This window comes from Accipiter gentilis, chromosome 2 (assembly GCF_929443795.1).
Source record: "Accipiter gentilis chromosome 2, bAccGen1.1, whole genome shotgun sequence".
In the NCBI taxonomy this organism is placed as follows: Eukaryota; Metazoa; Chordata; class Aves; order Accipitriformes; family Accipitridae; genus Astur; species Astur gentilis.
The window spans coordinates 2936866-3081044 of record NC_064881.1 but is presented as its reverse complement, the minus strand read 5'-3'; the positions used below and the strand labels follow the sequence as shown (position 1 = coordinate 3081044).

At 40.8% G+C, this 144179-nt stretch overlaps 1 protein-coding gene across 5 annotated transcripts; it reads right to left on the bottom strand.

The window, feature by feature from the left end:
• Positions 1–63074: 63074 nt before the first annotated feature.
• MIB1 (MIB E3 ubiquitin protein ligase 1) lies at positions 63075–143152 on the bottom strand. 5 transcript variants are annotated; one of them, XR_007509652.1, is made up of 22 exons: positions 142435–143152; positions 132396–132567; positions 129492–129621; positions 127570–127674; positions 119908–119974; positions 115919–116123; positions 114143–114326; positions 113679–113823; positions 112381–112514; positions 111222–111329; positions 107154–107351; positions 104505–104656; positions 86043–86175; positions 85573–85659; positions 82665–82826; positions 78695–78876; positions 77205–77397; positions 74994–75072; positions 73327–73440; positions 72056–72156; positions 66685–66891; positions 63075–64368 (listed from the first exon to the last, which is right to left on the bottom strand). XR_007509652.1 is itself a non-coding variant. In XM_049829141.1 (21 exons), the coding sequence occupies exons 1-21, from the start codon at positions 142661–142663 to the stop codon at positions 66751–66753; spliced, it is 3021 nt and encodes a 1006-aa protein (XP_049685098.1). In that variant the 5' UTR covers positions 142664–143152; the 3' UTR covers positions 63075–66750. The 5 variants fall into 5 exon arrangements, 3 of the variants coding, with proteins under 3 accessions (XP_049685098.1, XP_049685110.1, XP_049685120.1); XR_007509655.1 differs by lacking the exon at positions 63075–64368 and adding an exon at positions 69688–69864 and having other exon boundaries at positions 66842–66891; XM_049829141.1 differs by having other exon boundaries at positions 63075–66891.
• Positions 143153–144179: the final 1027 nt, after the last annotated feature.

Below are 144179 nucleotides of genomic sequence, written 5' to 3'. Positions count from 1 at the left end.
CAGATATTCCCTGAAATAAGAAAGGTGCAAAATCCTGGTGCCATTTTTTTAAAAAGAAAACAAAATAGTTCTCACCTGAAGAAAAGCATTCTGCCACCGCATGAAAGGCAGAGTGCCTTATTAACAGTAACATATTAGAAGATACAAAGCTGCCAGAAGAAGGATTTGTATACTTGTAAGAGCATAAGGAAACAGCTCCGCATGAAAAATGAGCGACTGGAAAGGGACAGACAAACACAGAGGAGGCCGCTACAGTGATGAAGTGTTTACCTAGCTAGGCTCTCTCTGAATCTCTGAGTGCCATCATCATGGTTTTCCTCATTCTTGGAATTTTTAATGTGGGTTGGTGGTTTTTTTTTTAAATTGACAGATGATTGTACCCATGAAAATCTGAACCCTGGTCTGCTTTGCTGCATACCTTCCCTTCTTCACTTGTAGGATGGCATGTATTCTGCAAGACAGAGAAAGAGATGGAGAGTTGGCAGGTGTCATACTCTCATTAAAGACAAGAAATGTAGCCACAAAGGTCTCTGTACTGTTATAACATCTTGCCTAACCACTGCAGTTAAGCAAGGCACTGTAACTGTTGCTCCTAAAAGGGAGCTCCCCTTCTTTCCTCACATTCACACTTATTCAAAACATACATGCCTCTTGCAATGGCAGTGGAATTAATCTCACTGTGTCAGCACCTTTTTCCGGGGACAGAAGTTGAGCGAAATGCAGAAAAGCCACACATCTGCAATGCAAATGATATCCTAAACGCGTCACCAGAAAACAAATGCCCAGCACATGGGAGACCTGGCAGATGTACTGTCCTGAAACCAGGTAGCAGCATAAATAATGCTAACCTCACTGTCATCACCCAAAGTCCTGGGGCAGCACTATTTTGGGGGTACATTTAATTGGTGCGGATGCTTCCCAGGCTGACACGTAAGTGGGCATCATTGACTTCAGTTTATGGTTTATTCTCCATTTCTTTAAAGACAGTGGGAGGCCGCTGAGGACAAGATGTGGAGAGGTGCCCCCGTGCCTGGAGCTGGTGGAGTGGTTCGTAGGGGGGGTGGCTGGAGGATGCTGCACCTCCTGGTCTACTTGGCTGAAATGGCAGCTCAAACCTTCACGCTTCCCTCAGTTGTGGTTTACGGTTTCTTGGGAGAAGGGGCTCTCGAGGGGAAACGGGGGAGCTGATACTCTAAAACAGGACGTAAGTCCAATGTCAGCTTTTCTGGCCAACGTGAGTATTCGCAGAAGCAGCTTCCAGATTGCCCGGGCTGTCAGGCAGTGGGGCGGCTCTTACTGAGCTGGGCAACATTGGGATTGGGCAAGCAGCACGCTGAAGGCAGGAGATTAGGCACATGATGGACAATACTGGGGTTGGGATCGGGGGGCAGAATAAGGTGGGTGTTTGGGGGCTGGAGAAGCATGTGCATTTTAGCCAGCTGTGGCCAGCTGCCAGTCTCCAGTTGTAACTACTGGGTTGCAGGCGAGGGAACCTGGTGCAGTGCTCAATAGCTTCGGGGGAAAAAAAGGTGATCGATAGGATCCTGATACCTGGTGGAGTCCTTCCCAGAGCCCCTGAAAGTGTCTAGTATATTAAATAATATTAAGCTCAGGTACTGGATGCAGCATGCCTGGAAATTGTATGATAGAAATGAAGTGGCAGCCTGCCATCCAAGCCAGCCACTCCAGCGACCACATCTTCCTCACATCTAGTGCCAGAATCAATCAGGTGATCCAGATCCTGATCTGATATAGCTGTTACTGGCATGGAAATGGGAAGGGAACCATCCCAAACAATAACAGCAAAATGAATAACCCTTTAGAAACTGCCTAAGCAAACAGACACAATAACCTAATCCCACCAAAAATAAAAAATGATGCCTCTGAACAGCAGCAAGTGGAAGATAAGAACTAGACTTTTATTGAGTCCAGAGGCCTCCTGGACAGAAGGAAAAACAAGTGGAAGATCAAATGGATTGTGGGTCAAGTAAAGCACTAGGCAAAGAGGTTTGAAGCCAAACCACAGGATACATTTGTCAAGCTCTTAAAAAAATAGAAATGCAGGATCAAAGCAGAAGTACTTTGCAAATATTAACATTTGTCACCTACTTTTACTTTTGATGTACTTCATTTTGAAGACATTTCTCCCTTTTCTCTTTTTTTTTTTTAAACAGGATAATCTAATCTTTCAGTACACACACTTGCCTCCTTCAAAAGAAACACAATGACAATATTACTGAAACATGGAAGACTTTAATAAGAACAGATTAAAAGAACTAACATATGGAAAAAAAATAATAAAAATATATTAAGCAGCAGTCCAGGGAAATGTTGTTGACACTGTTGTCAAATGTTCTAATGTAAAGGTTTTGATAGTTTTCCCAACAAAATACAAATGAAACAACAACTTGTTGCATTGCCTCACATTCAAGTGGAGGAAGAGCATTCCTGTAGTGCTTCAGTCAGCAACAACGTAAAGAAAAATCACATTAGCACCAAATGGATCACGTTCATTACTGATGTGTATGTCTTGTTTTGGAGATGCTACCCCATTGATTAACATGATCAAAATATGGATTAAAAAAGACAAATAAAGAAAGCTTGAAAACTTTTTCTGGAGCATTTTCAGCTGTGTGTTTGTCTCTGCTACACCAGCTCTTGTAGCTCATGTCCTTCAGACAAAGACGGTGAGATGAGTCCTAACTCAACAGTGGGCTGATGTTCCTGCAAGACTGAGTGACAGTTTTGTTTCCTTCCTCCCTTCAGTCAGAAGGTTCTTGTGTCTTTGCTAACACCCCGAGCTGTGGGACTGCAGAGGGAAGCAGCATTCGAGGACATTCAGCATTCATCAAGAATGACCTTCTGCAGGCCGAGAGATTTACAGCTCTGTGGCCGAGGTACCGCTTTGCACAGTGCAAAATACATAACAACAATACCTCAGGCTGAATTTAGGAAATTTGGTAATTGTCAAGTGTGGTAAATCGTCTTTAAAGCAAACACTCTTAAAAGCAGAGAGATAAAGTTCACTGCCCTGCGACGAAGTGGTAGCGAGGAATACAGCGAGGCTGTGGGCAGGGTTTCAAAGCAGCCCAGTCACGTTGGGCGAGATAGTGCCGCCTGCTCCCGACAGCCTTTCTGAGACTGCTGGCACCAGGGTGACAGGCCAGTAATCGTTAACAGGGGAAGTCTGTCTGGTGCCTGCTCTTTGTTCCAGTCCCACTTTCATATTTGAGAACCCTTATGGTATACTTTCTATTCACAGCAATGTTTTAGCCTGTCACAAGTGTGGCCCCAGTGATTATAGCTAGGCAAATACAGCAAGAACCCACATATGCTTGAGCCCTTCAAAGTATCTTTTTTTTTTTCCTCAGTTTCCACTTGTTAATATTTGACTGAGTCTGTAGTTTGAACAAGTACTTCCCAAATATATTTCAGCTTTAAAAAAAAAAAAAAAAAAAAAAGAAAAGCAAAGCCATGGAACCTTTACAGTGCTCAGAGCATTTATGGCTGAAACTTGTTCTGCAGGTTCAGCCATCTGTCCTGTCCATCCTTGCACAATCATCCTCCTGTAAAATGCAGTCGATCATCTTATTGGGGAACTCGCAACACCCCTGCCACCACATTCGGTTCCTGGATATCTCACTAGGATGACTTCTTGGAACCCAGTAAAAGCAAGGAAGATGCTAGGAAGAAGTGGCTCAAAATGCTGTAAGGGGGAAGTAGGCACTGAAATGCAGATAACAATCTCTCAAGGGATCCATCTGAAAGAAGGGCATACCCAAAATGAGGGATTGTGATCACCTTCATCGAAAAAGGATGTTGGGACACCCGCTTCTGACTACATTAAAGTGACCTCAGTAGGTACCAGTAGGAACACCAGAGCTGGGCCAATGTGGTTCTTACTCAGATTACCAAGTGGGATGATTACCATTACTAACTACTAGCCACATAAAAGAGCTTGTCAAGGGCACCCATTCTTGCTATTCATCATTGGAGAAATGTACCTGAAATTTCACAGAAGTTGGAGCAAACAGGGTTCCCTCAACTCCAGCAGCTGCCCTTCCAAGCACTTTGTGAAGGTCTACACAGTCTTAGCACAGGTGACTCGATGTGAATTTACACAAAGGCTTCTTCATTCTGCTTCTGGCAACATAAACTGTTTTAAAGAGGATATCAATGATACCATTCTGATAGAAGTTATAACAATTGTTCTTATGTGAACCTGTTCATCTGTTTTAAATCTCCTTAATTCTATGCCAGGACAAATGTGAAATCGGAGAATTTTACATACCCGGCTTCTTTTTTCAGCCATGCACATATACCAGTCCTGGATTTCATATGTCTGTACACAAGACTGTTCCCTGTATGGTGATATTGTTTGTACACCAAGATGGGGAAACAAGGACGCTGCAATAATAATAACAAGGAAACGTGTTTTCCCTTTGAAGAAATGCTCTTTGTGTTTTTAAAACTTTATGATAGATGTAAGCAATTGTGTGTTCTTAGAAATTATAGGTATTTTTTTAACATGTCAATATAGCATTATTATAATAACCTTCAGCAAGCCTGAAAGGCTTTCACATGGGCAAAGAAGGAGGCTGTGGGGTTCATCTCAAAGCTTGTCTAATTACACAGACTTGCAGGAATTACAAAAATAGGGTGGAAACTGCACTGCATGACAGCAATTCCACTTCCATATTGCCTTGCTTGTAACTGGAACAAAGTTACTTTAGGTGAAGCTCTGGCCCACTATGGCAATTAAAAAAATTCTGATCTCACCCTGTCACAGGGGAGAAAAAAAGTGTTGAGAAGGTTGAAAAAGGGAGAGAAAGTTTTTCTAACAGGTTGACTTCTAATCAATAGATAATTAAGATTAATAACATTTATTAATGGTGCAGGATAAGTGTTTGAATCAAGTACATTTTTTTACCAGATCTGTCTCACTTTACCATAGGAAACCTCAGAACCAAAGAAACCCCTGAACCCAAGAACAAAAACTAAAAACCATTGCTGTCCTCCCTGATGCTGTTTCAGTGCTGGTGAAACCACACCATCTCACACTGCCCCTTGCAGAGGTCCTCGGTGAAAGCCCAGTTTTGTTGAGCTGGATTTTATGTGGACACCTAAATAACTATCAAATTTTCCATCGGTTTCTTCCCATTCTTCTCTCAGACCATGGATGATGCCTCTCCACCTCTGCCAGTTCCCAGACAGTAGATGTTAATGCCACATCTCCACATTGCCTCTCCTCTGTTACCCCTTTTTCCAGGTGTCGCTTTACATTCATAGATGCTTATTCCACTGTATCTTCTGATCTTCTAATTTCCTGCTGGGAAATCAGAGTTGGCGCTGTCTTGTTATTTTCTCCCTGGAAGACACCACTTTTGCTGTAGCACATGGAAAGATCATGGCTTTTCTTTCAGTAATAACGTCTCACCAGCTCAAGCAGGTAAGCAGAAGCAATCTGCAAGCTCTTGTCTATGGGGTCTATGGTTGCTGTTGAACCCCTCTTTGTAGCACTTCTTCCTCCTGGAAATGCATCCATGGAGCAGTTAACATTTTCAAAGTGTATATCAGGCTCATATCTTGGATGCAACTGGTACAGTTAGAACACGGTCTGTTTAAATCAGATTGGAAAGTGAAAACCAAATAATGAATGAGCACAGAAAATTAGCTTGGCAAAACTCCACCACGATGATTTGTTTTCCAAAGTGCAGCTGATTTACAGGTTTGAGGCCTCCATCAGTGCTCTCTAGGTTTAAAGCAAGATTTTTCAACAAAAATTATAGCTGAAGAGCAGTTCTGCTGATCCAGGAAATGTTGTGAGCATGACAGTAAACTCTTGAGGCATGTGCAAGAGAGGTATAACCCAGCCAGTACTGTTACTTCTCTGCACAAAGCGACAAAGCAAGCGGAGTTCCTGAATTTATTGACTTTCCAGACCCCTGCCCCGCCCGCGGCCCCGTGCCTGCCCCACTACCCCAATGGGCCAGGAGTGGGTTTAGCCAGATTCCTGCGAATTCCCACTGAAAAGGCACCCTCTGGCTGGAATGGGCACGCAGAGGCTTGGCTGCCTCTGCGTAGCTCCCAGCTCCCCACCGCCAAAACCATCCCTTCCCGTGGGGACAAGGTGATTCCCCAAACAGTTCGGGTGCTAGGGCTGCACTCGCTGCCCAGCCTGGCCCATAGACAGTGAGGATCAGAGCATGCGGTTTAAAAGTGGCCTTTTTTAACCCAGCAGCTTTGCTTGACATCGTTACTGCTTGCCAGTGGGATGGCTGCAGTGACCTGGGGCACTGGCAGAGCGTGGTGCAGACCCTCAACTCTGCCACACCGCGGAGGGCAGAGGAAAGCCTTCAAGAGCTAAATCACATGTAACAGCCCTTGGAGGAAACAAATGCTAAACAAGCTGCTTCCTTGGGCCTGCTGCAGTTTTTCTTACACTGATAATAAAGGGAGAACAAGATCTCCATGTACTCGCTCCTATCTGCTTTCCACCCCAAATGTTTAATGTTCATTAAATTCTTGAACGAGGAACCAGCAGTTCTCAGAGAGATTGACCTACGTGTTTCATCAGTCATAATAATAAACTGGAAAGTGACTCTTTTTTTTTTTTTTTGATAACAGAGGTGCTGGTAGCTGACATCAAGTGGAATACCTGGCTGCACACCTACCAGCCATGGGAAGGTGCCCACAGGCATTTAGGAGCTCTCCAGGATGGATCTTTTTCTTTTTTTTTTTTTTTTTTCTTTTTTACTGCAGCATGCAGTTAGACAATGAAAATTTAAACTATTTTAAGACACAACAAAGTGCCCATCAGAGATTACATTAGCAGTACAACCCTGTTAATTTTGGTGTCCTGAACATAAGGATTTATACCCACTATGTCAATTTAAAAAGCAAACCCAAATCACGATGCAAAGTCAACAGGATGTATTGTGCCCTCACTTCAACTCCTGTATCATAATTAAGTCACCTGGCTTATGGATGTGATCAAGGGGGATGATCTGTCTTTAGATATGATGTGACACATTGGCTAGGAAAGCAATGTGGATGTTTACTAACAGCTTCCTCACAAATAAAAATGGGAAAAAGGGTTCATTAAACTTTTAAGCTGTTAAAGTTAACAAGAGAGATGCAAACCATTGTTCCACATATGACGTGAAGAAAGAAAAGTGAGAGCCCTTCCACCGTGGGGGGAAGACAGCTTTGTTTCTAGCACACCTGAACTCCAGAAGTTATGAAGCAACAGAATGACAGGGGACACTTCAGACTATTAAGTTACCTGGGTTTACGGAAAGAGAAGCTAAAAAGTCCTGCCACAATATTCGCATGACCAGGAATACTGACAGTTATCAAACCATCCGCAGGAAGCTGGGGGAGGCTTCAAGAAGAAGAGCTTTGACAGGACAGAAATTGGAATGAGGCACACTCAAATTACCCAGAAATTACTCGGCTGCAAGAGGGGCTAGTCAGAAATGTCAATTCAGAGTTAAAGGCATAAGATTTTCCAAGTGGCATCACGATGCCTTGCGCAACACCTCCTGGACCTCTGTGGCACGTAGATGTTAATGGTGTAAAAACCAGCAGTGTATGGGGCATTCTCTCCAATGAAGCAATACAGAGAGGCGGGTGTTGCAGAAAGCCCCGTCTTGACGCCGGGACATCCCTCCTGAATGGACAGGGGACAGTAACGCTCAGGGGCAGCCCGGAAACGTGGCCCATGCTGGTCCAGCTGGGTAAACAGGGCTGGACCTGCACCCTCCCCACCACCCAGCACCTGCCCAGCAAGGCCTTCAGGGGTTAGGAGCGTTTTTTTCAGCTTTTTCTTAGAAAAAAAGAAAACATTTCAAATTCTCAGCATTTTTTTCTCGTTTCACTTTCCAGCCCTGTCTTCTTTCATGCTACAAGTTCTTCCTCTTTATGCCATCTCCATGATTTTCTTTTTCTCACAAACAGAAGCGGAAAAAATAAAAGGAAAAAAAAAAAAAATAGAAGGGAGCAGGGAAAGGTGATAAACCAAAAGGGCAAAAAAACCCAGCAAAATCCCTCTATTTTTCAAAAGTCAGATTTATTAACACATAAAAATGTTGGGGGAATAACAGAAATTTCTCCAAGAAATTTCTTTTTCTGAAGATAAATTCTGAAATTTCTTCTCTTTATTTCCATTTTAAAATCTTCAACCTGGCCGTTTCCTACATCTGCGAAGTAGCCTTGGAAAGACATAATAGCTTCTAAGGGCATGTGAAAGGACAGCACTTCGCGGTGCAAAGCATGAGACTATTACTTCTTGTATTTGCACATCATCATTATCTAATTGAAACTGCAGTTGAAGGAGAGAGAGGGAAAACCACAGAGCTGACTTCATGTGGCTACCAGAGAAAATTTTTATTGCATTTATGTGGAGGATATTATTTTTTCATCGATGCTTCCAGGATACAGCAGGGGGACAGCTCGGCACTGTACGTGCCATTCACACAGAGTGGCATGTTGGTGGCATGAGCAGAAGTCTGGGTGGGTGGGTTTTTTTGCAAGTGCTTCACTTTTTTTCCAATAGACGTGGGCAAAGTTTTGTGTAATTTTCCAGTGACCTTGATTATGCAATTGTGTGTGACTACTGCCCTAGACAACATCAAAGATGCCACTTGTTATCAGGTGGTGGGCAGCCCCAGCCGGGCCAGAGACACCCAGAGGGCACCTGGCAGAGCCAGGGGCAGATGGCCCTCCAGCCCGCCTTGATTAATGAGCTGCTCCTGGGGAAGCTCTTATTGCTCCCGCTCCATTTTTTGGAGGGGGAAGGTTGCAGAGCTGGCAGTAATAAAACACACAGAGGCATCAGCAGGTAGATGACGATATACTGCAAATAAACTGAAACTACTTATTTCCCCTTCCAAATAGAGACAGGATGGTCCCAACCCTGCAACAGCACATGCTTAGCTCCAACCAGGGGCTCAAACCCCTCTGAAGCCAAAGGGTTAAACTCAGCCCCCTTTGAAGTCAGCGAGGGCAACCCTTCATCTCAACAGGGCCAGTTCCTCCTCCCAGCGCTAAGTGCTTTGATGAATTCCAACTGTAACACCCAAACGAGGTGCAAAGCAACATCATCTCTTCCAGGGTCCCTCCCTGACACAGGTGCAACCCTGTTGAGTGAGGCTGGAGCTGGGGCCAGGGCATGGCCCTTCCACCCTTTGTCCTATAGACCATCAGGAATATCAGTGAGAAACACCACCCACGTTAAGTCCCTGCTCCTTTCTGCAGCCTGGCCGTGGGCAGACAGTGAAGGGCGGTTACCCTGCAGAGGCAATGGGGAGAAGGAAGCAGAAATAGCATTCCCTGAACCTCTCTTTGCAGTAGGAGGCCCTGATCTTGCTCGATAAACCGCCTCACTAACCTCAGGGGTACAGAGGAAACCCAAACTGCAAAGATGTAGCTAGCATTACCCCGAACCCCTCCCATCACAGCCAGATTCTCTTTCAATGTTAACGTAAGTTAACCCTCCCCCTGGAAACAGACGAAAGCCACCTACACTCGGTGTTTCAGGTGGTTGAATGTCAGTTACTGTTACGGTGGGACCTGGAAAACTAACCTATGAGAGGTTTCTACCTGCTCCGCTTCAAATACTCCTCTCTTTTTGGTTCCTTTTCCACAATTTCTTTTCCCTGCAAGCCTGGGAGGGAGGTTCTAGCAACCAGGTGATCTGTCTCCCAAGAGCTCTTGACACAGTGAGGCAAAGAGGAATGAAAATTGCCCATTAATCCCTGGTTTTCAGAATTGTTTTGCATCATGTTTCCTGCTACACTGGGTAAGAATTTTCTGATCAAAGCAAGTCCTTTCCAAAGCATCTTAAAAAAAAAAAAAAAAAAAAAAAAAAAAAAGACAGAAAATGGAGTGAAAAATAAGAAGGAAGAAAAAGAAAAGATAAGCTCTGGTCAATCAAGCCCCAGGTCTCTTGTCTCCAGATTGTGATATGTTTTATGATCTCAGACACAACAGATTGTGAGCCTGCAATGTTTGGAAATAGTAGATGATTAAACCTTCTGGCCAGGTGTAAATGCAACCTTTGTCTTCTGATGACTGTGTGAGAATTACCTTCCTTCTCAAAGTCCCTGGCTGGCCCTGGTCTCTTCAGTGTTACAAACATCCTCTGCTTGGAGCTGCAACTGCAATGTGCTACCACTTTATTTCTCATCTATCCAGGCACCAACGCAACCCATATCACTCCAACTGTCCTGAGTATAGAAAAAAAAAAAAAAAAAAAAAAAAGTGCTGAGCAAACTACTAAAAATTTGAAAGAATGTGGCTTGTGAGTTTTTCTACTTCTTCTCCCAGGGGGATTTTGTACCAGGTAAATAATAAAAAATGTGTAATGATTGACTAGCCTTTTAAACCTGAGCTGAAGGTAAGTTTGCCTTGCTGTTCCAGTTAAATATTCTCACTAGCCCCCTTCTCTTTCTCCAGTTGATCATGCCACAAAGTCCCCTTCAGCCTGATTCATTCTTTAGAAATCTGGGCAACAGTCAAATCTGACCTTTAGCGTCATAAACACATTAAATGGTTTCACAACAAATAATATGAAACAATATTGAATAGCTAGGCTTCTGCCGAGTTTCCTCTCAAAGAGAGAGAAGCCCCGAAACAGCACAGACATGGGAGATGGAGGAAGAGAGGCGGAGGACAAGGTGTGCTGCTACTCCGCATGGCAATGGGATGGCAAAGCACTGGGGTCTGGCTCTGGACTGACAGGTATCAGCACTTTGGAAGACGCTGTGAGAGGCGTTTATTAATTATTTACTCTTCTGGGAGTAGAGCACTCCCCAAGAGGCATACCCTGCTGCAAGCCCGTTGCTGCGGGTGTGACACCGGTCCCAGCAGCACCCCTCACTTTGGCTACGGTTCAAGGTGAAACCCAAAGGTGGCCAAAGAGACCTTGGTGCTGCCGGGTCGGAAACCATTTCTCCTCTCCCCTCTGTTTGCCTGACCTTTGGCTGCGTGCAGTCCAGCCTCCCTGCACGCAGGGCACCCGCTGCCATGCGCGGTCCCGCTGACACGGGCGAGGGGCAGGGCTGTGTCACCTGCTGCCGCCTCTGCAGGGACATCCTTGGGAGCGGGGCTGTTCCCTTCCCCTTGGCTTGGGGACTGTGCCTGGAGGCTGCCAGCCCCTGAGGTGGCAAGCGGGGAGCCCTCTTTGAGGAGATGCTGCAGGGTTCAGCACATTTGCGGAGCGTTGCTGGAATGTGAAGCATCTGGGGCAGATGCAGAGACCTGATAAGGCTCCTTGCTGTCCTTAAAAATGCTATGAAGTGGCCAGGTAGGGATTCCCCTGGCAAAGGGAGATTTCCCGCCTGGCACCGAGCTGATCCCAGTTGCCAGCAAGACTCTGGGACCATCACAGGCAGCCCAGCCTTGGGCCCCGGGGGAGATCCCCCGCAGACCCCCTCTGCTGCGGGTGGCAGGGTGGTACCTCAGCACCTGCTCACCCCACCCCCTTGCCGAGGGGACACCCCAGCTGGGGACAAGCCACCCCTCTTCCTCCTTTGCCTGCGCAGTCAGTTATGCAGTTTTTGCATAAAAGCACCAGAAGGAGAAAGAAACAGAACGACAAACGGTGCCCTGGGCCGATGCCAGCCACGTGGCACAGCGGTAACATTGGGAAGGTGGGGCCCAACGGCCCCTCGCTCCCACCAAATGGCCGGCGCAGGCGTCCGGGCACCCCTGGCTGCCCGTCAGCACAACGCTGGTCCGTCCGCAGGGCACCACTCTGCGTCTGCACCAGGACCGGGACTCCAACCTCCCCCCCCCCACGCGGGGACGGTGCGTTTCTGTGCCGTGCCAGCACTGAGCCTGGGGAAATTCACTGTCCTCATGCTGATGGTACCGGGCAGCTCAGGGCTGGCTGGGGAAGCGGTCACGGGCCGGGCATCAGGGGCACACACCGCCTCAGTATGACCTGCGCTTGAACAGCAACACTCTTGAGAACGGTGTGCTCGCTTAGACTTAATATAAAGAGATCCCAAACCGTGCTTAATCCTTCCCATATGTGATGTCTGCACACGTGACACAAGCAACGATCTGTTTATAGGAGATGCACGAACAACACCCACAGCTGCCGCTTTTCTCCTGGGCTGGACACTCAGCCTCAGATGTGCTGTGGACAGCCATCCACGGCCTAAATTGCCATTACTGTCATTGATATAAAAAGTCTTTAATTATTTACAGGTTTGTACCATTCACAAAGTGGAGGCCGACAGACATGAGGCACTTTTGGATGCCTTAATTAACCTGAAGAATTATGAAGCTGTGCCTGTAACTGAAATACAGGTTTTGTCTTTTGTAAACCATTTGACATAAGAAAGATGAGGCTAAGAATTAAATGTAGGAATACATCTAAATATTTATACTATGTTCATTACACCAGTATCTGAGCATGGGTTTATGTTGTAACCTCCACTTCTACATCCGTTAATTTTGCTTTTCTGTATAACCCTGTGTTACCTATTGCATGGTGCCACGGGTGCCCTCCTGCAGGGACTGCCTGGGTCTGGGATGATTCAGGTAAAAACCCTTACTCTGGGCAATATATTTTCCGTGATCTCAGTGCAAGACTTGCTGAGGCTTCAAAACCAAGACACTGGATTGAACAGACTCCTGACCCAAACCAGCCTGGCAACCCCTACCTTGTACAGCCCCAACAAACTAAATTGCCCTCACGTCGTATTTCAAAGTCCTCTGACACGGAGCTCCAGCCACCACGTTTCATTACAGCAAGGAAGTGCTGTGGCAGGGATCCAGTAGCTGCTGTCATCAGAATGCTGACAGAAACTGAGGTTAAGGGTACTAAATGTTTCACTGCTAACAAAGCCAATGTAATGATGTTTCACTATTAACAAAGCCAATGTAATGTGGTTCTTTGAAGACTGGGAAGAGGAGGACTCTGCCAGCAATGATCCTGAGATATGTCCAAAGCTGTGAAAATTACTTTGAATAAGATTTTAGCAGCCTTCTAAGTAAATAAAATATATGTGTGTTTTGATCAAATGTTTTGCTCTATCTTTAATGATTTTTTTCATTTAAAATGTTAGCCAATGAAGTGAAGAAAACTAATGTTGGGAAAAAAAGTCAGCACGCTTGCTTTTGAAAAGTTAAAAACAGAACTTGTTGTGCCTTGGCATTTTGCTCCTAAAATACATTTTCTAGTAAATAAGTTGTTTCTCCAGAATAATCACCTAATTCTATATTTATTATAGTGAAAAGCAATGTTAGTGATTACACATGCACAGACACTCACACAGGAATTTACCTTTTTTTTTTTTGCGCATGGAACAGAGCTGCAAGTGCTGCAGGCAGAAGTTTTGACCAAAGGGCGTTTTGGAGCTTTTGTGTTAGAAAGCTAAACAATTTGACAGGGTATTTCTAATTTTTCCCACTATACCCCACGACACTTGCCCCTTGTCCCATTCCAGAAGATCTCTTTTGCAGGCAGCATCTTCAAGGAGGTGGTCTCAGCAGAGGCTTTCCCTTGGCATCCTCCATTCTGACTTCCCAGCCCATCTCTTCTGCCACCCCAAGCACCAGACGCAGGCATCAGAGGTGTTATCATGGTCTCAATATGTGACAGTTCTTGAACCGGACTGACACTACTCATTTAACACCATCACTTTGTTTTTACTAACCTAATTCAAAAGAGGTTTTGTCGTTTCCATGAATACATTTCTCTACCCACCCTGCTAATTTCACCAGTCAGTGCCCTCAGCGTGGCACTGGGCAGTAGCCATTCCTTTGCCATCCTCCTTGAAGAATGAGCTTTTCTTTGCAAGGGACAATTAATTTTTGCCAGCAGGGTGGAGAGAAGGCACGCCATCCTGCTCTCAGCAGCCGCATCCCCTGGGGGGCAAGGTAGGAGATGCTGGACACCGCCTCAAGCAGAGCCTAGGAGAGCCAGCTTAGGTGGGGCGGGGGTTTGCCCCCTCGACATGGGTTGGCAGGTGTCTGCTGGAGCTCAGCACGGGGAGCCCGAGCTCCCCACTCGGGGCAGTCTTGCATTTGCACTGCAGAGACATCTCTCACCTCCATCTGCCCCCCTATCTAATAACAATTCTGGTTACTGGGACTCAGCCCCAGACTGTTTCATGCTATTCCTGTTTCATCCACCTGCTATTATCTCCTGCTGTTCTTCAGAAACTACTGCCAAATTATGCTGCTCTTTTTTTTTTTTCCCCTCTCCATCATTAATTTCTTTTCTAGGGCAGAGAGCTTCCCAGATCACCCTCCACCCACTTACACACATGCATGCACACACACTTTATAGAAAGTGTTTACTTATGCGGGGGCAATAGTTTAAAAGGTAAATGAAATAGAGGACGCAGCCTGGATTGGCTTAGCAACACAAACAGTGCCAGCAGGTAAAGGGCCCAGGCCTGTTCTTTCCCACCTCAGAATTGTTTTAAAATGACACCCCTTCATAATTAATTGTACAGCACCTGATTAGTCACTATTGACAGACCTAGAGCCAATTGACTCTTTTTTTTCTCCTCTTCTTCTATTTTTTTTTTTTTTTTTTAAAACCTGGCTGGGGAGAAAATATGAAGTGCCTGTAGCCACACATACAATATACCTCCTGGTGATTACATCAGGCAGCTGAGCAATTAGAGCCAGTAGTATCAGCTCAGGAGCTGGAGGCTACAGTAGCGGGATCACAGCCCAACCTTAGCCTTTAATATGAAAATGAAGAAGGGAAGCAACAAATCCAATAAACCCTAGAAGTAAAACAAAGCCAACTGGGAGTTCGTTTGTTGATAAGCCGAAGGAAGAAATGCAGCTGATAAAGCCGGGCGCTTCTGCTGCTGCTCTGGTCTCTCTCGTGGGCGAGGAGGATTAAACTACTCAGGAGGCAGCTTGCATCCACCCAAGTGGGAAGGCAACCCCAGTGGCAGAAAATATATGTGTGTGCTTCATTAGCAATGGAGCTGGGTCAGAAGGGGTAGGTTTGTACCCTTTTCCACTTCCAGGCATCTGTGAGCACTTTGCAAAGCAAATGAGTTTGCTCCAGGACAGGGCAAGGACACATGATAGGAGAGGAAGGTACCAGCAGCTTTTGCTCACCTGTTTCCCAAATGGCATTATCTTGCTGGAAGCTTTGAAAGAACAAGGTCAGTCTCCATTACCAAGAACACAGCTGAGGTCCTCCATCTCCAGATCTCCTGCAGCCCGCTTCCAGACACACTGCTTTGACACACCTCAGCGCTTTATCAGTTTAACTCAGCCATTGTACAACCCGGTAAAGCTGAGTCCTGCCACTGTGCAAACACTTTACTCTTTAAGAAGAGGATCTGTACAAGACCTTAGCCAACTTCAGAGTACTTCTGAGTAAGGTATTAAGCCAATATCAGTGCCTACATAGGCACTTGCTCTAGTGTGAGTTAATCAGTTTAAACCCATACCTTTAGATAAATACTTGTGTGCAGGCAGACAATGACTTGGGATTTGACCAAAGCTCAGTGAATACAATGTGAAGGAATGTGTGCTCTGAATAAATAAATAATTAAAGAGACCCTTAATTAAGGCTCCTTTACAGCCATTCTTCTTGCAGAAGAGGCACTGTACACAGAAAACCTTGGGGTCAGCTCTAAAGCAGATTACATGAATTTGGCAAAGGCTCTGCTGTTCTGGAAGCTGAGGAGCTCATCAGGAATATGTCACCCTGGGAAAAGCTCTCCTACATGGAAAGGCCTCTTTCCTCTATTTAAACTTCTTTGACACAGGTGATTTTACATCCCACGTCTAATGACTTCCAAACTTAGCCCCAGAAGCACAGAAGATTGTGGAGCAGAGATCCCACAGCTGACTGGCATGAAACATTTTGGCTCCAGGAGGAGTCCCAGCCACCTTGGCACCAAGGTGACAACCCCTTCTAAACATGCCTTGCCCTGGACTGGGTTCGTATGCACGGTCCATATGTGCCTGGAATTACTTTCTCAGTTTAAACCAATATAAAATGCACCACATGGTTAGTAGAAATTGCACCAGTTAAAGTAGAACCAAATCACAGCTATTTATAGTTACAGTTTAGGGTCCAGTTCTCCTTGGAAGAATGTAAATACTGCACCAGTCGATGGCCACACAACCCATAGATGAACCCTGGGATCAGGATCATATGTGCCGCCGTTCTGCACTTGTTCACAGCTATTCCACAGAGAATCAATGTTTATGGCTCAGTAGAATGCTGCAAGGACTTTGGAAAAAAGAAACTGAGCCACACCTTCGCTTTTAGCTAGAATCAGAATTGTTTTATTTCTGTAAAACCATTATTAGCCTTAACCATCATTTGTTTACAGGAACCAGGACATAGGGTCTGTCTGAAAATGCAGTTTTCTCAAAAAACACTCTGGAAATGTGACTGAACTCACCCCTAAATACTGCAGAACAAAGGCCTACGCAGAGGCAATGAGTCATAAGAAGAAGAAAGGATTAGAGAATAGCAAGCCTACAGGGTGAAGCAGCATGTTGGGACCACAGTGGCAAGACAACACAGCTTCAGAGAAGAGTACGTGAATCTCACTTTGGTTGCAGATTTTTTCTTATGGTTCACTTTTAGGCCATAAATGATCTTTCAGTCTTGCTTTACCTCTTATTTTTCAGGGAGGGATCTTACACCAGTTCTTCATTCCTGTTTTCTCATTCCTTTCCAGAGTTTCTGCAAGGAGCAGGTTTTCTGCATTTTCCATTCCAGAAAAGTCTTACAGAATTTGGCCCTATAGTTGATGTTGTAACCAGTAGTCACATCTCATATTTTATCCTATGCCTCCTGAAACAAACCACGGAGCTCCTGCCCCAGTAAAGAGTATATATACTTGGATGACAGCTCAAAAGATGGGCGCATGAAGCTACATATGGAAAGAATACCTGAACTAATTTCAGGAGGAGGAGAGGTACAGAATTCAAAACACTCTTTTGGTAACACATACAGGTACTTGCACTGAAATTCAGACTCTCAAATTCAATTCGTAACCCATTTAACACATCACTATTTAAACGCTGAGTCAGAAGTTTGCAAGCAGTTTCCTCTGACCCACCACTAAGCTATGGAGCCTATACCTCCAAAAGAAACATTTATACTCTCTTACCCAATCAAGGCTAGCTCTCTAAGTCCTTGCTTAACTTCTGCAGATGCTTTTCAAAAGTGGGTTATATCTGCAACGGCAAACCACACTCACTGAACCCAGTAGCTAGCTGGATTGCCTGGCCTGAGTGAGAGATGACTTTTGACAACAGAACAGGGTCTGTTCCAGTGGAAGAAGAAGGCTAGGGTAGTCTTTGAGGGGTTTCAGCCCCCAGGTTTTGTTAAGAAAGCAATACTCTTGCCTATACATCTCTATACATCACCTCAAGATTTCTCTCTTGCATGTCTTCAGAGACATGTAACTTTACACACAGGCTTTGTCCCTCCTGGTTTGAAATTGTTTCCCTGACCTGATACTCACCCACAGCCAATCTTCTTTCCCTCCTCATCTGCATGCAGAGATTTTCCTCTCTGCGTCCCAGAGATGCTTCTCTCTTGCAAGACCTGTCTCCACGCAGCTGTGCTAACAGGTCTCCCCAGGATCCTGCCTGGTCCCCAGGGTCCCTCACCAGCTCTGCAGCTGCCTGGTGTCAGGAGGTTAATCCTAGCGCACACAGGCAGGCAGGTCCCACACGACCTGTTTGGGCACCCCTCATCACGTCTCCCGCTATCCCACTCCATTTTGCTCAGCTCTTGTACCACTCAGTGCAAGGGTGACTTAGCAGGATTCAGTTTCCCGCCTCGTGTCCTCCTCACCTTCCCACAGGAGTCACCCACTGACAAGCCTGCTCCATCAGGACCCCTGGTGTTCTCTGTTTCCAATCAGGATGTCTCTCTTCTCACCTCTTCCATCTTCCCTGTGAAAATGAAAACCATACCTCATAGCTGCAGTTCCAGTCTCCAGCACTCTGGTTGCAGGAGTGGGCAACATAAGCAAGGAAAAGCCGTGTTCCTGCAGCCTGAGACACCAGCTCAGGGTTTGAAAGCCTGCATCTGCTCTGCCTAGTTCTTCTTATTGCCTTAACCTTGAGCTCTCATTTCTCCACCCCTAAGTTAGGGTCTTCATCTAAAAGTGTCTTTGGGATACTCAGTTCAGCTGAAAAGCGAGCCCTGCATGAATGGATTGGCTATTACCCCAGAAAGAGTGCTCTGGGCCTCCCTATCTGAAAGGCACTGCCATAGGCGGGGAGGAAGGACAGGCACAAGGAACCATGGGTGCTCTTAGGTACAAACATAGGACACAGGGTAATCAGACAACGAAAATCCCCACTAACCATGATGGTGTCTCTGCCCTCAGTAGCGCTTGAAGAAAATAAAGAAGTCATTCATTTCTGGAAGACATACTTGATCTTTTTTGCAGAGCTTGCAGTGATCTTACTGACATCTCTTATAACCCATCAAAGCCACTCCACAACCCGCTCCTGAGCTCTCTTAGGATGAAATAACCCTTCTCCACAGTGCCCAGTTTAGTTATCAATGGTGTGCAGGGAAGCATTACAAATGGACCATTGCATGAGCTTAGCCTGGCTCAGGCTGCAGGTTCCTATAGTCCCCAGGTGACAACCAGCTCCACATCACCACAGCTTCTGAACAGGGGAAAGAGCCTCCCCAGAAGCAAGCTACAGACAGCAAATCCTTGTTAAGAGTTCACAGGTGAGGTAGTCAGGAGTGAGTTATATGATGAATGTTACCTTTAGCAGGACAACCTTCTTGCTGCTTTGCTTTGCAGGAAGTACCTGGAGAAGGGCTGAAGTTGGAAGTGCACCCAGTGTGGGGGGAGAGGGGAGGTGGGGCGACACTGGGGCAGAGGGTGAACATGAAATCTGCAGGCACAGCAGTGTTTGATGCTGCCTGAGAGGAGACTCCAGTTACAAATGTCCCAGGGGATGCTAAGAGGTGAAGTTCTGAATGCCACTGTCAGAGGAGGAAGCAATCGAAAGACAAGTTCTTCCAGGAGTGATGCCTGTTGTTCGAGACCACATGGGTGCAGGTTGAAGATGGGTGTTGGGAAGGCACTAAGGATGGGAAAGCTGGGCCCAATGACTCAGGCACTGGCGTGGGAATGTGGAAACTCCGGTCCTGTTGCTCACCTCTACATCTGACCTGCCATGAGGACTTCACATGAGCTCACTTGCCTCTACCCTATGGTATCTACTTAGATAACATCCTAGAAGTTGTGATGTTGCCTTCATGTGTGTATATGACAGCAAGATCAACAGATCCTCAGATCTCGAAGTGTTGCAGCAACACGAATGATCCTAACAAGAGAAGCAGCAAGAGGCTGTGGAGTCCTGCTTCCCCAGGTCCTGGGCAGCTGTAATCCATTACAGATGACATTGTAATAAATACTGATCATTGTTAGTTGGGGAGAAGCGTTTGGGGGTGGGAGGGCAATACATTCAGGCTGAGTACCTCAAGCCAGACTCTGAAGAAATGCTGGCAAACCTGGATGGTCTGAGCATGGGGGACACCTTTCAAATCTTTGTGGGAGTCCCAGCTTGCTCATCAGGAAAGACCTACCAGGGAGTTTGTACTTGTAGGGTTATTTATCCCTGACACTCTCATGCTTGCTCTGGCTGTATTTTTCTGGCTTTTGAGTTTGGAGGAATCTGAGGAGGAGAGAAGAGAGGATGACTAAGAGTCCTGCACATCAGGGTGGCTTTGCCTCCACAGGTTTGAAGCTATACATATGGAAAAGAGATGTGTCTATACCCATATCAGCAGATACGCATTAGCCATAGGTTTATTTAAGGGATATTCTGTGTGTAACAGCTCTGACAGACTTGAATTATTGTTCTTTCTCATTAGTAGTGGTTAGAAATGATCATTTCTATTCTGCAGATTATTTTACTATTACAAAATTTTGCACCATTTTGACACTGAAGTATAAACCTGAATTGCTATCTTATTTTAAATTGCAGAATGGATATTCTGGAGGGATTTGTTGGGATAATTCCAGGAAACTTCACTTTGCCAAAGATGATTCAGTAATTGAATAGAACCTACAGCTACTTAGGTTCATCCTCCACACGAAATGCAGAACAATTAATTATTTCTTTCAATACATTCAGTGCCATCAGAACTGGATTTCTTTTTTGCATGAAAAGTTTAGAAAATTCAAAAGGAGCAATTGTTCCACCCAGGATTTATTATATCCTGCAGTTATACCAAACCTCACTGTTGCTAGTTTGCATTTTTTATTCTTCTCTTTTTCCTTTGTCTGTGGGCATTAGTCTACAGGTACTAATATTCAAGAAGCAGGGCCCAGAGGAATATCATTTAAAAGACTTAGTTATCCATTAATAAATTATCTCTGTCTAGGAGAAGACACAAATTTTGGCACAGTGGTCCAGCTCCCACTGGCCGGATGCTCCACAGTACTCCCACCAGTACATCATTATTGCAGAGGACCATTAGGTCCTGCCAACTTTTGCTCGTTTTTTAGTACATATTGGACTGGGGGTTTGCTCAAACTATGGAATGATATGCAGACAATACCTGTGCATTGCCAACGTTTGCTGTTTACTGTTTGCAGTGTCATCTATCGTCTTCAAGCAATTGAGTAAAGATATAGGAACTGCACCATGGGACCGGGGCGATGTGGCACAAGTTGTCTCCGATAAATGTTTTATCAGATAAGCAGCATGTTGATCTAAGAACCTGTCACAAAGAGAAAATTTGCTAGATAGCTTATTTCCAAGGAACACCCAATGAGCTTGAAACTTTGGCAATCTCCTTCCAGCAGCAGCCAAGACTCGGTGTTTAAAGAAAAAAAGGTTGAAAAAATAAAACCATAATGCACCTGGAGAATTGTGCATTCTTGTTAAAGGAAAAAGCTCTACCTCTGTCCCTACTGCTTCTGGTAGGTTGCTAAGGGTGTAAAGCAGTCCCACCAAGTACGGTCAGGGAAGCGGAGAGAGCACTCGTGGGTTACTGGCTCTTGGTCTGGTGTCCACACTTCCAAAAACGCCAAAAGAAGTGGACAATGTGCAGGAAAACACAGATCAAAGGCACCATCTCTCAGTGTTCAGCTTTTTAAAAGAAGGCTGAGTTGACTTGCTGATGGTACAAATTCATTCATAAGGAAATGGTGTCATGCAGCAAAACCCACTTCTTTTTGGTAGAGAAAGACACAACATAAATAGCTGGAAGTTGAAGCCAGATTCAAAAAAAAAAAAAAAAAAAAAAAAAAAAAGCTATGTGAGAACTAAGAACTATATTTTTACCAGCGAGGATGAACAGCATGCCAGCAAAGGGTGGCAAGCTGGTAGATGTGCTTCAGCCAGAGGCAGGCTGCCAGGCTCACCACAGGGATGAAATGCAGGGAGGAGCTGTGAGGCTGGCATTAAGTGGGAGTCCCACAGAGCCGCACTGCTGGAGCCTTCCAACCTTTCACAAATAACATAGGAAGGACTAAAACTACTAACACTTGTGTTTAGCTGCTGCTGTCAGTAGCCACCTGTTACACAATTTTTCCTGATTTTCATCTTTCACAATCATTTCTATTCCTGTAGGAAAAGCTTTGGAACCTCACGAGCATCTTTATCCACTTACTTCAGTGTGCGTATAATTTTTCACAGTGCAGTCCACCCCCATCCACTTGCTAACCCCTTAGTTTTCCCAGATTGTTGCATTTCCAGATGCTAAACACTAATCACCAAGCAGGGAGGCATGTACAACCACCAGAAATAGATCTTTTACATCCTACATTATGTCATGACAAATGATTTGCCATTAATGAATTTCACCAGGACTAGCAGGGTGGTGGTCGCAGGTGAGGTTTTCAGAAATCCCAGTGGCATCTCTTTGAGGTACAACAGCCACAGACACACCAGCAAGGATATGTGCAATGGTCAGACCTGAGAAATGACTGTCCAAAAGACAAAGACATGAAGAGATACAAGAGACAGGGGGGTCTGAGGTCAGCTTAGGCTGGCATTGCTTGAACAAATCCAAGCTGTATGAGAGACGTGTTGATTCGGGGTACTTCTTCCTCATTTTTCCGTTTTCTTTTTTAATGCATCCTCACCCATAACATGCCTTATCCTTTGTTTCTCCACAGTTCTCCCAGTCCATAGTTCCCCTTCCCATCCCTGGCTTATTATTTCTCCACTGCTAACGAAGTAAACCTCAAGCAGAGGCAGCACTGGTGTGGTCATTACAAACCAGCGCTCCACAAAGATCGGTGCTGGCCCTGCATTTCCTGAGGGTGGGATGGGGTCACAACCTGGTGCTTTCAGTAGCACCATCCATGGCACCACACTTCCCCAGCTGGATGTCCTGCAGCTTGTCAGCCCAAGGGATGGGGCAGAGGCAAGGCTTCCTGCTGTGTTTGCACAAAGCTGCTTATTTCTTCAGCCCCTTCACCCAGCCTCACCAAGAAACATCTTCCCTGGCCAGACACCCCATATTATGACTAAAGCAGAAGGCCACAGGTTTAGTCGGTTTGTGTACAGTTTGCAATTATTCAGCTGTTTTAATGAGAAGAAAGACCTTGAGGCCCATGACGTCAGAGATAAGAAAGTGTGGAAAGCAGCAGATGTGTGACCTTGCCGCTCTCCTATTGCTTTCTCCTTTGTTCTGTGTGCTGCAGCTCTTCAAGGTTTTAATACCGGGAAGGGGTGAGGGGAAGGTGAGATGCAGGTTTCACAGTAACTCAAGCTCCTAGCTTGTGGAGCAACCCCCTGGCTTTTAACACAAGGCACTAATGGTAACCAAAATCCAGCAGCCGCTCAAGAGCTGGGACCTCGGAGACTGCAGCCCTGTCCAGTATCTGGATATTTGTTCTCATCAGTAAGTTGGCATGAAAGTTCTCAGTATTTTCCTGGACAGAGAATTTTTCCAAAAGAAAAATTTCAGTTCATGGACACTGAAAGCCTTTTCCATACAGAACAGCATCTCCAAACACATGAACATGACTGACTGAAACATTTCAGTTTGATGTGCATTTGTGCCCTTTGGCCTAACAGGGAGAGCTGCACTGCGAGAGCTGGAGCCAGAAAACAGGCACGGGTACCTAAACCAACCCTTAATGGTCCCAGAGTCACCGAATTACAAAGATTGGGTGCTCCGCTTCTCTGCCCAGTCGCCACTACGCCCTGCAGACACCTGGGATATACCTGGCTCCTTAAGACATGGACCAACTGAGTTGCAAAACACCTGAACCCTACAGGTGTCTGTGCCAAGGTGTCCTCCCAGCTGTCTTGCCAGCAGCATCTTCTCTGCTCAGCACAGTCTGGAGTTTGGGTGGTGCTGTCTCACATATGCCTTCAAAGCTGCCTCATGTATCTTCAAGCAAAACAGAAAAATATAGTTTCAATGAAAAACTGGTTGGGTAACCCATTCAAAGGAGCAACTGTTTGTGGTTCATTGTCAAAAAGGGGAGAGACACAGGGCTGGTGCCCAGTTCTACCTGGCATCATTTGTCACAGCACGAGGGAATATAGACTGCAACCACAAATCTGGCAGATACAGGTATTTGGGAGAGAGGATCAGAATTTAAAATTTTTGAAAAGGGAAAAAAAGAGACATTGTTTTGACAATTTAGAGAAATGGTGTAACAAAACTCAGTGAGGAAGAGTGCAAGGATCTACAGTTAGGCAGGAATAATCAGCTCAACAAATACTAAGTGGAAATGGCTGGTTAAGCAGCGGTTCTGTAGAAAAGACTCTAAATCACACTTACCAAAACCAAGACCAAAACTAATAAAGCAAATAAACATGATGTTGGAAGGAATAAGGACCAGCATTGCCCATATAAAGAAATTACCCTTTTGTTCAGTGCAGTCCTGGTATGCTGCTGCTGTTATAGTGTGGCCAGTTTGGGGCAATGCATTTCAGGAAAGATGTGGACCCTTTAGGGAGACTCCAGGGACAGCAGAGGTCTGGGAAACACAACCTGCACAGGAGGCCTGCCTGAGAGAACTGGATGGCTTAGGTCAAAAACCAGATGACTGATGGGGATGAAGTAACAATCCTTAGCTACATAAAACAGCTCATAGATGAAGAGGGGAACAAATCTGGTCCCCTGTTCATAATGGATAGGGTGAAAAATCTTTCTAACGGCAAGGAGCATCCTTAAGACTAATGTAAGAACGTCTTTCACAACACGTGTGTATAGTTGGTCACTTCTTGGGCAGAGAGATGCTTTTGGAGACCTCTTCCAATCCCTCTGTCTGTTTCTGTGCTCCAGGTATAGGATCCCCCATTGTATGCATGCAGGCAGGCAGCCACCCTAATGTACCCAGAGCCAGATAAACATCCTCACCCCCAGCTTTCAGGCGCAGCTCCTTTTGAAATTATTCCACTTTGCACAGAAGGACGACAGAGCCATTTGTCCAGAGACGGAGGTCACGCTTGCCTGGCCCAGTCCTTGCAGGTCTGGTCGGAGCGGTGTGGATTGGAAAAGGTCATTACAGCTGCCAGTCCCTGACATGGCCGGCCAGCTACTCCCCCTGGGGTGTCGATAGGAGAGATAGGCCTATTTGAAGAGTATTTAGAGCATCTGTGTTACCTCCGAAAATACTTCCTGAGGGAGTTTCTCTCCCTTCCTTGACTATAGAGGTAGCAAGGGTGATCAGGAGGCTAGATAAACAAACGAAGTGCATTGGCTTATATGATCTCCCCCTTCCACAAAATATCCTGCTTGGAAAAAAGCGGCATTTTTGCATGCATTTCCCAGGACGTTTAATTACGTTGTTGCCATTTCTCTAAGTAAGATGTAGACCCTTGAACCGTGAGGGGGAAATTAGATATCAAAAAACATTAGCTGGACGTGACATTTATTTTTCAAATTAAAATCCCACAACAGCACCTTATTGATTGCAGCTGGAAATCACCACGGCAGGCCATCCCCACTTGCAAATATTTTGCCTGACATGTCAGCGGACAACAGCTTCAAGCAAGCTGTGCCAGCCACAACACTGGGACAAACAGTGCCGGGTCCCAGAGCTCGCTCCATGCCTGCGAGGGGGCCACCACCTCGCCCCCAGCCCTGCCGCTGCTGAAGGGACAAAGCAGAGGGAAAGGGGCCACCCTCAGGCTATGATATTGGGAGCTGTGCTTGTCCCTGCCTTTACTTGGCTGCTACGCTCATCAAGGGAAACTTTTGGGGACCATTCACGTCGCCTGCAGCAACATTGCACCTAGAAAATACCCCTCTTCCAGCCATGCAACAGCTTTCTTCCACTTAACTCCCATGGCTTCCCCAGGACCCCCTCCTGCTATACCTTTAAAGATATACCAGAGGCCAGGGACAGGTGCATTAAGCCATCCTGCACGGCAGGGCACGGGATGGGGGGTGAGCACGGGTTGGGGGCAGCCCCCTGGCCACCCTCCCTCACCCCACAGAGCAGGTGGGCAGCTGGCAGGGCGCTCCCCACTCACGGCCCCCCGAGCACGCCATTGTAATTCTTATCGGGCCGATGCACATTTTTTTGCTCAAGGTGGCAAAACGCCCAGGGACTGCCAGGCTGCCAAGCTTTCCGCTAAAAATACCATTCAGACACATTTCAGCCTGGGTCCATTAAAGAAAAGGAAAAGCGAGGGTATTCTGGTTGCAACGGAAATAACGTGGACTAAGGCAGGGGAAGAGAGAAAGGGAGAGGCAGACAGAGGGAATGAGATGGGATGAAGGCTGGAGAGCTGCCCACAGCAAGTCAAAGCCAGGCTGGGCCTGAGGGAGATGTTGGCCTTTCCCAGGGGTCATGAGCGATGCCACTGGTGCAGCATCCCAGTACCCCTTCTCATGCTGTAGAAATGCTTGTTCTTGCCGCATGTGGTGCCACCGCCATGGCAGTGGAAGAGGGAGCACCCAATGGACTGTCCCCAGCAGTGCCATGGACAGGCAGGGACTTGGTGTGAGGGAGAGGGGGACCAGGGTGAGGGCAGGAGAGAGCCTGAGAGACCAAAGGGAGCCTGGGCAGAGGCAGGATGAAGGTGGTCTGGCACAGAAACAGAGGATGCTCAAAGAAAAATGTTGGGAGAGCACACACAGCAGTGGGGACAGAGCATGGGAGAGGACTTTCAGTCCTCTTTTCCTCTTTTTTTTTTTTTTTTCAGCAAAGGGAGGGTGATGCTGAGCAGGAAGGAGAAAGGGAGAAGGAGAAGATAAAAAAGAAAAGAGGAAAAAAAAGAACAAAGGATGGTAAAACACTCTGAGCATGAAAATCCTCTGGCCTCATTCTCTGTCAAGCAGGATGCCATTAGCTTGAAGATCCCCAGGGAGATGCCCATTTAGATTGGAGGTATCTTTTGGGAGCCCTGCATGGTGGCAGGTTTTTCATTGAGTTTCGTAGCCGTCATAAAAGCTAACCTCCATTAAACATAGCTGATTATGTTTTATCAATATTGCAAATGGAAGGAGCAATTTTGGAGGGGGGTGGTGGTTAGGAAGGGGTTTAGGTTTGTGAGAGTCAGGACTGACTAATACGTTTTGCTTTTCTTTTTATTTTTAATGTATGCCTCTGTGTTTAAACTGCATGAGCACTGAAGAACCTTCACTAACACAGGCTGTACTTCTCTCTGACCTTGCAGATAACCATGAACCAAAACATGCAGCTCCCTAATTGCTGTTCCTGATGGCGCTTTACAAGCTTGTGCTAAATTTAACGAGGAGGAGGAGGATCAGGGTGAAAACTTTTCCAAACGTTTCTTTCCTGTGGCAGAGGGAAGGATTGGAGGTGCAGGAGGAGTCGCTTTGTGCCTCCTGTGGAGGGCAACAAAAGCGCAAGCGATACAGAAATATCCAGAATTTTACTGTATGGAGCTAATCCAACCTGAGACTGAAGTCTACACGCACACGTACCGGCATTTATATGCCCATAACAAATATAATTCCGGTTTTCCATGTTGCTGGTCACAGTCCCCATGCTTCAGGTCCTGCCAGAAGCGCCCATGAGGTTAGTACGACGTGGGAGGACCCGAGGTGTGAGGAGCCACTCCTTAGCCAGGGGTCCTCTCCTGCCCCACCAGCATGGGGGGGTCCCCACACAGTGCCAAGGACACGAGGCAGCAACTGGGTCTGCAGGGACGATGTGTGGCTCCCGGGAGGCTGTGTCGGCCAGCATGGCGTTCCTGGCAGGCAGGCATGCACGAGCCTGTGCTGGGCCAGCCTCGGTGCCAGGATGTACCACTGACACTCTGTAGCTGCTGAAGGGTATTTTTTTTTTTTTTTTTTTTTTTTTTTAAATTTTAGAAGATTTTTTTCCCCCGATTCTGTCCCTTCTGGCTTGGTATGTTCCATGCTTGCGATATTTCAGAGGAAGCAGATGTTGCTCTGACCACAGCAATTGTCACAGTGTTTAATTTTATTAGGCTCTTAGGCAAAAGACTCTCGGCACCTTCCACAAGCTGCATATGCCAGCCTGAGAGTTTCAGACAACACCGGAGCAAAGCCATCCCTCAGGTGGATCACAGTGTGTCCAAAGAAAGACCTTACAACCAGGAGAAATCACATCAGCTTGAAATTACCTGCTTATTGAGTTAGTGCTGCAGCAAAAAAAACCCAACCTTGCCAGAAGCACACAATAAAATAAAAGCTGGAATGTCAAAATATTGTTTTAAATATTCACTGATCAAGTAAAAGGGGCTATAAAAATCTATTTAGAGTTAGCATCTGGTTCAGTGGGCAACTTAGACCCCTGCGGAGCCCTTCATGAGCGGGAACCTGGATTTAATTACCCCTCCCTCTGGCCCCCATCTCCCCATGCCTCCTCTCCCTCCCTCCCTCTGTCTTGTCTAACAGGACTGCAATTTCCTCAGGCCAGAGACTGTTTCTCACTTGAATTTTGCCTATTCTCAGGGCAGTGAAGCTGTCTTGGTTGTTTCCCCAATCTGAGCAGTGGCAGCAGCAAACCAAACCTTTGGGCACACTCGATGTTGACAAGTACCGCGGCTGACTGTGTTGACGGAGCAGAGACTTTGTGCTGCATCAGAGCCCAGGCTGTTGTGTCTTTCCCAATTGTAGTGTATTGTTTGGCTTCAGAAAAGAGAAGAAACACATGACTTACAAGGACATGGAAGATTCTCCCATGTTTCTACTGCATACTTCAAGTCAAGCAAAATTAACCTTTTCACAGGAGGCAAAGATTTAGCATAGGCAGAATTACGGTGAGCGTGGTGGATGCAGCAAGGAGGACCAGAGCAGAAACAAATCAATTCACAAACAGAGGAAACATAAAAAGCTGCTGCAGAAAATCCAGTACAAAAAAAAAAATAAAATGTTCCAGCTGCAGGGAGCTACCTGAACTGGAAAAAAGACTCAACAGCCTGTGCAGTACATGACAGATGAAAATCCAAAGTGGTCTGAAGGATTAGAGAGTCACATCCTTGTAGGTGCATATAGCCAGATGTGACCATGGTAGTGACAGAAGTCACTTCAACCTCTCAGGACATATTTAAAGGAGGCCGATGTTTTCCAGAGTGTGACGGACAAGGGCATGGAGGATATACCAAGGCAAAGGTCTATGGACAAGCTGCACATGGGAGAGGAGCATTTAATAATGCTTGTGTTGTAAAGATCTTGTTAATCCATTTATTTTTCCTGGAAGAGCATTCAGCCTTAAAATAGCATAGGAAGCACCGATTAAGGCAAACGCCCACACTCCTGCAATGCAAGGAAACAGGCTGTCAGTCATTAGAGTACCTGCGCTACGTTTTCTCCCAAAGGCTGTTGTGTTAAACCATCCAGCTAAAAACCCAAACTCCTGCCCAAGTGCGCCGGACATTTTCCCACCTTCCCTTCGTGCCTGAGCATGCCTGGGTGTGTGGCTGCCATCCAGGTGCTGCTGGACGGGGAGAGGATATCAGCAGGCAGCCCAGGATGGTGATCCCAGGGTGCTGCCGTAACGCACCAAGAATTCAGCAGAACAGCTGAACTCATTGTCAGTACTTCAGGGAATAAGCAACACAAGGATTCAGTTCTAAAAGGTCCCATAGGTGTTTCCTGTCTCTAGCCATACGTGGATGTGCTGGGATGTAGTACCTGACAAAGCCTATGTGAATTTCTGGTTTCATTTCTGCTGGAATCCAGGCTGGAGCAACCACCCCAGCCACCTGGGGCAGCAGATGGGGAAACAGCAACATTGGCAGAGTTTGACCAAAATTATGGCCTTAGAACTAAAAATACAGCTCTTTACATCTGCTCATATTCCCTCCCTTTCCTGCTAGCCCCGGCTCTGAAGTTGACTGCTGTGGAAAGCTGAAGAAACTCTACCTCTAGTGCAAGTGGCGGTGGGAATTCATGCCCAGAATTAACCGGTTAATAATAATCTTTACATTTTTCCTAATTGCCATGTTCCAGGGCACTTGAATTAACAATTCACCAAGCACATTCATTTTGAATGACTGCATTGAAATCAGCACAAACTCAAACAGAAGCCCTATAAAAAGCCAAAGCTTTATCGTGTGCTCGGTGGTGGCAGCAAGAAGGCCTGTGGGAAGGAAACAATACCCGTCTGAGCGGAGCAAGAGTTTATCTGCTTGCCATCAGAACAGGCCAGTCGTGTTGTTTTTCCGTCCGTTCACCATGTGAGCGGGCTCCGGTGTACAGTACCAGGCTGTGCAAAAGTCCGTGGCTGGGCCCTTCTGTTTGTAGGGCTTGCTGACATAAGGTGGAGTTGAGGTTATTGTGGTGTGGGACATTTCCTGCCCTGGACGCTGATAACCGCAAATCCCAGCAGCCCTACAGGCTCCCTTTGTCTGCCGGTCCAGGACCAGAGCTATGTATAGCCTATAACCCGCCCAGCCTGGGGCGGGCATGCTCTCATCTCTGCACCCAAGGATGCTTCACTGCACACTGACTGTTTCCCCAGAGAGTTGAGGATGCTGAAAACCCTTCTGCATGCAGAGTCCTGCTGAACTTTTTACCTACAGGAGCAAAGGAGGAGGCCGAGGACAGGTCTTTGTGGGGCAGCTCCAACTGGTGAGCACACATTCCTTCCCACCAGAAGTAAAAGGATTAAATTGACTGCTAAAACCTGGCGTCATTTATACCAGCTGAGGTGTAAATGAAGGCCTTGCCACGAAAACAGCATTAAGTTCCCTTTGTGTTGTCTGTCTCAGCATCAGCATGGACAGCAGCAGGGTGACATCTCCGTGTTAGCGTGCGTCCCCTGCCCGTGGCCCTGCCCGAGCGGTCAGTGCGGTCGTGCCAGCTGATGTGCGTGACGACATGATTCTGTGTGTGGCTCTTGTGAGCAGAAAAGCAGTGCAGGGGATGTGTTTTCATAAAGAGGTGATGGAAGAGTAGGTGTGGACAGTCGGTCAGGAGAAGGATGAAGTGCGAGGACGAGGGAGAGGGGAGCGCAGGCAAAGGAAGGTTTGAGCACCAGCTCCCAGGACATGGGCAGCACAGAGGCACTGCAGCAGGCAGTGCAGAAGGAGAAGGGCTGCTCTGGGAAGACGATGGAGCAGCAAAGGGGTAATACCCAACACACCGAAGGGTGTGGAGCCCTGAAAGAGTTTCCCTGAAGCTGGGGCTCTCTTCCAAGCCGTGCTGCTTACCTGCTGCAAGATCACCCAGGGACTGAGCTCAGCCTAGCGCTGAGTGCGTGCTGCAGCAGGGAAGTAAAGGGTAGTTACATCTCTGTAAGTAAATAAAATGCTCCAGGGCTGTCCCCTGGCCCTGAAGCCTACTAGCCCAGTGCCGTTCACAGCCATGCAGCCAGTTCTTGTGCCTCTCAAAACAGACTGGCCACAACTGACGTGCTTGGTGGGCACAGCTGCCACAGACACCTGAAACGTTCTCATCTTGGGGGGGTGGTAACTGGTGTGTGCCAAGACCATGCAGGTACAGTGCTAACAGTTCAGTGATACAGAACAGCTACATCCTGGCCTCATTTAATTTATTTGTGTAGATATTGCTGATGACATGGAAGCTTCACCTGCTAGCACAGAAGAATTTCCTCTTTCCTTTTTTATCCTTGGTGTGGGGGTGACAGCCCAGACCGAATGCTCCCTGAGCTGCCCCGTACCGATGCTTTCCATGTCCAGACCCACCAGCCAAAGCACAGAGACTAGCACCCCACTCAGGCCGGCTCTGCTGTCCTGACCCCTCTCGCTGGGTGCACTGTACCGGCCACGAGAGCCAAGACTGGTGCTGGAGAGATCAGCTCAGTCTGGTTAACTGCGTTGGCACGAGGCAGGGGGTCAGTCTCCCCCACCAGCTGGGCATTGGGGCTGTGCTGTGGGGACCACCAGGCTCAGAGCAAGGCAGCACACCCCCTTGAAGACTGGCAACTCCCTGCTTTCAGGATTGGTGCTGATACTTGGCACGGAGGTGTTAACAAGCAGCAGTATTTTATCTGGACTCACATAAGCCCCGGCTGTGCCTGTGACTACGCTGTGCTGCTGAAACAAATGGCAGTCTCGCCGAACGCCCCAGGGGGCTTACGAGGTGTCCCTGGTGCCATCCCTTCTCCCAGTGTGGAGACCTTCTCCTCCCCACCCTACCCGTGAACAGACCTGCTCTGCGTGGAGGATGAGGCTGCCCAACAGCACCTGCACAGAGGAAGACAGAGATGCTGCTGGCTCCCTGTCCCTTGCCCCAGCACTCCGGGGCCACTTGCTGAAAATCTGGCCTTGTGATAGCTTTGGTGTGGGCCTGTGCATGGCAGAGCACAGAATGAGGTGGGGGCAATTAATTCAGATCAGAGCTGAAGAGTCTTGGTGGCTAGACCTTACTATGCATGAGGTATGAATCACCTCTTGCCTCCATAAGGAGCGTGGCAGCTCCTATTACTGCTGGTGCAGAGCTACAAGCTGTGGGATGCTACATTCCTCCTGCAGCAAGCCGAACTGGTGTACCCCCCCAGGTAGGAAGCACAGAAGACTTATGCTTTTATACAGTATTTGTTTACTGCATTCACACCAGCTTGGGAAAAGAGCACTAATGCCATCAACTACCAACGCCTGTCTCCCATAATCAAATATCCTGCTCGCCGTGAAACTCTGATGCTGGGCACCAACACTGCTACTCCCATGGGGCTGCATGGCAGGAAGATCCCCCATCTTCTGAGCAAATTCAAGTGAGAAAATAATCTGAATAACACATCCTGCTCACCTCTATCTGCAGCCACAATGCCTCACGCTCACAAATTACCCACCCATGGGAATCAGACCAGATCCAATTTACCTCAGATGTTAATTTATCAGGTGCTTCATCTCTCTTAAATGTTCATTTCACCGCCATTTGATCTAGCAACATCCATATCTTCCATTTGGGTAATTGTTTTCCCACCCCCTCGAATGCTCAGGGCTCTCGTTCTTGTTCCACTTTGTCAGCCAAAGAGTTCACCCAATCTGGGCACTGCTGCCCTCTCCGAGCCATCTCCTTACTCACTGTGGGGACAGACCCCTCTGCACAAGGGTGCTGTTTCGCACGTGGCGGCGAGTTTGGTGGCAGAGGCCAGAAAAGGGCTTGGGAAAAGGATGCGGCAAACACAGCTAAAGCGAAGCCGCTCTTGTATGAAGTCTGTAACACTAACAGCGTTGTGAGTCAGACCTTGGAGACTCCTCTTACCTGTGCAAATGTTTCCCGTACCGTGGCAGTGGCCAAGCCGTGGCACGGGCAGTGGTTTCTCTTCCCCTGTTCCCATGGCCCTTCCATCAGCCGGGGGGGGGTTCAGTGAGCGTTTTGCATGGAGCAGAGATCCTTCGATCCCCACCTTGAAGGCAGTTTTTTGGGTGTTATCACACCAGTGAGGGGATGCCCTCCAGCCCCATTTGAGCTGGAGCTTCTGCTTCAGCTTTCCTAGAGCCCAGGAAGCTCCTCTGACCAGCTGGCCGTGCTGGCCTGCACACCAACTGCAGAAGGTATAAACCAACCCATAGAAAGGAGGGGGAAATAAATAGGCAGAACGTGCAGGGCTGGGAATGGACGGGCTGAGACTGGAGCGGATCCATTGGCCATGTGTGGTTTGGCTGGGCTGTGCCGGTAAGAGGGAGCACAGGTTGAACACTGCAGAGTGATGAATACTTGGGGGGGGGGGGGGGGGGGGGAGAAGCCTCGGATTAAATCACATTGGAAGGAAGGGAGCGTGGGTACAATAAGCATACCCAGGGTGACACCTCAATCAAGGCCAAATGCTCCACCCATCTCGCTGTGCTAGCCACTGCTGGCAAATTTTGCTCTCTGTGAATATTCCTCCCGGCTCCCCCAGCTCGCCCTGGATAATGGCATTTCTATTCAAGTTGTTTAAACTAACAGCAGCACAATTCGCAGCCAGCAGCTTCGGCCACTTTGTGTTCATTTGCTCAATCAACATTCACCCCCTGGTAAGTGACTTTCAGAGAAAACTGTCACTGGCAGACAATGGGCTGGCAGTTAACAGCAGCAGTTTTGTGTCTAAATGTTTGCAGACACGGGGCTGGAGAGGCAGCAGGGAGATGAGGGTAGCTTTCCTTCATCCCTGTCTTTCTGCCGGGAAGGTTGCAGGAAGGCATATATGGGCAGTGCAGCCTGGTGCCACTGCTGGTGCGTGGCCTCCTGCCTTCCCCACATCACACCGATGGGGACCTCTCTCTCCAAAGGACACAGATCTGCTTTGAAGTACTGCTGCGAACACCCGTGCTGCCAGGGCTCGACAGCCCCCCTGCCACCGGCAGCTCCCTGGCATCTCCCCCAAACCTCAGAACTTCATGAGAATAATTTGCCTCCCTCTCTGCGGCTCACTTAAAACATTTATTTTGACAATGAAAGCGATCATTAATTCCACCCACTGATTTATTTTTCCTAAAAGCCCATTGTTACCCCTTAAATGTGCATGATAACTTGCCATTTGAGATACCAGTAAGTGGTTTATAGACTCGTCTACCAGAAAAAGCCGTGTCAGTTTATAAAGGGGCTGGGTAATGTGGCTCCCTTGTGGCAGTGTCCTTATTTTGCTTTGACAGTAAAGCTTGATATTGTTTAAACTTTAGACAAATCATTACTTACTTAAATTGATATGATTTTTTCGTGTAGCTGAGACCCAACACCTCCTTGTTTTGTTCATGCCATACAAGTACTACATACCAGCAGATCGTCCAGAAGCTATAATTGGATGACAGGCTCCTCATCCTTCTAATGAGGATAATGCCTCAAAATATTGTCAGGCATCCTGTGGCCATGATGGAGAACAGATCAAAAATGATGTAGCAATAAATGCTTTCAGTGTAACTTTTTCAGACATTTGTGTGTGTGTGTGTGTGTGTGTGTGTGTGTCTGTAGAAATTCCCCAACCCTTTTCCTCTGGGCTGTGACTCTACCCAAGCTGCAAGAGTCATTCCTATCCCCAACATGGCTTTTAGTGTCCCTTGGTTCCCTCCCTCCTCTCATCTGGGCACCCATATTAAAGCTTTGAGGACTACTTGTTCTCTCTAGATGGATGTGTAGGTCCCTTCTTTTTTATCTCACCTTGCCAGCCTTCCTCTGAATCGGTCCAGGGAGCCCCGTGGGGTAAGGGAGAACCATCCCCAACAAGTGGGTGAGCCAAGAGAACAAGGTGGACACCTAGGCATTCACGGGACATTCAGCATATAGGTCACGGGACATCCACCACATACATATCTTTGCTGTACTGTCCACTAAAATCATGATAATAACTGGAGAAAGTACTGGCTTGTTTGTAGCCAGCATGCCCCAACCAGAGTCCCAAGAAGAACTGTCCCTGGAGTACTGGGGTGAGGGTCGGTGCAGCTGAGCTTCTGCAGCGTTGCCAGTTGTCAACTCTTAGTAGACACTGGTATGTCTTCCCTAAAGCTTTTACCGATGTCTTTTCATCAAATATCTCTACTTTCATGCCTTAGGAAAAAGAAAAGGGCATTTCTAGCCTTCCTGGCTATACAGCAAAGCTTGACAGACAAATCTTCCAAAGATTCGAAAGTCAGAAAGGAAAACTGAGGAGCGTCTTGGACTTTTGTTACTTCAGATTTTCAAGAGTCTCCAGCTCTTTAAGCCAGACCTGACTGCTGCATGTGTGAGGCTCTGGCAGTGCAATCTGGCAGCCTGGGCTCCTGTCAGGTGATGAAGCTCCTGGTTTTACATAGCTTGAGAAAACCGCATCTGTTTTGTACCACCAGTGTTTCCCACACAGCATACATTAAAATGATAGCTAAGAGGCTATGCCAACATAAATCACGCTGTGCACCTTCTGCCTGCTTACAGATGCACAGAGGCTTTGCCTACCCCAAGAGCTATCGCCCTTCAGAGGCCCTCTCCCTCCCTCTCGCCAGTCGTGCCACCAAGACCCTGCTCTCCCGGCGGTCGTTCCCAGGAGATGTCCCACAGATGTCCCCCCCCAGGGACCGGCCGGCAGATTGATCCCAGCTCCACGACCCGGAGCAGCGAGCCTTCCAACGCACCATGCATTTTGGGAAGGTAAATACACAACCAAAATATCCAAGCTGCGGGGCGGCTTGACCTTCGAGCGACCCTTAGCCTGACCTAACGCTGGTCACTCTCACCAGCAGATTTGTTTATCTTGGGACCTTGAGCCTCCCAACCCGAAAGCTCCGGCTTGTCTCCCAGCTCCGAGGCCTGCTGGTGCTGGCTGCCAGCCCCCGTTAGGGATGCCTGACGAGATGCAGGTTTGATTTTTAGTCCCATCCCCAAGACCTCACGCTAGGCAAGTGGCCACGACCCTTCCAGAAAAGACCCGTAAGTTAAATCAGAGTGTGAACCCCTTCCCCAGCCTGTGAAGCAGCTGTGGGCATGAATTCAGGAAATGGCTCCAAGAGGGGCTTTTCCTTTCTTCAAAGCTTGGAGGAAATTTTGCCCAGGGGTTTTCCCTCTTTTGGCCAGAGAACTGCAGCACGGAAGGGGAAACAGTTAGGGCAGCAGATGCAGAAACGGGGAGACTTCTTCTTACCGTAAGAGAGCAGGACGCAGGGGGTGGGGGGCGGCAGTGGGATGCATCATTTCGGGAATGTCTGCTATCCCAGAAGTGAGTGGAAACAACCCATCTGAAATATGCAGAGCCATTATCAGGCCAGGGCTTAAATAAACTTTACTGTCCATTCAGTGATCAACCTCCCTGGGAGCCGCCGGCTCCATTCATCACTGTCACCTTTTCAAAGTGACTGTGATGACAGTTCATGATCATTAACTAGTAATGGTGTGCTTTGCATTAACAGGAGGGCACATCAAACGGGCAGGCTTGCAGCTCGAAAGTTAACTAAATTATATAATAAACATTCTCCAGCTAACCATGTACAGATGGTGACAAAAGGTGGGACAAAGTGGCAGGCAGGAGAAAGCGGGGATGGGGGGCATGTCAGGAGAAGCAGCACTTTGGTACTGTACTAATTGTGCCACTCGCCCGCACCTCCACTTGCTATTAATTAGGAATAACGAAACACGGCTCTCCAGCCAGAGGGACCAGAGCCACTTGCTGAAGTTGCAGAAGTTTTACTGTCAGCAAAGTTGCCTTAAGATTTCACAGATCTGCCATGGCCACAGGCTTTTTTCTGCGTTTTGTCTTTTTTTTTCCTCAAATGGCATTCATTGCAGGCAGCGCTGAGACGCTCTGGGCACAGTTTGGACGGGTAAGATTGAAAATTGAAAAGAAGAGGATGCGAGGAGGGAGATTTCAAACATGTCCTTCATCTCGGAGGGTCAGGACAGCTTGTCACCACTTCCTATTGGCATAGAGCACCAGCTACGGGCCCCCGCACATCCTCGGTGCGTGCTCAGAGCCAGAAGGGCCCATGCTCAAGTGGCCCGCCAGCTCAGCCAGCTCAGGGAAAACAGCCTTGTTTGGAGAATAGCTTGGGAGGCAAAAGCTCCTAGCACAATTCCCAGTGCGATCCCTACTGACTGAGAAACATTAAAAAAAAAAAACACAAAACCCACCCTGACTTTTTCCATCTATTCACTAGCAAAAAAGGCAGAAAAGCTGTAAATCTTTTTACTACAATTTATTATATTATACTTGTAACAAGATCTTTCGCACAGACAAAAACGGTGCCTAGAGTCGGGTTCTTAAGTCCATAATTCAGCACTTTAGGGAAATTGAAAAATATTTTAACTGGGACTTCAGCGGGAGCTGCCGGATGCTCAGGTTTTTTGCAAAAGTCCAGCAAACAGACTTCACACACAGACCTCAGTAGCCTCTCTACTTAAATGCTTAACTATAGATTTAGGGGGGATTAGATTTAGGCACCCAATTTTTAACTGCTAATCTTAACGTTTTAAGTTAGTGCACAGTCGCCATCAGGCAGACTTTTGTGTTCCCCATGACTTAGAAATTAAGAAAATATCATCAGTCACTGATAGTTTGTCTTCCTTCACTTCTCCACACCTCAGTCCCTGCAGCAATCTCTCAGATTACGTACTTTTCCATCATTTACCCAGCTTTTGTATCAATGTCTTCACAGAAAAAAGTCCCAGAAAAGGTAACCTGGACTCAGCTTTTATCCTAACCTAAATGGTCACTGGGGAGGAGAGGGAAAGAAGCTGGTCTGATTTTTACAGTTCCTCTCCCAACGGTGCTTCAATCTGCTGACACCTCTGAATGATGCAGGAAACATTTTTGGACATGTATTTTCAAAGACCATCGATTTTTCAATGCTAGAATTACTCGGGGGGGGGCATTGACTTTTCCTCTGCGCATGTAACCGCCTGCCTCCGAGCACCATGGAGCAGGTTGACTTTCTCACTGGTTCACTGTAGCAGTGGGGAGAATTGTTAGAATTCAGATTTTCAACAGTCTTTTAAATTTGGGTCATTCGCTGTTTGGGTGCATAATTTTGAAAGCCTGTGGCTTGACTTTCTGAGGTGCCCAGAGCTCCCACTTGTGTTAGGCAAGGACAAAATATACCGGGTCAGTGGGAACACTGGGGACTAGGTCATTCATGCTCACAGGGAGCCAACAGAGCCGCAGGCAGAAGGTCCTGTAAGTGTTTGAGCAGACAGATGGCAATTCAAAGCACGATCATCTGCCACTGCCACCTCCCCTGTCCTGGAGGTTGCTGGGTCCCTGCACCAAGGCAGCAGCAGGGGAACATGAGCTCTCCCACCTCAGCGACATCCCTGTCGGCTCCAGCTGCTGATAAAAGGGGGGCTGCTGCAACACCACAAGCGGTGAACTGCTTCGACTGACATACACCTCTACCTCTGCCACTGCCCCCGCACGAGGAGGCACCTCAAGGAAATGGGCAGAGCAGACGCCGTCAACTGCTTTGGCCACCTGAGCTCTGGAGCCCTTTGCGCTCCCCTGCTGTTTTGGTCACTTTGTCCCCAGCCTTCCTGGGTCTGTCCTGTGCTATAAGCCTGGATGAAGGACTGTGCCTAGTCTGGGTCTTTTATAGTGCTGTCTATCTGAGCACCCACATGCTCTATTCAAGGGAGGCAAAAAAGCAAATTGAACAGTTGTCAGGCACTAAGGCTAAACATCACGTAAAGTCAACAATTTAAATAAGGAGGCACAGGTATGGCAACATCACCCTTCAAGGCTGAGGAAAGGAGAGAGAGACTTCCCATACAGCTGCCCTTGTCTCCTTTAAAAGAGGGAAGCAGGAAAAGAAGTGACAGCATCCAAACGCTAGCAAGCCAGCTAGGATACTTACTCTTTCACCCCCCCTCTTGTGCCCTGCCAGGATCCCAGCTGGGCTCCGCTGCCTGTCCAGCACAGCATTTCTCCTCAGGAACATGTGGGGACAGCAAGCGTATACCATCCTGTGAGGGATGAAAGCCTTTCAGGAATCAGATAGGATGAAGAAGCCACATTATTTTCTCAGAAGATTTATATTGCTTGTGGGATGTTGCTTAACAGATCTTTCTGTCCCTCTTCCTTGGTCCTAAAACAATGCTTCTGACAGAACAGAAAGGCGGAAAACTTCAATTGGATTATGACTTTTCTTTTATGCAGATGTTTCACAAACATTTAAAATAACAATCTGCCCTGGGAACGTAGTGGGTGAGAGGCAACATGGCCGAGAACTTCTGGGTCCTGTCCCTGGCCCCATCAGTCACCAGCCGTGTCATCTCATCTGAGTCATCACAGGATTACTCTGTGCCTCTGCCTCCTGCCCCTTTTTCTGCTGCATTTCTTTAGATGGTGAGCACGTCGTGGGGCAGGAACTGTTTCTTTTAAAAATGTTTGCGTAGCGCCTGAAATAATGAGAACCCTATGTGTGACTGTCTTGCAAATGAGATGCTTTGTATTTTAGTATCGACATAGTCTTTCAGGCAGCCCTAAAGCTGATATTGAATGGGAGCTGATGGACTTAGATGTACTTAAAGCAAAAACAAACAAACAATCAAACAAATAAGAGCCAAGTCATAGTGTAATATTAACCATATGCCCCATATGGGATTGACAGAGATTTTGCACTTATTCCTGAAGGTCTGTGCTGGGCCAAAGGTTACCATATGCTGTAGGAATGCTCTGCAAACACCACCGAGTGGCCTTGCAAGATGAAAACTTGAAGTTATTAGACAGTCAAAGGTGGTTAATTGCAGCTTCTACAACCCATTTGCCCAGGTATATAGAGCATTCAACTGCTCGGCTACAAGACATGTTAGCTTTTCTCCTCACACGTGACTGATTTTCTACATAACATTTAGAAGAAAACACAAATAGAAGTAGTTTTCAAACAGAACAGGATTTCTTCTCCAGCGTGGCCTCTACAAACCTTTAATGAGTTCTACAGTGACTGGTCAGGAAGAGAAGATCAAGAGCCATAGCCGAGTGGCTTAGAAAGGAAAGGGAATGGGGTTTTAAGCAGGAAAAGCAAATTCTGATATTGCCAGGAACTGTTTTCTGCTTATGCTGCGAGGTCTCCATTTATTTCACAAGCACATAACTCCTTCCACACACCTCATGCATCGGGCAACCTCCCTTGGCCTCTGGTGTGGACAAAGGCATGTGATAAAGACTGTATTTTTCAAAAGTACTCAACTCTTAAGTGCTATGGACATTTCATCCTAAATAAAGAGCAAGAATACAGATGGACTTCAAGGAACATGGATACATGGAGGCTACACTTATACTGACAAATGGTGACTGTCATTCTTCAAGGACTGTGAAAGCAGGGACAAGAAAACTGGAGCAGGCAAGTACATCAAAAGCATGAACAAGATTGAATTTAAATCACCATATTGTGGGACCCAACTATAATCAAGAGAAAGGGAAAGAAAATAGCTGTATTGGTCTGCTAATATCACCCAATGGAGCTATCTATGTTCAAACTGAACGATAGGCATCCTTCTCCCAGGCGTGGCTCAAGCTGTGAGGGAAGATGTTCCTCTGCAGGAAAGTGTCTCCTCATTCACAGAAACCAAATGAAGGAACATGCTAAGATGAGGAATGCCAAGCTAAAACACAATAGGAAAGTGTCCCTAAGGCACACATGAGACTTCCTCTGCCACTGCAAAGTGTAAACTCAAGAATACAAATTATAGAATATTTAGAGCTGCAAAAACCATTGGAAATCAGTCTGACATGGAGGTGGAAGGCAGAGTGGGAATGAGGACTTCTGACAGTATAATCCAGCCATACTCCTACGGTCTTGGTTCAAACATTCAAAAGCGGGTGGTGATTTAGGTTCTTAATTGTACCAGAGTCCACTGAGGTACCTCCGCCCCCGCCATCTAAGCAGCTGAATAATCTGTCGCAAAATACCTGCCCTGGTACCCTCAGCAAAGATTACTCCAAACCACTGGCTTCTCTGGAAACATTTGTCCCCACTCACATTTTATTCCTTCTTCACAAAAAATAAAGCCAAAAACCCAGGAACACAAAAAAATGGCAGAGCCATTCACACCTGGTAGAAGATGTAAGAGATAGTGCTAGTAAAGTGACTTGAGGAGAAAAGCTTGTCAAAAGTTATTTCACTAATCAAGACAGATAGGAGAAGACAGCATCCTGGAGTCTGATGCTAAGATTTGCCCAAAAGGTATGGGAAGTATAGGCTGCAACCATGCAGAAGGGAAAACAGAAGAAACCCTAAATACTGAAGGCTGGAAGGAATGTGTTGCCCGTCAAGCTCAGTTGCAGACTGGACCCCTGCAGCTGGATTCCCAGTTCTGACTTTCAGGAAAAACACTCCAAAAAGACAAAATGGCAAGCTGAGTGCTGACTAGGAAGCAGGTCTGGTTAACATTATGAAAGGAACTAAATTTCCCTTCCCCCAGCCTCTTCAAGGGCCAGAGCTTTGTGTGCAAAATAGGTTGAGTTTTTCCCTATGGTCAAAGACCAGTGTTTTATTTATTTGCAGTCAGTAATGTTGGACTTCTGTCATATTTTGCTGTGGTACTTTATTATTTAATAAAGGCCTGTGGACATTGGCCAATGCCTTTGCTTGACAGGGACTACTTTCTGACATTGCACCTGGCCAAGAGGATCATTTTTTTTATTGAGAGAGGAGGGGAATTAAAGGTACAACAAGAAATTGGTTTATAGCCCAAAGGAAGGGGACTTGTCAACCCTCGCAGCACTTTTTTTCCTTAACGCGTTAGATGAATACAGCTGCTTATGCCACAGAGCACTTGTGTGTATATATCAAGCTACTTTTAAATCCTTCTAAACAGCACACACCTCAGCGATTTCCCCTTGCGACCAAAGCAATAACATGCCCGGTCACTGCTTATGAAAGCATTGGGTTTTATCCTTTCTAAAAGTCAGAGGGAGACCCCTCAAACAGCTCCTTATTCCCCTTTCTGAGGTAAGCAACCCAGCTCTTGCAGTCCCCTGTGCTGATAGCCATCTGCCATAGTTAGATTTTATAGCCTTGCCTCAAGGAGAAGACCTTACTGCTGCTCACTGCCAGCCCGGAGCATTTGTTCCCATCCTGCAGACCTGAAACTTGAACATTATTAGACTTTTAGGGTGGTGGTGTAATGCAGCGACACAGTAATACCAGTCCTGCTATTGCACAGACGAAGACAGCCTGAAAACAGGGACCTCTCTGCCTTCTTAGTGAGAACATTTCAAGACAGCAGCTACTGGGCCTGGGAAAATAAACCCAGAGAATTAGACAAGAGAAAATTATAAACTGTTGAAGTTTTGGAGTACTTCCAGGTATTCAAACAGGTAATAGATTTGTTTAAATAAGTGGAAATAGTTTCAAAATGTCAACTTTGCCACATTGTCTAGCATCTCCTTTCTGGTCCAGCTCCAGTCTGGGAGGTTTCTTCATGCACAAGCTCAGAGAAAAGCACCTACTGCAGAAATATAGCAAAACCCCACAGCATTTCAGCAGGATTTTCAGCTGGCACATGTCTAATGCCTTCATGATTTCCTGTTGGCCAGATAGCTTTGGGGAAACGCTTGTATGACCTACTGCCTAGATAGCATCAAGGAACTATCCACAGAACTAAATACGCAAGCTAGATAAATGCAACACTTGTTACTCTCCTCATTGCCAGAGTCCATAAGGCTGTTGGGTTCTTAATAATCCTAGCACAAATTTTGGCCAAAACTTTACAGCTACTTTCAATTAAGTAGGTGGCACAGAAAAGCAGTCGCCTTACTGACTCCCAAAGCCCATCAAGAGAAATCAACAGGTACGTCAGGAAAAAAAAAAAAAATACAATGGCATTTCATGTAGGATGCAGTACATAAGTGTATTTGCTTCTTAGAGGAATGATGGCATTTTGAATCTATGTGGATAACCCATTAAACTCCACACACAGTTTAAGATCTTTTTACCTTCTCAATATCCCAACATTAATTTGGGATAAAGACTGCTATTTGAATCTTTCAAAAACTATTCTTTTTCTCTGCAGCCCTGGCTAGAACAATAATATACTCATGAAGTACAACTGTCTACCTGTAAATATTTTATAAATATGAATGGACTATAACTTCAGCACCTCTGAAGTTCCGTAGATATTGTCCTTGATCCAGAAGTATAGGAAAACAAGGCTGATAGTGATTATTGGTTATTCATGAGAACTGTTGCTGGTTAGGAGATGACAAAGATCTCCCAATTCTCATCAGTGTTCACAGACTTCAAGACAGTCCTCCTTTTTTATGGTAATGATCACAAATCAACTACAAGATTTACACCATTTTGTATTTAGCTCAGCATCCTATGGAACTGAACCCTGGCCAAACCAAATTTGACAAACTGAACTCAAAGATAACGAGTTCAACAAAGCTTGAGAAAAATACACAGCTGCATAAAAGGGAAGAACAAGGTGGGTGGTGGTGGTGGTGTGTGGTGTGGAGAGAGACCAGCATGGTTCAGTCATGGAACAGCCCAAGCTCAGAGAATCCACTCTGGTGAAAGCTGATGAAAATCTAGCTCAGTTCACTCCATTGCTCAGAGTGACTTATTCTTCCATATGGCTCCATAACAAAAGCACTCCTGATGTCAGTAACATGTGGAGAGAGCAAATATTTCTCAATTGCAAATGATTCATTGACTCAATAAGCATCTGGCCTAAACATCTGATATATATTTAAAATTCCATCTATTTCCTAAAAAATATTCCTTATTTTTCGAGTGATCAAAACCAAACAACAACAGTAAAAGAGGTAACAGGATAGTCTTTTTTGATGCCATTTGTGATCAGAGGCAAAAGCTGTTTACCATTGGTGTGGGCCAGATTGAGAGGAATTCTTTGCTAAAGCCCTTCATCTGCTCCTTTCTCAAGCGGAAGAAACCAAACACGTGCAAGTAACTCCGGGCAGTTAGCAACCAGTGATGCTACTGTGGTCTGCGGGGAACAATTTAGCTGGGGAGGTGTTGATAACATTCCTGTGCAGGGGGCTATTCCCAAAGGCAATTAGTGACTCACACTGCCATGCCTGCACCCATCGCAGGAGGATATGGCTCTGGCTCCAAGTCACACCCTTCACCACTGGTCTCTAGCAGATGACTTTTGCCACACACGGAAACCGGCATAAGTTACAGATCAATTTATCACTTCAGAGCTGGATCAAACACCAGCCCTCCAGGTCATTATGGCTCCAGCCATACATGAATCAACATTTAAGACGGCATTAAAATTCTCATGTGATTGCTTTTAACCTTTGCGCCGCATGTGCTTAGGATGGCAGGGTGGGGGTACTCCTGAGCAGCCAAACGACTGCATTTTGTAGGCCAGCTTCAGCTGTGGGTCCGGAATTACATTCCTCCTCTCCTGGATGATCCAGACCAAGACACTTCAGTTCCGTGCATGCATTTCCCCTCTCTTCTCTATCTAGAAGCAAAGCAGCCTGGTCACGGGGATCGCTGCACACAGCATACCTCTGTGGCATGCAGTACAGTTGGGATGTGAAGGAGCATGACACGAGGGCAAGTTGTTATCATTCACTCCTCCAACATTTTTACTTTTCTTCCCCATTTTTGCTGGATTAAGCTTTTCTAAAATAACAGGGCTGACTCTGGGTGTCTGGGCTAGATTTAAAGTTCAATGAGGTTCTTTATTTTCCAGGAAACACTCTTCCTTCCTCTCCTTCTGTGATTGTTCCCACAGGTTTTAGTTTCTTGTTGTTGGGTTTTTTTCTCCCTTTCTGGGTTTGACCTTTGTTCAGTTGCTCTTTTAGCAAGTCTTGTGGGTCTCACAGAAGGTTTCAACACAGTTGTGCTGCCAGTCCAAAAGGGGACTTAGCTGGGCAGATTGCAAGTCTCAGAGCTTCAAGCATGGGCTCAACCAGTGCTTAGTTCTCACTCCACATGGAGATTTATGCCTCCCAACAGACTGCACAAGGGCTGTTGCTCTCATCAGCTCAGGAGTTCATTCCTGCCCCTGCCTGCTGCAAGCAAGGGTGGCTATGAGAAAGGCAAGGTGTTTTGCCTTTGCCTTGCAAACTTTAAAGCAGCATTACTGGAAACTAAGTCCCCTGTTGAAGCAGAATAACCTTCCTTGCCTAGACATACTGAGGCTTTTCATGAAACCTATATGTGTGTGTATGTATACATGTATAAAATAATACAGAGATAAAATCTGCCATCTTCCTCCATCACTTCCCACAAGCGTCTCTTCACCACCACCAGTTAAATACTCACCATCTAGCAAACCTGACTACATTTATTCTGAGCTGCCTAATACCACTCTCCCGGCAGAGGAGACAAGACCTCAGACAAGTGTTACCTGACCTAAAGCCGCCACATCTTTTCTGTCCTTCCAGCACAGTTCACTTGGCTCATGACCGCTCCTGCACTTCTCTTTCCTAAGGATCCCTCAAACATAGGCCAGTGTTACAGTTAATATTGCCCTGCCTGCTGCCAGCTTGATTGCCCGCTGTCTTTGCCAATCTGATAACGCATCTACTAAACACTTTAAAAGTTCATCAGGTTGTCTAAGCTGCTCATCTTGGAAGGCTCATCCAGAACCTCACTGCTCAAATGGTGGGAATTTCCTTTTAAATCTACAGCCTATACTCTTAAATCTACGGTTCAAGGATTTTTTCTTATACTCAGTGTCCTTCAGTTCCAGTTACTCTTATTTGCACCCTTCCCCTTCTGTAGTTACTGCATGTGAGCGAAGCTGGTTTAGCCTCTCACAAGACAGGTTTTCCAGCCTCCTGGTTATTCCGCTAGCCCTACGCTGCACCTACTTTCAGCGCAGACTGCTTTTTTTTTTTTAATTCTTCCTTAGAAGGCAGCTGCCCAGAACCGTATGCAGCGTTTCACGCGAGGTCTCTCTCACCAGCACCTGGCTCGGCAGTATGACGCCAATGCTTCCCCCTCCCCGGGAAGGTTTGCACCGGTACCGCATCCAACTCAAACTTCCTGTGACTCACACCAGCACCCCGGCTTTCACCTCCTCTGAACCCTTCGGCTTCAGTTCATTGCCAAAATGTTTATTATTTCTCGCTAAGTGCTGCGAGATCTTATCTTCTGCAGTATTACATTTCACATTGCTTCTGCTACTGTGATTATTTCATTCTCCTTGTGGAGATCTAGATCCCTCTCTTTATGGATAATGTTTCCCAACTCCGGGTCATCACCATACTCCTACATTGACGCTTGGTGAAAATATTAATGCAACTTGGTCACCAGATTTATTTTTATGAAACTCTGCCAAGAAAACTCCCTCAAATCTGTTATTTCGTTTTCCCACATAAGTCACTTCTGTTGCCTTATTAGGTTCCTTACCCACATTAAATAATAATTTTAGCAGAATTCAAATATTATGAAAATAGAAATTTAAAAATTATAAATGCTTGAAGTTGTGAAAGATGAAAAAATTGTGTATTTTCTATCTATAAACACAGTTACATTACAAAAGGAAAAAACCCTGCTAATGAGTAGGTTTTGCTCTTTTTTTTTTTTTTCCCCCTCTTGGTCATTTGCCTGCATATATTTAAGAATTCTTTCCCTCAAAATCTGTACAGAGTATTTTTTAGTAGTTGAGGCTGGATTGACAAGAGAGTAGGTATTAAAATCCTATAACACTACCTTCTTAAATATAGGTACTTACATTTTCTGTTCATTAATCACACATTGAATTCCCAAATTCAATAATTTGAATCAAAGTTCTAAAAAAATCATGACCAATAATTTAATGTGTAAGTTTTTCTTAGTTTTGAGAGACAAAAATGGAGATGAAATAGCTTCTTTCTATAGCTCTTCTATTGGAGCTACATGTGCCAGCTCTGCCTTCATTAACCAATGCAAAAGGAACAGGCACTCTTAATTTGAGTTAGCTGAGGTAAAAAAATCTGTGTTTAAAAAATAATCAAAATTGTAGGTCTTTATGAGCTAGTAGGTTTTACGTTCCAATAACTCATTTCCCACAGTCTTTAATTCAATCTGCTAACAGATACAAAAACTACAGCATCCTTTACTTGGCTAGACTTTGAGCTGATGCTGCATTAACACTTATCTCCTGGTGAGGAGAAGACCTCGGACCAGCAATGTCTGACCAATACCCTCCAAGTCTTTCTGGCACGTTTGGCCCATGACTACTGCTGCCTCCCTCTCCAAAGAATCCCTTAAATACAAGCTGCATGAATTGCTTTGCCAGATGCCAGTTGCAACTTCTCCACACACAGGTTGATGTTAATCTCCCATGACATTGGGACATTATAAATATAATCCCTCTGGGGATGAAAAAAATAGAAAACATCCTGATTCTCCTCTTCTATCCTCATAGAAAGCTGGTTACATGGAAGAGAGCAATTTTTGTCTCACAAAACTAAGAAAAACTTACACATTAAATTGTTGGTCATGATTTTTATTAGAACTTTGATTCAAATTATTGAATTTGGGAATTCAATGTGTGATTAATGAACAGCCCATAGGTCTCTTGCCTACTGAGATATGTCTGTTCAGTCTTCCTTCTGCATCAAGTTGTCCTAAATTTGTGACTCTAAAGCTATGGACTGTCCACATTTCCTTCACTCCCAAACAGGCTCACGGGTTTGGAAACATCTCACTGACCAAACACAGCAAATGGGAAAAAAAAAAAAAATCTTATTTCCATCCCTTTGGATCAGATCTAATGCTGGAGACTAAATTAAAAGGAAAAAAAAAAAAAAGCAGGTAGGAAAGAAAGAGAAGCTGCAGCAGCTGAAGACAAAACTCCAAGCCAGAACTTACCTAATATTATCACAAGCAATTCTGTTAAACTAATAAAATCTGCGTGAACTCTAGGCAAGGCAAAGGCACGCGCAACCTACCAATCAACTTGTTGGCACCAATCCACCTTTCTGGTAACCCACCACACAGCCTCTGTTTCAAGATCCTGGTCCCCTACCAGGGCAACGTGGTGGACGGACACACTTGGACCCTTCTCCATTCCTGCTGGTTTTCTGTGACGGCCTCATCACCCAGGAGCAGGCCATTAAAGACAGGCACACACATGGTATGGCTGCCAATATTCATTAGCAAGGACTCAACACTCTTGCAAAGTGAAGAAAACCGGGGTCACTGAAAGTCAGCAAGATCAGCACCCTTTCTTAGGGGTGCCCAGTGCCCCTGAAGATGAGGCCCTCGGGTACCCACTACGTGAAGACATGAATAGACCTTTCTCTCCACCCTTACCAGAGACACTGGCAGTATTGTTAAAGCACAAGCACAACCGAATCTAACGTGGCTGAAAATTTGGCAGCGTCGCACTGGCCTTTTTACTTCAGTATGATCAAATGGCAGCACTGCTCACCGAGTGTGCAGGGCATGAAAGGATTAGCCACCCTCCCCCACCAAGCAGGTGAGCTGAAACCCTTTCCAATTCACTACATGTCAGTTTACAAGTAAAACATAAGGTATAAATGCAGCTATTGTTAAGGTGAAGCAGCTATCCTGGCTGGGGAGTTACATTAGCAATTTACCCTTTGTAAAAGGATTAGCAGAGCCCTATTGTTTTGGTGTTTGTTTATCAATTTGCATTTTTAAAAGGGGGCATATATCTGACAAGGGCCCACGTTCCCCATGTACCCTGGGCCACACTGTTTTCTTCCAACTCCCCATTGCCAGAATCTACCAGAGCATTCTATAGACCAGAAATTGAGGAGAAACCAAATCTTTGGCACTACTACTGCTCACACAAGAACATTTTGTTGGGCTGGCTGGCATTTTTAAGTCTTTCAGCTGACAGCAACTGCAGGGTTGCTGCTAGCCATGTAGATCAAACACCAGAACTGGTTTTCCACGTTTCCTCAGATAGCTGAGCTTAATGCATGGATATTTACAGCCTATTCACCCTAGTTTCTAAGCCCATAGGCTGCAGCACCCAGTCTGTGGCAGGTTGCTCCCTCACATGGATCACAGACACCAAAACATTAGGATGAAGCATCTCTGTAATTAGCACTGATTCCACACTTGCAGTCTTCCAAGCCCCTCAAATAATTCGCACAGCTTTCACTGGGCTTGCAAAAGCCTGTTTTTTTTTTTCACTGACGTGGGTGGTGGTGAAGAAATGATTTGGCTCATTAAGCACAGAGGTTAGCACCAGCACAGCCATTCTCAGCATCCCAACATCTCCAATGGGTCCTCAGCTTAGGTTGTGTTGGGCTTTGGGCGCCTTGTAAATGAGTATTTATCGCTGCAACGACTAATTCAGTCTCCACAGGCCGCAGGGACTCCTCACTGGAGTTCAAGTTGAGGGAAGAGGTTTCACACAGAGCCGTTCGCAGCACAGGAGAGAGGGAGCGCCGCTCACCCAGCAAACTCCGCCAGGAGCACAGGCTGGCCATTTGGCGGACAACAGCTGCTCACTCGGATTAGGTAAAAATTCCTTCCTCAGAGGAAACAGGGATGTTTTGGAAGGTAAGTGAGAGAGCAGATTTTTTAATTAAAGTGACGCCAGTGCATTTGCGCTCTGGTGCAGCCCCACACCCTGCTTTTTCATAAGACAGCGATTTAGGAAGCTATTCTTTTAAACTATAAAACAGTTTATAAGATGAACAAGCATCCAGCTGTGCTACATTACTTTCCTACTCCCCCAGGACCTAGCAGCAAACTATAGCATGTATTTTACAGGCATATGATTTATTTATGTGGAGTAACATACAGGTATTGGTTTTGACCCATAAAACCCCTCTATGGCCAGAGGCTTACATATCCAAAAGCCTTCTCCCAGCCCAGGCTCCACTGCCACAGCTGTGCCGGAGCAGGACCTCCATTCATAAGAGGGGGAGAAGCAACTACAGGGTGTTCCCTGTTTTTTTGTAACTCACTCCGCCCACCCATTTCTTTTTCTTTTTCTCAAACAATTCTAGTTTGTTGATCATCAGGCATCTTGCACAGGCAATTAATTTTTCCTGGTCATGGGGGAAATGAGGAGGCTCTGGTGGGACATGCTGTAAAGATCTTAAAATATGTTCTGTGCTGCTGGCTTATTGCAGATACTCTGATTCATGGTCGAAAAGGGAGGCCACGAGTGGTCTCTATTAAGGACATGAATTTAGGAATCATCAAGGAGCACATAAGGCAAGTGACAGGCATTCTGCTCTGAGGATCATGCACAAACGTTTAATAAAAAAAACCCAAAACCACACACACAAGGAAGGGAGACTGGTGGTTCAAATGCAAGGGACAGACCCTGTCCCACAGAGCTTACAATTTACATTTAGATTAGCACAAGTAGCGGTAGCATTGCAAGGAAGGTGGATAAGGGTTACAACAACAAAACTTTGTGGCTAGCCTGCGTTGTAATTTCACTAATTAGACAAAATGAAACGTTTCTAGTTAGTAAGTCAGTGCTATTGACCGTTCCATAAATTTGCGGGAGGTACAGAAATACCTGTGCGATAAACTTTTTGATTAGATTTAGCCATTCTGCTCTCTAGGGTAATGGTTTTCAATCAACAGTCTTTGAGGTCTGCTTTAAAGATATGTGAAAGGTATCTTAAGAAGAAACAAGCCTATTCCCTAAACTTACATTCACTGTATATCCCTGAATATTTCTGGTGGGCAGGAAAGAATAAATCATGTAATATCGTAAGCAATTGCTCTAGAATGACAGATGAGGAGAAGAGTTCTTCCTCTTCTTTCTCAACAGAGAAAAATCCATTACCACATCCTCATGGACAAGGGCTGGCAATCTCCCAGCACATGGAGCTACTAACGTCTCTACAGGAGCTGGACTAACAAGGGGGGCCATTGGTAAGCCTTCAAGTGCCTGTAAACACCAACCTACATACGGATGTTGCAAACTTGCGAGCACGTCTTCTCAACAGATCTGCAGAGGCCTCAGTCATCTTTTAGACCAGACTAGTGTGGCTATTATCAATAAATATCTAACCATACCTCAACACAGCAACAGCCCACACACATTCGTCTATCATCAGGTGCCATGGCTACAACAGAACACATCGCAGCAAAGCAATGACACTACCGGCACTGCCACTGTGCTTTTATCGGTGTTGTACGCACCTCCCTTCACGAGGCAGCAGCACGCTCCCGCAAGGCAATGGTGTTGGCACACGCAATTATTCACAGCTCTTCCCATAATGGGGCCCCTCTTCCTTCTGGTTTGCCAAGGTTCCCCTCTCAATATGGAAGGGGAGAAGTGACTGCAACCTTCCAATACCTCTTGACACTCCTCCAAAGGATGGTGATAGCAGCCTAAGATCCATCTGTGAAGACAACTGCCAATGCCAAGAACCATAGTGAAGCGTAGTTTCTGTCCAGCTCTATGTTCAAGGTTTGATACTGCAGGTGGAACGACTACCAGGCATGGCTGAAATGAGAGCTGCATGAATACAACTAAATATATTGCCTGATCCAAAGAAGAACAGAAAGGAAAAAGTAAATTACTCAGCACTGAGAATGCCTTCCCATTCAGGTAGCTAGAAACAGACCAGGGATCTCTTGGTATTGTTAATATTTAAGCCAGTTTATTTTTCTATACTGGATTATCACCAGATTTTCAGCCTAATACTCTGCTTTCATAAGCTTTCTGGGTTTAAATGCAGAAATAGAAATATATTCAAAGCCAGATGAGCTTTTGGATGGCAACCACATTCTGGCAATTCAGCAGAATTTGTGTAAGCACATGTGTCTGGGTGAGACTTCAGCAGAGAAACTGGAATCCCTTCCGAAGGTACCTTTTCTTGCCATACTACAGGTTCCCCTTCAACACCCTGCCAAAATTGCTCACTGAGTGTATGAGGCTTCCTGAACTCAGCAGGTGGCTGGAATCAAGACACTTTCTATTTTATCTCCAAAAATACCAAAAAGCAAATCAATTATGGTTTTAGAATGCCCACAGTTGACTACTTTAAACAAGAGGTTGATAACCACTTCTTGTTTGTTTAGTTTTAAGGCAAGCAGACGGAAGAGATATTGTTAGAAGAAACAAATAAACAAACAAATAAACAAACAAATCACAGAAAAAAATGATAGAAAATCTGAATATGAATCTAAATATGAAAAAAGGTTTCTTGGAGATATCCAAATCAGAAGATGGAGTTGTCCAAATAAGTTTCCTTCAGAAAAGCAGGCAGGTAGATGGCATTGCTGTGTACAGTTTTCAGCAAAACCTGTATTTTTGTTATTTGTCTGCACAATACATTAGTAAAGTTGACTCAACCTCCTTCTGGAGCCCACAGATGTTCTGCAGTGATAGTAAACAACAGAACATAGAAAGCACAGTGTTATGATCATGAAGCACTAAGGTGCAACACCTAAGCGTCACACTGGACTCCACTCTGCTATACTCCAGGGATCCTATCAGCACAAAATAGTGATTCTGCTTCAAAAAAAATACTGTACTACTGGATGACCAGAGAGTATTTCATGGTCAAGGCTAAATGGAAACCGGTACAGCAAGTAAAATAGCTTCATCCCAGGCAAATATTCTAGAGAGTATTATGACTACTGTTTAAAGCCAAACAGAGAGAATTTCTAAGGCAGGGGGCAACAATTGGTTCTGATATAAAAGATGTCACAAAAAGCAGACCAGATCATGCTACAGTAACTTTTATTGCAGTGATCAGTAGGCCAGCACAGCTATTCATAAGTATTATATATACACAAGTGCCTCATGCTTAGGCCAGCCAGCATAGAGCTAAAATGGAAGCATATAACAAATTAGTGTTAATAAGCAAACAATCATTGGAAGTGTTAACAAGTGATGGTGGAGAGGCTCTGTTTTTCATTTTATTACTGATCTCTAGTAAGTGTTATTATCCTCATAGAATAACATTTTATTATGAAACGCACATGCACAGCATTAAAGCCTTTGATAGTCCAATGCTTGCCAGCAGCAGCAAAACTGTAAACAAAGTGAAAGAATAATTTCTGAAATGCCAACAGCCATTAGTATTCACAAAGTTTATAGAACGCAGGGAGGGCAATATGCTGCAGCATAAATAACAGGAATTCACTATGACCCAGGGATCTAAGGAATCAACTGAATATTCAGTTTCTTCCCATTTTTCAAAAGAGCCTAAACATAGATGCTTAATCTCAATTCATTTGTGCCTGAACTAAGGTCTTGAGTCTGTTAGATATTTTCAGTTCTTTTCAGCCAATAGATTCCTTTGACATTTCCCTCTTTTATATTACAGCAAACAGCTGCAACTAATAATTTTTCATTATGGTTTTGCATATTTGTTTTGTTTTACAACAAATTTTACTTAACAAAAATGCAACTGAGCAACTTCTGCTCACTGTAGAAATGAGCTTTTTCTGAAGATTGGCTGAATTGTACATGGTATCAGATACAATTAGGACAATGTGTTTATTTTAAACTATAGCTAGGAAGAGGACGTGGGTTGAGAAAAAAAACACTTTGAAATGAAGGAGCTTACAGGACAAGACAAAGAAAGACTCAATCTTTGCCTACTTTCTATTACTGTTCGTCACAACCAGATAACCTGAAAATCATTGATACATTTTATATGACTACCTATTTATTTATTGCAATCATTTCTTCAGCTTTGACATGCCACCAAAACAGTAAGTCAATGAGGCTTACGTTTCTGTGTTGCAAATATGCAGTCTCCATCAGGAAAAACGGCAACATGAGCTCAATCTACAACATCCTATATCATAACTGAGTAGCACCAAGCCCCTCCTGAGCTAACTTCAGCAGCAACACAACACAGCAGATAAAGCGTACACAAGTCCCTTTACTGCCATGCATAAGCTAAACTTGGGAAAGTTTACTGAATTACTAAATAAGCAATTATGATAAAATAAGATATTAAATACAGATAGGGTTCTGCCAACCAAGCTACTTTTTTTTTTTTTAATTCTTCCCCAAAGAAATACCAGAAACACTGAAGTAAGCACGATGCCTTCCCTTCCTACACATACCTCTCTCTTCAGAAGATAGCCAAAAATCAGTGAAGAAAAAAAAAATAATGTAATACAGCAAAGTCCTACCGGGGAATAGGGTTTTAATGAACACACAAAGCAACTAGGTGACATCTTTATCAGCCCTCATAAACCTTGATTGAATACACAGTGATAAGGCCTGTTTAAACTGTCATCCTCATGATAACATAGGCAGAGACAACACAAGCCTTAGCAACGACCTGTGTAAGAGAGGCCCTTCCAAAAGTGCAGGCACCGTTAGGTAACGTATATCATGTAAACAGTTCAAAGCTTGCGCGGCCAGTTTATTTGTGCGATGGTGGGAGGTGGAGGGCTGGCCGAGAAGGTATATGCATATCTTCTCCCGGCACCCAGCTTGAAAGGGCATTTGCTTCAGAGCTAGTCTGGTTTTGGGTATGGCAAGCTGTCTGGGGAAGACGAGCACTTTAAGTCAGAGTGACCTTTAGCACTTAAATCTGCAAACACCAAGAATTTCATATACATGGTTTTAAAGGATTTAAGGGAAGCCTGCTCTATGGGGTTTTTGTTTTGTGTTTTTTTTTTAAGCCAACATCATCCATGAGGTACATAACATTCAGCACTAGGAAGCAAGTGGGCATTTGGGGTCAGCATGACTATGGAAGTTGGCAGTGACATGACTTCTATCAGAGGATCTGACCTTGGCCATCCAGGATACTTATTTAAAAAAAAAAAATATTTAAGCATTTCAAACCTTTTTTAAGCATCTCCAAGAAAAATCTTGGCAACTGCACAGTTAGTAAGCAAGGATTTAACTTATTTGTTTTCTGTATTTATTTCTAGCTTAAAAAACCCCAACTTACACTTGAACTTTTATTCCTTCTCCCCAAAATTGTTCTTCCCTCACTCCAACGCTTGCAGTGACACCCACTGGCTGTGGTAGGTCGAGTTTCAGAGACTCATTACTAAAATGCTTCAACACACTGACAAGATCACCAAGACAGAGACTCAGAAAAACACTGCCAGCAAAAAGCTGGCATTGTGTCAGCTTGCTTTGTATCATAACCCAGTACCTGTATTCAATACAGCTTTCTTCCATTAATAGCTTTAATAAGTAAATAATGATCAATGGTTATTTAAGTATAATAAAATATACATTTGTATGTAACTACTAGTTAATTAATAATTCCTACTGCTTGGGTGGTGGAAGATATAATGTAATTTTATGTCTATTTGGTCTTTGGCAAGACTGTGAAGTAGCACTAGTAATAGGTTTTAGTTTTTTATCAGGAAAACACTAAACTGAGTTGGTACACCACCACATGCCTGGCTGGCAGGAGAGGCATTTTAGCTACTCAGGAACTAAGTTATGCTTTTGTAGGCTTCTTTGCATACACCAGCAGATTTCTTGCAGTACTCCCAAGCACTATTCTCATTTCACACATAGGAAAGAGGGGAAACACAGAACTAAGTGACTTGAGTAAACCAAACCCATGGAAACCAAATCTAACAAATCCCAGTCTAATGGCTTCAATTAGAAGATGACTTGTTTCTTCAACTCTATTAGAGCAATTTCTCTATAACACATGTAGGTTCTTAATGTTTAAACAAAATTATCCAAGTTTAAGCTGGAACACAAACAAATAGCTCCTGTTACACAAAGTGTTCACCAAAAGAAAAGGCTAGGTTTTAATTTAACTACAGCCTGATAGCTTGGAAAGGATCAAGGGGAAACTTAAAAAATACTTGGAATAAAAATTAGAAAGAAAAAAAAGAGAACTAATTTTTGCCTGCTTTATGGCATGAGCCAAGAGCAAATGGATCCTAGCTGTGAGCACACAAGGTGTGTTTACTGACTGACTTAGATTGAAAGCATTTTAGTCAACTTCACGTTATTTCCCACACCTACAGCCACTAACATTCTCTCCAGAGGCGGGTCAGAAGCAGAACTATTATATTCATGGAAAACACATTTATACAGGACTTCCCGCAGAGCTGAAAAAAAAAAAAAAAAATATCCAATGCATTCCCAGCCAAACTTCATCCTGAAGCAAAAAATCCTTCCCTTTGATAAGAAAGCTGTGTCAGACCACATTTCTGTCCCTGACAAAAGAACCGCTCTCCCTTGGCTTGCTCCAGTTCTGGCAGCTGTGCTCAGCAGAATCACACTGCTCTTCCAAGCTAGTCACCACACTTAACAGAGCCACCAGCTTATCTTTCACCTGAACAATATAATAAAAATGAACTATGCACAAGCAAGCAGTTACTGTGGGTAACGCTACCCACCTCAGCTCTGGGGCAGGCAGTTCTCTTCTGGGTTAGAAATTCCATCAATAACCTAACACATCATTAAAGACCCCTCTCTCCTACCCCCTCCCCCTTTTTTTTGCCTATCCAGACTCACAGCTATCTACAGAGGTATTCAACGCTGTATATACACAGTTTGCAGCAAAGTAAGCTAGGCTTGTTAGCTTCCCTTCTTCCCTCAGATATTCTTCCTGTATCAGGAGGAAATAAATTAATAAAATATGGGGAGGGACACTTTCACCCAAACATTGGAAGCTGGTGCCTCTTAGATACCCTTGTTTCTAATCCACTGACAACCAATCCAAGAATACACACAGCTGCTTAGCAACCTTGTTCTAGAGTTCTGGGGTAAGCGTACCAAGCACCATGCGATGGTCTATGTCCGGGTTCCCTGAGGTACTACTGACCTCCTCCCAGGCTAGCTACCCTTCAAGAAAAGCCAGATATACCAACTCATGAAGAATATTACATAATCATGGATGCACTGCACTTCTGCTCTCACTGCTAGCTACTACTGACACAGTATTGTGCCATGATAATGCCTTAAGTTATACCTACCCTTCAAGCAAAGGTGCAACACTGCAGCTCACATAGCATTGCCCAAGTTAGCATTTGGCCATGAGAGGGAAAACCTTAACCTAGGATGTGTTAAGCCCTTACCTATCTTCCCTAGAAAAACCTGCCAGTCCCAGGCCACCTCTATTAATATTCCTATGAGCATTCAAGCTGGCTAGCTTGATGGTTAAACACTGCACCTGATAAAACAATCAGGCCTAATTTTGTAGGAAAGGATGGGCCAAACCCAAGAATTCCAGGCACAGCAGTGATGTCCCCACTTATTTCCTCTCAAAATTACATGCCATCTGAAAACAGTAAGGCAGACCTATATTTGATAATTGAAGATGGACAGAAAAAGACCAGATCAAATCAACATTACAGAATAAAGTCCTTTCCTTGTCCCGGAAAGTTACAGAGGATAACACTAGCTCTCCTATAACCTCACAAGGGCATCCTCACACCCTGCAGAAGGAGGGTCTGGGGACAGGTACAGCAGTGGTCGGGAACAGATGGGACAGACACATGGGATACATGTTTGATTTCAGCCAATCCAGCCAGCAAGTAGTAATTATGGCAGCATTTTTGGCTAAATGAAAATTAGCAAGGCAAATGAAAACTAGGCACAGTTCCCATCCAGAAAAGGGGGAGAGAAAAAAACCAGAAAAAATACTTCCCTTGTTAAATCCTCCTGTCTAGATGCCTTTTTTTTTTTTCTTTTCTGAAGACTATTTGACTACCTCCTCAAAGTTGAGAAACTGCTGCAAAAGCAAAACTACGAAATCAGCCAATGACTAATTTTTCCTGGAGTGCTCAACAACAGCTTGCCAAATCTTGGTGTTACCATTTGATTCAGCATAGCAGATAAATCCTAAAATTAAATGTCTGTTATCCCAATCTTGTTAATGAAGATATGCTTTTTGTATCTAATTCATTTCCATGCTACTTACCAATAAAGCAACGTCAGCTCAGGACAAGTAGATGCCCAGAGGGCTTGGCCCACTCAACCCTACTTGGCTGCAGCACTTGTTGCAAGTTTAAGTGGTCTCCAACTACTGCCTGCTGCAGGGCAAGCACCTTGCACAGCTAACTACAGAGCAGTTGAGCTGCAGTATCTTTTTTACACTGCTGCCTGTTTGCAGACAGCCACAGTTCACAGTAAATCCAAGTCAAGATCACTTACCTCTTTACCTCCTCTGTGTGTGTCATGAGAAAAGAGTTGTATTAGGTAGAACAGCAGATCCATAACTTCTGCATCAGGGACTGGTAACTCCCACACCTTCCTTCTCCACATATAGGATAGTTCCAGTTCAACTATAGGACATATTACTCCAGGGACACTTGGTGTGGAGGGACCTATGCAAGGTGGTGGGACATGCAAGACAAAGGAGATGGCAGGGTTACAGCAGGATTCAATGTATCCATGATACAAGCTCTCAGGAGAGGGAACAGAAGAATTTAAAACTCAAGAGACCACTCTGCTCTCAGGCAAATTTGCTATCTGAGTTACCTCACAAAATTCCTAAGAATTAGGCCTATGACTGCAGTTTAGTTTTAGGTTTCCTCATGTCCTTATTCTAACACACTTTTCTATCCCAACAAGAAGGTGTTAAGTGCTTCCAGACTCTGTGCCCTCCACATGAAGTAGCGGGAGAATACAGTTTCTGAGGACAACAGTTACATGAAGATTCCCTCAGCCTTATATAAGACTCAGAATCACCTGACCAAAACCCAAGAATAATGTGAATTAGGTGCTTTAAGTGCCATGTGCTATAGATCAGACAAATACAGTCAAAAACCTTGGTCATGATGCTTTGAATTGTAAGGCTATACTAGAAACAGCTTAACTAAGGCCTTTGTGTTAAGAAAAGCAGCCTTGTCTAGATAGATTTGAAGTAGTCTGTATTTTACAGGTCTCATCACAAAGAAGGAAGAGAGGAAGAATGATAGCATTTTATTTCAAAGCCCACGAACTATATAACATGGTGACTGGGAAATAAATGCTGTATAATTGCTATTTATTTTATATAGCTTTCATACAGAATATCACAAGATACCTTACAGAATCATAGAATCATTTAGGTTGGAAAAGATCTTCAAGATCATAAAGTCCAACAATCAACCATGCCCACTAAACCATGTCCTGAAGTACCCCATCTACTCGCTTTTTGAATACCTCCAGGGATGGTGACTCAACTACTTCCCTGGGCAGCCTGTTCCAATGTCTGACAACCCTCTCAGTAAAGAAATTTTTCCTAATATCCAACCTAAATCTCCCTTACCTCAGCTTGAGGCCATTTCCTCTCATCCTATCACCAGCCACCTGACAGAAGAGACCAGCGCCCACCTTGCTACAGCCCCCTTTCAGGTAGTTGTTGAGAGCGATAAGGTCTCCCCTCAGCCTCCTCTTCTCCAGACTAAACTGCCCCAGCTCCCTCAGCCACTTCTCATAAGACTTGTGCTCCAGGCCCCTCACCAGCTTGGTTGCCCTTCCCTGGATACGCTCCAGCACTTCAGTGTCTTTCCTGTAGTGAGGGGCCCAAAACTGAACACTGCACTCGAGGTGCGGCCTCACCAGTGCCCAGTACAGGGGAACAATCACCTCCCTGCTCCTGCTGTCCACACTATTTCTGATGCAGGCCAGGATGCCGTTGGCCTTCTTGGCCACCTGGGCACACTGCTGGCTCATACTCAGCTGGATGTCAACCAGCACCCCCAGGGCTTTCTCTGCCGGGCGGCTTTCCAGCCACTATTCCCCAACCCTGTAGTTCTGCATGGGGTTGCTGTAACCCAAGTGCAGGACCCAGCACTTATGTTCATATACACAGTAGGGATTATGAAATCTTAGTAAAAGTGTATTGCTTGGAATGTGGTTTCAGACAGACTTACTTTATTCAAAGAGGCAGAACTTTTTCCATACTTCTCCACGGAGGCAGCAAGAAGCCCAATAACAGAACCCTTCTCTTTGCAAAAGACCCATGCTCTTGTAAGTGATCCTACTGAACTAAACAGGCTTCCTTCAGACAACTTAATTGGGCAAGATACACACTACTAGGGAGACAGGAACTTCCATCCAGAGTGAGTTTCTTTGAGAAGTACTTTAGTTGGTCACCAAAAACTGAACCTGAGATATGGTAGTAATGAACATTTCAGGCAGCCTATAGAAGAAAAAAAAAACCCAACAACAAACAAACAAAACAAAACCAAACAATCCTGACACATTTACTTGTTCCTGATCTTCCTCATATAGTTGAGAAGAGTTGCAACTAGACTAAAAGAAGCGCCCCTACCCTTTCCTCAGGTGGTAGCCAAACCCTCTTTCTTACACTGCCAATACAGACAAATATGTTGATAAATTAACATGAAATCTTGCTAAGACTGAATTCAGGGATTCCTCCTGTCAGTATATGCAATTAAGAGTGGAGTCAGACACAAGGATAGGGCCCCACTGTGCTTACGCCAAAGCACTGTGCCAAACTGTGTAATGGAGGAAAGGACTACATTGAGAAGGGACATGTGAAGAAGGAAGGGACACAGTTCTGCTATCAAAAAAACAGACATAAGAAGAATTTAAATCAAAGACTTGAGTAGTGGGGGACAGAAGCACTGAAGACATGAGAAGCAAACACCATAACAGATGTGAAACAGAGAATAACAAGAGTTGCAAACATGAAGGTAAGCAAGGTCCTGTGTTAATTCAGCAAGCATAAGTAAGAACCTGTGCCAACCTGAATTATGTTGACCATCCTGGATTCCTATATGTGAAATATAATTTTGGTACAAAGGTTGGAAATTTTTGTCTGGAGAATAGCTGTCTGGTCTGTTCAGCCTCTTGGTATAAAGATAATGAGTTACTTCAAACTTCTGTGTCCAAGTAACCTGCATACTCAGGGAAGCCTTGAGAAGCTGGACATTCCTTCCACTGAGCAGACTGACAGGCTTCCAAGCATGCTTAACTATAAGCTGTGTTACTATAGGGTGGCAAATATTAATTAGCTTTAGCTATCTAGGGAGACTGGTTATCATTAAGAACATGTGGGACACTCATACAACAATTCTTTTCCCTTGCCCACTGGACAAGCTCTCTCATATAGTTTATCTGCTCCAGCTGCTCTCTTTTGAAAAAACCTAGACTAAATGAATACTTTCAGCTAGAGCTAAAGGTAAACACTCCACTGGAACTTTGCCCTAATCAATAGTAGCAATGTTCATGTCACATGAGAGTCAGAGGATAGAATATGGTGCTTACTGAAGTCAGCAAATAAGCTAATTATACTTAGCCTGCTTGAAGAAGGGGACAAGTGAGGTCTGCTCCACCCACATATTAATGCAATCATCATTATCCTTACCCCTTGTTTGCTTTGTGCTTATATTACAAAAAAACTTGTCACAAACAGAGGGTGCTACTGACCCCTTGTGGAAGAAATACTCAAAACATTTTAGGATGCACAAGCATGCGTCACTGGGGAAATCAGCTCAGATTTGTTTGTCTACTTATTTCCCTCAGATTTATTAAGGAAAAAAAATATCAGTGAAACGGTGTTATATGTGTCAAGGCGTCAATATAGTCTCACAAGTGTATTTTCCTGATGTTAGGCATTTTTGCAGAAATTAAGTTTTTTATTAACTTCTTTAGGGCAGTCAAGTAAGCATCAACAAATCGTAACTGTAAGAAATAAGATCTTGCACTAAATTTCCTATAAAAGTCTTGCATTGTTACAGAATAAAAAGTTATACATTACCAGCTGGCACAGTTCTTGATTTCCAATGTAATTTAAATTATTTCAATCCATCACAGCATCACTCTCTAATGACTGCTTTTTAATAAAATAAATAAACAAAAACAAAACACCCCCCTAACAAACAACTTACTATCTCCTGGAGAGCCTGGACATACTACAATGGTTACTGCAAAAGGAACAAAGTATTTAAATCCCTAAAGTGTTTTTCATCCAAAACCTTTTCAGAAGTATTAAGAACAGTTGATAGGTTTCAGTCTTTAAAGGAAAAGCTTTCCAATGCATGCTACTTTGTTGACTTGAAGAGGGCTGCACAAAGCACAAGATCTTCAGCAATGTTGTTTCTGAAATTACCTTTCCATATTGTGGAAAACCAAGTCTGCAAGAGAAAGTTCTCACTTTTTATTCAAATACTGCTGCTAATTTTTCTTCCCTAAATAAAACAGAGTACTACACCCATGAAGAACCACCCTCTGCACTTAATTAAATGTCAAATCCAAAGGAAATCTCCATGGAGTTTCATCATTCCTGTCAAACAGCTGCATACTGGACACAGCTAGAATTGGTTACAACAGCAAAGTAAGTTATACAGAGATTAATTATAATATACAGTATTTATATTATAAAATCTTGCATTAATTATATTGTACAGTATGAAGCAGCTGTCTCAAAATCTAAAAACCATCAATATCAAACACCAGCAAAACCAGTTGCTTTCACTGTGACCAAATATTAGGGGCTGAAACGCTAGAAACTGCAGCGACCAAGTCTTAAACCTATGCCAGCACTGCTCCCATTGCTTTCAATGAACAGGTATGGAGAAGTATGTGAATGGCTTGTAAGTCCCAAAACAAAGAACAACTGGCTATTTAAAAGGTATTTCGACAATTTGCATCAATCGTTTTCAAATAAAAAGTTCTTAAAAAAAATTCTGAAAATAGTGTTTTCATATAAACCAAAGTTGAAGAAATCTTGAAAAATGAAAAGAAACTAAGAAAGAGAGCAACAAACTTTTTATTCTGTCAATTCATTTTTCACCTGTACACTATGATAAATTAAAACACTAAGCCACTGAAGTCTGGTTGGTTTTGTTGCCCTTCATTAAATATGTATTTATATATATTTTTAATGCATCCATTAAATTGAATTCTGAAAGTATAAACTATGATGCAGCAACTGTTGTCTCAGAATATGCAGAATATGGGAGTTACCATATCTGGCAGGAGATTTTTAAATGATCACATTCACATAGCCAGATCTGTAGTGGCCATTCAATTATAAGTAAACCCAGAGTCTAACATAAACTAAACAGCAGCTCTAATAAGCATTATGAACTGCATATTACACAGAAAAATTTGCACATATGCCATAGATAAATATTTTAAATCAACCTTTTAGTTGTTACAACATAATCCACCCTTCATAGTTCTACTGTGCTGCTTAAACAATATTTGAGTATCTGGGAGATTCAAAGGCACATAGCATTTCTGATGTTGCTACAAATTTACTCTTCAGGGTTACATTACAAAGAACCAGAATTTTTGCAGTTTGGATTGCAAACTTTCTCAATAAATAAAGTCCCCTGTGCTTTTAAACATTGTATGTCAACAACTAACAGAGTTACCAAACATTTGTTCAGGTATACAATTTTCTAATTCCGTGGTGACATCTAACATTATTACAACCAAGAAGGAAGTTATATAAGCCACTACTCCCTTCCCAATGATGTACACTCAAAAACCAGTATTAATTCAGTCCAACCACACTTTTAAATCAAACCTTTTGAAAAAGTCAGTATACATCTTATATAAGTTTTATTAACCATACAGTACGTTAGCATTTCCTTTGAAAAGCTTAGACCATGCTAAGCAGTTTTAATGAAAGTAATTATATAATGCTATCTGCATACAGAAATCCACTACATTCACACAGACAACCTTAAATTTCTCCAATAAACAGTCATGTAAAAATCTACAATTTACTGAAAATACAAAGTTGGTTTTAATAAAAGCAAAAATGTTCCTGTGGTTCAGTAAAACCAGTTTTCTAACATGAATAGTTTGCATTCATAAAGACGCTAAGCTTAGGGCAAAGAAAGTATTTCCTAGAAGCGCAAAATGAGACTTAAATTTTTCTAACTATGAAATAGCATGCAGACATACAGATTTGTTGCTGATTATTTCTCTTTCTCTTATAAAAGACTTACTAGGCCAGAGTAAAGCAGGTATTTTTACATGTTTGTTTATACAACGACCTCTCCCCTCACACTAAAACTGTCACATACAGAACACTTTTATCAGCTGTCTTTGCCACAAATGCTCCTTCTGCAAATTTGAATACTATGCCCTGCAGACCCTCATAATTGGTGCAACAATCAAACAAGTTTCAGAAAGCTTAACAATACCTAAATTTGCCGATTTTCCTGTACAGAAAGTATATACAATTTTCTAAACCCATGGCAGGGGTATTACAATTATATTAACATCAACTCATTAACTGGATTCAAAAGATACTTGCATTCTGTAAGGACTCTACGGCTGCTGCCCATACAATAGTTCTATCAAGGCACTGTATAGTCATTAAATCTCTAATATTCTCCAAGATGTGCTGAAGAATATTGTGAATGTGTTTAAGGTGTTAAAAAGCCCTGAGCCAGAACTTTTGTATTTACCACAGGCTTAGCTATAAAAATGGCACACGCTAAAACTTCTGCAGATAAGTTTTGCTTCGTCAACACAAACAAGTTATGAAATGCATAAAAAGACAATAGTATGAGTTCCAGCAACTTATGCAAGAATGATATACAATGTACGTTGTGGTAAATCACACATATTGTACGTAATTTACAGTCAGTAAAAAAAACCTTCACAATGTATTCAGATGTCAAAACTGACAAAGCAAAACAAAACTGATGTGTTCCCCATCCCTTCCCAAAGACAAAGAACAACTAGAGAAGAATTCAGTACTTTGACAGAAAGGAGGTAGCACTGCTAAAAGTTAGTCTGTAGTGTTGTTGGGGGTTTTTTTTAAGTGAAAACTTGACCCGTGCAGCACAAAGAACAGGATAGGCTCTTCAGTTCGCCAGCTGCTACTGGAAGAGTAAAATTAAGTTTCTGATGTTTAATTTTGTAGAGGAAGCTTAAATCACTAGCTCAAAGCAGCTTCTTCAAACAATTTAGTGTTTACACAAACTGCAATTAATACTGCTAAAAATAATTAGGCATACATAAAACTTTATCTCTAGAAAATATCTACACAGTAAGTACTTAAATCAGATTATTTTTAAAAGACCATTTCACGTCTTTAAAAGAAGCTAAAATACCAATTTTAAGACTATGCTAACAAGGCACAAGTACTTGTGCAAATCTGCTATATCCTCACCCAGTCCAAGTTAAGAACACCACCTCATAATCAAACTTCCACATTTACAAAGTAACTTGTTTATTCTCTTGCCAGTGTAATTTTCAGTATCCACTTCAGTAAAAAAGGGATTCCTTCAAACTCCAACATAAAAGTACAGAGTATTTTGGCAAATGGAAAATAGGTAATAATAGCCCAAATTTTGAGAAGTGCCATATGAGCTTGGGATATAGTAAGTGATAGACAGTAGGCTTGGGGAAAAAAAGTCAAACATAGTTACACTGAAGTTAACAAGCTACAGCTATTTAGCATATTCTGTTAGCCTCTCAGGTTGTCTTTATACTTTAAATCACTGTGTACTGATGTGACCATTTATGTCACACTAAATGGAAAAAAATGAAAAGTATTTTACCTAAACATCTGAGCATACCTCACACCTGAACAATATATATTATTAGATGCCTTCTTGATTGTTTCGAGAAACAAACTGAGATATTTCATTCGATTTCAAAACTGCTATTAAATACTGAGGGATAATCGTAATAGACAAAGCTTGCAACTATTACATTTTATGATTTTACAGTATATTAGAAATCAATGCCTTACTGATTTTTCTCTTATTTTCACTTTGCTCCCTAATAATAGTGATGATGATGATAATGAGATTTACACTTTCATCTTTTGCTGAAGACAGAGGCACAATGACATATACTCAATTCTTCTACTTGTTATGATCCCCTCTGGCTTCCAACTGAGCTTCTGTTTTTCATCCTTCGATTATTTAAGTGTTATCCAATTAAACATTTGCACTCTGTGCACATTTCACAGATGATATCAGACTAATTAGAGTGAATGAACTTACTAGCTTCCTCAACAACACTAGCTGACCTTCAACATCAGAATCCAAAGACAGTGTGTGAAAATGATTCTGGATTTGCAAACATTCTTCTTCATTAAGTTTTTGGAAAGGCAAGCACCGTGTAGCCTTCCCAGTACAAGATAGAGCTCTTTCAACTTTTAATAAGACACCTATATTAATAATTCAAGCATGTTGGTTAGCTTACCTAGTTTTTCTACTTCAGCTGTTTCTTTTGGCACCACAATAGCATCAGGCTGACACTTTAATTTCAACTGGCACACAACATTGCCGAATGAGTCCAATCACAAACTTGTATGCAGTCACATACATCTGGTGTGACTACAGTATAGAAGACTACAGCTGCTCCTATAGTGATACCTTCAGTCATTGTCTCTATTTCCATAGGACTGTGATGGCATCCAAGTATTGAGTGTTATAAAGCAACACTTCATATAGCTTCTCTGTTGGAAAGTACAAGCCTAACAGAGCACTTACCTGCCCTGTGCTACAATATGTGCCTCCTGCAGACAAGGAGTATTTAACATTCAACTCCTGTTTCCCACCCAGGATGCTTTAGATCAGTTCTTACTCAGCTGAATTATTCAATTGATGCTAAGTTGGTATAATTTCAAGTAATTCTGGCTTGTTCTAGTGAAAAAGAATTAGGAAAACAGAATTACCTTAACATAGATTTTGAGGCCTGTACTTATGGGAACTGTGTATTTATTACTACTGTGTATACACTTTGTATTGTTTTTGCATTATTGTATATTTCAAGACAAAAATTATTGTGAATCATAACTGTCACAGGAAATATCAACATTCTCCAGAGAAGCATAAAATGAAAAAATCCTAAATATTTATATCTGATATTAACTGGCAATATAAAAAACCCCCTTACAACACCTGACACCTGATACATACATTAAAAAACATGAACAAAACCAAAATAAGATTGTCCCTTTAAACTTTAAGGGAAGAAGGAGTCAGAAAGAAAATTAAAAAAAGACTGCTTTAAATTAGCTTCAGGCTTAGATGTTTTCCAGGAGTAAAGCTAAAAGCTGACTGTTCAAATACTGTTCTCTTATTTGGTGTGTTCACAGTCTTTAAACAATTACCATATAATGAACCTGTGCTACAGTATTAGAAATGTTTTCATTAGAACCCTTTACTGCCTTTCAAACTTACAGAGATTTAAATCATCAAGATGTCCTTATTATTTCATAAGCTAATAGAAGACACTGGTTCCACTACTTAATACAAAAGGATCCTTCGTTCAATTGCCTTGCGGCATATAGGGCATTCACTCATTCGGTCTCCGCAAAGTTGACACGTTCCATGGCCACAGAGAAAGATCATATTCTTCAGACGGTCCAAACAGACAGGGCACATAGTCTGTAAAAGATTTTGACAAGTTACATAGTCAATGGTGGTAGTGATACAGTACTGAATATGCAATATATAAATTATTGAAATTTAACAATAAATATGTCATCTCAAGCACAGCAGATCATTGCCCTAGCATAACCCAGACACTAAACTGAAAACTAAATGTGTTTTTTTTTAAAACACTTTTTTACTTCACATTGCCTTAAAATATTTGGGCTTTTCCTACCCCGTCATGACACAAAAACTATGTAGCTTTTTTCCAAATATGATCGCCTTAAGCAAGACAATCCAGTAGTAGGTTGACATCACATTTTCAATATCATTACCCAAGTTTGCAACATTAAGACATTCTTCAGCAACATTCCCCTTTATGTCATGTAATCTTCCAGGGAACAAACAACACAAACAGCTTTTATGTGTGCCATGCTTGGGTAATGATTTACTAATTTCTTCTCAGGCTATCTAGCCATTCACATACTTACCTTTAAACACCAAGTACTCAACATGTGCAGAAGTAATAAAAATGCTGCATAATCAATATTATATGTAAAGATTCAATACTGGTAATTCCAGCCTTTGTTCATGAAAATTATCTAGATTTTCAACCAGAAGAACACCTCAAGTTTCAAATTAAGAACAATTTAATAAATCTGTGACCTTCAGTCATAACACTAGCACAGCAAACTTTTAAAATCAGTTTTAATTGCTGAACATTGAAGTGACAGCCAATGCCCAAAAAAGATCTTCTGAAGTTCTTCAACAGCAAAGTTCATTTTGTACCAAGCCACTGAGGAATAATATCCTTCACCTTTTGTCACATGCAGAAACTGAAGTTTCGGTAAGGCATGTTCCTTCACCATAAACATACTACAGCCATATTAGGATTTAATTTATAACAGTTTATCAAAGGTTAGTAAATGAATAGATATTATAACAGATGGTAATTGTTAAGACCGTTCTATAGTCCAACAAATCAAATCTAAGATGTCCTCAGATCTGAGACACACTACTCCTATCTAAACACTTACAAATGTTCATCTCATATAATATGAAATACTGACAGGGCTCATATTTCAAATGCAAATTCATTTTATCACCACCTTGCACCTGTGACTTGTTTCCATACTCATCATTGGGGGTTTACTTTAGTTTGTTCATCTCATGAGAGAGAATCCATAGCAGGAACCCTTTAAAGCATACTTTCTATGGAATCAATACGTATTACTTCCTAGGGCAGATAGCTTAGTTGACCACCCCCCAAAAAAATTCACCATCAGTCTGCTTATATAGAGTTTAAATTGGCATGGAATCTGGCAAAATGCCTATTTTAATCTTCAGGATACCAGTATAATGGCCCATCAGGAATGTAAAACTTCCAAATAAAAGCTTATGTCACTTTGTTTAAAAAAACCCCCTTCACTCTTCCCAAAAGTGCTGTGCTCCAGCTTTGTCAGAATTTCCACAGTGCTGCAACAAAACACTCTCAAACTAAAAATTTGCAAAAGACCAACTGTCTGTCAGTCAGTCCTGCTCATTTTTCCATCCACACCAAGTCATCACCTTCACATCCCAATGGGACAATTAGACCATTCTTCCTCCAGTAAAAACAGCCTTCGCATAGCAATGAAACAGCTATTTCCAACTAATATAGCTGTAGTGAGACAAGTGTCTATAACCTGATAGTATTGACATGATGTCCTTTGACAAAGGACTGACAAAGCAAACCTGAATCTTATCTTTGGAGAAAAAACTTGTAGACTTTGTCCTACATTTTCAGCTTAATTATTTGCTTTTGTGCCTAAATATAATGTCAGAATTACTGGAGTTACAAGGGTCTGTTTCTCTCCAAATGCCACACCATCATTTGAAAATAAAAACATCCATCAGGAGACTCAGAAATAATAATAATAATAAATAAAAAAAAAATCTGTTCAAATGCAATTACTTTTGATTATTTCATTCAGTGAAGCACAAAAATCCTAACATTTTAATTTTATAGATATTTTCTGATATTGCATGAAGTATTAGCATTTCACCCCATTTATCCTGCTTAGTACAAATGCATAGTATATATTAGCTATTGAATTTATTAATATGATACTATTTTAAGTTACTTCATACAGTAGGAGAATTCAGCTAGCAAGAACAACCAAACTTCCTGTTTGTTATGCAATTCTATTCCGACAAGGATTTTCTTGATTAGTTCAGCAGTTTCCCAGTGGGATACAAGCCCAAATAAGTGAGCTTCATCCAACTTTCAAGGAGCATTCATTACTTGACCACCAGCTTATATACACTTTCACAGTGGAAGAAAGCTCACTGCATGCCTTATACCCAATTTGTGCCACAGCAGCAGGAAATAAGCAGTATCTGTTTCTATTGTATTACTACTTTGTTACAATATTCTCTGCATGAAACTACACTCTACTTTATCTGCATGAAACATTTGACTCCCATCTTTCAAAGTAAAACAAATGGTAAAAAAAGGCACTATACCTGTTCTATGTGGGAACTACTTCTTTAGGTAAGTAAAAGTAGTCTGAAAAAGTACTTATTGTACCTTTAAGTATAACTGGATGTACAATTCAAATCAACTTTTACCACTAACAAGGTGTTTTAAACTGCTTGAAATATCAATTCTTATTGCTAAACCCAGTTTTTCCAACAATATACAGGTGCACAGTGACAAAATAAATTTATTTTTAAGGAGAAAGTGATGTAAGTATGGTGAAGGAACATACATAAGATATTAGACAGATGATGGTGATTATGTATGAAATGAAGTGAAGGTATTGCAATTACAGTCAAAAGGGTTCACATTCAGGGAATCCCTGAAGAATGGTGTGGTCATCAGATGTGGGAGATTCTGTTGACATCAGCATCACTTCTGCTTGGCACCAGAAATGGTTTTAAAAGCTTGCTGCACTAACATATTAGATTATCATTGAAGGTATGAGTTGAAACATAGGATTATACCTGCTGAAAGAGAACAAATTAATTTTAGGTATGAAAATATCAAGGCAACGTGAAGACTCAACTGTTAAAGCACAAATCAAAAGAATACATGATTATAGTGGAATCCTGTGCATCATTTCAAGCACAAATTTAAAATATGAGATGACTAATTTTAATCAAATTCAACTTGCTCCATCACAAGACTAAGCAGAAAAGACTAAGGAAAACATGAAAGAGCCTCAAGCCAAGATGCAAACAAGAACGACCAGAACCACCTCTTTCGGGTCAGAGGCACTGAACAATCTCTGGTTTTATATTGATTTTAAAATAAATTTTTGGACAAAAGGGCACTTCAAAGCAAAAGAGAACACTTAAATTCTCAAAGCATTCCAGTATTAGATCTTTCTTACTACTGCAAATATGAAAACCAGAAAACACAAGTAGAAAATGACACATATAAAGTGATTATCCTCTTCTCCCTAATACAGCATAACTTTCTGATACCAGAAAGATTCTGACTACCAGATCCCAAAGGTAAGACAAAACTGTTAAGAATAAAAGAGCACCTAACGACAACTGAAAAAACTGAGATCACACCTAATCAAGAAGAAAAACCGTAACATAGTTTTCCTTTCACATCCCTATACATAAGAGTATTAGCATACCCAAACAGAACTCAAATCTTTTATAAACTCTAAAATAACCAGAAAAGAAAATAGATTGCTTGCATTTAAGCATTTATCTACATGTTTTGCAAATATCATTTTAAATACCAAAGCAGTAACCTTATTCTTTCCATCCAATGTTAAAAAGTAAAACAGAAGCTTAACAGTACAAGACAGAGATATCTAGAAACTCCAGATGTTATCATCAAGACAGACATGCGTTTTTCAAATAACAATTTTTATTTTGCATGTTCTTTTACAGACAAAAACTACAAAGGAATCTGTTTTGAATTGGATATTTGAATTTTTGTTACTGGGGTGTTGGCCAAGTCTCCATATGACAGGAATAGCTCTTCACAGACATGCCACTGAGGTTAAAACTTGACAGCATATCAGCTCCCAAATTCAAGGCATTTAGAGATATGGGCCCTAAAACTGGCAATCTAAAACACTTTAGTCTTAGCTCTCATGCACATGAACAGCTGAGAGCAACAACTACCAGGACTATATGTGGTGCTGCCATCACTGAAGTATTACTGACTGCTCTAAGCCTACAAGAGGAAAAAGCAAGTAATATAGTAAGAACGCTTCTCTGTTTCCGGTATCCATGAAAAGTTTCTTCCAAATGTGTTATACATAGGGAAGCCAAAAATCACAATATTGGGGTTCTAAGAGAGTAAGTTCATACAATAGTCAGATACCCCAGGTCCTTTACTGCTTAAAAAAAATAATCTCAAAATCAAGTTTTTTCTTTGATCAGATGGAAAAGCAAGGAAATAATTTAGTAATTTAACACAGTGAAGTTCTGCATGTAGACAACTACTTAAGTGCTTCTAATGGAACTAGACTTACAGACATAACAAATAGGTAAGTGTCAGTTATCAGAAACATTAATTTTTGGTTTTCATTGGGTTTCTAAATTGCATGTAACTTAACCACTGAATAATCAATACAATCTATAGTCAATTTGTATAAATTTCCTCCTGCAAACACTCTGCATAATTACAAAGACAAACCTTAACATTTACATTCTGATTGAAATTACATGTAGAGTACTTTCAAAGGTTTTAATTTTGCAACCACGCAATTTTAAGTGTACATGAACTACAGCCTTCATTTGACAGGTAACTGCCAACCACTGTTCAAAGGCAGTTCATGAACAGACAAGTAAAGATCCAGGCAGACACAGAATAGTGAAGAACATCTACTTTTATTACTGTTCTGTGAAAACAGTTTCTGCTGTACCTATATACTCAGGTCAGCTAAACAGGCAGAGAACATACTGACTGGACAGAACATCCTTTTTTAGTCACACTAACACAGACACTCTAATAGATTGATTATCAAACATGGCCATTTGTTGGTTTGGTTTTTTTTAAACCTGTATGTAGAAGACATACAAAGCCACACCACACAAAAAATATCAGTTATTTAACTAAAACTTAAGAACTGAAGCACTTCCACATGTCATTTGGTTTTAAGTAACAGAAGATGCATTGGCTTTTTCAATTATTTTAGTGGTCTATAAAATTTCTATCCAGCACTTTTACCTGTTCCTTGATGTCTTGTAACTGTTGCTGCAGCTTCTGTACGTCTGCATTGACGTTGGTATTATCTTTGTCTTTCTGCAAAACTGGAATGTTTCCACTTGCTGTAATTTAGAGAAAATAAAGATATGTGATTATGCATCAACTTAATGAAATAGGTGTAATTTCCAGTGTACTAACTACATTTTTTCAATTATCTGAAATAACATTAGTGAAACACATTTGATAATCTAATTAAATTCACTACATCACTGCAGCTCAATTCACAAAGAACTTCTCTGAGGTTAGTGGCAGTGCTTCTTTGACAATATTTCCTCAATAATGATGCTCAGAATGCCTGTAGCCCCTTAATATTCTCAGAATTCTTATTTGCCAGTGAAGTTCCTGCAGTAAATTTTTTTGCACATGTGAAAAATAAAGCCAAATCCTTTCACATTGAAAAGACTTTTTATCTACACAGCCAATTCTATTTGATGTTCAAAACTGCACAAGCATCTTGGAAATAGTTTGTTCAAAATTTGAAAAAACTCAGATTAATATTCCTGTATTTGACTTATCTGGGAAGCAATGTTACTATAAGAAACAGAAGAATTGAGAAGTATTTCAAATGACAAATTTTAAATTGCCAGCATGAGTATTAAAAACCTGATTTTAAGGATTACTCTTATATTTATCTATTTAGGAACAGTATGACAAGACTGACCTAATATTCCAATTCAAACACTGCGTACCACACATACATACACAGAGTAAATACAAATAATTCATAGAAATTTTTCAGAGAAGTCACAAGAAATTTAAAAACTAGTCAAAGCAGGAGATGTAAAACTGAACAATCTGTCATGAAAGTTGCTTGTACTTAAGAGCAAAATATTTACCATTCCTTTATCAGCCAGAGAGTTCCAGAAGTAAAAAAAAACAACAAAACCAAAAACACCACAAAACCCAACACATTTATTTGCTCATTTGCACAATTACAGACAATCATCACCTTTTGCTTCATAGGACATTAATAAGTTACCAAAAAGTCATGTATGTTTCAGCTTCTACTATGGATACTGGAAGCAATCCTTTAGTGTAGTGACAGGCATTACCATCACATCTGCTGCTACCAGTGTAGAAAGTAGTGCAAACAGCAAATGAATACATGACTTAGCACTGTTTTTATTAAACTTTTCTTTAAAAAGAAGAGGAAAGATTTACGTCATTTAAAAGAATAAGAATAAGAAGTTGGTGATGGAATGTGAAAGAGTATGGGTTTTGGAGTCACTCACAAATATCATCAGTGGTATCTTCTGTACCTTTCCCTCCGCAGCACATTATGAAAGGCACTCTTCGCTCAACCACTGCCCGACACTGTACACATTTCTTCATCAAGCTTGCACAATCTGACAAGAGAAATAAATCAACTCTGAATCCTGCCATTTCACTTTTCTTCTTTGCTATCCATGAGTTTATTCACAATAACTATATAGCAATGCCATAATAAATGCTTATAATACAAATAACTACTTGTGCTCATCTTCACATCATTTTCTGCAAATAACACCTACAATGTCTTGCCTGGGATTCAAAGTTAACCTATTCTGTTTATCTTCTTTTAACATATTTCAAGCAAACAGGTTCCTCTTTCTCCAAATGGATGTCTATTCCACAGGAATTACAGAAGTTAAAGTAAAATCACACACATTTGAGAACAGAATTTCCAAGAACATCTTGACTACCTGTTTCTTCCTTTAGAACAAAGTATCTCACTTACTGTCCTAATGCTCCAGGTGCAAACAGGTGTGGATCCTTACCCTTAAAAGAGTAAACCTATATCTTTTGATATAATCCTATCAAGGAGGCTGTAATTCTTCTACAAAAGGCAAAAGATTGTCTCATAAATGCTGAAAGTTACTGTGAATCAATAGAGTGGGTCCTATAAACTACACAAATTTGAAGACTCTCTCTCATCCTGCTTGAACAAGATGTCCAGAAGATAATCTGGAAAGAAGCCATCTACATCTGTTAAAACTTTTGCTGTCCTTGTTCCAGCTTAGACTTGGTGACATGTATTGCACTGCTGAAATCCTTCACCAGAGCAATCAATCTTTTTGCTATCCTCTTCCTGGGAAACTAATAAAAAACCCCTTCTCTCATCATCTTTCAACTGCAGACAGTGAAAGGGGCCAGATCAGGATAACTATAAAGTCAGTAGTGATTCAATGTCAGGTGTCTCAGCCAGAACAGAGGAAGAAACCAGACTTCTTTAGCGAGACAAAGTAAGCAGTTACTTATGGGAATGACTACCTTCCCTCTTATGTAGATCCTCACCAACAAGGGCTGCTCTTCTCTAGGCAAATGACCCTTCAACAATGCCCTGAAATGTCTGGTGATGGCTGCATTCTCATCTACATACTCTCAAAATCAAAAAAATTCTGGAGATCTCGTCTGTTTTTTCTACACAACATAAATCAGAGTGAATCATAACTGGTGCTCTTTACAAAGATATATGAGGTGTCTTTAAGGGAAAAATATAGCCCTTGTGCAAATCTGTGCATTAGTAATGAAGCATATTAAATATTTACAGTATTCTTTTAAAACAGCACCTGCACATCTGAATGCCCGCAAAAAGCTGCCACAAAGCAATAAAATTAATTCTAATTACTTCAGAAGTTTTTATGATATACAGCAGGCTTCTATAATCTGAGCAAGCCTACACCGAATTAAACAATTCAGATGGAAGAGCGCTTGCTTTCTGAATTTTTTTAAAATCTCCACTTTGTCCTCCAATTATTTCATTACCAGCACACCTAATAATGCCAAAATTCTGACTATCACACCAGACTACTGTGTAAACTGGACCTGAAGTCAGATTACTAATGAGCTTTTCGCAATCTGATTAAAAATGTTCTGTTTCAAGATTACTTCAAAAAGAACTTCCATTAAGTTTACTTACTCTCACAGGCACACATATGACCACAAGGCTGGAAAAGCACTGCTGCCTTTTTGTCTGAACATACTACACATTCTTCAATCTGTAAAGAACAATAAACACATATGAGAAAAGTTTATCTCCTGCTCTCTACATTAATTTGGTTCTACACTGTCTTTGGCAAGGCATGTGGACTTTAAGAAGCTCCATCCACTGTTATTTTAACTAATTCAGCATCTCAAAATGCAACTTAAATGAGTTATCACACTGATTTCTAAGAATAGATATTTGCTGGCAGTATTTATGTGTTCAGTAGACTGATAGGCACAGAGAAGCAGCTAAGGCAGTATACGTTTCTTTTTCTTTATTCTTTTCTCCTTCTTTGTTCCACCATAAATACTTAAATTGTGGTTGCTCAGCCTGGAGAAGAGAAGGCTCCGGGGAGACCTTACTGCAGCCTTCCAGTACTTAAAGGGGGCTTATAAGAAAGATGGGGACAGACTTTTTAGCAGGGACTGTTGCAATAGGACAAGGGGTAATGGTTTTAAGCTAAAAGAGCGTAGATTCAGACTAGATAGAAGGAAGAAAATTTTCTATGATAAGGGTGGTGAAACACTGGAACAGGTTGCCCAGAGAGGCGGTAGATGCCCCATCCCTGGGAACATTCAGGGTCAGGTTGGACGGGGCTCTGAGCAACCTGATCTAGTTGAAGATGTCCCTGCTCATTGCAGGGTGGGTGAGACTAAGTGACCTTTAAAGGTCCCTTCCAACCCAAACTATTCTACGATTCTACAAAATTCACTTAAGAGACTTTTATAGTAATCTGTTTTAATATCCTGGGTTAGCATTTCTCAGGCCCTTTAATATGATGAACTGTATATATTGTGTGACCACAGACACCGCGTATCAGTCCATTCATACTGGTCTGGACCACCTCTTCCAGTTCACAGAACTGTTGTCCAGGTTTGCTCATTTCTTAGCTTTGTAGATATTACCATAAGTTTTTATACAGAAAAGTGTAAGAGAAGTATTGAACAGGTATTCCCCTCCCTCAATCTAATTTAGCAAAAGAAATCAAAGGAAGGTTATCCACAAAGGTTAGCTTTCACCTGGGAAAGCTGATTACCATAGATTAGCTTCTTAAGATGGATGAGTGGAAGTAGAAGCCTTATTTTGCTGCTCTGAATCACCCAGTGGCAGAACCTTTTCACTGACTATGAAGAAAGTCTAGAGAAAAGGAGCTCACACTATGTTAACGTTTGGCCTTTGAAAATATGCATTGCAGAACAGTGAATGGTATAAGAAGAAAGAATAAGAGAGTGAATAGTAAAAACAGCAAAACATACCACAGAAGCAGACTGGTCAAGTGTGTTTGGAAAAAGATAAAAGGAATAGAGTGTGTTTTCTACAGATCAGAAAACCTGTGTATGGAACACGAGGGTTTTTTTGGTCTTTTTGTTTGGGTGGGGTTTGGGGGTGGGGTGGGGTTTTTTTGTGGGATTTTTTTTTTTGAACAGCCAAAAATCAACAGAAGGACAAGACTTGGTGATTATGGGGAATAAAAGAATACTCAAACAGAAAAGCAATGGGGATGTACCCATATAGTCACAAATACTTGGGAGCAACCATTTAAGAAACCCGAGGACCTTACTGGGATTAGGTCCTCAAAATAGGGCACAACTGGTTGATACTCTAAAGGAGATTAAATTCATGATTCCAAAGAAAGAAAACATGAAAGCTGAAAGTAATTATTAACTTCAAAAACAAGCTCATATTAACTAACTCAGTTTACAGGCAAATTATATTTCCAAGCAGCCCTAAGGAATAAAGGAACTTGGAAGAACTGAATATTACTGAAGGAAATTACACTTCAGGAAAAGCAGCAATTTATCTTAACGTGGAAAAAAAATAAATACAATGCAGGGGGAAGAAAAAAAAAATCTATTTAAATAAAGCATCCTCAGGTGACTGTACTAGGAACTTGGGAGGACCTGAACAATAAAGACATTGCAAGGTGGGGAAAGAATGAGGAGCAAGTAGGACATGAGCACAGGCAAGCAGAAAATAGTAACATATAACATTGGAACAAGATATCATTATGATGCAAAATTAATTCCATCGAGACACCTATAAGGCAAAATACCACTTAAAATACACCACACTTCTCCTTGACTTCTTTTTTTACTTTTCCATTAAAAACAGAAAGAGAACCAATAAACTTTGTAGGTTTTTTACCTTTGTCCTAGACTGAACTTGTTCTTTACAGATGAGGCATTTTTTCACCCGTGGTGAGCACAGAGAACATGTGGCAATGTGTCCACAGGGGCCAAACAGAGTATCTCTCTTCATGTCTGAACACACCATACATTCTTCTAAGGTTTCAGAATCATTGTTGATCATAGATGGACTTCGGGAACCAACCTGACCACTACGAAGAAATCTTGCAGTCAAACTTACTTTTAAGAATTTTTGAAATACTTAATGTAGAATGCACATCAATTGGCTGTTTATCTATATAGTCCTATGCATTTAGGCATCATAAAGCAATCCAAACTGCATTTTCCCAAATGTACAGTTGACACCAGAGTACAAGGTCACATGCTCAGGTAAGACACTGTACAGAAACAGGCCACACAAGTTAGAATAGTAGCTCGTGAACATAAAAACCCCTTCCCTCCTGCCCTAAGAGTTTAATTTATTAATAGAGACATACCCTGTAGATTCAGAACAGTACAGCCTAAAACCTTAATCTTGAAGATACTTCCAATACTTAGCAAGTGACAGGATTGTAAAAGCAGCCCTAGGCTCCCGGCAGTTAGCTCCCCTCGGATCTTTGTCCTATGCCGCTGCTCCACCAGCGGAGGGAGCACGCGTTGAACCCAAGCAGCTCGTCCCTACAGCCCTCACCAGCCCATAAAAGGTGGCGAGAAAGAGCAGCAGCCACAGGGATGAGGCCGAGACGGATGGACAAACGCAGACAGAAAGACTCTGAATAAGCACCTTACACACCAGGGCAGCATCAACGAAAACGGTCTCTTTTCGTGACAGTTTGAAAGCACATTTTTGATTTCCATACAGGTATTAAGGATGAGAATCACGTAAGCCAGCAGTGGGGACAAGTAGCAAGCTGAAACTTCTCATACTCCATGCACTTGATAACATGACATTTCACTGAAATCACAATTCCTAGAGAAGTGCTTCTGAAACATCAGACCAACCTGTCATCCTCTTTTTACAGAATCATATAATCATTCAGGCTGACAGGTACTCAGGAGGCCATCTGCTTAAAGCAGCATCAACACCAAATTCACATCAGGTTATATTGGGCTTTGCCCATTCCAGTCTTCAAAACTCACACAGAGATTTCACAACCTCCCTGAGCAATCTGTTGCAATGCTTAGTTATTCCTTCAGTGATTTCCACCCCACTCCCTTTTCTGGGATGGTTTGAAGTTCTACCAACCTCCACCTGCACATTGTCACCTTCCCGTTCTCCTCCCTCCCATATTAACAGATATGAAAGTCCTGCAAGACTTGTGTAAGTTTCAACTAATGTATTTGTAAATAGCATTCAATGTACCACAGAAAATAAAGAACTAATTGAAAGTCAAGAAAAAGCTTCTATGTTTTAACACTATTGCTCATAAAGGTACAGTGTTTTAAATACATTAGTTAATCTGTAGAAAGCAGAGATTTGGAAACTGCATCTTTTGTAAATATACAAACCTGACTTTTTCTTTGTGACATTTAGCCAATGCTTTGCAGAGACTAGGATCAGGGCAGAGATCGAGAGGAGACTGACCCTTCTTATTACGAATGCTGAGGTCAGCTCCGTTGGCTGCCAGGAAGCAGGCAATAGATGCTGCACTCTTCTTCTCTGCTCCCTGAGTGCCAAGTCCCATTATTAACTGAAAGAAAACAAATACATAAGCAACTTGAGAGACTCTCTAAACAGTTAGGAATAGTCTGGCTAAAGGAAAACTACTTGACATGTGCACATGCACATACACGCACATATGTATAAATCTGTAAGCTGACGGAAGCGTCTCTAGAACTAGAAATCAAAACAATCACATGGTTGCTTAATTTTGAGTCAGCTATACTCAACTTTCCTTTAAGGAACTAAAATTCAGCAAGGAATAGTTCAGCTATTGAAGCATTCAATCTCCTGCACACCTATACTCACTTGTGAAGTGGCTGTCCTTCCATATAAGCACTGTAAAGGGCAAAGTCCCAGTGGGTATATTCAGAATACACTCGAAGTACACTGAAATTGATGAGTTCAGACAAAATGCTACCACCACCATGCTGGGACTGAAAACATAGTCAGGCAGAGAAATGAATACACACTTACTTTTAGTCTAGTGAGTAAAGTACCTGCCCAAGAAAGACTTGCTTTCAGTTGCCTTCTCAGCCTGGTGGGATTTAAACTCACATACCTGTCCTCCCATCCTAGTCATATAATGCTCCTTTGCCCTTTTACAACTATTACTCTATTTCTGTATTAGTGTACCTATTATGCATGATTCACAGGGCCAACTACAAGAATGAAGAGAGAAGGCTCTCAACTGTAGCCCAGCAAGGAGAGGATTCACTTACTCTGGAGCATTCTGGGCCTGCTCCCAACATCTTTTTTTGTATTAAAGCTTGATCAGATAAAATGTGTAAGTATAATTCAGTCTACATATAACATGAAACTGCTGGTACCACTAAGAATCCCTCAGCCAACTATACTAGACTATATTCAAAGGAACCACTTCGGCACAGCTGGGACAGCTCCAATTCAAGGAGTTTTAAGTGATGAATTCCAGAATTATAAAGGTTTTGACAGTAGGATAGAGGCAGGATTTTGTATGCACCTTTTTCCCATTAATTAAGTGCCCAACTTGACTGATGTACATCTTTCTATGCCACTTTCAGTTTGTACAATCTATCCCTGTAGCTGGTCTTCTAAAAGCTGGGTGTCAAGTATCACTCCTAAAAATTAAGAAATTTTGGCTGGAGTAACAACCATTTAGTATTTAAAGAACTAGATGAGCTATTGTAGACACAACAGCATGTAGAAATGAATTTAAAATACCAGATACCTGTCACCAAAGCCCTAAAGGTTGTGTATCTTGAAGTATGAACTATGAAGAAAACAGTTTTCAAAGTCCCTCTAGTTATTTCCCCCATCCCTCAGAGATGTTTGTGAAGAAAAAGGCTTGGTTTGGGTCCATGTCTTGCAGCAGGCGAAGTATGTATTAGAAGTCTTTACTCTGCCTTGATAACTGCAAGATTATCCTTATCATACAGCCACCCAGTTTCCTAGGGAAGCATTTTTTTTAAGCCTCAGTCTATATTTCTAGTTAGGAGTTCTCACATCAGTATTACTGAGGTGCTACAAGACTCTTGAAGGTCACTTCATGAATTCACAGATCACCTGTGATAAGGTAAGAACAGTATAGCTTGAAAGACTTCATATCAGGAAAACCAGTAAGTTATGGAGAGAAATTTTTCTGTGGTGTCAGATCACAAAACATTTTTGTTTATAAATTCAGACTGTTTTTCTGCACCTCAATTACAGCATTGGCTGAAGTGAAACAGAGATTTTATTTAGCTTCAGTCCAGGTACCTTGGACCATGACGGTAATCCAGCCAAGGCAGGACAATGCCTAGTGAAAGCTGATTTGCTCCAAGGTTGGCAGAATAGACATTTTTTGAAGGCATGACTACACCAAACAATTTGCTGTAGTCCCTTCTTGTTTGCTGGGACAAGAGTTCTCTTGCCATCCACACTTACACCTTATGGGCCCTACGCTACTCCTGAATGAAACAGCTATTTGTCTCCATGAGGAAAATCAAACACAGATAATTTGCTTCACTTGGTGTGGATATACACTACACCAAGACTGGCTCCTTTGCGTGGAACAGTCATCAGAATTATTCAAGAAAATCTATTTTCCACAAAACATTGTCAAGGTAGTTTGATCTGCTCATCGTCTTAAAGAGTTTTCAGGTATATTTTAGTCAGGCTTTACTCCATCTTTTACATTTCAGCCACATCTCATGCTGCTGCCACATAAAATTAAAATAAGCAAGTTTTCACCTCTTCTCTGAGGGCACATATCTTCTCCACACCACTTAAACCTCCCAAATTTGTTAGTTAGGCAAAAACTTTCTCTGCAGCTAAACAAAGTGAAAAAAATGACCAATAGTAAGCTAATATAGAAGGTACTGGTTGATCACAATTTTTTTTTAAACATTAAAACATTTTTAGGTGATCAGAGGTACAATCATGCAGGGATTTTTTGTTTGTTTGTTGTGGTGTCCTCCCCCCCCACCTTTTTAAAAATTATTTTAATAGAAGTAAACCAAAAGTGTAATTATTTTTTTTTTAAAACCAAGGATACATCTCAAATGAAACTAGAAGAAAAACTTAATTCTTCAAAACAAAATCCCCCCAAACTAAAATTTAGGAAGGTGGTAGAAAAAAACCCCACTACTTGTGTTAAAAAAAACCTCAAAACACAACAACTCTAGTTTCACTGTGGATGCCATTAATAAGATGGGCAACAGAGAAACCAATTTATGAAATGCTCAGAGGAAAAGAATTTATCTCCTGTTCATTCGTTTCACAATTAAATACATGCATACAAAGTATGATGGCCACTTCTCAGAGAGTCCATTTCAGATCATGGAAGCAACTGAACTGTAATTGCTTTCTCCTCCTCTCACTTAAAGGGACACAAGCATTTTCTTACATACATCAGTCATATTTTAAATCTCTTTTCAAAGTTTATTCTAGTGTATTTCAGTGGGATTAAGTAAGCAGTCTGAAAAACATTTGTTGTACAGTGGAATTACTGTTTTGAACAAAGGCTTTTTAATAAAATTGGTGGGGGTTTTTTTGAATGAAATGCAAAAATCTTACCACACACAGTTAAAATTAGAAAAAATACTATTACACTGGTAACTAATGATTCAGCAAATCTGATCCACTGTGGCATTGTACATCTTCAATATTTAAAGAAAAAAATATTGTTTGTTTTTCTCAATCCCAATCACTCCAGAATCTTATTTCTCCTTTGCCTACCAGCAAAACTATGAACTTCATCTTTGCATATGGGGTTAACACAGCTTTTTGTGTGTGAGAGTTCCTTTTTTTCAATAAAACATTTTGACCTTTTTTACCTGGAGTTTCTTTGACTATTTCCTTACTACAGCACAATTTCTGAAATGAACTCTGTCAGAAAGATAAACAATAAACATACAAAGATTAAGAATGTCTCATTCTAACAGAGTAACTTTCAGAAGGTTATAGAGGCAGCTAAACAATTAAAGCTACAAAGACATGCAAGATGATGCATCACAGAAAACAATTTTAGTCTTATTCTGTACTGTAATACTGTTTATTTCTCTTTCCTAAAAAGCTACTTTTCATTTTTTGGCAGCCATATATGTTCACTATGGAAGATAGATCTGTAGAAATATTTTGAACTAAATAACCCTATTTTTCTTTAACAAAGATAATGACTACATGTGAAAGGCCACATACAACAATATGATTTCTGCCTACACTGCAGTTTAATGCAGAATGTCTACGTAAACTTATGCTGCCAAAAAACAGTTGAACAGTACAGAACTAGACAAGCTAGACAAATAAAGAGACAAACGCACAAGAAAAAAAAGGAATAAATAAATGCATTTTATTTACTGTGTTCTTTGATGGCTCCCAAGCAGTATCTACCTTGCCCACATCTTGCATGTCTTGGAGTTGGCGGAGCTGTGACAGGGTGTGGTGTCTCAGAGCTTCATGCAGGGGAGTATCCCCATCTTTATCCTGAATATCCAGCTTAGCACCTGCACGGACTAAGAGCTGAAAAGAAAGAACTGAATTTAGAACTCAAAAAAAGCTATTTATTCCTTCTAAAACTAATTTCAGGAAACTATGGTTTAGAATGCTCTAGGAGGTCCAAAAGGGTTATTCTTTCATCTTGCCACAATTCACAGTTGAATTTATTTAAATTTATTTTCCCATACTTGGAGCTCAGCCCTCAACTGAAGCATTTATCTCTTAAATATCAAGTTTATTTCAGCAGAAGCCTAACACTTGCCTGTGCTCTGAGGGAGTGCTACAAGAGATGCTATTTTAGAGGATTCTTTCTACTGTCCAAAACCTTTTAATTCTAACAAGACAGCCTACAAACAAACAATGTAACATATTACAGCAATGTATCAGAAACAGAACAAGTGGGCAATACTTCAGATACCTACGTATTCTTTACTATTGGGTTTCAATGACATCAAAAATCACCACTTTCACACCATGTTACACTTTACAACTTAATTTACAGTATCCTCCCATTAGCAAAGTACTTAAGCATGTTCGTAGGTTTACCCTTATTCAGCAGAAGACATAAAAACCAATGACACTATTAAATACTATCTCAGAACACTTTGGAAAGTACTGAACTGTAAGACTCGTCTTTAAGGCTAATTTTAGACACATGTTCCAGGTCACATGACATGAAAGGAAGCATAAGGCTGCAGAGGCCCTCCTATTCATATTGCCTTTGTGTACCGCCCTCCCATAATTCAATATACCAGAACTTCCTCAGATATGCTGTTAAACAAAAAAATCAACACATGCTGACAAATAATAATTGCCCCTAAAAATTAAACCCTGTCACTGTTGCTATTCGGAAACCTGCAGATAGCAGCTGAGGTTTTAACTTTAGTTTTGAGCTTTTGCTACGCTGCAAAATTTGTATTAGCAGCAGAGACAAAAGACAGAGCCTAGAAACAGGAATGCTTGAAGGGGGATCTTCCTCTTCAGAACTTGCATGCTTGCAAGGATCTCGGCCTCTCGGAACCAAAGAATCTCAGACTCTAGAAAAGGCTAAAAGGAAAATAGCTTAAAAGGAATTCAGAACTTAATTTTCAAGGAAATAACTGCTTGTAATTGGCTGCAGCTTACCATTCTCTCCAATCTTTTCTTCCACAAATGAAACAAAGTAAACCAGCTAATAGTTGCAACAGTCTCCCCCAACTTCTTACACTTTCTAAATGGACTTACTCTGGCCCAATTTTTTTTTTCTCATATTCACATCTTGTGTCTGCCACTAGCTATTTACTGCTTAAGAGTTTCTCCTGGAAGAAAATCTGTAAGAGAACTATTTTCAGAGCAACTTGGAATCCTTGACTACCATGGAAATTCAAAGCCTTTGCAGAAGTTTAAAAAAAAAGAAAAATGGAAGGAAAAAAAACCCCCAAAACACCACAAACCACTCTTTGTCAAGGCAGCAGGGCTTTTAAAAGAACCCTGCTACCTTTGACCACTATTCCACAGATGCCTGAGGGTACAACCCAGCCCTGGAAGGTACCCAATAGGAATTAATTTTGAAATACAGAGCCAACATGTTCTTTTCATGGCTGCATGAGTTATTTTAGGACTTCTCAAAGTTAATCCAACTCTGAAGTATGGATACTCAACAGGGTCATTCACTTAAACATTCTCAGATATAAGCACATCAGCCCAATATACATACTAGTTCTTCTACATGCCTACCTTCCTGCTCATCTGCTACATTAGTATTGTATTCCCAGGTACTGTGTCAATTCCAGAAGGGCACAAGAGATCACCAAATATAGCTGCCAAATAGCTTGCAGGATGCAAGTGACACTGACTCTAGGAAACCATTCTTTTGGTAGCAAGCAGTTCCAGATATAGGGCCATATCACATGTTTCACTGTAATGGGATCACATCCATCAGCCCTTGGAGATGGAGAAACCTTACAGCAAAATAATGCTAAACAGAACCACAGATACAGGTCTGCATAGGAGGGACTATTCTCTGTAGGCCTGAATAAAAGACAGTTTTTAATATAAGATGACTCTCACCCTACAAAGACAAATTAAACAAATTTATGCAGAGGGCAAAGGCCAGGTTGATGTATTCACTAATGGGGAACATCCCCTACAGCAGTGAGTGCTCTCTGAGCCTCAACAGCCCACGCTAGCAATCCAGACACCAAGTCACATAGGTCCCATATGGACAGTGCACACAGGCCAGAATGGGCAAGCCGTGCCAGACTCCCGTTTCCTGTGCCAGCAGGAAAGTTTTGTTAAATTAAATTGAAAGCTAAGAACAGGGGAAATTACACACTCAGAAGGCTGTAAAGTAGTTAAACTCCTAAAAAGATGTTTCACTTGGCTACAAGTTGCAAAAGCTATGAGCAAGAATAATTACTCATACAGCAAGAGGCATCAAAAATGATATTCGAAAGCCCTGTTACAGGACAAGACTCACTCAAGTAACAGAGGAACACATTCTCCCTTACTCAACAAGGAGGGATGCTGGAACTGGCAACCACGTAGAGGAAACCATAATGCATGTGTACAAAAATTTAGCATTCCCGAAGCATCCTTCATATTGTTGACCGACCTTCTGTGCAAGTTGGGATGTTTCTTAATTGTTTAAAATTAATCATACAAACATTCAATGGTTACATGTTGTTAAATCATTTTTTAAATGTTTATGAAGTACTCATGTCTTAACAGCTACAATCAGCTTGAGTCAAGTACCACTGACCATATGGTTTATTGCAAATAAGATACTTACCCTAACAATTTGTGTATGCTGTCGTTCAACGGCAAGGTGCAGCGCAGTTTGCTGGTTAACATTCTGGATATCCAGGTTAGCATTGCCCTGAAAGACATTCAAAGCATTAGAGTGTTATCATTCCAGCAACTCATCTGCAGGCAAGGCAGACCATTAGGGCACTGAATACAACCCCGAATATGATTCCTAGTTTGGAAATTTGAGAGCAGAAGTGATTAAATATTTTAATTATTCACTGTACAGATGTTGATCTGTTGAATCAAACTAGGTATCAAATTTTTCAGTCCCTCTGCAGCATTAGGCCATTGTAATGATCTCAAAGGCAAGTTTGACCTTTGGAACTCACCATGTGTCCTTCCCTGCTCCACTGCTCCTGCATTGCGATTGGAGGCATAAAGAAGCAAACTATTTTCACATCAGATGGTTAACTGAAGTGTGACATTTAAATCCTCGTAAGAAGAGTGTCCTACCTGATGCACCAAAAGTTCAGCCACTTCCACATGATTATTGAGAGCTGCCAGATGCAAGGCAGTGTAACCATCATCTTTTTTCTCATCAACAATCCATGGTCGTGGTAACTTGGACAACAATACACGCATTGCACTGAAATAAACACGCAGAGATGCATAAATGTACCTATAATGTGTTTGTTGAATGACAAGAGGACACAGTAAAACAATATTCCTTCTCAGAACTACAAAGTAGTAGTAGCTAAAAATAACATTAGTATTTTTTCAAAAAGAGAAAGTGGGTGAAAAGCTATACCAACAGTTCCAAAGCATAATAATTTCATGTTTGGTTCCTTCTAGTTAAAGCATACAAACTATACAACACCCAAAACAGAGTGTGGGAATCAGATTTTTTCAGAAGAATGTTATCTAGCAGTAAAAATTACCTTAAAAGAAAGTATTCGTGCAAATTCTGAAGCACAGACAGAAATGTTCTCCCTCAAAATCCTTATAGCATCCTTAACTATTTAATGACCAAGTTCCACCACATTAGATTTCTTTGAAATCACCACTTTGTAAACTGGTGCCATGGGCTATAACAGTTAAGACTTTCAGTTTCTGAGATAAAACTGGAGTAAGACCTCTTAGCCACAGACAAAATAAATGCTGAAACTGTAAAGTGAGTATTAGTGGAATATTTTCTAAACAGATAATGGCTGAGTATCACATGCCATACCAGTGTCTAGTACTCCATCACTTCTGTATGTGCTTACCAAGATGCCTACCAAAGGAAAGAGATTTATCATCTTACACCTCAAATTCAAGGGTGGGGAAAAGCAACCCGATTACTAGAGTATTAAAGCAGACTAAAATCCATGAAGTCCAAAGACTGCAGTGTTAAGGATACTAATAACACAATGCTAGATAAACAAATTGCTCAATCTTGTATTCTCTCAGAAATACACTTTTCTTAAGTTCATGTGTCTTCACTTAGCTTTTAGAATAGGTAAGTAACCAAACTTAATTCCCTTATTGTTGTATCTTTATAAAGACCACATGCAGCTCCCTTACAACAGTTACTCAGAGACAAAAAGAAAACCAGAAACTGCTACAAACTTGTGCCAGGAAACCTCTTCTGTCATCTGATCTTTCCCTACTGTTGAAGAAACATGATATTTACAGGAGAAACCGAGCTTCTTCACAAAATTCAAAAAACTTTAATATCCAAGTAATATTAGCTACTGCAAGTGGAACCACTCAGTCACAGAACGCCTTGCAAGACAAATACTATAACTGAATTAAGCAGTTCTTCATTAGCCACCTGATACTGAAAATGAAGGATCTCAATAAGCCTCAGAAATATCCTCATAAAACGAGCCTCTCGGCTTTTACTTAAAAATATTCTCAACAGATAGCAATAAGATGATTGTGCTGTCAAGCTCCTAATTTATTCCAATAATCTGTTACCTTGAACATCCACACTGTATAAGCGTTATTCACTCCTAAGCTCTCAGAGTAAGCCAATGAGTTTCCCATAAAACAAACAAACCAAAAAGCTGTGGTTCTGGGAATAGCTCACTCCAATGAGCCCTCCTGAAAAGCTGAAGTAAGAGTCCATGAGGTAGATAACTGTACCAGTAAGACAGTGCACTCCTTCCTAAACACTTCTTGGATGGTCTCCTAACAGACTCTGACTTTTTAAGCATCTCCATGTTCTCCTGCTACAGCACTGAGTACACAACATAAATTCTCAAGTTTCACACTTAATATACCATCCTGACATTTGCAGTGTAATAGTTACTTTTTTCCCCAGATTCAGAGTGTCTGAAGGTGAAGGAGCCACAATGCAGGAACTGCATCTTCAAGCAGCAGGATCACAGAGGCCCACAGGACACCCACGACCAACTGCTACGTGGAGCATCCGAAGCCAGGCTGCTCTGCAGGTTTGTCCTCCACAGAGTGGACATAAGCACTTGGCCAGGAACTTAACACATTCTGCAGTCTGTTGGTTACCTCAGTCTTTTTGGGCTCCATCATAATCACAGCCTTCTTGAGGTAAGCAAGTAAATAAGAGACCATTCTCAGCCTCTTGGGATGTTTTGTTTTCCTGGCAGGACTAAGCTTCTCACTTCCTCACAGTCCAAATCACTTATAAACACAGCAAAATAAGACAACAACACTTAACAGATTGTACATTGCTCATTGTGAACCATTGCTCAGCTTCTATTCGTAACACGTTCTACAGCTCTGTCACGGCAGGAAAAAAGATTAGAATATTTGGGTAAAAACACCCAACCAAAACACCAACATTAATTCTTTGAGAGATTCACTTATGCAGGAGTTTCCAAAATTAACAACATAATTTAGTAAAACACAAGTTACCAAAGCTTTATGAAATGTGATGAAATAAACAAATATTAGTTGCATTGATAAACATAATTTATTTTTGTAGTGAAACAATGCATTTTCAAACCAAGGATATAAATATGTCTCTGGTTCACAATGTCAGAACTGTTCCTAGCTGCCTTAGAGAGGGAGCAAGTCTGGAGCATTGTGGTTCGTGTCATAACTGGACTGTACCTGGGCACACCACCATCAGCTCTTCAGAAAGCTGAGCTGATACAGAGCATGCCTCAGGAGCACACAATACCACCAGCAGCACAACAAGCCAGTCTATACAGTGGCTTCCCACAGGCTATAGTGTCATGTAAGCTCTTTATCTTCACCTGCCAGGCTCAGTGCTTCTAAAGACCCCATAAGGCTCTAGAGTATCTACCATGGATCATCTAAACAGCACAACAAAAATTACCTGAAAATTCATTATAACTGACAGAAGCAACATGACCAGTGTGAGTGACCAGTAACAGGTGGGGCAACAACAACCTACCAAAAAACCCAAGATCAAGAAATTTTCACAACTGCAACTACAACTTGAGGAACGGTATGGGAAGGCACCAACTCTCAAATCTCTAATTATAGCCAGCTTGTCTCCAAAGTATCTCTAGTCACTACACAAGGAACTGTCCTAACCAACTCAGATGATGTATCTTCTTCAGTAAGGAAATAAGGAAACTGCCAACTCCACAGATAAATAAAATAAAATTTAAAGAACATTCATACACTTTAACAGATGCATCGAGAAGTGAACATACTTCAGAAACATTATTTTTGCCATTTTTTAATACCTCTCATCTTTGAAAGAAAAGAAATTAATTGACTTGATATTTTGTATGCTATGAAAAAAATTCACTCATCCTAATATTTGCAAGAGTGCTAGCCTTACCAGATCCTCTTTCAAACCTTTCCCTGTTTAGTTTGATGTCAAATACCAGGAAAATTTTAATCTGAAGTTCAACTGTAAAATATCTGGGGGTATCTTGCTTTCATAGAAATGAGATACCTGCTACATTTTTGGATTCTTTTAAAATGCATTGGTCCCACTTAAAAAACAGAAGGACCAACAAGAAAAAACCAAACAGCTTCTATATGTAATAGATTTTTATCTTACTTTTCACAGCAAAGCATCACAGGGCCAGTAACTACTCCTCAGTTGCTTCTGCTTATGCAAGCAGAGACTGTCTCTCTCTCTCTCTCCCAGACTGTGCTAAATTATTGGACAGCAGGATGGAAGGACAGTTTTATGGACATGACACCTTAAAATTCTGAGAGATATTAATATGCTACAAATGGCAAATTCTTTTATGATGCTCAGTGGCTGCATTCTCCTTCTCATTAGCTGGGAGGTAGTTTCTTTCGATGCACAAGATCCTGTTCCTTCACACTGCAGCCTTCCTTCCTACAGCTATTCTATTCTGCAGGACTTTCTAGAGCTGCTGCCAAAATTTTGACAGCTAAGTGGCTACCATTCAGAACAGTACTCACTGGAAAAGCGTGCATTGTATCATAAAAAGTCATATTAGTGGATTAATATTGCATGCCAATTACACAGTAATTCTTGATTCACTTTTCCACACAAAGTATTAAAGAAGCCACTGAGTTGTACCATTCCATTTTCAGGACCACAACACAGATGTGGTCCTGAAAACTTGCTTTTTTCATCTTGCATACATTAAAACATACCACAGACTACTTTCTCTGTAACTGTATTGAAAAGATTAAGAAATCAGCAAATCTAATGGTAACCATGAGCATGAAATCAGTTGAAGAAAGCTCTTCAGACTATCATCTTCAGTGTATTCAACTGTACAGATTACACGGCTAATTGAGTAGCTTCAAAGATTATAGTTAAGATGCTTAAAAACCTTATGAAAACACTGAAATTGTCATCACTATGCTATTTAAAGATCATTACTAAAGCATTACTAATGAAAAAAAAATTAACAGGTAAACTTTGGCATTTGTTGGTCTGCTGTATTTTCAGATTAGCAGGAAGCTGATAAAGATTTTGGGCCTTTTTCAGTTGGATGATCTTTTGCAAGTTCTGAAATTTTCTAGATGGGATGACAAAAGAAAAGCTTCATTGAAAATTTTTGAGGAAGTTGTCTGTGAAGCTTTGAAGGGGGTGAGGAAACTAGTTCTTCTTTCATATAACCTAACACCTGCTTAGTGTAAAAGGTAATGAGAAAGCACATATGAGTATTAGGGGGCTGAGTTCAAGGTATCTGTTGCTTTCCCAGGCTCAGCTGTTGCAGGTGCAGTGACTTATAAAGCCCACCATAATTCACTTAATTTGTCCCCATAAAAGACAGTCCAAGCTCTAACAGTTAGAAGTGATTTGGTAGAAGGAACACTCATTTATACTGCATTACATTTGAGATGTAGAATAATAACTCCAAATGCTCCTGAATGCACCTTTAATTTGAACTTGCCACATGAGGTTTTTTGTTGTGGTTTTTGTTGTTGTTGTTGTTTGTTATTTTAAATTCAGGTCTTTAGAGAGTCTGGAACCATGGCTTAACATATATATGATGTATTTAAATTATAAATAATAGCAGAATGCAAATTCAACAGCCTGAATTTTATATTTGCAACATAAAATGCATCACAGATCTGAACAATACACTAATTCATTTTTAGCCACATAGAGCAGTTGTTTCAACACCAGTTACAACGTTAGACATACCAAATAAAAAAATCATTGTTATGACCAAAAGTTTTAACATATGGTATATTATTCATTATCAACCTACAGATAAAATCTCTTTCCTTATGCAGTATTTTACTCAGTATTTTTCCAGATGTTCATCAGCATTACCTGAGAATGCTGCATACAATAGATTTATCTGAAAAATCTACAAGATAAAAGTACTTGTAGCAAAATGAAACTAGCACTTTGTTGTATAGAAAAGATTCCTAATTTAGCACTCTTAACTGCAAAGGCACCCTTCCACCCTGTTTAAAAAAATATATCAAGAAAACCTAGGGAAGATTATCTGCTACCAACTGCCATTTGACTGCAGAATGATTTAAAAGGAGAAGGTTGAGGGTTTGTGAGATGGTGGTGGGGTGGTTTTGTTTGTTTGGCCTTTTGGGGTTTGTTTGGGTTTTTTAAAGAACAAAAAACAGAGAGGCTACTTCCCAAATAAGCGTAAGCACATTTAACTTTAAATGGCTACTGAAAGACACAAACCCACTTTTCCCTGCACTTTAATTCCTGCATTATGTTGGCTCTACAGACACATCACTGTCTCTAGGGAGTGAAGCAACCTGCCAGACTCTTGATTTGGCAAGTTTGCTTTCAGACAGATCAATGAGATAATCCAACTTACCCTGCAACTTCACAATCACTAGAAGTGATAGGAGTAAGGAAATGATGAAGCTAAAGTTGCAGGGAGGGCAGACTGCCCGTTCCAGAAGCAAGTCTTAGACCAGCATAAACTTATCAGGAAACGTATCTCTAGGGCTTGTAATGATTCAGTGCACTTTCTTACTGCGAGTTTCTCTACTCTCCTGCCATTCTCCTCCCTCAGGTCAGCTTTCCACTGTCTCAGTGTGACATGGTTTTATAACAGAAGATATTTTACAGCAATCCTGGCTTGAAGTATTCCCCCCCAACACCCCCCTCTTGTCCACTTATTCCCACCCCAGCTCAGCTAAACCCGTTCACCCATTTCCTGTTACATCCTCAAACAGTTGAAGGAACAGATCAGATTTAAAGAGTTTCCATTGCAAAGTTTTCTTTCAAGGCTACGTAGTCGGATATGCATTTTACAACGCAATAGAAAAGCAAGACTACTTTTTACTAATCCCATTCTTGTCCTCTGACTACCACCTCTGCTCAACTACACCCCCTCCCCCCCCAAAAGTGGTCCAAACACAGCATGTAAAAAGTTACCCCTTTTTGTTGGATTATTTCTCACACAGAATAGTACTCTGAGCCTGCTCACTGTGAAGCCAAAGAAATATTTGTACCAACGTAGTGCAAGAAGTAACACAGGAGCAGGACAGTGCTATTTTTGGCAACGATATGATCTTAAGTGCACGTCAGCACACAACTTCAAGCCAAATCAGTTCCCCGATCCGGTTCACGCCACACTCGCTGTGCAGTACAGGGAGTTACACTGGAAGAATGAAGAAGGAAGTATCCCTCAGTAACAAAGAATAGATTAGTACCTTAGACTGGTATCACTGAGCACACTGTATCTTGAAATTAGCATTTAACATTTCATATCTGACTGATGGCTCAGATGGCAGAAGTTTAAGTGGACAGTCTGTTTCCTTCTTTTTGTCTCTCAGATTTTCAAGTACCTCTTGGTATTTGAAAAACTGATTTCAATATACATGAAACTAAAGAAACAACGAGATATATAAATTTACATGGATTTCACAAAAATGTATTCTGTATTAGCCTAGATCTTGCACAACAATTTTGCCTCCAGTGTATGATTATGAAATTGAAGAAAGAGAAATGATAAATTTGACTTTTACCAGAAAGCTACACTGCAACAGAAGTTATGGAGTAAGCAGCTACCGAGCACAGAACAAAGTCAACACAAAAAGAGGAAGCAAGGGAAGTATAAATCCAAGATAGCGGTCCATTCAGGACTTTGCAGTTCACATTCTACCTTACAGTACCAAACTTTAACATGTTAGTAACTACTAATTACATAAATATTCAATGAGATGACATTTTCATTTAATAAGTTAGTTTAATTTTAGATTGAGAGATTTTCAGCTTTTTCACTCCTGAGTGTTGTATTTAAATGGCTAAATTTCGCTTACTGTATTCTTTTCTGAAGAAAACATTGCATATCCTCCCTATGAATAAGGAAATCCCCTTTTCATATTTTGAATGTGTAACTATTGGTCTTGTTACAGGCCAGTTTTGTGCGCATGAAAGTCAGATTACTGGACTGAGCTGTTCACTTGATTTATCTTTTTATTCTTTCCTTCTAAAACATTTGAATTTTTTCAAAGAATGGTAGCACCTAATTTACACATGCATTTATTTTTTTAAAAGTAATTTTATAGCTAAGCATTATGAACAAAATACTATGGAATTATTAAACATAACAATAAGGGATTACATGAATTTACTGATTAAAGCAAAGGTATCTGTTTTTCAAATAATTTCTAACTTGATTTGAATATGGCGATGTGGGGCCACAAATCAACACCAATTTCTTATTTATAAATAACAACAGCACACTTTGCAGGTGAAAGCTTAAAACTGGACGTACGCAAGGCCGCTTAGACCTCAGGTTAAACAGCATGTTGTCACTCATGGCATTTTTCAGCGATCAAGAAGCCAGGTTACACAACCTGCCATGGTAGCACAAGGTATTAATTGTTCTGTATCTGTGCGAAGTCCTTGCCTTGCTACTAGCAGGGCTGCCTTTTTCTTTTTTCTTTTTTTTTTTCTTTTCTCCCCTCCCCCCCCCCCCTCCGCCCCCGCCCCCCCACCCCGTTTCTAAGTATAGTGACAACCTCATCAGGGTTTACTAGTAGGAGCGCAAGCTCAGTGAAAACCTGGGAAATCTAACTGGAAACACGAGAGAGCGCTTTATTTGGCAGTGCTAAAAAAACCTGGGGACAAATGGCTGAGCGGCGGTGAAGTGCAGGCTGCACAATCAATCGGCAGAGAGCCGGATAGAGGCTCCCTCCGCTGCCGGATCGACAATCGACAGCTGAGAGACTATTTTTTGCAATGGTTGACTAAATATGGTCAGGGAAGAGAGAGGCACAAGAGAGCCTGTTTGCCTGGGAGTGCATGTTTCAAATGCTTAGCTGCCTATAAAGCCGTAACAGTTTTGCTCGTGCCCTCTAAGTGGGAAATACGGTTAGTGTCTTCTGTAGTGTGCGTGTGGGAGCCCTGACCTCGCTAGCAGACTTGACCTCTGAAGATGGAAAGTAGCTTCAACACAGACCTGCCTACAGTTAAGCCTGGAAACATAACCTCAAGCAAGAAAAGATGCAGTGCAATATCTAAGGAACTAGAAGAAACCAATATTTGCCGGGGGTGGGGGGGAGACGATCGCGCTTTTTTTGTGCCTTTTTTTTTTTTTTTTTTTTTTTTGGAAGCGACTCCAACTTTTGGAGGCTTGGTTTTGGTTTTTTGTTGGGTTTGTATTTTTCTTTTTGCCTGTGATTATTTTCATCTGACAGTGGGCTAAGTTCACCTTCCCTTGGCTTCCTAGCATCTATCCTTGGAGTCTTAACTCTCAGTCCAGCAGACATAAGGTATAATTTCTATACAACATCATCCATATTTTAGCATTCCAAGAAAGGCAGCAGGTGCCAATTAGGCACCCGTCTTCATGCTTTTTTTTTTTCTTTTAAGTTTTATCTATTTAAGGTGGTGAGGTACTGTATGCACCGACATTCACCCCCCCTTGCCTCCCCCTCCCATGTAATGAAGAGCTGATTCAGCGAATAGAGTGAGAGAGCACTCAGGATGAGATGGCTGCTGCTGATGTGTCTCTAGGTCATTACCTCTCTGCCAACTGCAAATGCTGCATGATACTAAGCTTACAGGTAATAGAACATCAGGAGACCTGCATTATTCTGCACGTTTAAAGGATGCCTATGACTTTCTGCATGTATATCTTATTTACTAAAATGTTTTTTTATTGTTATGTTAATCCCTCTACTCTGGGAACAGCTTAATTTTGAGTGTGTTAAAGTATCAAGCATTTGTAGTGTAAAGAGCAGGTTGAAAGAAAACAACGTTAATCCAAATTTCATAGCCAAAAAACCCCAACTTGCTTGGTAGGCAGAATTCTTTTTAAAGAAGATAAACTCAAAAATTGCAATGCCATTAACTGGTTGTTCATTTCAGTGAAATATATTCTTATCTTCCTATGCACAACTACAAAAATGACCAACTTTAAAAAGAAAATCTAATAAACAGTGTGGTAGTGCAATGCTGAGTTCTCAAGTAGGTCTAAGCAAAATTTTCAAGGTGCTTTATCTCAGATGTACATGAAAACAACCTACTTAAAAACTAGAATGTGACTGCTGTGATTCTAATGCTGCATTGCTGTTTCTCCTTGTAGTACTGTGCTAGCTACTGCTACACTCTGATTTGCTCTCTGTCAGCTGCACTAGGTTTTTGTCATGAGCTGCAGAAATTCTTACTTCCTCTGCTCTCAGCTTTCCTTAAGACTATTACATTTACTAATTGTTAAACTTATTTCAAATTTACCTTCTAATGCTGTAAAGACAAAGCTTACTCTTTACTGTAACCCCAATCAGCTCCTGAAATACAAATTAAGCAACCATAAGCTGTATCTGACAGTCCCTTAGAAGTCAAACCTGTAATGCACATCAAAGATTTAACTACCATTCCAAACCAAGGCGCAGAGTCTGACGAAACAGGGTTAAACTTGGGGTATGTTTCTTTGAGGACTTTTGGGTGGGTTTTGGTGGGGTTTTTTTTCAGTTGACTCAAATATTTCAAGTGTGAACAAGATTTTGGCTGAAGCAGGTGAGTGGCAATTTAAAAAAAAAAAAAAAAAAAAGGTGCTTCCAGAAACATTGAATAGGTATTAGCTTTCACATGTGACCCTTGGCCTGACAATCCAAATCCTGTCACAGCAGTTAGAGGTTGTTTTCTTAATTCAATGTCATCATCTTTACGATAAGCAGGATCACCAGTGGCATGTGCTTGTTTGTTTGGTTTTTTCAAACTACTATGAACTACAGCAGAAATAAGTATAAACCTGCAAAGAGCTTGCAATATAAGGGATGGGATGCCGAAAGCATGGAAGTGTGACTGGGGAGGGTAGGAAAATAGGTTTATAACTACCGTATTAGATGAGTCTCTACTTCCCTTCAGGACACTAGATGCAAACTGTACACCAGCTAGAAGACCTGGGAGGAAGCTGAAGTTTTTACAGTGGAATACAACTACAAATTCCAAGAAAACACATTGCAAAGCTACCAGCGATTCAACTCTCCACTCAAACGTGGTCACTCAGCATGAACAGCAAGAAGCTGCAAAAAACTGGAAAAGCACTTCTAAAGTCCATGCCATCCCAGAACAATGAACTATAACCGGCTTTAAGCCCCTGTGCAGGTAAATTGCATTGCAAAGTTCAGTTAGATTAAGTTTTATTTTCTACCATCAGTTAATCGTAACATTGTTCTTGCCAAGAATTGTCAGCCTGAATTTTACCTAATGACAGCAAGGGAAAGCAGCAAAATACTTTTCAGGTTCATCTGACAGGTAGTCGAGCAACTCTGTGTACCTGCTCAGAGTACATACTTCTTTATGTACCCATATGAACATACAATGCTATGGAATGTAAAGAAGTATGTATTTTTGGCAGGCACGGAACGACCAGTAAGAGGAAACTAAACAGCTGTTGGAAGAAACAGGTTTCCCTCTTGTTTGAATGACATTCATGTGACAAATTAGCTTGCTAAGGGTCAGCTGGTATTGCCAAAATAACTCATACTTGTTAGTAACAAATCACAAAACATTAAATTAAGTGACTGTAACAGTGGGTAGGAAGAATTGTTCACAGCTGATAAACAGAACATTAGTTGTAAACAAAGAATTCAAAACAAGGCTGGAAATGAACCCTTGAAATGCACCAATTAAGATTGCAGCATAGCTGCAGAATTTATCATTATCAGTACTCCTCACTTAATAGATCCTAAACTAATCTTAAAAGCCTGATTATCTAAACATATCTCATTAAAAACAAGCCATTGTTCTACTAATCACAGCCAGTTCTGTGTACTTCAGATGGTAGTATTTAAATTTACGTCTACCATAGAATATTTAATCTACAGGTTGCAACTAAGACACAAGTAGAAACAGCTCAGAACTTAAGGCTGTGATTTAGAGAAACAGATAGCCAAAACAGAGTATGATAACTTCTGCAATTTAATATATGAGACTTAAGTTAGAATTTTCTCCAAATCAGCACTTATTACGCTCACTGAGCTCTTCGACACAAAGTGCAGTGTCAGGTTTATGCACAGAAAGTGACAATACAGAGATTTCTAGGCCACAGTTGCTAGTCAGCGGATTAAAGCTATTGACAGATTCCTAAATGAAAACACAAATGACAACTACAACCTAAAAGGTAAGTTATCTTAAATACCATTTTCAAATAAGCTGAATTTCTTTTAAATACAAATTTAAGAAAATTGGCCATGAAAATATGATTCTGTAGCACCCAGAAAATTGTAAGAACTACATAAGAAATAGTCCTGCAACAATTTCAAGCTCTAAAAGTGGTATTAATTAAAATATACCGGCACATACCATCCCTAAGTAAAGAAACTCAACATCAAATTCAGGAACAAGGAAAAATACGAGTAAAGACCTCCTGGCTCATCAATCCAGCCATTCCTATTCATGACAACAGCCTTCTAAAGGCAGTTATTAAATAGGATACGTCCAGAATAAGTAGGCACATTTGGCCTAGGTTAAAGATTCTAACTGTACCCCTGTGCTTACTAAAATGTATGGGAGAAAAAAAAAAAACAAGAAAAAAGGCAATGCACAATTTTTAGAGAATCTTATTTTTAAATACTCACATAATTCTCAAGTATTTAATACTCTACATAGCCTGCTATTTTTATTACCTGAAACTACAGAACAACATATAAACAAGAAACATTATCTTATCAGAACCATTTTCTTAAGTAAAATATTAATTTGTTTTTAAAAGCTACTTCTGAGACGATATTTTGGCATGAAGACTACAGTCTCTTAACATCTAAATTGAAACCTGGTTTACAGTGGGAAACAAATCAAATTGTAGTAGCTTTTCTAAATGGAGCAGTACTACTGAACTTGATCATGCTCATAGAAGCAATTTGGTATTACCAACAGCTTTACAGAGGGGTTAAATGCTAAGCATTTACTTCTTTTCCTGAAGAGTTCCTGTCCTCACCACCAATTGATTTGGCTTCCACTATATAATGAGACTAACTTTTTAACAGCTTAAATTTACTTTGAAAGGTTTTTGGTAGCAATTCATCATGTTGTGTTCTTTCTTGCCTTCTTTGTATAACATTGCAATGCTATTCCGAAACAAAGTGACAGTTCAGAGTGATACAAAAGTTAAAATTATATGTTGACATTGCTTCCTGCTAGTTCATGTTAGCATATCTCTAAGAATACATATCCAGTCACTCCGAAATGTCACATCCATCACTTAGATCAGCTGTTCAATTTTAACTGAGCACACGTTGAACTTTGGGCATCTGCTGACACAGTTGTAACTCAAACATTTCAACTGTGTGACTGACAGGGATAACAGATGCTGACATTATCAAATGCTACACGGCTTTTTTTCCATGGCCGTTTTTTGTCCCGATATGGCCAGTACATGAAACTGTATTGCCATCCAAAAGCACACTTGAGCAGCTGTATCTGTAAAACAGTTCCTGTATAACTGGTAAAAATAGAAACTAATTTTATAGCCATCTTAATGCTTAAGTCCAAGTGACACACCTGCTATGTTTCTATTAGGATACATAGCATTGGGAATGTATTTACATAAATCTTCTCACCAGCATCAGACTACGCAACAAACAGATGTAGACTATACTTGACATACTCATTACTAGTGATTGGCTTGAACTAAGGTTGCCCCCTACTTCCCACTGCAGTCAAAGCTCAAAAAGAATTCAGCATACACCATTAAAAAAAAGCTATGTGAGCACACACAAATGTATTAAAGAGCTTAATTTCAAAGAAATCAGATGCAACCCCAGATAATTCTTTAAAAGCGGTATTCTTCTGGCATTAAACATGTTTACATATATTATCAGGGTTAAAAAAATAATCTATCCTGCTATATTATATAATCATTCCTAAAAAGTTAATACTAACCAGAGATACAGTAATGGAATTGAAGCACTTTACATTTATACTTGTGCTAACCAACTACAGCATTACAGCAGCTGCAAAAGGGAAACTGCCAAAAAATGAATGGGGGGAGGGTGAGGGGAAACTGAAACCTTCTTCCCCGGTAAAGTTTAACATGAAGAGGCAAGGGAGCTCTACATGAGTAGAAGTTGTAAGACTACAGTTTCTGGTCACTACTCTAGAATTTCATTATTGCAGACAGAAAAAAGTTAAAACTGCAATTATAATTTGATTTGAGACTCATCCAAAGATCCTCAAGGAAATACTCGAGAAAGGAACAAACCTGAATACTGTACAGGCCTTGCTGGTATACAGCTTTCCATTCTGCTGTCTCCAAATTAGTGAAGGAATTTAAATTTGCATTGACCAGAAACAAAACATGTAACACAGAAGAAAGCCACATGTTTTTTTGAACTGTTCATGTATTTAAAAATGCATTACTGAATTATAACCTTCCTGCACTCCAATGCTTTGCTAAAGCTGGTAAAATGGAACCAAATCACCTCTTCAATGGATTTGGTCCCCTTCAACCAGCTGTAGCTATGCATTGATCACTACAGGATTTCTCCTATTTTTAAAACTGGGCATTAAGTCTGCTCAGAGTTATTACGCAGTCCTCTCTACAGTTGAGTTCAACTACTCTAGGCACCTTGAAGATGGAAGGTAACAAGGAGTGTAGTGAATTCTGCATTTCAAAATTTCAAGGTTTTATTTGTAAATAAACAGCTACTGGTATTCAACGTTCTGTCCACATTCATTGAAAACTGATCTCTTACAACATTTATAAAGACAACAGGTAAACAGTGAAATAAACACATTTTCCAATGTTTTATTGTCTCTTGTATTTTTCCTCAAGTATGTTGCCCTTTGTAACAGAACTGACCAAAAAAATCTGATCAAAAGGAAGCAATCATGAACAGTATTGGCAACGGAGGACAAGTTTGCTTTTGGGGCACCTTTCTTTCTGTGCCGCCCCACCCCCCTTTTTTTTTAATTCCACAAGGGAGGAAACTCCACAGGGAAGGAACTGTATTTGCCATCCTGCACATGCTGGCATATTATTTACTATTTAAAGATAATAAGTTTGTCACTGACCTCAACAGCTACAGGCTGATCTGCCATCTAATTATAGGTCTGTTCATGGAGATTATATTCTTTCTCCAAATCAACTTGAACAAAAGTCTTCTTTCAAAGCATTTTCTGACATAATACTTTAATAAGGGGTTTTAGGAGCATGCTTTTTTTGCACTCAGCTTCAACTAAGCTTCAACCTACACTTACTGTGGGAACTGCAAATCTGAAAGCAAAAAAATCCTCTTACTGGCTTAAAAAAAAATAATTGTACAACTCTTTGATTACCTCACAACTTGTCTCTGTGAGGACCTCCATGGCAATATAACACAAAAGTCCCTGAAACACTCATTAACACTAAGTACAGGTGAGAAACCCCATCTCTCAAATACATCGCTAAAACCAGTTAAAAACTCCACTGCCAACCAGCTCAAATCATCTGCAAGTCTAAAAACAAGGAGAGATCTACTAAATAAGACAATCATGGGAAAAAAATATAATTCCATTTTAAACCACAACCTCCTACTTGCTAGTTTATGAACACAAAGATGACTTACTCCTTGCTATTGGACAGCAAGATATGAAATCTGCATCTTGCCTATTTTATTTTTTTTATTTAAAGTCCAGCAGAATTTATTGCTCTGAAGAACTAGTCATAAGCACGTGCAGAGTCAGGTCACCTCTAAAAGCAGCCTCTATTTAAGATGCTAGCTACAGTGTGAATAAAGCTTTCTTCACAAGATACAATCCAAATCTAAAACTAACTGGGGCAACGGATATAAAATACGCCTACACTTCAGTCATGTTTTCAGCTCAAAAAATCTGAAGTCACAGGTATGCGAATAGATCAAACACAACCAAGAGTTGATAACATGGAAAAACATAACCAATCTGTACAATATTTTCAAATTTTACTCTCCTTTTTTCTGTCTGAAAAATCCCATTAACACTGAAAAGGCAAAGTCTGCCAAGCTTTGAGGTTCACAGTACTTCAGTACTTCGAAAAAAGTCCAAAATAAATGCACTTTTAATATGACTGGCTCAGTTAAAAATCATGAACAAGAAACCATGTATTAAACAAAATCTTAACTTCCCCACACTTCATTTCAAATTTCCTTTCAGCTCCTTCTCCCATGCACGAGTTTAAAGCTACCTACAACATAAACTGAGTAGCATCCAATCTGCATTTCAACATTACACATTAGCATGAAAACCAAAAGTTCTGTTTCTCTACCAATTCACAAGGTATGAACAGGAGCAAATTATTAAAAGGAGAAATAATCCACTAATAATAGGATGGTCTCCAAAACACACTTAACCTTGACTTCTGGAAAACACCGCCAAACTGTCATGGAAGATTAAGTGCTGAGAAATATCTAAGCTATTAGACATAAATGCTTTTTTTCTTATAATATTTATCTAATATTCAAATGTTTAAAATAGAATATAAGCATTCATTTTCATCTGAAAAATTAAAAACCTCCAAATGTTCTCCTCAGCACAGTTTGTGTGTTGTTGTGTTTTGGGTTTTTTTGTAGAAATCTATCTCCCTACTCTTAGGAAAGGTCAGAACTCAAGCAAGAAGCAGAATAGGTGTTGCACTGAAGATGAAATTGGTTCCAAATACCTGTTTGATATCAACTAGAAAAAATTCTGTAGAAATCTATTTCACTTTATTGTGGTATCCACGCACTTAACACATGCATTTATTTTATTATCAGTAACTAGGAAGATGGATGTGAACTTTAACAATACTTACATACATAGTAAGTATTTTATTTTTATAAATGTAGATATTTACGCACACATGCATACACACTTACATACATATACGAATATATGTTTAACTTTTATAAAATAACATTTCTTTATATATTTGACCTTAAGGGGAATTTAGTGCACTGTATTCCATATAAGGCACCACAGCTTGAAGGCACAAAAACTCCAGTTTAGGTGGAGCAGGAAAGCTTAGATTAGGAAAGACAGGTCCTTAAGTAAGGTTTCAAGGGGAATATATTATGTTCCGCTTGTGACCCATACCAGCTACAAGCTGAAGTTCAAGTGGTTATTTTTAACAGTGTTTTAAATAGCTGGTGCTTAGTGCATTTAATAGATTGGTAATATCCATTGTTCTTTATCAGATTAGAAAAAGTGGCAAATATAAAACCTTTGGTTTCATTCAGAAAGAGGCCAGTAGTAGCACTACAGAATCAATGAAATAAGTGACCATCACTAAAATCCTAATAAAATAAAACTTAACTCCTAAATTAATCAAATTATAATAATTTTTTGGCCAGGACAAAAACAAAGTTAAAGAATTTTCGAAGTAGATTTCTTCTGCTTTTTTTTTCATTAATTTCTTCCCAGGTTGATGTATAAAATATCTAATGCTGTGAATAAATAAAACTACTACTTCTGTGATGGAGACAAGATTCTCTCTTTTTACATGCTTCAGAAGTGCTCAGATATAACTGCAACCAAAAAAATAGATACCTAACAGCTTTAGATATCTAACTGGTTTAGATGCAAGTGAAAACCCATGCATGGGCAGGACCAACACAGGGTTCAAATCACTAATACTGGTAACATTTTCCTATTCTTCCAGTAAAAGCTTTTGTAAAGGAGAAAAGGCTCTGGGAAAACTTGCACTATGCCTCACATGCTGCCAACTGTCAAACTGATCCAGTGTGAACTACAATTTGGATCCCTCCATCAAAGAAAAAGCCTGCAGCTCCTAAAACATTCACACACAGAAGTATCTTCAGCATCCCTGTGAAGAGCTTCCCTCACCGCCCCACCGCCCCTTTCCCTGCCTCTCACAAGAGCCTAAGGAAAGCATCGCAGAAAAAACCTAACCACCAACCAACCAAACAAACAAAAAAACCCCCACCAAAACCCCCAAAATACCCCATCTAGGTAACTGGAGACAGGGAACAGTACTCCCAGCTAATGCTGTTATGTAAATAAGGAGAATTTGTGTTAAGCAAGTAAGTTACCAAGTCAGACTTGAAAGAATTGTCTCCTGAATGCCAAAAATAAGCTCCCTTCACTAGGTCCTTGACACGTTCTCTTATAGACGTTTTATGAACACTGTAGAAAACTGTAAACACATTTATTGTTCCTATCAACACTTCCAACCTCTACTTTTACTTTGTGAAGTGTGATTCCATTCTATATACATATATAAATGCTTATGTTTACTTTTTAACTATCAGTCTTTACAGCTATGGTCTAAAAGACTAACCCAGATTTTATTCCCATACATTAATATACAGCCTTATTTGTCCAATTTCACTCAAGTGAAAAGTAGCAGAATTTAGTAAAATTAAACAGACACTTCTTATTTCATGTAAACTACACCAAATTCTCCACCACATGATTAACATATTGAAGTCTTGCTAGACTGACAGCTCTGAAGAATACCATTTATCCACAATGTAATAAGCAACCAGCAATGCAGCAAGTTTTCCATTAAGTTCTATCTACGCAATAGTTTTTGAAAGCTATCTTACCAAAGATTGAATGTATATGTATAGTATGCAGCTAGCATAAAAAAATTATGCCTCAAAACTAACTTTTTCAGGTAAGTTCCTATATAAAAGCTGAAATACAAAATTCCTTGTATACATACTTTTAAGAAAACAAAACTAAATGTTTCTTGTACTGACAAATACAATTTAATGCAACAATCCTAAGATCACTTTGTAACTGCATGGCACCTTTAATAACAATTATTCACAAATACATACTTCTTAAACGCCTCAAATCCCTTTCCCAATATCTGAGAAGGGGGAGGAAACATTTTTACAAATCCTATCTTAATATCTTACTTGATAACTTGCTTATGAAAACATTTATTGGCAAAATTTTACAGCCGCCGTATGATATTTCCCAAGGATTTGGAGTTACCTGAATACAGCATTAAACTGAGCAGACTACTAGTTTCATTCTAATAATGGCTTCCCAAGTATTAGAAAGACGCATATCTAAGCAACATCAAAATTTAAGAAATAAGTGCATGCAGGTTTAAGGATCTTTGAAAGAATACCATAATTCTACCCTCCCATGCACTTGTTTTCCTTTTACAAATGATAAAATAATCTCTAAACCCCAATTGTTACCTAGGGTTTCCTCTTAGTGCAGCGTGGTGAAGAGCATTAAACCCATTGTTGTTGGTGATAGTAACATCTGCTCCGGCTTCTAACAATACAGCAAGGATGTCATCACGCTTTTTACTTATTGCATCATGAAGTGGAGTGTCACCTTCAGAATCCTAAAACCAGAAACAGTTTACATCAATTTCTACATGCTTCCACATTGAAGAAAAAGGATGCTTAAATATCCCTAGAAAAAAACTGACTACACAAACACAAAACAGCTCTTCAGACCTAAAAGTGTTGCTATACTGCAGAGTTCAGAGCAAGCTACTTTCTGATCTTGCTCTGGGTTTTGAAAACCCTTCAGTGAGAACCCACCCAGGGCTCCAGTCTTCTATGACTACACTACTACCAGAACTCACACATGCCTTGCATCTGATAGTACTGGAGACACTGGTGTAGACATCAACTTCTCCATGCCTCATACCCAGATGGAGTTGATGGCTAAGTTACAATTTATGAGTAATAGGACAGCAACAAAAATTAATGCAACAGAGAGGAGACTACCCAGACAGGGGGAAGACAGGGAATTCTGACTGATGAAGTCTAAGATTGAGCCAGCAATTAACCATGTACAAGACAATATGACAAAGACTGTGTGAAATAAAAGCATAAGCAAATTAAAATAAAATGCAGTCCAAGAAAAACTTAGGCACATTTCTTGTTTTAACTGAAGCAGATCATTTTCCATGAAGCAAAGGCCAATGTCATAAGCAATATTAAGCTTTTAAACTTGTTGTGGCTTATACCAGATTACATTACACAAGGTACATGAAAATATTTCAGTGCATAATTGAACAGGCAAAGAATTTATATTTTTAGCTTGATGTTTTATTTTTCAAATATCCCAAATAAGGGAAAAATACTTTTTATTCCTAGAAGCATTTTGTACAGTACTTATTCAAGGACCCAAATGGTTGGACTGAAAAGGAATGCCCTAGACTAACAGTGAGAAAACACACCCATTTAAGCTTACTTGCCACTATATAGGCAAACTCTCTAGATTTATGCTTCCAGTAAAATTCTAACACCATATAAGTCAGGAAGTCTTTTGTCACTGACACTGACTCAACTGCAAACTAACACAGGAACTGAACATTTCAGCAATACACTAATAGAAAAACAAATCTTTACAGTCTTTACAGAGAGAATCAAAAACTGCCAAACAAAAAGTGCCAGAATATGTAAACACTTGAACCAGCGTGAACTAGTTTGCCAAAACTAAATTATGTAGCTTTTATTTGGTTTAATTGATCATATTTCCTGATTTTACTGTTTACAGACAAACATATTTCTGTTTACACAGTGAATTTGCTTGAGTAGTACAGTGCTGGCCAGCTAAATTCCAGTTATGCCTCTGTCTGCCTTCCCTGTGCTCTCATCCACCAAATCAATCGCCTACTCACAATTGCACATCAGAGATCCTCAGCACACATGCAGGATCTGAAAGTTCATTATTTTCAATGACAATTACATTTTCCAGGCGGAGTTTCATAGCACCATTCTACTGATTTTTTTCAATCCAGACAGAATTCTATAATTTAAAGTCAGACACATCCATTTTGGCTACCCATGTATCATTTTATGATAGTCACCCTTTACTGGGCTCAACACATCAGATTTCTTATTGTAACTACTGTTCAACAAATACTAAATAGCGTGTGGACAGATGTTAGCTGGCTAACAGCTCAACCTCAGGAAGATCAAGACAGTACCAATAAACCCAGGTGGAAGCAGATAACTACACAATCACTATATTCACCAATTTCAAAAAAATTTCTTCATTTTTTTTTAATGTGGATATACAGCTTCAGAAAAATCACTGATCATTGACATGGCAAAACAAGGAGGTAAATGTGTTATTACTGTGTATCTTGATTTGCCCAGAACCTTACAGCTTTTTCTTTCTGTTGCAAACCTCTTCAAACTTACCCATTCTGATTTCTTTTACTAATATACTGCATGTGGCTGCATTTAGCCCATGCAGAATGTGGATGCCTGCTTATTTGATAGCAGGCTTCTACCTTTTCAACAGGAGGTTGCACTCCTATGTCACAGCTTCCACCACACTCATTAAAGATAAAATTCCCTGTGAAATTATGGTACTGGAGGCCCTATGTACAAGGGCTTTTTAGATAAAAGGCTGAACTTTTTTTTTAAAAAGAATCTGGCTAAATAGTTTTATCAATGATGGGTCAATCCTGAAAAAAGGTTTTCTTTCAGTGAAACACTCCACAGTATCACCAGCCAAAAAATGCAAAGCTGTGCCTTGCAGAAGGAGCCAACAGCTGTGGATTCGATAGAGGGGGAATTAATCTGGAAAGAAAGTTAACAATTACAGATAACTACAGTCTGTGAAAATACCAATTAACATCAACTGGCTAGAATAAATCAGGTGCCTATCTAGCTGTCAAGAAAACAAATAGATTTAATAGCATTTTTATTACAGCTGATCACATGCTGAGGTAGAGGCTGGTACAGGTAACTTCACAAGGTCCATTCCCTTCAATCCTATTTTCCATTATTCTTCTATCACCTATACACAGCAACGACATACAGCAGATCATAAAATTCAGTAGTTAAAAAGTAAATATACGTTATTATCTACTTTACCTGGAGACTAGGATGGCAGCCAAAGTCCAGTAAAGTCTTTACAACTTGCAGATGACCTTTGTTGACAGCAATATGAAGTGGAGTCTGCCTGCGTTTGTTGCGAGCATTCAAATCCGCACTGCCTCGGTGCAAAACTTCTATCACAGCACCCTCATCACCGAAGGCTGCATGATGGACAGCCCTGTCTCCATCTTTATCCTAAAGTAGAAACATTAATTTGACCCAGTATATTCCACATTTCCTTTGCATTTAAACAAGAAGATTAAACTGGACAATTGTGCATATCTGATTTCTCTTTAAAGATAAAGAAAAATTATACCATCCAAATATCTAATTAAAACAATTGCTCAAACCACAGCAATAGAGGATGAAGAGTCTGTTCATATATAAACATGCATATTCTACAGCATATAATATTCTATGCCATAGACAACCATTGCCCTGAATTTGTGTGATGTGTTCATCAGAAACTCAAATAGATTCATTGGGGTTTTTACTACAAGACAACCACTGTCAAAAAGACCCAAACAAAAAAAACCCCACAAACAAAAACCCAATCCCCAAACACGTTATACTTGGTAACCCAGGGTAACCATTCCTGCAACCCAGGAAGTGTTACAGATTCCAAATCACAGTATAAGACAAGAGAATTGCCTTGTTCATACAATTAAGCTAGTATTTATAATAAGTATAATAAGTATTTATTGATTACATGTGTCTTAGTTTTCAGTTTATAAACCTTTTCCAATGGAAATTTTGGATTGATGCTGAAATTAATTAGAATTTCTGATTCTATGATGATAATTCACAGCATTAAAGCTCTGATTAATTTCAGTTTGTTTCAGTTTCATCCAAACTGAGAATTAAGGTATGAAAGTCATAAATTTGTCAGTTTGGGTTATTTTAACATCCGTAAGAGTGGACTGTACTACATGAAACATTTTCAAATATTAATCAAGTGATTTCAACATTAATGACAGTATACAAAAGCTAAAAGCAAAATGGGAGGGGTGTGTATATATATATATATATATATATCAGATTTCAATAAAATAATAACTTCCATAAGCTAGTTTCCAACTCAAATTTTGTGCACAGTGGAATATTACTATGTATTTATAGGATTTAATACTGAAAACTATAAGGAGGAAAAAATCATGACTGCTCAAGGGTGCACACGATGTCTCTCCTGGGTAAGCTTAATTTCTCTTATCAATTTGCCTCTCCTTCAGCAGTGTCTTTCAAAAGTTATTTTTATTATGTGTAACACATTTCTAATATATTTTACATCAATGCAAAAATTAATAGTTCTTAGAATAAATTGTATTTGCACAATTACAAGAGAACAATGAGACCAATTACAGCATTTTTTAAAAAAATGTAAGGAGACTTATCTGCTAATTATCAAATATATCTTTTTTGAAATATGAATATGATTTTCAAGACAGTCAGTGCAGTAAACAGCAGCTTTTGAAAACAAGATATATTTATGCCTTCTAAATCAACTCATGCTATGAAATCGTCTTCTAAGACAGCAGGATTGCTTCTCAGGCTCATCTAGCACAAACAGCCAAAAGAAGCCAAAGCTTGCCCATTTGGAAGGGGAAAGGATCAGAAAGGGGAACTTCTCTGTATCTCTCATCTGGTTATAAAGATCATTATGAGGTGAAACTTATCAAGAGCCTGACAGTAGTGTTAAACTGCTACAACATTTATATTTACAGAGCACTTTGTTTCACAGGTATGTGGTAATTTGTCTTTTCATATTTGCAGTCTGCAGAGTACACTGAGATACTTACTGATGAAACCCCACATATCATTTATTAAATATTTTACAGTTTTAACATATTCCAATTTTGAGATGCAAACCATTGATTTTATAAAATCTTAATGTTTAGATTTCCTACTTTAATGAGAAGAGGTCCAAGAAAGCACGTGCTTTTTTTTAGCTCAGCATCAAAACAATTAATCTCAGAAGCTGAATCCTGCTGTCTATTTTCTACACAAGACCATATTAATATACCTAGGAAAAGCTAGCAACTAACTTAGCATCTGTCCTAAGACTTATATTTAGATATAAATCTAAATATTAAAAGCACTGCTTTTCTATACTTGTCAACAATATATTGTCAATACTGACAATATAATAACTGATACCCATTAATTTCTGCAGACTAGAAGGCTATGTATTTTTACTATATAGTATCTACATCAGGCTTTCTGAACCCTATCAGTAACAAATTGTTTTCTGACTAAACGGAGACCACTTGTACTCTACATAAAGCTGTGAGAGACATAAGCACAGAGGAGACAACAACGAGGCCATCCCCAGAAAATATCATCATGAGTGTATATACTCTGCAGCAGTGACTGTAAATGTAAATATAGCCAACTTAGCTATAAAGCAGGCAAAGTAAGGATTTTTATCCATTGCTTCTACGCCACAGACCACAACAGTGAAGTAAACAGACTAAATTTTTGCTCTCTGCTTAATGGGATGGCTCTGCTGGGTCTTCATATCACTAATTTATAGGCAGCTGGCATTTTTTAAAGCCTGAAACATATAATGATTAATCTAATCATATTATATTATTTAGTAATTATACTATCTATTGATTATACTTATATATTAATTTTAATAACTAATGCAATTATATAATTAAATAGGACTACCATCTTCACTTAAGCAACTCAGTTACATGAAAAAGGCTTGGAAATTCAAATAAAATCCCTGAATTTTTTTTTAATGCTAGTGTTACAATACTTCTGAAGCCTGAGCAAACACGAACTCTTAACCATTCTACTGCTAGCAGATTACCAGATGTATTATCTTGAAGCTGTTTAAGCAGAGCTTCTACTTCTCTTTCTAATGCTTCTAACCCTTCCTTATACCAGAGAAGAACATATCAGCCCACCACTTGATTAACACAGCAGCTTTGATCCCATAGTACAGATGAAAAGCAGCTTAGTCTAGTTTGTAACTGTATATGCTATATGTACTGCAGTGAAAGCACTACTTCTAAAATGAAACTACTTCACAGAAATCAGACCACAGCAAGTATGTACTGCGTCAAATCTAAGCCATCTTTACAATTGAGCAGAAAACCTTTACAAAGCAATGGTGTATCTGTGAATATAAAAACAATTTTAGTTCCAAGAATTACATCATTGCTTCATTAACGTTTTAACATATTACAACGTCCGTATATTAAATACAATATAAATATAAATGCCCAAGCTTGTAAAGTTGCTTTTCCGTTACGTAAGTGATGACTGGGCACACTATTAACTTCTAAGCATTCTGTTAGGCTTTAATTTATATTCTTAAGAGAAATCTGACAGCTCTTTCTTGTGCTTCACAAAATGAACAAAGGCTGCAATATCAGTGCATTCTGTGTAAGTAAAAAAGGCAAAATAAATTCAAAATGCAAATATCGCAGTATGCTGATAGATAATTTTCTCACAAACAATAATTCTAAAAAACCTAAACAAAAGAACTCCTTCCATTTTGAATGAAGTTTAAAAAAAAACCCACAAAAACCCAAAAAAACCCAAACCCACACCTGAAAAACTGGAAGCAGAGTTGGCATTTCATACCCAAAGATACTGTTATTACTTTCTGCTCAAATTTGCTTTAGTTAAGAATGGAGAACTGTCTCCCAACTGAACAATGTACATAAGAAGCACAGTAAGTATCTGAAGTTGGAGATGTAGCATCCAACAACATCTTTTTCTACAAATGCCACAGGTAGCATGCTAGCCTATTGCATTCTGCTGCTGAAATGAAGGAAATAAAGATGGGGCTTCATCTGCTACAATCACATACTAGCTTACACAGGTCTATTATATTAGCATTATATTTCACTTAATTACAGGTGCTAAAGAATTAGATATTGACCCTTCGTAATATTGTTAGTAGAAAACAAATTTGGGAACATAATCATAGTAAGAAAAACAGTTTTTCACTTGCTCTGACATTTAAAAAGAAGGCAACTCCAATAAAATTGTTATTTAGCAAAGTTTAAAACTTGAGGAGACACAAAGTGTATTTTGAAATATTTAGGTTACCTCTGCTTCTACATCCACATTCTGTTTCAGAAGCAACTTCAAAATGTCAACATGGCCATTCTGACTAGCAGCTTGCATAGCTGTGTGTCCAGCACATTGTCCATTCACCTGGAAGCATATCAATACTTTGAGGTAAGTTGCAAGATACTCACATAGCTATGAGACACTTTAGCAGTATACATGCAAGTGTATTAGAAAACTTAAAGCAACAGCATGCATAAGAAAGTATCAAATGAACAATTTTTAGACAGCTGCCTTTCTAGCACATATAGATGGTCTCCTACGTCTTCTCTATTTTATTTCTGTAACATTAGCTAGATTGAAGGAAAAAAGCCAGAAATGGATTTATTTCAAACATTAAGACCCAACGATAGTTGGATTATAAACTTTCATCTTTCAGCTACTGTAAAGGCAATATTTTGAGAACAGGTCTCAGAATGATACCAGCCCTCTGCTCTGCTGTATATTTAACTTCATTTTCTAATTTATGGCAACAACAGGAGTCAGTCTGAACAAAATACCATGTTTTGTATAAACATGAGCTACAAATCAATCTTCAGAACTGAAGGAGTTTAGTCTCTTATCTGCAAAAATTACTACTGCTGTAGTGAGAAAAACATCTGATTGTGATTTTAAAACATGTTCCCTGAACCAAGTCCTATAATTCCTAAGCATTTTCTTTTATACTTTTCAGTACTAGGTGATTAGACAAGTTGTTTTAAGGAATCTGACAGAGAACAGATTAGATGATCTACCTCATGAGTTAAAAAACCAAAATCCACAACAACAGCAAAAAAAATCCCCCAAATCTACACTCCTTCTTTCTATCCCCCTCAAAACAAAAGAAGTTGAGGACCCTTCACTAATTGTGAATGTTTGGTTTGCTGCCCCGACTCTGGCAAACAGAGGCTGGAAGGTATTTTAATTCATGGCAGACAATAGAACACAAAATCTGTCTGGCAAAAAAGGGTATAAATCACTATTTTCACACACCCCCCAACACATTTCATAGGACAACAAATGGGAGAATAGACACTGTAACCAGCTGTACTACTTCTGTGCAGACACACTACTGACTGGCAAGGAGTATCTAGGACAGCTTCACTTCCTTTAGTATTACAGGTCCCCAGAACAGGTACTCCCCAAACAGAAGACTCACATCTACATCTGGTCTCTTTAGCAAGTCTTCCACTTTAGCAACATCTCCATTGGCAGCAGCTTTAACCAATTCTTCATTGAGATCTCCAGATTCTTGGGTTTCAAATAATTTCTTCAATAGCTGGGACAACCTCTCTATAATTATTAAACAAAGGACAATTACAATTCTAATCACAGAAGAACAGAAAAATAACAGCTAAATTTGTCATGTGTCTAAAGGCATGTACGTAGTAATACACAAACCACCACAAAATGACAGCTCTAAGTTATTATTCAGTTCTGAATAAGCACTGCACTCCAATACCCTTTAGACAGTTGAGACTGTCACATCAGACACTTCAAAACAAAGTTGACTGAAGCACAAATAGCTTGCCTACCACAAAGTATAGAAGGGTGGGGACGAGGTAAAAACATGAATTTACATATTGATATAACAAGTCTAGTCTTCTAGCTTAACTTTGGGTATATCCTGCCCTCTGATTTGAAACACTAAGTCCTATTACTCTTATAGCCAATTTTAAGGCCACTGTGACTGTCTTTATTGCAGAAAATTCATTCTATTTATGCCTCCCTAGGAAAAAGCCTAGAAAACTATGTAGAAAGGTTTCTTGGCATTAAAGCAAATATGTGAAGAGAAAAAAACAACTAGCTGTGACCAAAAAAAGGAAAAAACATTTCAGTTTAATTGATCTGTGAAACAGTCAACAGAACATAAAACAATTGGATAGTCTTTCTGCCTCGTTATTAGATGAATCAGACCAGGTTCAACAGAACTGAAATGTGATTACATAGACACCAAAAAAATCCCACTGTAATTAGTCAAAGGATGTCTGACTAGATTTTAAGACAAAAACTTTATGGAAAGAATATTATCCTGAGTAACCGCTTGTAACAGATCCCTCACTTATGCCTGCTATCCCACACCACCTATTAAACAAGGAGTCTGCTTGCTATAGCCAGTGACACTCTCTTCATGCCTTAGTCCCTATTCCTATCTAATGTCCCTTCCAATCATTTAAAATCCTCAGAGCAGACCTCCAAAGACATCCCTGCACTGTGGCCAAACAGAAACCCAAATTTGATTTGGAGTTTTTGCACCTTATCAAGACAACAACCAACATCTCCATACCAACTGCAAGCTTTTTCTTGTATCTTTCTCAAAGGTATAACATCAGTTAGCCAAACCCCAAGCCTGAGTATTAACCTTGCATACAAACTATGTGCTAGTACTTATTAACCATTTTTTTATTAACACAAATACTTGACATACATACATTACTGGTTATTCTTCAAACTTACCACCAGATGCATTACTTATAGCAGATCCCGCTGATGCCACCTTTGAGACAGCTGCTGGATTGTATGTCCAAGATGTCCCACAAACCTCTACCTTTAAGTCGCTGTCTGAATAGATCTGCTGGACCCGACCAACTTTACCTAAAGTCTGCATTAAAGAAAACATCAAATGCAAATAATACTAAAAATAAAATATTTAGAAATCTGAATGTTTTATAGTAAGTCACAAGTTTTATCAAGTCCATTGTTTAATAGTACAGTCACTAATACCTTTAGCTAAGTTTCATCAGGCTAAGCAGATTACTATATCTGAGCAAGTATTACACCACCTTTGATGAAATACACTTTCTCTAACTTAGAAGAAAATCACTTTGACTCCCACAACCTCCAGATATTTATTAGCAAGCATAACTAGACATATTATAGAAGTTTTACCATTTTATGAATCCAAACATACAACTACTTACCGGAAGCATTGCTTCAGCCCATTCTCCATGACCTCTCTGAAGAAGCTTAATTCGCTCTAAATCATAACATACTTGAACAAGGTCACCCACTTGAAATTGAGAGGTACCTCCTTCTGCACCTTGAGCAGCATCTCCACTTCGGACAACATTGGCTTTGGTGAGAACAGCTGGATTAAACGTCCACCTAGACAATTAATCATTTAAAGTAGATTCTAAACATGCAAAGCAAAACTAATGTTTACAAATTATCTGTTGGACAAGATTCTGCTTGTACGCCTACAAACTGTCTGCAATTTGTTGTTAACCGTTTTTTGTCCATAAACTTGTCTGTGGCTCTTTAGTTGAATATTTCCACAGTAATCTTCAGAGATGTACATTTGTAAAAGCAATGAAGAAATATCCTGCGTAAGGGGAAGCAAGCTGACAGCAATATAATAGTCCTGAAAGTAGCTATACAGTTTGTTAATTTTTCCAGGGAGAGAAGGATACAACTCTGATTGAAAAGGGGAAGAGCCAAGCTGTCTCACAAAGGATTGGACTGCCAGGAAAAAACATGGGAAGAACATGGAATTTTGTCCCCTCCCCCTCTAGGTCACAGCTGCAACATTCAGTTATAAAATACCCTTCAATTAAATGGATGTCCCAGATACACCTCAATTTTTAACCAAACTATCCTAATTTATACTATAAATTTTACTGGTTTAGAGGCATTTAGCTGTTTTTATGCTGAGTTCTATTTTAATATATAATATGGTGACCTCTCCTTTACCTGCCATTTGGTCTGGGGTTGATTTTCATTCAGCTATGTGATCTAGATGAGAAGCATCAGATAATCTCTATAAAGGGCAAAGGCAGGGAGGAAATCACAATACAGAGCAGCTCCTTTCACTGGCTCTGCAGCCATGACTGTCAGAAGAAAAGCCACTTGCATCCCTTCAGCTTGTATTAGCTGGGGAAACAGCTTTGTTTTGCATTACTTTGCAATATTAACAAACAACATATTGAGGGAAAGCCTGAATGAATAATGCACTGTTAATCTTTACTGGACAAATTGAACAGGTCAGTCTCCAGATACAATTGAAATGATATTCCAGTCATCAGCTGCTTTTTAAAGATAAGCCCAATACTTAAGAGCAAGACAACACAAAACCATGTGGACATGTTAGCTCAGATACAGCTGTAGAGCTGGGTTTGAATCCTGTTAGCATGGATGCAGCTTATCAAATTTCAAACCTAAACTGCTTGCAGGGAGTGGTTTTGGTAACAGCTTCCCTAACACTTCCCATTCTCGGTCCATATTTACATAAACTAACATTACGTTGAATAATAGGACAGTAGATACACATCATGTCAAGGTCACTCTACATTAGACAAGATCCCCAACATAAAAAGTTTGTTACCTGTCCTCTTAACCTATTTTCCTGAAAACCTGCAATGCATTGCTATTACCATTCCTCTTGAAACCATGGGATACTTTGTAACTAAAAAATAAATTACTGCTTAAACCACCACATTTTGGAACTAAGTAGTCCAGAAAGTCATTCCTTATTTTAGACTCAAATTTTCACCAAGTGAGAGAGGCAACAAACTTCCTTTTCCCACTAAATCATGTTTAAAGGTAAGCCCTCACTACACATTGTAGAAGGAATATAAAAATTCTCACAGAAATCTTAACAGACACAAAAGGAGAACAGAAAGTTTCTGGTACGAAGTGATCACAAGTGCTGAAGGAAAAGGAAGTTTATGAGAATCAGTGATGAAGGCTATACAACAAACCTGTTGCCGCTTGGATATTGTACTACAATGTCATGATCCTCGTCAATGCCACAAACTGTTCCAGTTGTTGTTAAAGTTTCAAACATGCCATCAGTCCATCCTCCATGACCATGCTGCAAAGACTGTACAATTTCCAAATCAAGGTCAATGTTTACAAGGTCACCTATTTGCAGCCCACCAGGGTTTCTGTTACCATTTTGCTCACCTGAAATGGAATAAGAAGAAAGTGTTTACATGACCACACTAATTTTCCACACAATTTAAACAGAAGTTAATTTCTGAGAATCAATGACTGCAACTGCAGTGGCCAATAGGTAAAAGGGATTGAACAGGTGAAAAAAACCTCTCAACCTCTGGCGAATTGTGTGTTTCTTGTTGAGTTTTCAAGGCAAATAGCAATGACACTGGCAAACGCTAAATACTTATGACAGGTTCCACTATGGGCTCTAACTGGGACAGTAACAGCTATCATATGGTATTAGACATCTAGATACATAAAAGCTCTGATAATTTTGAGAGTCATACACAAAGTGCCATCTATCCACTCAGAGGCTGAAAGATAAGCAGAAGGCCTGCAGAAAGTGGCTTTGAATTGGGTCAGTACTTGAATGTGGAGAAAACACTGGCAAAAGAATACCTGCAAAATGATTTTCAGTGATGAAAATCTTTAACCTTTTAAGTAGGGAGATGACTACAAACAAAAAAAAACCCTGCGAATTTTAAATTAAAACACTGTCCCTGGACAATGCCCACTTTCAAAACGTGTCATAGCAAAAATTCATTAGCTGGAGGGAAATGGCATACATTCAAACACATCAAGCTGTGTTAACTGATAATATGGACCTCCTCGCTGACAGAACAAGATGGTATCTTGTGCCATCCACAGAATGGTGAAGAGTAGAACAACAACTGTAGAAGTCATGTAGGTTGAGTTCAATGGCAACATCAGTGGCAAAGGACAGGGTGAGCAGAGTTCCTTCAGTAATATGGCTGTCTCTAAGCAGGTGTGTGTGTGTTTGTTTTTCCTCTTCCAAGCAAGGGGTAATAATGGAGAAAGGGTCCTTGCATTGTAACAGTAAGGAAGTACAAACAAATAGCCTGACACAGAGACAAAATGTTATTTGGAGGGAGACTGATTCTAGAAATCCACACCAGATATTGGCAGCGCTGCTGCAGCACTAAAAGTCTCCAGAGGACAGAACAGCAAAGAAGAGAATCTGATACTACTGAAGGGAAACCGCTGAGAAAGAAAACACAGCTATGAATAAATGCTTGTGTTCAATGGACTTTAACTTCTGTGACCACTCAGTGACTTCTTTCTGTCCTGGTCTTAGTTTAAAGAACCTACAGATGGAACGGTATTTTAAGTGTGCACCCTTCACAGCAAAACATACATAACATGGAGAACAGCCACTTCTGCTGAGGACAAAGTTAACAATGAATTCTTCAGAAAAGCTACTGATATGGACCTCACCAGACAGAAAACTTAGACAGCAAACATCCCAGAGACAGCCCTGATGAGACAGGGAAGTCTAAGAAAGGAAGAGCTATAAACCAGAAAAGAATTATAGAAGCATTAGCTGGAAGAAAGGATCTCTAAGAGTTCATCTGGTCTGATATCCCACACAAAGCCAAACTAACAACCAGATGATGTCAGCTGTGGCTTTGCTTATCTGAGTCCTAAAAGCCCTCAAGGACTGAGGTTCCATAACCTCTTCAATAACTTTTTCCAGTACTGCAATATAGAGCTGTAGGTGTTAACAGAAAATTTCTTCAATATCTGATCTGAACCTCCTGAGTCACTTAAGGTGGCCTTAAGGCCACCACTATTTGTTTTTATGACATTTGCCACTACTGAAATTTTGGTGCCATCACTTTCAATCACCCTTCAAGTGGTTGTAGGTGGCTAGTCAATTACCCATTAACCTCCTTCTTACCAGATTAAACAAGCCCAGCTCCTCCTCCTTGCAAATCGCATCCTCTCAGTCTCTTAATCACTTTAGCAGGCCACCATCAGACCCTTTACATTTTCTCAAAACTGGGAGGGAAGAGGAGATGGACAGTGACACAAACAGGACATAGAATTCTAGGCACAACTTCATCACCATTGAGAAGAGGGATAACAACTTTTCCTATTCTGTTGCCTACCATCCTCCTCATATACCCAACTATGAAATCTGCCTTATTTGCAATGACGGCACACTGCTGTCTCATTCAATTTGGCATTCAGTGTAACACCCAGGTCTTCCTCAGCAAGGATCCTCGCTCAGGCATTTTACAATTCCGAGTCTGGGAATTTCTGGTACATAGGCTTATTTCAACCAGAGTACAAAACTGCACTTCTGGTTGAACTCCACGAGGTCTCCATTCACCAAATTCTTCATGTCCTCGAGGCTCTTCTGAATAAAGCTCCACTTTCAAGCACACCTCTTTACCAACTTGCTATCACCTGCAAATTGCCTGTATTCCGTCTCATCATCAAGGTCACCAATGTGGTACTGAACAAAATCAGTCTCAGTATTTTGCCCCAACTACATACTACTCCATTATTAATTAGGCCCCTGCTGGAGTATTATTCTCACTCTATTTCAAATATCACAAAGCTTCAAAAATAACTTTCTAGTTTTTAATGCAAGCATACATTTAAATTCACAGCATGAATGTATCTGTGAACTACGTTCAGAAGGCAAATAAAAGGGACAGATGTTATAACAAAGAGTAAGACTGAGAAGATGGAGCATAATGTGACAAGAATGATGAACTGAGTTCATCACCATCCATTAAGAGCAAATTAATATAGTGGAAGGGGAAGAATTTAACAAAGAATAGTATCCTACTATCTTTAGTGATTAATATTCATGCATTTAAATATGATATTACCCTAAAAGCTACATGCAGAAAACAAAGACCTATGCTTTTAAAGCAAGAACCAAAATAGACGGCATGCGTAAGAACCTAAGCTTAGCTCTGTAATAAAGAACCAGTAAGACCCTGTTACTACTTTTCTATTTTTATTCATGTCAGACTAAAATGACAAAATTAATTTTAAGTACAGAAGCAAGATACAATGATCAGAGTGCCTTGGCTTCTTACTTTCAAACAATTCATTTACTTGACAATAAATCATTAAGTGACTTCTTGAACAACTGGTTTTTTTCTAAACAAAACAGACCTTTACTGTTTTCACCTTTTCACCAATGCTGTCAATAAAAGAATAGTGCTTGCGGGTCATACTTCAAGTACTTGTGCAAGGAATTAGATTAAGACTAGTACATAGAGAATTCTCATCACTTTAGAAAAGCCAGTATTATCAGCTAAGTTTTTTTACGCATTTAAGTATAATAAGAAACTCAGAAGAAAAGCAAAATTTTCTGTAGTGTCCAGTTTTATGACCAGGTGTTTTCCCAAGGAAATACACATTAATAATTAAGAAAAAATTTGCCCATATTTCAAAAACCAAAACACCTGGCAATTTTTTTTTATACTCTGCACATGTCTACAGCCCAGCTATGACACTAGAGGAATAAGTCAGTGTAATAGCTAATACGGAAAACCTCAACCAAGCTTTCACAATATATACTAGTATTAGTATAAAGTAACAGGTTAAGTTATATGTTCAAATGACTCCTGTTTATGGTCATGTACATGCTACTTCACTGAACATCTCTGAATATGTAAGACAGTCTTACAAGAATGCACAGCTATGTTTGGCTCTTTAGAAATACAGTACACAAGACATATGACTCAATTTACTGCTTAGTCAACACTTAACAGCTCCCTTGCCATTCACTTGGCACACTGATACCAAATACATTTGGAAAAGTGTTACAATTTATCATTAATGCATAAAAATGCTACCATAGAAATGCTAGCATTTACATTTCACTAGTAAGGACAGTCCTTTCAGATAAGATTTAAAAAGGAAAGAGAAATCCAGACTAAGTATAATTAACACACATCAAGATAGATTTACTTTATCTTCAACTCACCTAACACAGGACAATGGTCCCTGTAGAAAGAGCCTCCTTTTGCATCTTGGACACATTTCAGGTCAGACTACGGAGAGAGATTGAGACAACTTTAGTCGTCACTGACTGAGTCTCCAGGTTAACGTAAGTCAGTGAAACTAGAACTGAAATATACTCAATTAAGAAAAGCTGAAAATGATGTGTACAAAAAACATGCCCCATGATTTATTACTGAAGTCTATAATCTCAAATACTTTCCAATCTATCAGCCTTGACATTCTCAAGATTTTAATAACCTTTACCAATATAAAGGGCTATAAAGGATGAGACTTTTTTAACTCAAGGAGAAGTATTAAAATAACACAAAGCTCCTTTGCATTGCTTTATAAAGTTATCTTTCCTTTTAAAAAAAGTCTGTGAACACAAGGAAACAAACAAAAAAACTGCAGACAGTGCTCAAGGCCACAGCCTTTCCTGTACAAATCACTTAATGCCTGCCAGAGCTGTTCCCTCTGCCCAACCCTTTTTGACAGATACATGTTTACCTTGGAGAAGAAAACCTGACATTCAAATTCTACAAAATGAAGAATTTCCAATTAAGAATATGCAGAACACAAGGATATTATTTGTTTAAAAAAACACTATGCTGAACTAAACATGATCTTTTTAAACAGAAAAGTTCTAGAGCTCATCCTTCAGAAAGACTCTGTTTCCTATTATCCGAGAAACAGAAGTTTCAAGTGTGATAACCAACTCCTATTCATGAAGCCAGTGGAGTCCCTATAATTCTCCACTCCTTTAGGTTTTTTTCCCCCTGTGTAACCCTTAAAGCCAAATGGCTACCATCTGCCATTGCTTCTTATGGAACAATTCCCACTAAACAAAGGACATTTTGTGTTCACAATGAGTTGGGAAGGAGATAGGAAACTGTTTGCAAAATGTGTCAGAATATTCTATGGGATGAGGGAGGAAATAAAGGACAGGTAGTGGTTATGACATCATCAACCAGAACTAAAACAAATACTTTAACAATTAATTTTCCCAACCCCAGATTTATTGACAGAGTGTGCTCCTGCAAAAGGATTAAAATGAAAACTCTTAAGTCTTCCAAATTATCAAGGCACTGATGAATGCAGTGACCTGTAACTGCTAAGCAGCCAGAAACAATACAAAATTCAGCATATATCCTGAACTACGAAGAATATACTGCCACCTTTTCAAAAAAGTGATGAAAACAGCCAGATGAAAATAATGAGATTTAGCCACTCTTCAAATCCTATGAGAAATCAGAGTTTGCTCAGCCCAGCAGCAGCAGCAGCAGGCTGGCGACAAAATGCTGCCACCCGATGGGCAGGTGCTGGCTTTAATTCAGCCAGAGACAAAGGGGCTGTGCTGACCATCCCAGATGGCAAACACATTCATTCCCCCAGACCAACAGAGATTTAATGTGCCCGGGAGCACTTGGTCTCACCCACTGAATGCAAACTCTTCGTGTTATGCAACAACCAGCTGTCTGTGCAGGAATATACATACAAGAGGTGTTCTCACACTCTTCAGAGCATTAAGAATAGAGCGCAAGAGGGTCCTAAGTGGTTCTCCTCCCAGCCAGGCAAAATCTGGGTGAAAGATTCCTTGCGTTACAGCAAGTGTTAACATACAGAGCAGACTGATGGTGAAAAGCTAGCAGAAGAAATAAAATATTCAGTAAAAGGGTAATTACTATCTTGCAGCAGAAATTATTAGGAAGCAGGTTAACATACCTTAAGTTTTAGGGGGGGGGGAACCCCAACCAACAGAAACCTACAAATCTGCACTCACTTTTTACCCTGACTGCACTGTGCCCTGTGCATAGTTTATTTCTGGGTTATAATGATATGCTTGGTTGTAAAACTAAGTGGTAGCTTGATGTTCAACCTCAGCTTCATATCCATCTTCCTTTCACTTACATGAAGTCGTCAATGTTAGATCGCTAAGGAGTAAAACAAGAGTCTGATCTAAGTATCGCAGAAAAGCAAGGCAACATGATTATTTTCTTTACATAAGCCTTCACCAAAAAATTGAGGACCCCAAACACACAGAAAGATGAGGCACTGACAGGACGAACCTAACTTGTATATGTTGTATATACAGCAAAGAGTTCCTTCAGCAACTTTGCAAACAGCAATACTAAGAAAAGTAACAACAATATAAGGGCCTGCAAAAATCTTAAAAAACATAGCCAAACCCAAAAAAGATCCTGGAATTTTACGATAGGAAACTGTACTTAGTTGTACTTCGTGTACTTTGGTACCACACCAGTACGTGTATACTTCGGTACCACAAAAGCTGGGTAAGGCAAGTAACTATAATTCTACTTCTAGCACTCAGCTACTATAGTTATCAGAAAAGGAAAACAAGCTTTCTTCTGCCCAGGTAGTTGATGTAAAAAAAATCATGGGTGGTGTTAAGCTCCTGGTCATCCTTCCCTGGAGACTGGGTGGCAAGAGGCCCCTCCAGAGAAGGTGGAGCACAAACACACCCGAAGCCCAGCCACACCAGGCTGACAGTGCATTGCTGCTGGCAGCTCTGCTGTACCACACTTCAGAGAACCTTACCAGGATTTTTACAAGTTCTATGAGTCTCCCTGGGTCTTGTAAATAGATTGAAATAGCAGATTGTTTGGAGATGAGACATACAAGTGCAAAAAGGACTGTACCAAAACACAAGGAACATTAAAACACAAGTTTCAGACTCACGGTGACACCATGTGCAGAAAAAGAAGTAACAACTGTGAGGCTGGGTGTAAATACATGGTAGACACAAACATGCAAAGAAGAAAACAAAACATACGCTTTTATACACTAACTTGATGGACAAATCATTCAATGAACCCTGAATAGGATTCTTTCAAGAAACAGAAAAACAAGCTACAGATTTTGTGGAATTTATCTATAGTTAGAAAAGAGGTGGAAGCCCCAGTTTAGCAGGAAATCATTATAATGAAAACGGAAGGAACAGCACGAGCACAAAACATTGCACAACAGGACTTTCAGAACAGTAGTAACAGCTAATGCACATGAGCAGTGGGGTTTTTTTTTTGGGTTTTTCTACAGTGAAGAACTTTGGTCTTCTAACATCTGCCTTCTTACTTGCTGAAAACCTCTGCATTCCAGCTGTATAAGACTGGATTACATAAAGGTCATGATCTGCTCAGTCAAATGGGAAATACAGAAAACATAACTGTTTACTTTGACTTACCATCCAATTATACCATTGAAAAAACAGCAGCAGTTGTCATCATAACTTCAGAGAATGAAAAAACATACATTACAGCAATGTCAGCAGTGTTGGCAGATTGGTCTAAAAGCACCATCATCCCTGACCTTGAAGAGAAAAACCATACCAAAGGAGCAGCTGCCTACTGGAATAACTATTAAGTTATTCCTATCAATATGGAATGCCATCCATCAAAATCAGCGAAGGGAGTCTACAGACTTGATAAGAAAACTAGGTGTGTTGCTAAGAAAAAGAAGAATGTTTGATTCAGATGCACTGAAATAACATCCAACACTAGCAGCAAATACCAGGAGAGAAATTAATACTGATCTTACAGATGCATGAGCAGGTATGGTGCCACAGCTGCAGGTATTTGAGGCACCAATGGATACCCCCCTTAAAAGTAATTTTAAGTCTTTAAACTTACAACAGGGCAAATGGCAAAAGCCCAGTGCATGCTACTTTGTCACCTGATCTGGACAACAAGGGACTGGATAAATCTGTAAGTTTTAGCTAAAGATTTATAAGAAACACTGTATTTCAAATTTAATGAACTCAAATAATTTTCAGTTTCAAGAAGCCGAGAAAAGTGAAAGCAAAAGATGGTAGAGAAAGTGACTGAAATGACAAAGACGTGTGAGATATAAAACTTTCCATGTATAACTTTTTCTTTTTTTTTTAAGGAGGATCATTTTAAAGTCTTCCTCGTAGGTTAATACCGTAAATAACAAAATTGGAAAAGGATCAGTAAGTACATCTCTGCTTAACAGAAATATGTTTCTAAGCAACTCAGTTATGGAGAGATGAAAAACTTGGCTTGCTGAAGCTACAGGAGGAATGTAGAGAAGTACGACTACGTAAACTAGAAGTGAAACAAAGTCTGCTGACAAATCCACATAAATGCACAAGGTATGAATATCTCCTTCCTGTCTGGATTCCAAACAATTAATCACCTAACTTTGGCTACACTGTAATGTAATAAAACACACATGCTGCATGTGTAAAGGTGGCCAAAATTCATGTTTCTGTATTTTAGATCAGTTTTGATCAGCACCTAGAAGCAATAAAAGGACACTAAACAAACAAAATAATGAAAATTCTTATTGCTGCTTCCTGAACCCCTCATTTTGAACATAGTGCGGACAAAATAAAGTATTAGAGAGCTGAAGATTTGACTTACATTACAGATCTGACAGTTGTAACTGCAGGAGAAAGCGTATTTCTATATATTTTATAATACTCTCCCACAATGCCAAGTATGTGAAGACATTTACCTTGGTTTTATTTTTTTTAAAAAAGGTGTTAAGTCATTCTTAAAGTTCTCTAGAGTAATTTCAAGGATTATCTTTAAGAGTAATCCAAATAAACATTGGTGAACAGACTTTAGGTATCAATCAGGATAAGAAAGTTTGAAGTAATGTCAAAAACACAAAGGCGAGGAATCTTCTCAATTTCCCTTATACACTCAACTATTCAGAATTCATGGGGGAAAAAAAGTACACAAATGGCTTACAGATTACTGTAACAGTGATGGATGATGACTACAGTTACTTCTTTCAGAGCCTACACAGATTAAAGCAAGATCCTCCATAATGAAAAACAAGAAGAGAAGGTTAATCACAGAAAAAAAGGCAAGTGGTACAGAGAAAGGAACTTCAGCAGCACAAAACCAATTCCTAAATAATGAAATTGATTTAAGGCACTCCTGCTGATGGAACTACTATTTTCTTTTTTATAGTAAAATAATTCTATTAATAAGTAGTAGAATATAATGCTTATTGAAAACCAATGGAAGTTACCAGCTTTACATCCTCAGCTGTGTGATATGAAGAAATAAAAAACAGAAACAAGTCCAAAATGCTAAATCACAAACTTCTCATTAACTCTCTAATTCCACAGAGAGTATCTTTTTATTGCAAAAAAGCTATGTTTACACATTTCTAAAAGCAGGTAATGTGGTTAACATCTCAGTCTGGCTCCAGAATCCAAATACATATGAAATGCAAGCACTGTCAATAACCATAATTAGCCAACAGTACTTTATTCCTACTATGGATGTAGCAAACATGTTATTCAACCTAACAGCATCACAAAAACAGATTTCAGTTTGGGAATTTGTGGCCTGTGGCAGCAGAAACTCCCAGATTCAAATGCCAGGCTTCACAAAGAAAGGCAAGATGCACCCCTCTCAACCACTTTGTATGTAAACACAGCAACAGCAAACTCAAATAAAACCTCTAAGGATCTGACCACAAATAAATGCAAGTTTTCAGCCAGCACCTGCTGCCCCACCAGCCAACCCTCCTATCTCCCAAGGAAAAGCTGGCAGGGCAGATAGATTAATTCTGAGGACCAGATGCAGCCTGTCAGCTATCAAACAAGCAACCCTGACTTACAATAATAAGCTGTGTTTCTTTAATCAGCTCCATTTGCATCTGAGTCAAGTGTTATTCATTTGCAAGCAGGGGTCTCTTCCCAGCTGTATTTACATGGGCACACAGTCTGAGTATTGTTGATTCCACATTCTCTGGACATTCTTAAGCAATTTCTAAGTCCCAAGACAAGTTTGGCCCAACTTTACATGAATTTTCTGACAGTCTATTAGTCAGCTTTACGTAACAGCACATAAACAGTAGTAAATAATCATAATGAATTGTACACTTAGCAAGCAATTAATTCATTATAAAATTTAACATTACATTTGAGTGACTATTTGTCACAGATATTCAAGAACTCATTCTGTATGAAGTGAAAATTTCATTTGATGTAAGTACCCAACAAATAAAATTATTGTAGGAATCGATTACCATCAGGTAAGCACTACATATAGAGCTTCAAATTATCCTTTTTATACATATGTGTGTACATATATTATGTATTATCCTATATGTATAATATATTTACATATATGTAGTTTCACACACATTTTAACAGTTTTTTGTTGTTAATTAAATGACTGACCAAATATTTCTATTTGTACAAATCTTGAGGGAAGGGTCACACTTATCCATTCAAATTTACAGTTGCAATAGTTAACCAAGTATCCTACAAATATTTAACACCTCTTTATGTGGCTATAGTTTGGCAACAGAATATAGTTGATTTAAAAATAATATATTTTTATTATTAAGGGAATAACTATTTCAGAACAGAATATAACTTCTTACATGTATTTTTTCTGAGACCAGAAGGAATCTTTAATGATTCCAGGACACTCCTACTATGCAGTCCACAAATTTTAACATAGTAACTGAAATCGCAACACACACACAAATAATCAGTTTATCTGTATCTCCTCCTATCTAGATTTTGTAATTGTCTTCCTTTTCCATGCATCACTATCAAATATAAGGGGAAGACACCAACCATTGGTTTAATAACATAATACTACATATAACTTCCTTTCCCTTTTGCAAGTATATGAGGAATTTTCTTTAGAACTGGGGGGGGGGAGCATGAAGCACATAATTCAACACTGACTTACATTTTATCCTTAGAACCTTCACTCATCAGAAAAACTGACCTGCACTAAAGGTGTTTAGTCTTTTTAAACCTGACACTAAAATATGTATTTACTGCAGTGGTATGTAGTATTTATTTTTTATTATAAACTTTATTTCAATTGAGGCTATCAGGCAAACTATTTTACTTTCAAAAAAGTAGACTAGTCATTGTTTAACATTTTATTACTGATACACATCTGATGTCAATGTTAGGTTAACATGGTTTTCCTCCACAGTATCAAACAAAAATCATGCAAATAAAATTCTAATTAAGATGTTATAAGCAGTTGATAATCAAAGTAACCTTCCCCTGACCCACATTAGGATAAGAAAACCCAGCAACAGAAGGAACTTAGGCTAGAGTTTGACCCATTTTCTCTCTAAAGCTGTAGAAGCTAGGAAGTGAAAAAGAAAAATTTAGTGCTAAAGCAAATTAAGGTTGTAACTGAATTCAACACATTTCCATTGACAAAAAAACTGCTCTCAAGAGGATTCTGAGTGTTGCCAGTAATTTAAGAACTGCAAATCTTGCAGTAATCACACTAAAATTCGAAGTGAACTGAAAACATCAGGAGTTAAAGAAATAGGGTCTTCAAAAAGTTTGTAACTAAGCTTCTTTTCCTCTTCTGAATTTTAATATAAGCACAATAGTAGCACACTAAGATAATCACGTATGTGATGTAAACGTTTACTATACTCTGGCAGAAACCAGCCCTTTAATTATTCACATGTTTTATAAATTCCCAGATCAGGCTTTCTTCATAATACATATGCATGATCCATACAGCTGTATTCACAATGACCTGACTAATAGCATGCAAACTGACAAAGGATATTCCAAAAGCAGAATAATAAAGCACAACAAGTTATTCTTACTACCCTTCCCCCACCATGCATTTTACCCTTTGTGTTCTTTTATACTTACCATGCCCTCAAAGCCAACTCTGTAAAGGTTTTTAGCACCATTGTCCCAAAGAACATATGCCGCACTATGTGGACTCGATGCACTCCAATCTTGGATTTCAGTTACCTATTCAGTTTTAAAAATAAGAAAATTGTTTCTATAATAAAGACTTAGAAGCACAATTTGAAATTAACCCTCATTCATCGCTTTCGAATAATTCAGGATACAGCAGTTTTACTGCATTTAATAAGATTTATTCTGAAGTTGTTTTCTGTATGACACAAGTGTTTCCTAGGTGTCTTAAGATGGCAGCCTGAATATATACTTTGTAGGCCTATTTTTTCTTTTGTATATCTGGTAGGTGATCCAACTATGTAAGTAGAGAACAAAATCTGAACTGTAAAACCTTATTTATGGTACTTTGACATGTTCTTACTAGAAGCAGCATTTAACTAAGAAAAACAGGATGAAAACTATTTTAATTGCTTCAATTTGTCTGGTTTAACTTGCATTGGCCTGGTGGCAGTGCACTACATTAGGAGACAAAGTTTTATTTCCAGAGCCAATCTGTTTAACAACAGTACAACAGAAGGAAAGTGAAAAGGACTTTCCCTGACATTTCTGAAATCATGAGGCTATGCACCACATTCTGAAAACACTTCCATTATTAAAAAAAATAAATCAATTTCCAGAATTTATCTTAATTTTTATTTGTATTTATTTAAAAGCTGTTTCTGCTATGTACCATCTGCTTTTCCTCATTGAGAGCATTTATATTCATTGATACATATTTTCACCTTGCAAATAATCCCACTAATTGAAGTTTAGTACATAAAACAGACAATGTAGGATAAGACTTTTATTTTGCAAAGTTTCAGAGATTTCAAAATATCTTGCCAAATTCACAGCAAGGGGTAAATAATCAAGAGGAAAACAGCTGCTTCTGAATATCCCTTGCTTTAAGAGATTTAATTTATTATTTCCTCTCAATAAAATCCAAAATGAAATCCCCAAAAGTCCTAAAGCTTCCATAAATGTCTAGGATATAAAATAGGCTAAATATCTTATTCAGGAAGTTTTCGCTTTCTTTTAAATGCTGCTTAAGTGTGCTAAAAATAAATGCAACAAAAACCCACCAGTTCACCAAGATAGAAGGGCATGCAATTCTCCTTCTAGAACATCTCATATTTGGTGATAGAAGTCATAGTATATTTCACACTCCCTGCTGTATGTTCATACTTATAACAAACCTTTGTTAGTTCTGAACATAAATGTAAGTTGCAAATGGAAAAATTTGCAAAGGTTATGATTAGCAACATATCATTCCATGCAATTTTCAATAAATCCAAATATTTTTTTAATACAACTATATAAAAACCACTCATATAATGTCCCAAGCCAGCAATATAATATCCACATCCAACACTTGCAAAATTTTTTATGTTAAAATGGAGAAGTCCCTGAAATTATTAGATGAAAAACAAAATCCAGAATCCAAGCACTGAAAACCAAGAGCAAGAGATACACAAATGTGCTGACCCACAAGCAATAAGACTACAGAATACAGTGATGACCAGAAAGGGCTATTCTTGAGCGCTCTGTTTTTATATCAGCTCTCTAGTAATGTCAAAATATACCCAAGATCTTAATGCTGTTACAAGCCAGTCTTAAGCAGAACAACCAAGACAAAAATTCAGTAGTTTTAGAAATTTTTGCTGGTATTGTAAAAATGCAAATTTACATTTAAAAGAACTGGTCACAGTATACATCCCTTCCTCCTTCTAAATGGTTGAGCATTACAGAATAAGATTAAAAAACGTCCAGCAAATTAAAATAGTAACTTTTATGATGATATCTTTACACTAAAATTAGAAAGGCCGATGAGGCCTCTGCATACATGAGCATGCAGAAATGCATCTTATTTAAACCAGTTTTATTTTTACCTTTCCTCTACGCCCGTTGCCACCATCCTGATCTTCCCATTGCCAGTCAACTCCTCGCACCACCCTGGCACCTGCAAAGATTCCTCTTGCTGTAATTTTCTTTGATTTACGGCGAGACTCCAACAATACCCTGAAGTTATTAAGAGAAGAACCCACAAATGTCAAGATAATAAAGAAAGTCCAAAATGAATCTTTGGGGATGGGAAGGAAGGATAGCATCTTGAAACAAAAATAACCCCACAAACACAGATTTCAGTCCATGAATCTCATCCATTCAATTCTCAACTTGAACAGCAGCCCACAAGATAAAAAACCATGATCTTCCTAAGTCTGCTTTCTTGTATGTTCATAATTAGTGTTTAATTCTAATGATAATTTCTTCTCCAAAGTTCCTACTACGAGCAATAATCTTGTAACCACTTACATATAGATCTGACTATTATTGAAATCATTAAAGAAACATAGAGAGTCATATAAGCAACACATTTCTGTTTCTCTTAGATGCACCCTAGGCCAATATTATTGCCCTGCAATTGCCCTGCCATTTTTATTCAGAATTATGCTATTAAGTAAGAGCTACATCTCTTTCCCCTCCGCGCCTGTTTATTTTCTACATACTTATTATAGCATATCTTGGCAAATTTAAGTCAATATATCAGCATCCATTTTTCCATCATAATATGTTATTTTTCTAAAGCAAACCTCTTCTTTCCCTCCGACTTCAACAGAACTGAAGTAGATAAGCCCAAACAGAACAGTTCATGACTATTTAACTTACAAATAGAAACAAAGAGAAAAACATTTTCCTGCCTTTTTAGTCATCTCAAAAGCCACCAGTTTGCATGCAACCAGGTTTCTTACTTCATGCCAGGAAAATGTTGCCAGACAAAAGTATTTTTCAGCTGAAATTCTGAATGTTTCCTGACCTCTTGAGGAAGTGTATCACCCTCCTGCTAAACTTTTAACATCCAGCAGATGGCAGACAAGGAAAAAGTTAAACTGTTAGAATCAATGCAAAGAGCACATGAACATAATTAGCCATTTTTATCCAAGTAATATAAAAGAGTGAAATAAAACACAAAGATATGTTGTTTATAGCAGCATTTTAGAAAGTTCTCAACACCTAGAAAACTGAGACAAAACCAGCATACATTACTTTGGTATGCTGCCCATATGACATCCCAGACTCAAGAATAAAATAGGTAGACCTTATGCTTTCCTTCATCCAAACGCCCTAGATGCTTCTTGCTATTTTTCCTATGAAATATCCCTCAAATTCAATACCACTGGTTCGCCCTTTTCTCCTCCCTCAAACAGTTAACTTTAATCAATTTTTCTCAGCTAAGCTTGACCCAATAGAAACAGCTCCTTGGCACATGAAGCTGCCTTCTAGATAAGAGTTGCAAAACAGAGCTCAATGGGAGTAAACAGAGATAGGGAGAAAGTGACAAGATGCAAAACAGTTCCTGCAATTCTATACATTGCATACAATGTATCTCCAAAAATAAGACTTATGCTTTATACACCATAACAGACCACTTGAAACTACAAAGGAAACTTCAGCTAAAAAAAAATATAGAAGAAAAAAAAAGTCTGGCAAGCATTCTCAGAAGCAATGAGATTTTTTAAAAAGAAATAAATAGAAAAACAGATTTGTATTTTGTTAGCTATTCTCTATTACTTACACTAAGCCAGCACTTTCTACTCTTGGATCCAACTTGTAAATCTTGTTCTGCATTACGCATTACACTAAGCTCATGATATCTATTTGGTACCTAGATCTGCTGGCATGAATCTCAAGAAAACAGAAGTTACTTTTTGATTAAGCCACTGACCTGGGCATTTGAGCCATAGCTAAACTTCAGGGCAAACATTTGAGAAAATAAACACAGTCCCTACAAGACAATATGAGAACTTGGTTTGTGTACTCCAACCACTTCCCCTAACTGTAAAAGCACTGATGAGAGCACATCACTGAATTACAATGCATTTGTAAACCTTACTTCTCCAAGAGGAGGAAATAAATGTTGTCTTACACACATTGCATTTAACCAAGTATCATATCTAACAAAAAAGCTTCCAATTTTTGATTTGATGAAAGAACATTCTGGAAAGATCACAGAGGTGATACCGCGGCATGTGGCCTTTACACAATGCTTTACTGTAGCTCTCAAAGTATTTAGTAACAGGCAAATACCACTGTTCTCACTTAACTAGTAGATAAATCATGATGGTGAGGGGCTTTGGAATTAGACAGTTATTTAAAGTCAAGAACAGGTATGCAAGAACACAGTAAATGCCAATTTTGTTCAGAGGTCTTTACTGGGAGACAATAACAGATGCTTAAGAAAAGAACATGAAAACCAAGGCAAGGGTAGAACAACCCTTCACAGCATCTTTTCTCTGCTTTCTGTGGTAAGCAGGTTAAGCAGTTCAAGTGAAAGTTTTTGTCTCCAGGTCATTCTGGTTTTCATAGCCCACAAGGAGGGTATTTTCCCTCAATCCATCTACACCATTTTTGAACCTAATTAAACTTTCACATTCAGGAATTCATTGACAAAGCATTTTGTGATTTTACACTGAGTAAAGATAATTCCCTTTCTTTTAAAGCTGCTATATGATAACACAAGAATTAGGTAGACTGCAATGACATTAAAAGAAACTGAATAATCATATCCTAACTTTTTTCTCTACTCCATTCTTTCTAGAATTTTCATGTATTCCAAGGTCCAACAATATGTCCTAGCTACCCTCCCTCACAAAGAGGCAGAATCAGTAACAGAATCTACACCTCAAGCCACCATCTTACCAAATTCAAGTTTCAGTAACCAAATCTGCAGTTTAAAACTTAACCACAATTAACTGTTCCTATTTAATTTTGTGGGGAAAAAAATTACATTTTACCTTTCACTTCCTGGTGTGGTAATTCTGTAAAAACGATGCCTCAAGTGATGTTTGTCCCCATGATAGCAAACTGTGCACAAGTCATAATTCGTGCATTCAGCACATTTCCATCGGATGCCAATGATGGGTTGCTGCCGACAAGTATCACACATAGTCCCATCATGCTTGATACCTGTGGGGAGAAAAAGAAAAAAAAAGACTAAACTTTGCTACAACACTACACAGATTTCTGTTGCACACCGTTATAATTTGAAACCATATACTAAAAAGGTAACAATAAAGAAAGGCTGCTATTGATAGCCTATCAGCCTATACAACTTGGGGGGGAAATAATGGACTTCGCCTCCTATCTCCAGTTGTCTGTCTGTTCCTGAAATGTTCTATCTTTTCTCAGCTTTTTGAGCTGAGAAAGCAACATTTGGCTTTTTCCATCTATACAAATCAGAGAAAGAAAATGAGAAATCATTTAACTACAAGTTAAAGAGTCAGAAATGCATACATCAAAATATACCAGCAATCTGGAATTTTATCTCTGGATTAAGACTATCAACACATACCACAAAGGCTACTGTGTTCAGCTGTGAGTGACAGTTTGAAAATCATTGGTTTGACTTACATATTTTCTACAGTGGAAAATATAAGTGCTTATTTCTATTCTTTTTTATATAGGAAAAAAATTAAGCTCTCTTGGATAGATGCCATTAGCTTCATGAAAATCTGTTACCATTTTTGAAGCGCTTTACTGCTTTACGTGTTGGTTTTTTTCGAAAAGAATGTGCCAAAGACAGACCGGATGTAACCCACCAGCATGTGCTTTGCCCAGCCTTCCACAAAAACTGAGTTCTCAAGACTACTTACTCCTACAGATTTGCCAAGCTACAGCACAGTGAAAGCGATCAGTTACAGGCAGTTTCCATCCATGCATTCTGAATACAGGGAACAGCCACAAGTTTCTTTTAAAAAAAAAATAATCAAATTCTGCTGCCATTTGGAAAAAATTGAGCAACATTAAAGAGAAGCACTGGCATACAGTCTGTAGCACAAGATAAAAATGAGCACTAACTAAAAGGTTGGAGTAACGCAGAATTTTCCCATTCGCTCACCCTTAAAAAAACAGCCAAAAAACCCAGATCACTCTGAAATTAGTGAGGAAAAAGAACAGTTTTTGTCCCCTCCAGAAGGGATGCTTTTTGAAACGACTGCCAAATTCACCATAAATCTATTAGTCACTTGTGTCCAACAGCTGAGCCACCTACAGTGAAAAAAACCCAACAGTTGGAGAGGCAAAACTGAAGGAGGAAATGCCTTTTTGTCTGATCATTTCACAGAATCATGTAATAGCTGAGGTTGGAAGTAACCTCTGGAGATTGTCCACTCCAACCATCACTGTTCAAAGCAAGGTAAACTAGAGCTAGCTGCCCACGACCAGTCAGGTTTGGAGCACCTCCAAGAATACAAACTCCACAACGCAGCCTGTTCCAATGTTCAATCATCCCTATAGCTTAAGTGGAAATTGCTGTATTTCAATTTGTGCCCATTGCCTCTTGTCCTGTCACTTGACACCACTCATAACAGCCTGGCTCCACCCTCTTTACAACCTCCATCAGGTATTTATATACACTCTTCAGATCCCCCCGAGCCTTCTCTTCTGCAGGCTTAACACCAGATCCCTCAGCCTCTCCCCATACCAGATGCCTTAAGATCCCTTAAAACACATTTGCAGCCCTTTGCTTGACACACTCAATATGTGCATGTCTCTCTCGCGCTGGGGAGCGCAGAACTTGACCCAACACTCCAGGTGTGGCCTCACCAGTACTGAGCAGAGGGGAAGGATCACCTCCTTCAACCTGCCAGTAACACTCCTAACACACCCCAGGCTACCATTGGCCTTCATTGCCAAAAGGGCACATTGCTGGCTCTTGGTCAGTTGGTTGTCCAGTGGGACCCCCAGGTCCTTTCCTGCAAAACTGCTTTCCAACCAGTTGTCCTCAGCTTGTACTGGTGCAGGGGTTACTCCTCCTCAGGTGCAGGACTCAGCCTTTCCCTTTGCCGAATTCCATGAGATTCCTGTTGGCCCATTTCTCCAGCCTGTCGAGGTCCCTCTGAATGCCAGCAAAATCATCCCGTGTTCATTTCTCCTAACCAAGAAAACTTCTCACTCCACCCTCTTCCAGCCTTGATTATAAATGTATTTAGGAAGATTTCTGGCCTCATGATTAAAAATTTTCCTGATGCATGAACATTGGAATAAATATTTAGTTAAGGCTGGAAAAGGCCACACATTTGGAGCAAAGACTGCACATAGCACCACAGAGATCTGAGCAGCTCTTCAGGGCAAAGATAGCCTTTGGTGACAACAAAACCCCTGAAACTGCTGACATTATACTAAATGAACACTGTAATTCCTGAATGGTTCATGACTAGCATGGCATCCATACCTTGACCACAAAGTCTGTGCTGAAATTTTGAAGGTCTGGCACAGACAGTAACATTATATGCCAACTCCAACTGCCAGAAAACACACCTCATATACCATAATCATTCTTTTTAACTAACTTCCTATATTTAAAAATATTTGCTGCCTGGTAACAACAACTAAAAATGCTATTTTTCTACAAAACAAGAACTTGGAAATCACCCATACATTTTCTCTCCACACACAATTCCATCAACAGAGGGTTAACATCAAGAAGAAAGCTATCTTTCTTGTTCTGTACACTGAGACTTTGATGTCCGGTATCTTGATTAACTGTAACACTCAAAAAGACAGTACTTAGTTATGATCTCCTGGTGGCTGCCTCTACCGCTATGAATTGTATTGAACCATTTTACTTTTTTTTTTTTTCCAGTAGTCTGCAAAAGCAGGTGCATTAAAAGGATGCAGATAATCTGTTAGGGTTTTGTTGCCTTGCTTAAAAAGTTTAACTACTTATGGTGCGTGGGGTTCAGGGGTGGTGTTTTGGTTTTTTTAATTGATTGCTAAATTGGTATTTCACATAGAGAAGTTACACATCTTTGGATAATTTTTTTTTTTTTAACAGTTGCTGAGCTTCAGGGAAGACAGCTTGCCAAGGATCACATTTATTCTGGATGTAAAAGTACCAAGGAATTGGGTGCTGCAGGATTCTTCAATTTGTTTAAGCAGCAGGAAAGAGGGCAAAAGAGAGGTATAATCAGAAGTCATATAACACAGAACTAGGTCATCTCACAGTAAACTTAAAAACTAAACATTTCCAGCCAGTGAGGCAAAAGCTGCTGTGGAAGAACTCAGAAAATTTTCCTCAGAAAAGATCAAGAAAAAATATACAAAGATATTTGACACAAAAGTCTTTTTACTGACTACAGTGTCTGGGACTTAAGAGAACAGTGCATGTCTGTATTTGGTGTCTCTGATGGAGAGAGTCACATCTCTATCTCATAGATCCCTAAACACCACCCCGATAGATATAGCCTTTCTTCATACATTCCCTGACACATGTTTCTAGCAGCAACACCCACTTCAGTGCGTGCCTCACCTGACCATGCTACTCCATTCCTTCCATTATGCCAGCAAAAGCTTTTTGCAGAGCTGAGCTGTAAACTGGATCAAGAAACATATCCAGCTGGAAAACAGCCAGGAGGAAAAATATTTAGCTGGATTGGTTTCCCAATCCCATTCTTTGTGGTGCTGCACAACATTGCTGGCATGACAAACAAAGCATTGCAGGGCAGGAGCAGGCAAGTAATCCTGTTACAGAACTTTTAACCACTGCACTAGAAATCTGGAGGGAGAAGTAGATTTGTACACCTCTGGTGACAGTGGACTACATCTGCTAAAAAAAGATGGTAAAACAAGGTGCTACTACTGGATCACAAATTGTGATAGCTAACTCTTATTCATGTTCATAATACAAACAAAATGAACTATTTAAATCAATTGTATGTTTTAGAGAATGTTGAAGGATTTTTTTTTTTTTTTTTTTTTTTTAAAGTTGAACTAGATATTATAGGTACACACAAGTGTGGTGGTTGACCTTGGCTGGCTGCCAGCCGCCCACCCAGTTGCTCTCTCACTCTCCCTCCTGAACAGGACAGGGAGTGAAAATAAAATGAAAAAGCTTGTAGGTTGAGATAAAACTGAAATCACTTACCAATTACCATCACAGGAAAAGCAGATTTGACTTGGGGAAAATTAAATTTATAGCCAATTAAAAACAAAAGAGGATGGTGAGAAAGTCAAGAACTAAAACACCTTCTCCCTACACCACCCCTTCTTCCCAGATCCAACTTCACTTCTTCATTCCCAACTCCTCTTTCTCCCTGCTTCTCCCCAGGGGAGAAAGAATCATTTCAGTTGGAAAAGACCCTTAAGATCACCGAGTCCAACAATTAACCTAAAACTACCAAGTCCACCACTAAACCATGTCCCTAAGCTCCACGTCTACATGTCTTTTAAATACCAGCAGGGATGGCGACTCAACAACTTCCCTGAGCAGCTTGTTCCAATGCTTGACAACCCTTTTGGTGAAGAAATTTTGGTGAAGATGGGGAATGGGGGGTTATGGTCAGTCTATAATAGCTCCTCACACTTTTCCCCTGCCCCACCATGGGTCCTCTCCATGGGCTGCTAGTCCTTCAGGAAAACGCTGCTGAAGCATGGGCTCTCCATAGGCTGCAGCTTCCTTCTGGGTATGTCCACCTGTTCCAGCATGGAGTCCCCCACAGGCTGCAGTGTGGATACCTGCTCCACTGTGGCTCTCCATGGGCTACAAGGGGACAATCTGCACCACCGTGGTCTCCATTTACTCATCACCAACTACTCACTAAAATTCAGTACTGAGGACCTGATGTTGGTACTACACCCATTTGGGGGGAGGGAAGGAGACATTATTTCTAATGTTTCAGACTACCTTTGCTCTAGCCTAGTGGACTGAATGCTCATCAGCATTGAGATCATATCTTTCAATTTACTTTCACCAAAAAGCAGACCAGCTTGTGTGCTCCAAAATCACCCCGTGGTGTAAATCGAAGCACAGTACACAGGAACAACCAGGAGACCGAGTCAAGTGTAGGCTCTGGAGCCAAACTGAAATCCTGACCCAAATGCAACCTGTATCTGTCATATAAACTGCTTCCCCTCTTCGAAAGGAAGACTGTTTAAGAAAGGTTGAGAAACACAAACTTTACAAAGTTTATATTAGGAAAGAATGACTTACTTAAACTACTGGAATACATTAAAGTGCCACAAAAACTTCAGAATTCAAACATCAGCCCTGTAGCTGGCCAGCTGTGAAGCAGAAGACCACTTTAGCTCTCTAAAACGAGATACAGCAAAAACTAAACATCTAAATATTCTTCAAAATTTCCTAGGAGCAGGCTATTTCAAAATGAAACAGGTTTTGTATCACCATTCTCACTCTTAAAGCTGTGGAAGAAAATAGCAGCAGTGTTGCTCAAATTGCTATTTGAATTTCTTGCAAATCTCTTTTGTACTAAAGATAATTAGGTGGCAGTATACAGCTGTCCAATAAAAGAACATTTTAACAGTAAAATGAGATGTACAAGGGGTATCCATACCACTCACTGTTAAGCACAGAAGTTAATAGTGATTTCAATTACTTCTAAGAACCAACAAAATCCAATGGACTCGTTATTCTCTACATAATTCTAATAAGCCAAAATCCTTTCATATCATAATGACAATACTACCATCAGGCAAGGAATACCATAAACTCATTCAAAAACTGATTCATTTACACCCCAATTTAAAAAGCAATAGCAATGTTTTGTTCTTCTCCTCGAGATAATTTTTTATGGCCAGGATCCAGGCAAACTGAAAACAAAGAATTCTCAGAGATTAACCAGATTTCAACAAATTGTGTGAAAACTCAAATCAGTGTTCCCACAAACACAACTCATCTATTAAATACCCTGTTTGGCAGCAGCCAACTGACCCATTATTATATACGTGAGATGCCAGACTTGCCGAAGCATGTGTCCTATCTGGTAAGGGTACCACAAGATACATGAGGATGGAGATGATTACTGTGTAGGAGACATGGGGGAAGGGCAGAAAGAACAAAGGACATGTTTATTAAAACAAACAGGCTTCCCAAGTAGCACTGCTCACGAAGCTATTAATTTTTTTTATTTTTTTTTTACTTCTGTGGTGTTCTGTAAGTATTTACAAGTAGCCACTAAAAAACAATCTTGTCTAAGACAATTTGCCTTAAATTATACTTAATGCGCTAAAAGCAAGAACAAATAAACAAATACACAGGCTAAATCATCTGAGGTGGTCTACCTTTTAAAATGTTCTGACATGTATGACTTCATGATGATTTATGCAACTCTTCGGGTTACAGAAAACTATTAATACAAGTACAGAAAGCCACTCAGATCTTCAACAGATAGCACCTAAATTTTCAATATTAGCAGAATACAGAGCATACAGCTTTACATGCTGCACAAATACTTGCTCTAGCTGTGGGATAATTCCATGTCAAGGTTCCGTTTCCTGACCCCAGCCCCTCCACCACCTCCCCTTATTCAAGCACAAATGGGTAAATATTTTAAGCAGGAAAATAACATTGTTACTTTGAAAGAACCATATAAAAGAGGAAATGGATGACAAACAAACTTTTGCCTAAGCTTTGTAGAAAGCAAATCTCCAGAAAGAGAACAAACACGGAGTTTCTGTAACAATCATAAGTATTATGTGAACATAGTAGTGCTCTCTACAAACATGCTATTGTACAGCTTTTACCTTTGGCAAAAGGCTGCCTTCCCTTCTAAATACGAAGCTTGGGTTTATATACTTCTAGTTTCTGTTCAGCAATGCAGAAAACCACTCCTTTCTGTTTCTTTTCCACAACACTACCACAAAAAGGGGACTCTCAAGACTCCTAGATCCTGGCAAAAGGCTACTTTACAGAAAGACCAGGATTTATTTGCAAGTAATTGGGCAACCACACTGCACTGCTCATGTATCGCATCCCACCACTTACTACTCCATTTAGGAGCCTGCTACACAGGACATAACTGAAGTTCCCTTTCTTCTAACTGAAATTTCATTTCTTTTCAGATTCTTAGTTTACTAATCCTTCTCAATCACTCTGTCTTGCTTAAAGAAATGCCTGCCAATGTAAATATGATCACCAATGGGCAGCTAACACAGCTAGCTTGGTAAACATAACTGAAAAACAAAACAAAACTTCATATCACAAACCATTCATTACCCAGATGACTGCACCTGGAGCAAATAGCCTACAAGAGATACTTCATGTAAATCAATGTTGAGTATTTATTTTAAAGACAACCATCTGAAAATCTTAGCACTAAGACTATTTAAGTTTTATAAAACTTAACATAGCCTTGCAATGCTGGTAATAGCCTACAACCATTAAAATACAAGAACAGTACATCATTAAGTCTATGAAGCATCGTTCTGGCATCAAAGGAAAGGCATATACATATATATGCACATACATGTATCAAACTCAGGTTTCGCTTTTGGGGTTTTTTTTGTTGGTTTGTTGCTTTTTTTTTTAACAGAACGAGCTTCAGAATTACTTCTATAACACAGTCAATTCCTGATGCATCACTACTGTTTTGGGCTGCAGAGGCCTCAAACTCATCAAAGCAGCAACTCTGGCTGCAAGCACCACTTTTAAGAACTTATAATCAACTCTGGTTTTGAATACCTAATAAAAAGAACTCCCAGCAATAAATAATATATTTTTGCTTTCTACTGCTGTATTTTTTTATTTATTCTTGCTATAAACTTACAATCATGTCGTGACTATAAATTTATGAACCAGAGAAAATTTTTTTCATTTTAAACCGTAAGAGCCATGATTTAACACTGTGCTAAGCATCATCAAACCAAAACCCACCCCATATTTTATAACATTTCCTTGCTCAACAGCATCATTATTAGTACTACCATTAGAAATTCTGTCACCTAATCCCACTTTTCCTGTAACTATTTATATCAAAATTATCTAAATGCCCGTAGAGATAGTATCAAACTATCAACCAAAGTCAGAGTGCCTTATTCTAAACAATATATAGTCACTACCCCGGAGAAAAATAAGCAATTACAACAAAAGGACACAAAAGGTAGAAAACTGAAGAAGGGAAGTGATTTGCCCAAGAATACAAAATTAATCAGTAGTAAAACCAGGATTTCAGTCCAAATTGACAGCATCCTAATTCCACTAACTTTACCCTTTTGCTGCTACTACTTTACAGATTTTTACTCTTCCTGTCTCCAGGGACTCATGACCTCAAAAGTAACTCCCTCTAGCAAAAAGCAACCCTGGGTAGCTCCACACAGCAGTTCCGTGAGGATGATGCACATGTCGACCAAAAACCTCAGGAAGAGAAATACCATTTTGCAAAGCCTAAAAATAGCAATGCTTGAGTTTTTCCCACAGCAATATACATAGTCCTACCTGAAGCAGAAATTAAAATTCTAATACAAAAGTATAAACATAACTGAAAATTAGAAGGAATAAAGCAGCAAAAAAACAACGAAAACAAAAACCAGGGCCTTTTAAACTGCATATTAATGGCATCTGGAAGCCTACACTTAACAGGATACTGTCAGCTTGCAAATACATCAAGCAGAGCTAGAATAATGAGCATTCAAGGCTCATATTCAACATTTATGCATATACTTCAGTTTTAAGCAGAAGTAGTCCCACTGGTTGCTACAGGACATCAAATGCAGGTAAAGTTTCAAAGCATAAACATCTCCAAGACAAGGATCGACAACTTGAAAGACTACTCTTAACTTCTTGTTCCAAGGTTCTTTTCAAAAAGATTTTCAGCTCATTTTAATAGCATCTACCCTTCAAAACAACAACAGAAAACCAAGCACGAGGCCAGGGGAGAGGAAGGTACCCAGCCACAGAAAAATTAAAGCAATCTCAAAGGCTCACCATGCAATGTGTGGTGTTTTGGTTTTTTTCTTAGCAACATTTTTGTAATTAATTAGAATGAATTCCATGATGCTGTCTCCTCAAAAGTCTGTTACCCACTGCTTTCATTTTCCTTTCTGTAACACTACACAGAGCTGGCTCAGATATGCTCTCTCCTCTCCAACGTATTCCAAATGAAAGATACATTACAAAAACAGTACATCTAAGTACCCCAACAAATCGGTCCAATCGCCTCATTATTGAGGCAATCATGCGCGGCCCAAAACCACCTCACTATATTTCTGATGAAACTAAACAATATCTTTTTCTTTGTGAGTCTTCACTGTAAAAACAGGTGCTAAAATGAACATTTCTCTGCAGTGTTTGCAACACTAACACTGCCGCATAATGTCAGTGCAGATCTAAACCCATTGTCCAAACTGACTGAATTTAAAGCATAAATATCAAGCAGCCAAGTTATTAAAAGAATGAACGACTGCATTTTTTTTCCAGTACCTTCACTATTTTACAGCAGGTCTGGCAATACAGATAAAAGGCAACATGCAGATTACAAGACAAAACACTATTTCAACCACTTGATCTAATCTTTAACAAAAAGGTGCTACACCTCTTTTCTTCAGTCCTCCCTATACTTGACTCAGAATGACTGTCATCATTTTACAAAACAGCACTGAAATATAAATTCAAGGCCGGGGGGAACAAAACCAAACCTTGAGGTACCATTCTCTCGGTTCCCTCCCGCCGCTGTCCCCCCGCCCCCATCATACCGGGAGCCTGCTCTCTGTGGCAGATCACTTTGGCTTTGTTTACCCCAATTTAAGTGTCCCAGGACAACTTCTCCTCTCCCCGCTGCCACACACTATATATTTATTCTAAGTTAGCGTATACATACACATAGGCACCCACTCGCAGCCATGCGACAGGAGGACAGCTGACTTTCCTCCAGCAAAACAGAGAGAAAAAGGCGAAAAGAGAGGCGCAATCCGCCCCCAGGGACGGGCCCCCCACCCTCACCCCGCCGCGGAGCCCCTCGGGCGCTGCCCCCCGCACCCCCCGCAGCCGCCAGGGCTTCGTGAGGGCTCGCCCCTTCCCTCCCACCCCCGGCCGCCGCTCACCGGTGGGCGCGCTGTCGAGGATGCGGAGGTCGTAGGCCCCGGAGCAGCGGTAGTTGGCGGCGGTGCCGTTGTCCCACACCACGACCACTTCCTCGGGGCTCTCGAAGCTGCGGACGGTGCCCACATGGCCCTCGCCGCCATCCTGCTTCCCCCACTTCCAGTCCGGGCCCCGGACCACCCGGGCCCCGACTCCTTCCACCATCACCCGGTTGTTCCGCGAACTGCTCATCCCGGCGACGCCCCGCGGGCCCGGGCCCCGGGGCGGCTGGAGGGGGCGCGCAGCCCGCAGGCGGCGGAGGGGGACCTCGATGGGGACGGCTGCTTCGGGCGGAGGGAGGGAGGGAGGGAGGGAGGACACGGGCCGCGGGTGCCGGTGCGGCGAGGGAGGAGGGAAGAGCAATCAGGACGCAACGGGGAGCGGGGGGGGGGAGAGAGGGGAAGAGAGCCTTCCGACGGGCCGGGGGATGCGACCGGGGCGGCGGGAGGCTCCGGCCGACTCTTCTTCTCCTCCCTCCCTCCCTCACTTCCTTCTTTCCTTCCTACCTACCTACGCACCCATCCCCAGCGCCGCCACGGTTCCCCCCGCCGCGGTTCCTCCCGCCCCGGCCCGCGGCGCCCGTCCGCACGCCACAGCGGCAAGCCACCACCGGCCCCGCGCGCCCGCCGCTACATCCGGGAACTGCGGCCGCGACGACGGCAGCACCAGGGAAACCGGCGGCGACCGTCAGCGCCCGCCTCCCGTCCTGCGCATGCGCCCGCCCCGGCGCCTCTGCGCAGCCGCAGCGCGGCGGGGCACGGAGGGGGCGATGGGGCACTCGTGCGCCACCTGCGTAGCCGGGGAGGAGCGGGGGGGGCACTGAGCGGCGCGGCCGCTGCTCCGGTGGTGGTGGTGGTGCCGCCCCGCCTCCTCCGCTTCCCCGAATCGGGCCGGTGCTGGTGGAAATGGGAGGAAGCAGAGGAGGGAAGAGGGATTTATTTACCCCTGCAGGCAGAACTGCCTGGGGCTCTTGCCAGTCGCCAGCCTGGCGGTCTCCTCTGGGGGCGTGGGCGGCGTTGAGTTCCCCGAGGGCAGCGGCCCCGCCCCGCCCCGCCCGGTGCTGAGGTGATTTTGGCGGCAGAAGCAGGGAGGGCGCTCCCGCGGCTGCCCGCCGCGGAGCCAGCCTTCCCAAATTAAATTGTATTAGCTAAGTCTCGCGCGATAGAGCTTAGGTATACCTGTATTGCGTTTCCCCCGTTTTCTAGTTACTTCTATGCCCTGAAATCCTCTTTTTTTTTTTTTTTTTTTTTTTTCCTAACCGTGGACACGAGTCCTGTGCGCTATTGAGGTGAGATAGTGGGGCTGTACTCACCTGGAAAGCAAGTCTATATGTAAGATGCAAAATAAACTTCTGTAGCCCAGGAGCTTTTTTAGCTGGTATTCAGGTCCTCCAGTCAACGGAGTGGGGGAACCTGTACCTCCACCTACCCTTCCTACCTCAGGGTATCCCTCGTGGAGGACATACCTAAATACAATTCTTTATAAACTAACCTCTCCAAAAGCAAGAATGAAGGACATTCACCCTCACAATATTCAAGGATCTCCTTTAACTCCACACATCCTGGGTAATCTTACATAGAATACAGTTCTTCATTTTCAAAATGGTCCTCTGATTGTTTTTGTCTCTCTGCGTCAACTTTTTAAAAGCATCGATCTTAAAAGGACAGACAAGTCTGAACCACACAAAAGAATATCATTTCTTAGTCAA

Bases quoted from the DNA above. Each gene is read 5' to 3' on its own strand.
- MIB1 (XM_049829141.1), bottom strand. From the start codon at position 142,663: ATGAGCAGTTCGCGGAACAACCGGGTGATGGTGGAAGGAGTCGGGGCC. The intron at 132,568-142,434 runs GTGAGCGGCGGC...TTCTCCCCACAG, and splicing joins CCTCGACAGCGCGCCCACCG to GTATCAAGCATGATGGGACT. The intron at 129,622-132,395 runs GTAAAATGTAAT...TAATAACTTCAG, and splicing joins ACCACACCAGGAAGTGAAAG to GGTATTGTTGGAGTCTCGCC.